The sequence below is a fragment of the Somniosus microcephalus genome, chromosome 9 (assembly GCF_052327205.1).
Source record: "Somniosus microcephalus isolate GS21.2 chromosome 9, FLI_Smic_1.0, whole genome shotgun sequence".
Lineage (NCBI taxonomy): Eukaryota > Metazoa > Chordata > Chondrichthyes > Squaliformes > Somniosidae > Somniosus > Somniosus microcephalus.
The window spans coordinates 183,045,404-183,189,582 of NC_140995.1; the positions used below are offsets into that span (position 1 = coordinate 183,045,404).

The window sequence follows — 144,179 nt, forward strand, 5'->3', positions numbered from 1 at the left end:
TACATTTGTCCACCCCAGTCCAACTCCGGCATCTCCACACCATGGGTAACTACTGTGTGTGCTGAAGCAAGAATAAAAGTGTTGTAACCAGAACCAAAAGCTGACTTTGTTACTATTCAAGTGAACGGCACACGCATGTGTTTTTTTTTTAATTCAACAAATGCTTATTCAATGTTCTTCTCAAGAGGAAAATTCCAGTAATTAGACTGTGGCGTGACAATGTGATCGCCATGACATATGAAAAATGCCTTGAGTGAGATTGCCAATTTCTGACTGGTGAGCAGTTCTGAGCTGTAGGCCATGTTAGGAGCGGAGTTTTGTCTGTCCAAACACATTTCACTATGGGCGAAGGAGACTTTTATAAATCAGAGTGGCCTGGATTTATACGGAAGTCCCAGAGGTGAAAGGGCACTGTTCTAATCTAAAGTGTCACCTCCCTTAATCACTTTCCTATAGCCCAGTATGTATTACTCTTAGGGGGAGAAATTGGGCACCTTAGCGCTTCCCGTTAGCGGCGCGTTCCGGCTTTGCGACCGGGCGTGGCGATAGTACCAACGCCCGCGAAACTGAAGTGTAGGCTTGCGGCGGCGGTAATCACTAGCGCCACGCCCTCCTGCGGCTGGAGATCGTGACGTCATCCGGCTGCGCAGCACCCCGGCTCTGAAATTCACTCTCGCCCCCTGCCTGAGCGCCTGCCGTTAGCAACGACAGGTAGAGGAGACGGTATGCAGTCAAATGAGCGCTGGAGGAGCGCTATATAAAGGCGTCAACTTCCGTTTTTTTTGTTGGCAAAGAATCTGCCTTGTCAGTTTGACAAAAGCAAACAGGCATTTTGAATGATTTGAGCGTTCTCAACTTGAAGGAGTATTCTGGCTGAGAAAAATCTATCACTTTCATTTGGTTTAAATTTGATAGTGCAACATTTCCATCATTCAATGGGGGCTGTACTGGCACTGAACCTCACCCTCCAGTGTCACTGTTGGAGGAAGTGGAGGCAGAGAGAAAGATTGCAAAATGTGGTCAGAGAGAGGAGGGCCAACAGGGCTCTCAGTAGGAGGCCTTACCCTCCCAGGGTATTCCGGCAGCATTTCTCCTACATCAATCTGAGGAGCAGTGTCTTAGAAGGCTCCGCTTCACCAAGGAGGTGATCACAGAGTTCTGCCACCTTCTGCAGCCACACCTCGAGCCTCACATCAGGAGCACCACGGCTCTCTCAGTGGCAGTCAAGGTCACCGTCGCCCTCAGTTTCTACGCCAGCAGATCCTTCCAGTGTGCAACAGGAGTCATCTAACATATCGCAGTTCGCCGTCCATTGCTGCATCTGTGAGATCACAGAGGCCGTCTACAGAAGGAGGAGAGTTGGTGTGCGACCACACACAGCGCATCCTCGCCGTCAATGCCTGCTATCCTGGCAGCAGCCATGATGCCTTCATCCTGCGCCAGACCGGTGAGCCAGATCTGTTCCAGCCACTGCATGAAGCTTGCGGCTGGCTGCTGGGTGACAAGAGCTACCTGCTCTCTGTTAGATCCGTGATTCTGAGAGTATGATGTTTTTCAATAACCACACGGATGCTGTAACTTAACAATCAACAGGTATTTACTGGAGTATAGTAGTCTCAAGACTGGGGTACAGAGGCATGCTCAAGGCTTATATACAGGTGTGGTCACTGCCGGTACTACAGTATACAGGAGCTGTAAAAGTAGTTCTCTCTTAAAGGTACATACACTACAATTCCTCCCCTTTTAGATTAGTAGTACCCATAATATTCAAATAACAATTAACACTTTAACATGTACATTAAACAACAATAGTCCATTTATAGATGCAGTCTCTGGGGCGGCTTCCTCATCCTTTCGGGATAGCGCCTTTCCTGAGGTTCTTGTTCTTGGTGCGGAGGCGATTCTGGCCCCTTTTTATCGGTTAGTTGATCGGGTTCCACTGCTACTGGTTCGGAGGTAGATGCTACCGGTATGTCGGGTTCATCCCCAGGTACGCAAGACATGGGGTTGACTCGTTCCTGTGACGCTAAGATCTGATCAACGTGGCGTCTCACAATGTTCTCCCCGACATCCACTGTGTACATTAATGGCCCCTGCCGTGTGCATATCGTTCCGGGTTGCCATTTCTCTGTTCGGTAGTCACGGGCCAAGACTGGTTGTCCTACATTGAAGCTCCTTGTCGGCTTCTCATTGGTGTGCTGGAATTGTTTATCCTCAACATTTCTTCACACATTTGGTCTAAGCAAGTCCAGACGAGATCGCAACCTTCGGTTAAAGAACATCATGGCCGGGGTCTGGATGGTAACTGCATGTGTCGCGTTTCGGTAGGCTAATAAGAAATTGTCCACCTTATGCTGTAGTGGAATTTCATCGTCGCACATGGCCTTTATCGCCTTCTTAAAGGTTTGTACGAACCTCTCAGCCAATCCATTTGTGGCTGGATGATACGGGGCGGATGTGTAATGCCTTACCCCATTCCTTCTCATAAATTTTTGAAACTCTTCGGACACAAACTGTGGTCCGTTATCAGAGCAAATCTGCGCTGGCAAGCCGTTTCTGGCAAATATGGTCCGTAGGACTGCAATCGTTTTCTCTGTAGTGGTTGAGGACATTTTTATCACCTCAGGCCACTTCGAATGAGCATCCACTGCTATTAAGAACATTGAGTCCATCAATGGATCAGCAAAATCAACATGCACCCATTGCCATGGAGAGGAGGGCCACTCCCATGGGTGTAGAGGGGCATGTGGTGGTGCATTTTGGACCTTCTGGCACCCTGAGCAGCTCTTGGTTAGGTCTTCGATTTGTTGATCGATTCCCGGCCACCACACATAAGCCCTAACAAGGCTTTTCATTTTCACTACCCCCAGATGACCTTCATGTAGCTCATTTAGCACTCTCCCTTAACTTGGGTGGAATCACCACTCTGGATCCACACATCACTGTCCCCTGGCATACTGACAGCTGTTCTCTTCTGGATGAGAATGCTGGCAACAGTGACTCGCCATGTGTTGGCCATCCCCTCACCGTCAAATCATATACCCGAGACAGCGTCGGATCATTGCGGGTCTCCTTCTCTATATCCGCCTTCATTACTGGCAATCGTTCAATTATTGATGAATAAAATATCTCGATAGGGTCCACTGCTGGTGCTTCCTCCACAGTAGGCAGTGGCAGGCGCGATAGCCCATCAGCATTTCCATGCTGTTTCGTGCCTTTATATTCTATTTCATATTGATTCGCCCCTAGAAACAGGGACCATCTTTGTAACCGTTGTGCCGTCATTACTGGAATGCCATTCTTAGGATTAAAGATGGAGACAAGTGGTTGGTGGTCAGTCAGCAAGGTGAACTTCTGTCCATGCAGATAGTGGTTGAATTTTTTTACTCCCCATACTAGGCTGAGAGCCTCCCTGTCAATCTGGGCGTAGTTGTGCTCGGCTGAGGTTAGTGACCGAGATGCAAAGACTACTGGCCTCTCCAACCCGTCTGGGAATTTGTGCGACAGCACCGCTCCAATGCCGTAGGGTGATGCATCACATGCCAAACGAATTGGTAGTGCTGGGTTGAAATGGGCCAACACCTCTTTTGATGTGATCAATTCTTTACACTTCTGGAAAGCTTGTCTACGTTCGTCATCCCACTTCCATGGTACCCCTGTTTGCAGTAGGGTGTTCAGTGGGTGTAATACCATGGACAAATTTGGTAAGAACCTTTGGTAGTAGTTTACCAGCCCGAGGAACAACCTCAGTTGTGTCACATTTTCCGGTGCTGGAGCCTTGATTACTGCCTCAGTCTTTTCAGGGGACTTATGTAACCCCTCTTCATCGATGACGTGGCCACAATACGAGATCTGCTTCTGGAAAAACTCGCACTTGTGGCGATTAGCTCGTAGCCCATATTCCTTTAATCTGGTGAGCACCTTCTCCAAGTTGGCGAGGTGATCACTGTCATTTTTGCCCGTGGCCAGGATGTCGTCCAAATAACACTGGGTCCCTGGAATCCCTTGCAGGACTTGATTCATTACCCTTTGCCAAATAGCCGGAGCTGATGCTACCCCGAACACCAGCCGGTTGTATTGATAGAGACCTTTATGAGTGTTAATCGTAAGGTATTGTTTCGAGGCTTCTTCTACCTCCATTTGCAAGTACGCCTGGGCTAGATCAATTTTGGTGAAGCGTTTACCTCCAGATAGCGAGGCGAAAATATCCTCAATTCGTGGAAGCAGATATTGTACCGTGTGAAGGACTGGGTTCACTGTCACCTTAAAATCCCCACAGATGCGGACCTTCTTTGGTTCCGCAGGCGTATTACTCAACGACCTCTTCATTACAGGAACGATGGGTGTAGCCCACTCGCTCCAGTCTACTTTGGACAGTACTCCTGAACGTTCCAACCCTTCCAGCTCTGCTTCGATGGCTGGTCTGATCGCATAAGGCACTGGTCTGGCCTTAAGAAACTTTGGGCTTGCATTTTCCTCTATTTTAATCATTGCTGTTATGCCTTTTAGTGTTCTGAGTCCCTCCTGGAACACTTCTTTTGCGCCAGTTAGCATTTTTGACAGTCGTCCAGGTGTGACGTCGTCATCCTTTTTGGCCTCAACCTTCAGTGCCTGTATGGAATGCCAATCTAATTGTATCTTCCGGATCCATTCACGTCCTAGCAGTGGTGGTCCTCCATCTGGCAATACATATATATCCATTTTAGGTATTTCCTGGCCTTTGTATATCACTTTCGCCCTTATTTTTCCTTTGGGGTAGACTTTTTGCCCCGTGTACGTCTTCAAGACAATCTCTGTAGCTTTCAGGGGTATATGTGAAAATAGCCACTTGTAGTCCCTTTGGTTTATGACTGATAGGGCTGATCCTGTGTCCAATTCCATTTTCACTTGGACTCCGTCTATCTTGAGTGTAACCCAGATGGTCTGGTGATCCTCCATTTTGGTTACCTTATGTAGTTTCAGACATCCCAGCTCCTTGCTTCCGGAGTCTGTGTCACTTTTCTGCTCGTCTGAACTACTGTCCATCACCTGGTGTACCTTTTTGTACTTCTCCTGTGGAGATTTCTTACTGTTGGTTTTCTTCCCAGACCTGCAGACTCTTGCTATGTGTCCTGCTTTTCCACACTGTCTGCACACTTGGTCCTTGAACCAACAATCCTTCTGGTCATGTGTTGTTCTGCTGCAGCGATAGCACTTCCCTGTTCCATAGGACATTTCATTGGTGCCATATTCTTGCGGTCTCCGTTGTATAGGGAGGTATTGCTTCAGTTGTACAAGGTATTGGTGAGACCGCACCTGGAATACTGCGTACAGTTTTGGTGTCCATACTTAAGAAAGGACATACTTGCTCTCGAGTCAGTACAAAGAAGGTTCACTCGGTTAATCCCGGGGATGAGGGGATGGACATATGAGGAGAGGTTGAGTAGATTGGGACTCTACTCATTGGAGTTCAGAAGAATGAGAGGCGATCTTATTGAAACATATAAGATTGTGAAGGGGTTGGATCGGGTGGATGCGGGGAAGATGTTCCCGATGATGGGTGAAACTAGAACTAGGGGGCATAGTCTTAGAATAAGGGGCTGCTCTTTCAAAACTGAGATGAGGAGGAACTACTTCACTCAGAGGGTGGTAGGTCCATGGAATATGCTGCCCCAAAAAGCTGTAGAAGCTACATCATTACATAAATTTAAAACAGAAATAGACAGTTTCCTAGAAGTAAAGGGAATTAAAGGTTACGGGGAGCGGGCAGGAAATTGGACATGAGTCTAGGTTCGGATCGGTCATGGCCCTGTGGGTAGCGGAGCGGGCCCAGGGGCCATGTAGCCTGATCCTGCTCCTATTTCGTGTGTCTAATTCTGTTAGATTCAGGAGATGGTTCTGGGATAGTGGATTGGCGGTTAGGATCAGATCAGCCATGATCTTATTGAATGGCGGAGCAGGCTCGAGGGGCCGATTGGCCTACTCCTGCTCCTATTTCTTATGTTCTTATGTTCTTATGTATCTCTGCAGCGCCCCTTGCAGCTGCTTCGTGTGATACTGCCATACTGAAAGCCTTGTCCAGCGTAAGATCCTTTTCTGATAGAAGCCGTTTCTGGGTTCCTTCACTTTGCAGCCCACACACAAACTTGTCCCTTAACGTATCTGCTAGTCCCGCTCCAAACTGGCAGTGTTTCGATAGCTTGCGCAGTTCCGTTAGGTACTCAGCATTGCTTTCGTCTTTGTGTTCGTTCCTTTTATGGAACTTAAATCGTTCTGCTATCAGCAGCGGTGTGGGGTTTACGTGGTCCTGTACGATTTCTACTATGCTTTCGAAATTCTTGTTCACAGGCTTCTCTGGGGTTATTAGGTTTCGCAGTAACCCATAAGTTTTTGCACCCATGGAATTTAACAAAACCAGTGCTTTCCTTGCATCTGGCACTTCATTCGCCCTGCAGTACACCTCAATACGTTCCACATATGTCACCCAATCTTCGACTTCATTGTCGAACGTAGAGATACTGCCACTCTTCTGCATCCCTGGGTGTGATTTAACTGTCAAAATGGCGTCTCCCGCGCTTCCCCTTCTTCTCTGCTGGCACAAAATGGCGTCTCCCGTGCTTTCCTTCCTTCCCGCGCTTGCCCTTCTTCTCCGCTGCGGCTTCTAAAAATGGCGTCTCCCGTGCTCTTCCTTCTTCTCCGCGGCTCAATGGCATCTCCCGCACTCTCCCTTCTTCTCCCCATGGACACTGTTCAGCCCTTGAGCCCTGGCAGTGCTCTGTGCATTCTTTTTTTTTTTTTTTTGTGCGCCTTTCCCGTTTCCGCCGCTCGGTCCTGAACCCGGCTGTTGCTTTACCCTCTCTCTCTCCGTTTTGTTTTTCCTCAACGCCGCTCGGTTTTCAACCCCCGGCTGCGCCCTGTGCGCTTCACCCTCTGTCTTACCCCGTCGACACTGCTCGGCTTTCTCTCCGCCGTCGGTCGGCTCCAGCCACCGCTGTCCGGGAAGGGTCTGCGCTGTACCTGTCGTCAGTCTATTGCTGATCGTCGTGGCTGGGGAACCAAGCCCGGCTCTCCACAGCCTCCCCTGCGATGTTCACTCTCTGCCGGACGACTGGGCGGTTGCTCGTGGTCGACGCCCGCGTTTCTGGCCTCGACTTTCTTCCACCGCCCTCCCGGAGCGAATCCTCGAAGGGAAATGCAGAGTTGCAGGTAGATTCGAATTGACACTCGTCGCCACTGTTAGATCTGTGATTCTGAGAGTATGATGTTTTTCAATAACCACACGGATGCTGTAACTTAACAATCAACAGGTATTTACTGGAGTAGGGTAGTCTCAAGACTGGGGTGCAGAGGCATGCTCAAGGCTTATATACAGGTGTGGTCACTGCCAGTACTACAGTATACAGGAGCTGTAAAATTCTGTAGGGGGTTTCTCTTGCTCGTTCTGGTCTCCTGCCAGGCTTTGTGCAATAATTACCCTTGAGTGGTTCGACCCACTCCCCCTACGGTTCTAGACCTTGGACTTAGATGCAGAGAACTGTAGTGCAGAGAAAGGACTCAATAGACCAGGTTGAATAGCATGAAATGGATGCTTTTATTTTAAACAGTTTGAAGCATTACAAAATACATGTCATAGGCACAGATTAAAGTAACTATAATCATGCACAAATTTATGAACTTGACTCTATGGAAATGGGGAACACATGGCACATCGAAAAAGGGAAAACACATTACGATTACCCTTAACTCCCTCCCCTATACCTAAACTAAGTTTCGACATGAGGAACTTGGGATCATGCTCACCACTCTCAAAATCGCAAAAAAGGGGTTCGCGGCCTTTTGGCACAGCTTTCCGTCGTCACGTGGATTTGGAAACTTCTGGCGCAGTCGATATTCTCTCTCTCTCGAGGCGGCGGGGTAGACACAGCCTCGATGAGCGCTCGTCAAGGTTGAAGATCAGCTACAAGCTGTTGAAGAACTGCATGCAAATGGGAGAATTCTGAAGGTCTCTGGCCGAATGGTATGCCGAGGACCTTTCTCGCTCCCGCCTGGCTCGGTGGCTTTCCAGAGGGTTTCTTCTCCTTCGGCCTGGGTCGTCGATGATCTCCCGACCCCAGTACCCGGGCCACCCTCGTCGTCTTCCCGTCGTCACCGAACCTTGTCTGGCTGGACACCGACCACGTTGTCTTTTCACCGAAATTGTCCGTCCGAAGCGTCTTCATCGATTCCGATGCTACCGAGGTAGAAGAGGCGCCGATCCTGGATCGGTGTAACCGTCACCGTCCGTCCTTCATTCGTCCGTTCGTTCCGTCGATGACTCCGATCGTTCTCCAATTCACTCCGCAACTTTTGATGGACTTTCAATCCATAGTTATACTCTTTTGCGACAGTCTTATCTCCCGCCAAATCATAGTCCTGTCTTTGTATTAATTTTGGCGGGCGGAAATCTCTGCAGGGGCGCTTTGTCTTGTAACGGGAGCCGGTGATAACTTAACTGGCCTTCCTGGCCGATAATGTCTTTTAATGTCTTTTACATTGTCACCGCGACTCGGTTCGCATATTGATCGGTCCGGAGATTTTCCTTGATGGCTGTTAAATGGTTTCTCCTTCGTACAATAAATGGGTATAAGTGTTTTTGCATTGTCCGCCCATATCTTGATGGGCCCCATCCTGTACTTAGAATCCATTGAATATGTATGCTGTTTCCCTGAGTTTCAGTTCCCAGATACTGGCTTTCGCGGGCTTACTGTCTTCAATCCACAAGCCTGTCTGGCTTGCAGTAACAGAAATCAAACGGTCCAGAAAACTGATCACGAGGCCCGGTGGCCATTTTGTATGCCCTTTTATCAAAGGTTTTTCTGTGCAAGCTTACTTTGGTCAATAAGCTGTCTTATTTTATCCTGTTTTCTTGCATGATTATTGCTGAAAATTTCGAATCTTACAGTATACAGGAGCTGTAAAAGTAGTTCTATCTTAAAGGTACATACACTACACTCTCCACCTGGTTCACGACTCTCCTCCGCAACCCCAGTACTCGTGCTCAACACTCATACAATGAGAGACATGCTGCCACCAGGAACATCATTAAGCAGACCATCGGAGTGCTCGAGCATGGTTCCGCTGCTTTGACGATTCGGGAGGAGCCCTCCAGTGCTCAGCTGAGCGGGTGTCACTTTTCGTTGTTGTCTGCTGCATGCGGCACAATTTGGCCATCATGAGGGCACCACAGCCATTGCCACCAGGCAGAGCCGCACCACCTCAGGAGGATGAGGAGGCGGAGGAGGGGGAGGAGGAACAGGACGAGGATGAGGACAAGGAGGAGGAGGAGGAACAGGAGCACGAACAGCGGTGACGGAGAATCCAGCCACTCCATTGGCCTTGTGGAAGGGCGGTCCATAACTGCCTCATCAGACTGCGGTTCCAATGAATTCGAGGCCACTTCCTGGTTTCTCATCCAGTCCCCATCATTCCATCAAGTTCTCATTCCATACCACACCCCAAAGCTAAAATGAGACACAGCACCATTTCTGTAATGTTCCAATTAGAAATTTATCCAAATTCAGCAACCACATATATACAGCAACAATATTAACTAATCACCCTTGTGCAAACCCTTACTTGCCCTCTTTACAGTGCCTTTCCCTAATCTACTGCTCCTACATAGTGTCTCTCCAGTGGCTGCAGCAGGGTTGGTGGAAGGCTGTTGAGTGTCAATGCCAGAGACTACAGATAGCCTTGCAGGACGCCCTCGACCAGCTCTAGGCCTGGAAGGCCCGGCTGTACACTGCACGACCTCAGGATGGGTGGCAGCAGTCTGGGCTGGCTGGACGACAGGCCGCGGCAATGGCTGAGTGGCAGTGGTAGGATCAGGAATGCTGTCATCCTGAGAGAGGACAGCAGGTTCCTGCTCCACTGACCCACTGCCACTCCCCCGGGGCAGCACCTCAGCATCCCTACCAATCTGCTGGAGTACAGATTGGTTGGCTACAGTGACACCGTGAGATCCCCGTTGGACTGTGGTGGACCCAGTGACAATGGCAGCAGTCAGAACTTTTGTGGCATCAAGCTGAGATTGCATGAGAGCAGTCTGAGACTCGATGGCATCAACCCTTGACTGCATTACAGCACTAAGACGTTGCATCGCTTCCGCCTGTGCTGCAATGGCTGCTGCCACATCACCCATGACACGTGGCATGAGGTCTGGGTCCCCACGGTCTCTCAGGGAGTGCACCATCCTTGCAGACTGCCAAGGATGGACTCCATAGTGTGCGCAGAGTTCTGTGCCATGTTGGAGGCGGACTCCTCCACGCTCTTTATCATTGCCAACAGGCTCTCGGGCACCCTTGCCATTGTGCCTATCATCTTGGTGTGCATGCCCATCACCCTTCTTGTGAGTGCCTCCCCATCGAAGTCCTCATCTAAGCCCTGTGCAGCAGAACTTGCGCGCGAACGCAAACTCGCATTCCAGGGAGCTGGCTCCCGAGCTATCCTTTCCCCCTGGCCTTGCTGCAGCCCGCTCGTCTCCGGTGCATCACCCAGTGCAGACCCCTCTACTAAACTTGCCTCTAAAGATCGCATAGTGCCAATATCTGAGTTGGTGCCTGCGGGTGAGAGATGCAGTGACGCGGTGCTTTGCTCCTCCTCCTCTTCTCCTTCCTCACTCTCAGTGGGAAGCTCAGGGACCGGCTGGTCATCTGGTTGCTGATTCTCTGAAAGCATAAAGGCACAAGACTCGTTGTATGGTGAGGGCAGGGGGGCAGGAATGGAGCAAGGAATGCAGAGAGTATCAGGAGCTGGAAAGTGGGAAAGGTTTGTGTAATGTATGTACCTTTAAGGGGGGGAACTACTTTCTACAGCTCATGTATACTGTAGTACCGGCAGTGACCACACCTGTATATAACGCTGAGTAGTAATCTGTTGTTTCAGTTGCAGTTTGAACCATGTTGAGTAAACACCTGTTGTACCGTTCTCTGCAGTCCTTTTCTTATTATTACAAGGACGTAACAGTGGCGACGAGCAAGTTCAAACCTACCTGCAACTCTGCATCACCTCCCAGGGATTCACTCCTGGAGAACAGTGGAAGAAGGTCGAGTCCAGAAGCACGGGCGTCGACCACGGGCAACCGCCCAGTCATCCAGCGGAGATTTGAGCATCGCAGGGGAGGCTGTCGAGAGCCAGGCTTGGCTTTCCAGTCACGGTGGTGTTGTGTATGTACCTTTAAGGGAATAACTGGTCTTAGACTGCAGTACCGGCAGTGACCACCCCTGTATAAAAGGCCCTAGCAGGCTTCTGTAGTTTCAGTTTCAAGCTGCCTCTTGTTCAGTAAAGTACCTGTTAAACTGTTCTCCCGAAGTCCGTGTATTATTGAGGCGCGGACTTTACAGTGGCGACGAGTAAGTTCGAACTCACCTGCAGTGTGGCATCATCTCACGGGGATCTCACCTGAAAGGAAGGTCCTGGAAGGTCGTAGTCTGAGCAACGGGCGTCGACCGAGGGCAACCGCCCAAAGAATCCATCAGTGTTTGGAGAATTGCGGGAGAGACTGTGGTTCCAGCGAATCGTGCTGGTAGCAGGTAGCGCGCTGACCTTTCCGGACTGCGGCGGGCTCAAGCTCGATCGAGCGGCTCTACAAATCGGGCTGCGCAGCATCGCCGGGAAAAGAAAACAAGAGAGAGAGGGTGGAGCGCACAGGGCGCGGTCGGTGCTCGAGAACAGGACAGCGGAGAGAAACCAAACACAGGGGGAAGGAAAGCGAGACGCGCCGAAGCTGCGGGTCGCCGCCATTACCCCGTAGAACGCTAGGAGCAGCGTGGCAGTAAGGGGAAGAAGCAAAAGTGCGGGAGGCACCATTTTATCCCATTGGGGAAGAAGCAAAGGCGCGGGAGGCGCCATTTTATTCCATTGGGGAAGAAGCAAAAGCGCGGGAGGCGCCATTTTAAATCGCCCAAGATGCCGAAAAGTGGCAGTATCACTGCTTTCGACAACGAGGTAGAAGACTGGACCACGTATGTAGAAAGAATCGAAGTGTACTGCAAAGCAAATGAGGTGGCCGATGGAAAGAGGGCGTCGGTATTATTAAATCTGATGGGTGCGAATACGTACGGCCTATTGCGGAATTTAATTACCCCAGCTAAACCAATGGAGAAAACTTTTGAGGAGATTGTTCATATCTTACAGGAACACCTAAGCCCTACACCACTGCTGATAGCAGAAAGATTCAAGTTCCATAAAAGAAACCAGCACAAAGATGAGAGCAATGCTGACTATCTTACGGAACTACGCAAGTTATCGAAGCACTGCCAGTTCGGAGCAGGACTGGCAGACACCTTACGGGATAAGTTTGTCTGCGGGCTCCAGAGTGAAGGAACCCAGAAACGACTACTTTCAAAAAAGGACCTGACGCTAGAACAGGCTTTCAGCGTGGCAGTATCCTACGAAGCAGCAGCACGGGGAGCTGCGGAAATAAAACAGAAACCACAAGAATACAACGCTAACGAAATGGCGTATGGAGCCGAAAAGTGCTATCGCTGCGGCAGAACAACCCATGAGCAGAAGGACTGCTGGTTTAAAGACAAAATATGCAAGCAATGTGGAAAAATGGGACATATAGCAAGAGTCTGCAGGTGGGGAAAGAAGACCAACACGACAAGAACTACTAAGGAACAGTACAGTAAAGTAAAGAAACTGACAGATAGTAGTTCCAAAGATCAGGAGAGTGATAAGGATTCCGGGAGCAGGCGACTAAGTTGTTTAAAATTACACAACGTGATCGCAAAAGAAGATCACCGAACCATTTGGGTCACCCTCATGATAGCAGGGTCCCCAGTGAAGATGGAATTGGACACAGGATCAGCCCTAACTGTCATGAATCGACGAGACTATATGCGGCTATTCTCACACATACCCTTAAAGGACACGTCCATTGTATTGAAGACTTCCACGGGGCAAAAGGTCTACCCCAGAGGAAAAATAAGGGTGCCAGTTGAATATAACGGAAAGGAAACACAGAAACTATACATGTATATACTACGAGATGGAGGACCACCATTATTGGGACGTGAATGGATCTGAAGACTACAATTGGATTGGCATTCCATTCTGGCACTAACTGTGACTGACAAAAAAGATGATGACGTCGCACCTGGACGTCTGTCACAAATTCTATCTGACGCGGAAGAGGTGTTCCAACAAGGACTTGGTACTCTAAAAGGAGTAAAGGCAACCATAAAGATTGAGGATAACGCAACCCCAAAATTTTTAAAGGCCAGACCGGTGCCATACGCGATACGCCCAGCTGTGGAAGCTGAACTGGAGCGTCTGGAGCGTTCGGGGGTGCTGTCTAAGGTGGACTGGAGCGAGTGGGCCACACCCATCATTCCTGTAATGAAGAAAGCATTGAGCAGCATGCCTGGGGAGCCAAGGAAGGTTCGCATCTGTGGGGACTTCAAGGTGACTGTGAACCCAGTCCTGCACACAGTACAGTATCCGTTTCCGCGGATAGAAGATATTTTCGCCTCACTATCTGGAGGGAAACGTTTTACAAAGATTGACCTGGCTCAAGCGTATCTACAAATGGAGGTGGAAGAAGCATCTAGGAAATACCTCACGATAAACACTCACAAAGGCCTTTACCAGTACAATCGACTGGTATTTGGGGTAGCATCGGCCCCGGCTATGTGGCAGAGGGCAATGGAACAAGTCCTGCAAGGGATCCCGGGGACCCAGTGTTATTTGGACAACATCCTGGTTACGGGCGAAAATGACAATGAACACCTTGCCAACCTGGAACAGGTGCTCACGAGATTGCAGGAATATGGGCTACGAGCCAACCGTCCCAAATGCGAATTCTTCAGGAGACAAATCTCGTATTGTGGCCACATGATTGATGAGGAAGGGTTGCATAAGTCGCCGGACAAGATTGAGGCTGTAGTCAAGGCTCCAGCACCAGAAAATGTGTCGCAACTGAGGTCATTCCTCGGGTTGGTGAACTACTACCATAAGTTCTTGCCGAATTTATCTACAATTCTGCACCCACTGAACGCCCTCCTTCAAACTGGTGTAACATGGAAATGGAGTGATGAGTGTAAGCGTGCCTTTCAGGAATGTAAATGCCAAATCACTTCAAAAGAAGTATTGGCCCACTACAACCCAACACTACCGATTCGGTTGGCATGTGATGCGTCACCTTACGGCATTGGAGCGGTGCTGTCACACAAATTCCGTGACGGTTCAGAGAGGCCAATAGCCTTTGCATTGCGCTCGCTAAACTCAGCTGAGCGTAACTACGCCCAGATTGACAGGGAGGCCCTCAGCCTGGTGTGGGGGGTGAAGAAGTTCAATCACTATCTGCACGGGCAGAAATTCACCCTACTGACTGATCATCAACCCCTGGTCTCAATTTTTAACCCAAAGAGGGGCGTTCCGGTGATGACGGCGCAACGGCTGCAAAGATGGTCACTTTTTCTAGGGGCACATCAGTATGACATAGAGTACAAAGGTACGAAACAACATGGAAACGCCGATGGGCTGTCGCGCCTACCGTTGCCTACGGCGGAAGAAGGATCTGCAGTGGACCCTGTGGAGATATTCCATGCGACCATAGTCGAATGTTTGCCTGTTGCAAACGCAAGTATTGAGAAGGAAACCCGAAATGACCCAACACTCTCTCGGGCCTATGATTTGACGGTGAAGGGATGGCCAGCATATGGCGACTCACTGTTGCCAGCATTCTCGCCAAGGAGGGAACAGCTGTCAGTGTGCCGGGGAACCTTGATGTGTGGATCCCGAGTGGTAATTCCACCCAAGTTGAGAGATAGAGTACTCAATGAGCTTCACGAGGGTCATCTGGGAGGGGTAAAAATGAAGAGCCTAGCCAGGGCGTTTGTGTGGTGGCCGGGAATCGATAAAGAAATCGAGGATATGACCAAGAGATGCACAGGATGCCAGAAGGTCCAAAACGCTCCACCACAGGCCCCGCCACATCCATGGGAGTGGCCCTCATCTCCATGGCAACGGGTACACATTGATTTCGCTGGTCCATTTATGGACTCAATGTTTCTAATCGCTGTGGATGCCCATTCGAAATGGCCAGAGGTCATTAAAATGTCCTCCACCACCACGGAGAAAACTATTGCAGTCCTAAGGACCATCTTCACCAGGAATGGGTTACCAGAACAGATCTGTTCCGACAATGGCCCACAGTTTGTGTCTGAGGATTTCTGGAGGTTCCTGATAAATAATGGGGTGAAACATTACACATCTGCCCCATATCATCCAGCCACAAATGGATTGGCTGAGAGGTTTGTTCAGACCTTTAAAAAGGCCATAAAGGCAATGTATAATGACAACATACCACTGCAACACAAGGTGGATAACTTCCTGTTTGCTTACCGGAATGCGACACATGCAGTAACCAACCAAACTCCAGCCGTACTGTTTTTCAACCGGAGACTAAGATGTCGCTTGGCTTTGCTCAAACCAAACATAAGACAAGATGTTGAGGATAAGCAGTTCCAGCACATAAATGAGAAGCCAACCAGGAGCTTCAAGATAGGGCAACCAGTCTTGGCCCGCGACTACTGAACAGAAAAATGGCAGCCAGGAACGATATCCACACAGCAGGGACCACTAATGTACACAGTGGACGTTAGAGAGAGCATCGTGAGACGCCATGCTGACCAGATTCTAGAGTCACAGGAACAAGCCAAACCTATACCACAAGCAGGTGCACCTGGTAATGAGCCCGAAGTACAGATTGCGTCTACCTCAGAAGCAGGGGTATTGGAAGCTGACGAACAAACCAATGACAATGAGCCAGAATTGACTCCACCGCCAGAACAGGATACTTGAGAAAGGCGCTATCCAGTCCGGATCAGGAAGCCTCCTCAAAGACTGAACTTATAAATGACTATTTCAGTTGATGTATATATTACTGAGGAAATTGTAATTGTAATTAGTTATTATTTAGTTGTTAAATGAATGTTATGTGCTGTTTATCTAAAAGGGGAGGAATTGTTGTGTATGTACCTTTAAGGGAATAACTGGTCTTAGACTGCAGTACCGGCAGTGACCACCCCTGTATAAAAGGCCCTAGCAGGCTTCTGTAGTTTCAGTTTCAAGCTGCCTCTTGTTCAGTAAAGTACCTGTTAAACTGTTCTCCCGAAGTCCATGTATTATTGAGGCGCGGACTTTACAGGTGGTCCAGCGAAACGGGCAGGCAACAGGTACTGCGCAGACCCTTCCCGGACAGCGACGGGCTAGAGCCCGACCGAGCAGCACAGAAAAAGGCCGAGCAGCGTCTATGGGGGAGAGAGAGAGGGCAGAGCGCACAGGGCGCAGCCGGTGTTCAGGACCGAGCGGCGTCAACGGGGGAGAGAGGCGAGAGAGAGCAGAGTGCAGCCGGTGGTCAAGGGCCGAGCAGCATCAACGGGGGAGAGAGGCGCGCAGGAAAAGACGAGGCGCTGCCATTGCCATGAGGACCGCAGAGAGCGGCGTTGGCAGCAGCGCAGGAGCAGCGCACGAAACCCACAGGGCGTCGCCATTTGCTACGAGGACCGCCGAGAGCGGCGTTGGCAGCAGCGCAGGAGACGCCATTTTAAGCCGCAGCGGGGAAGAAAGGAAAGCGCGGGAGATGCCATTTTAAGCCAGTCTAACCACACCCAAAAATGCCGAAGAGTGGCAGTATCACAGCGTTCGACAATGAAGTCGAAGATTGGACGACATATGTCGAACGCATAGAAGTATACTGCAAGGCGAATGAAGTGCCAGATGACAAGAAAGCGCTGGTATTGTTGAATTCAATGGGTGCAAAAACGTATGGCTTACTACGAAACCTAGTAACCCCAGAGAAGCCAGTAGAAAAGGATTTTGAAAACATAGTGTCAAATCAAATCAAAATCAAATCAAATCAACTTTTATTGTGATTGTTAGTGCACAAGTGCAGTACAACGAAATGTAGGCTTGCGGCTCCCGAGAGTGTACATTTAGATTAAGACATTTAAACATTCAACATACATTTGGCTTGTAATACATTAACATAAACATAACCATAATAAAGTGCATTGGCAGATGTGCAGGCTTTAGAGTTTATTTGTGGAGTTCAGGAGGATGACAGCCCTGGGAAAGAAGCTGTTCCTAAATCTGTTCGTATGGGTGCGAATGCATCTGTAGCGTCTCCCAGATGGCAGGAGGGCGAACAGACTGTGGCTGGGGTGGGTAGTGTCTTTGATGATGGACCATGACCTCCGTAAACAGCGTTTCTGGTATATGTGCTCTATGGACGGTAGCCGGGTGCCGGTAATGCGTTGGGCAGTTTTGACTACCCGCTGCAGGGCTTTCCGGTCATAGTTGCTACAGCTGCCATACCATACTGTGATACAGTTTGTCAGGATGCTCTCAATCCTACAGGACCACTTAAACCCCACACCGCTGCTGATAGCAGAAAGATTTAAGTTTCACAAAAGGAACCAGCATAAAGATGAAAGTAATGCTGAGCATTTAACGAACTGCGCAAGCTATCGAAACACTGCCAGTTTGGAACGGGACTAGCAGATACTTTAAGGGACAAGTTTGTGTATGGGCTTCAAAGTGAAGGAACCCAGAAACGGCTTCTATCAGAAAAGGATCTTACGCTGGACAAGGCTTTCAGCATTGCAGTATCACACAAAGCAGCAGCACGGGGCGCTGCAGAGATACAACGGAGACCGCAAGAATATGGCACAAATGAAATGTCATACGGAACAGTGAAGTGCTATCGCTGCGGCAAAACAACACACGACCATAATGATTGCTGGTTCAAGGACCAAGTGTGCAGACAGTGTGGAAAAGCAGGACACATAGCAAGAGTCTGCAGGTCTGGGAAGAAAACCAACAGTAAGAAATCTCCACAGGAGAAGTACAAAAAGGTACACCAGGTGACGGAGAGTAGTTCAGACGAACAGAAGAGTGATACAGACTCCGGAAGCAAGGAGCTGGGATGTCTGAAACTACATAATGTGATCAAAACGGAGGATCACCAAACTATCTGGGTCACACTCAAGATAGCAGGAGTCCAAGTGAAAATGGAATTGGACACAGGATCAGCCCAAACAGTCATAAACCGAAGGGACTACAAGCGGCTATTCTCACATATACCCTTGAGAGATACAAAGATTGTCTTGAAGACGTACACGGGGCAAAAAGTCTACCCCAAAGGAAAAATAAGGGTGAACATTATATATAACGACAAGGAAACACCAAAAATGGACCGATATGTATTGCCAGATGGAGGACCACCACTACTAGGACGTGAATGGATCCGGAAGATACAGCTAGATTGGCATTCCATACAAGCACTGACTGTAGATGCCAAAAAGGATGACGACGTCACACCTGGACAACTGTCAAAAATGCTAACTGAGGCACAAGAAGTGTTCCAGCAGGGACTCGGAACACTAAAAGGCATAACAGCGACGATCAAAATAGAGGAAAATGCAAGCCTAAAGTTTTTTAAGGCCAGACCGGTACCTTATGCGATCCGCCCAGCCGTCGAAGCAGAGCTGGAAGGTTTGGAAGGTTCAGGAGTACTGTCCAAAGTGGACTGGAGCGAGTGGGCTACACCCATCGTTCCTGTAATGAAGAGGTCGTTGAGTAATACGCCTGGGGAACCAAAGAAGGTTCGCATCAGTGGGGACTTTAAGGTGACAGTGAACCCAGTCCTTCACACTGTACAATATCCGCTTCCGCGGATTGAAGATATTTTCGCCTCGCTATCTGGAGGGAAACGCTTCACTAAGATTGATTTGGCCCAGGCATACCTGCAAATGGAGGTAGAAGAAGCCTCGAAACAGTATCTCACGATCAACACTCATAAAGGACTCTACCAATACAATCGGCTGGTGTTCGGTGTAGCATCAGCTCCGGCTATTTCGCAAAGGGCAATGGAACAAGTCCTGCAAGGGATTCCAGGGACCCAGTGTTATTTGGACGACATCCTGGTCACGGGTGAAAATGACAGTAATCACCTCGCCAACCTGGAGCAGGTGCTCACTAGATTGAAGGAATATGGGCTCCGAGCTAATCGCCACAAATGCGAGTTTTTCCAGAAGCAGATCTCGTATTGTGGCCACGTTATTGATAAAGAGGGGTTACGTAAGTCCCCTGAAAAGATTGAGGCAGTAGTCAAGGCTCCAGCACCGGAAAATGTGTCACAACTAAGGTCGTTCCTCGGGCTGGTGAACTACTACCATAAGTTCTTGCCGAATTTGTCTACCGTACTACACCCACTGAACACCCTACTGCAAACGGGGGTACCATGGAAGTGGAGTGACGAATGTAAACGAGCTTTCCAGAAGAGCAAAGCATTGATCACATCAAAAGAGGTGTTGGCTCATTTCAACCCAGCACTACCAATTCGGTTGGCGTGTGATGCATCACCCTATGGCATTGGAGCGGTGCTGTCGCACAAATTCCCGGACGGCTCGGAGAGGCCAGTAGCCTTTGCGTCTCGGTCACTAACCTCAGCCGAGCGTAACTACGCCCAGATTGACAGGGAGGCCCTCAGCCTAGTGTGGGGAGTGAAAAAGTTCAATCACTATCTGCACGGGCAGAAGTTCACCTTGCTGACTGACCACCAACCACTTGTCTCCATCTTTAATCCAAAGAAGGGCGTTCCAGTGATGACTGCGCAACGGCTACAAAGATGGTCCCTTTTTCTAGGGGTGCACCAATATGAAATCGAGTATAAGGGCACGAAACAGCATGGAAACGCTGATGGGCTATCACGCCTGCCACTGCCTACTGCGGACGAAGCACCAGCAGTGGATCCTGTCGAAATATTTCATTCGACTATAATTGAATGCTTGCCAGTAACTAACGCTGGTATAGAGAAGGAGACCCAAATTGACCCGGCACTGTCTCGGGTATATGATTTGACGGTGAAGGGATGGCCAGCACATGGCGACTCACTGTTGCCAGCATTCTCATCCAGAAGAGAACAGCTGTCAGTATGCCAGGGGACCTTGATGTGTGGATCCCGAGTGGGAATTCCACCCAAGTTAAGGGAGAGAGTGCTCAATGAGCTTCACGAAGGTCATCTAGGAGGGGTGAAAATGAAAAGCCTTGCTAGGGATAATGTGTGGTGGCCGGGGATTGATCAGCAAATCGAGGACCTGACAAAGAGCTGCTCAGGATGCCAGAAGGTCCAAAATGCACCACCACATGCCACTCTACACCCATGGGAGTGGCCCTGATCTCCATGGCAACGGGTGAATATTGATTTTGCTGGTCCATTCATGGACTCAATGTTTTTAGTAGCCGTGGATGCGCACTCGAAATGGCCTGAGGTGATCAACATGTCCTCCACCACCACGGAGAAAAGTATTGCAGTCCTACGGACCATTTTTGCCAGGAATGGCTTGCCAGAGCAGATTTGCTCTGATAACAGACCACAGTTTGTGTCCGAAGAGTTTCGAAGATTTATGAAAAGGAATGGGGTAAGGCATTACACATCCGCCCCGTATCATCCAGCCACAAATGGATTGGCTGAGAGGTTCGTACAAACCTTTAAAAAAGCAGTAAAGGCCATGTGCGATGACGACATTCCACTGCAGCATAAGGTGGACAATTTCCTGTTAGCCTACAGAAATGCGACACATGCAGTCACCAACCAGGCCCCGGCCTTGATGTTCTTTAACCGAAGGTTGAGATCTCGTCTGGATTTGCTCAGACCAAATGTCCGAAGAGATGTTGAGAGTAAGCAATTCCAGCACATCAATGAGAAGCCGACAAGGAGCTTCAATGTAGGGCAACCAGTCTTGGCCTGCGACTACCGAACAGAGAAATGGCAACCAGGAACGATATGCACACGGCAGGGGCACTAATGTACACAGTGGACGTTGGGGAGAGCATCGTGAGATGCCATGCTGACCAGATCCTAGAGTCACAGGAACGAGTCAACCCCATGCCTCACCCATACGTACCTGGTGATGAACCCGACGTACAGATAGCATCTACCCCAGAAACAGTAGCATCGGGAGCTGATGAACCAACCGATGACAGGGGGCCAGAATCGCCTCCGCACCAAGAGCAAGACACTCGGGAAAGGCGCTATCCAGAAAGGATCAGGAAGCCTCCCCAAAGACTGAATTTATAAATAGACTATTTTCAGCTAATGTTGCATGTTAAAAGTGTTATTTGTAATTAGTTTGATATTTAATTGTTAAATGAGTGTTATGGTACTGTTAATCTAAAAGGGGAGGAATTGTAATGTATGTACCTTTAAGGGGGGAACTACTTTCTACAGCTCATGTATACTGTAGTGCCGGCAGTGACCACACCTGTATATAACGCTGAGTAGTAATCTGTTGTTTCAGTTGCAGTTTGATCCACGTTGAGTAAACACCTGTTGTACCGTTCTCTGCAGTCCTTTTCTTATTATTACACGGACGTAACAGTTTGTGGTGTGAGGGTGAAGTGGGATGAGAGAAGGAGAGGGGCTGAATATACCGTTGTTGCCCCCAAGGGAGTCGATGTTGCCGATGGCTATGCCGCCCACCACCTGCTGCCGCTCCTCCAGGTCTGAGAGCTGCTGGAGCTGCGCATCACTCCCGCCTGTTCTCTGCTGCTCCCTCCTATTGTGGGCCATCTTGGCCTGCAAGAAAAACAAATGTGTGTGAGTCAGAGTCCAGCTATGTATTTGGGAGATATGCCTGGTCTAGTTGAATAGCTGTGTTTGAAGGTAAAGCATGAGATGTGGATGTGAGTTTGAGTAGGTGCAGATGCTTGGTGGGCGAGTGGTGGGGGTGTGGTGGTTTGTGCAGTGTGTACAGACTGAGAGTCAGATGCTGGTATGTAGGACCTTATGAAGAATGTACTCACCTTGACCACCCGAGTGAGGTCATTGAATTTCTTCCAGCACTGGGTCAGGCTGGACATCCTGGGCCACTTCTCTCCACATTGCCCTGAATACCTGGGGCAATGGCCTCCTTCCAGTGTCTGGGAACAGCACTGCCCTCCTTCACTCCACTCCCGCGACCAATGCCTCGTCCGTGAAACGACGAGCTCTCTCCCTGGGAGTGGGATCAGCCATTACAATCAGGGGATTGAGTTCCTTGCAGGTCGCCTTCACAGCCAGCACTGCTGATAATGAGGATCTGCACAATGATGCAACCTCCCCTTTAAGAGCTGGAAGGAGTGCTAAAAGCCAATTTAGGAAAACCTCAGACTCACTAGCGCCAGGCGCTAATTTTTCACGATTTCAAAATTTAATGCCCCAAACGGGGCGATTCCGAATTTCTCCCCCTTATTATTTTCCTGTGAAGCATCTTGTATGTTAAAGGCAGTAGGTGAATGCAAATTCTTAGAAAGGAAGAACTTCCAATAATATAGTGGTTTCCATAACCTCCAGATGTCCCAAAGGGCTTAACAAGGAAATATCTTTGAAGTGTAGTCACTGCTGTAATTTAGGTAAACATTGTTGTTACAACTTGCCCCTCATGAAGGAGCAATATTTGTTTGAAGAGGCCGAGGCCTTCTCAACCTGGAAATTTTCTTTAAGGGCAATCCTGTAAACATTCAGCTCAGACTAATTAAATTGAAACAAGGTTAGAACAGTTTGTGAAAAGCCAGAAACTGGAGTATAATTAACAATGAAACACACAGACAATCTCTCACAGGTAATGCCTCAGTAAGTATAGTTTGCTTCAGTTTCCATATCTTTAGTGTATGACACATCACTCCAAACACCCTGTGCCAATATCAAAGAGGCTGCTGCGTGTTTTATAAATCAGTCTAACCTTGCATGAATATGACAGATCTCAAAGCAATTACACTAATCTGATTGTTTTTCAGACTGACAGCAGGACCATCAGGTCAGCACAAACAGCTCAGTTTGTCTTAAATAATAACAGCTCCTCTCTGCTTGAGTAAATGAGTCATCAAATGTCTTGCCCACATTCTTAGTCAAATGGTTCTACTTTGCTAAATTTAAACTGCAAGTTCATAATTTTCTTGTAAAGTAAACAACTGCCTCTCAGATTAAACTTACCTGTTGTGTTACCAGCCATGTACAGTGCCAGTGAAGCTACAGTTCACAAAAGGACAGAGAGGGCGGTTTAGTGTACACTATTTGCCAATATTAAGCCAGCATTTACGTATGATTTATTTGCATTCATTCGTGGGATGTGGGCATCACTGGCAAGGCAAGCATTTATTGCCCATCCCTAACTGCCCTTGAGAAGGTGGTGGTAAGCTGTCTTCTTGAACCGCTGCAGTCCGTGTGATGAAGGTACTCCCACAGTGATGTTGGGGAGGGAGTTCCAGGATTTTGACCCAGCGACAATGAAGGATCGGCGATATATTTCCAAGTCAGGTTGGTGTCTGACTTGATGGGGAACTTGGAGGTGCTGGTGTCCCTGACATGAATCAACTGAGCGGCCTGCGGGTGGTGCTGTCCAGGGAGAGTATAAATACTTGGGCATGGGCCCAGCTTGCGCAGGACATTCTTAACAGGAACTAGTGAAGGACACAACTAGGCCTCCATGTTGTAAAACAGTTGATTAAAGCTTTGTTTAACGCTTAGACCAAGTGCCTAGTAGTTTTCTTATGTCAGTCCCCATGCACCTGCTGCCCTTGTCCTTCTAGGCGGTAGAGGTCACGGGTTTGGGAGGTGCTGCCGAAGAAGCCTTGGAGAGTTGCTGCAGTGCATCTTGTAGATGGTACACACTGCAGCCACAGTACGCCAGTAGTGGAGGGAGTGAATGTTTAAGGTGGTGGATGGGGTGCCAATCAAGCGGGCTGCTTTGTCCTGGATGGTGTCGAGCTTCTTGAGTGTTGTTGGAGCTGCACTCATCCAGGCAAGTGGAGAGTATTCCATCACACTCCTTACTTGTGCCTTGTAGATGGTGGAAAGGTTTTGGGGAGTCAGGAGGTGAGTCACTCGCCACAGAATACCTAGCCTCTGACCTGCTCTTGTCACCACATTCGATGCCAGATTCAATCACTTTGAAGGAGAATTAAGGTCAGACAGCAATCTTTGCCTCGGGTAAGAATGTTGGATCTGGGGCTTGGCTTCTAAGGGTCCAATATTGAAGGGCTCCAAATACGGCATTTGAACATTAAGGCTGCAGAATAAAGTGAAAATGCTTGCGGTTTTAACCATCTTTCTTTGAAAGATTACTGCACAGTTTTATCTACACTGGCATATGTAAAACCCACTGGCATTTTGCAGAACTATCATGTGTTCTTTAGCACAGGTGCCATTTTTATATTAGTGATGCCAAAGGAGTTTGGATAAAGCAAGACAGATATATATTGATAGTCACATAATCTTATCCTTTCTAAGCTAATAGAGATCAAACTGATGTGCGCTCACCATCAGATTGTGAAGGTGTCAGCCTTGGCTCAGTGGTAGCACTCTCACCTCTGAGTCACAACGGTGTGTGTTCAAGCTATACTCCAGAGACTTGAGCACATAACCCAGGCTGATACCTCAGTGCAGTACTGAGGAAGTACTGCACTGTTGGAGGTGCTGTCTTTCAGATGAGACATTAAACTGTCTCAGGTGGATGAAAAAGATTCCATGGCACTATTCGAAGAACAGAGGAGTTATCCCTGGTGTCCAAGCCAGTATGTATCCCTCAACCAACATCACTAAAAGAGTTTTATCCAGTCATGTATCTCCTTGCTGTTTGTGGGAGCTTGCTGTGCGCAAATTGGCTGCCACATTTCCCTACATTACAACAGTGACTACAATTCAAAAGTACTTAATTGGCCGTAAAGCACTTTGGGATGTTCTGAGGTTGTGAAAGCTTCTATATAAATGCAAATATTCCCTTCCTTTACCAGGGAGTTAGCTACCCTCTTAGATTACCTGGGATTGATCAGATGATTGAAGATCCATTTCGTGAATCAGATCTATTAATATATTTTTTTCAGCACATCTGCAAGTGGACACTCGTACTCACTCCTCATCCTTGGCAAATGACTAGCAGCTACATTTTTTGAATGGTTAAAAAATACCTAACCTTTCTCACTGTGGATTCATGATGGTCAGAAAATAGTGAGAGGGACAGGAAAATTCATAAGATAGGAAGAACGTTGGCATGCAGGGGCAGTGACTTCTTATTTTCAAGGAACAATATCGATCTGAAGTTAATGATTTTGAGTACTTTGTCAATTAATCCCAAATTAGTCAATTCAGGTCACTTTGGGGTTGTGGTTCAGAATGGTGTTCATTCTGAATTGTAACATGTATTATTTTATTTCCCTTATTTTCTAAAATGATTTTCCTGTAAATTATGCTAATGTGGATATATTATGTAAGTTCAAAAAGTGAGCATCAAATAATCATTTCACCTGTGTGATGTTACATATCCATTATTGTTGAATAATTAAAGTATCTTGTCACCAGTTATACCCATGGGAGAAAAATACATTCTAGAAGTACAGAATTGTGTGGTCTAGGTGGTGCAGCGGGTTAGATACCAACCTTTTACATCTGAGACCTAGGTTCAAGTCCAGCCCATGCTGATGGGAACTCCTGCCTCTATTGGTTTTAAAGATCCTATAGGAGTTCACAGAACAAGACTTCATAATTTCACATTTTCCTCATTCAGAAAGTCTGAGGTTGGTGGGGGTGGGGTCAGGCTTGGAGCAGTGTAGAGGTAGCTTTCGCATGATTATAACCAATAGCATACCTGACCTGGGAGTGTTTGATGTGAACACTAGGATGCCTGAGATGGAAGTATCCCACTCCCCAGCATTAACATCCACTCACCTTCATGAGAACAACATTCACAGGAAGAAACAATATTCTGCCTCTTGTGAAAATGTGGAATTATTCCTCATTGCCTTTAAATTGAACAGATGTGACATTCTTAAAATCAACTGCTAATGTTCACAGAATCACAGAATCACAGAAATCCCACATTGCAGATAGAGGCCATTTCGGCCCATCGAGCCTGCACCGACACATATCCCACCCGATCCCCGTAACCCCACGTATTTAATCCCCCTAACACTAAGGGTCAATTTATCACAGCCAATCATCCTAACCCGCACATCTTTGGACTGTGGGAGGAAACCGGAGCACCCGGAGGAAACCCACGCAAACACGGGGAGAATGTGCAAACTCCACACAGACAGTCACCCGAGGCTGGATTTGAACCCGGGTCCCTGGCGCTGTGAGGCAACAGTGCTAACCACTATGCCACCGTGCTTCTGTTTGGTTGAGAGATTTTATCATTTACATAATTTTCCGTTGAGAAAAAATGCATGACTCTGCATGTATCTTCTGATCATCTACAAGGGGGTATCTATCCATCAGATAGTGAGTGCATATCAGCAATTCTACCTTTTATAGAATTTTGCAGCATAGAAACAGGCCATTCAGCTATGCCGGTGCAGATGCTCCACACGAGCCTCCTGCCATTCTATTTACTTCATCTCACCCTATCAACAGATCCTTTTATTCCTTCCTCCCTCGTGTACTTATCTAGCTTTTCCTGAAATGTGTCAATGCTATTCATCGCAACCACTCTGTATGGTAGCAAGTTCCACATTCTCACCACTCTCTGGGTAAAGAATGCGATGGGATACCTCTAAATATTTTCTTAGCAGATCTCTTATGTGAGAGCAGCATGATGGGAAAGATGCCATGTCAGGTCTCTCATACAGAAGGAAACCTGTTTAGATTTTGTAGCAATGATCTCTGTTAGATCCGTGTATCTTGATGTTGTGTGTCCTTCAATAATTAGACAAGAGACTGCAAGGAACAATCAACAGGTGTATACTGGATGAGGGTTACTCTAAAACTAACTGTACAGATCCCTACTCAGGGTTTATATACAGGTGTGGTCACTGCCAGTACTACAGTATACAGGAGCTGTAAAAAGTAGTTCTCCCCTTAAAGGTACATACACTACAATTCCTCCCCTTTTAGATTAACGGTACCATAACATTCATTTAACAATTAAATATCAACTAATTACAATTAACACTTTTAACATGCAACATTAACTGAAAATAGTCTATTTATAAATTCAGTCTTTGGGGAGGCTTCCTGATCCTTTCTGGATAGCGCCTTTCCTGAGTGTCTTGCTCTTGGTGCGGAGGCGATTCTGGCCCCCTGTCGTCGGTTGGTTCATCAGCTTCCGATGCTACTGTTTCTGGGGTAGATGCTACCTGTATGTCGGGTTCATCATCAGGTACGCGAGACATCTGTGGTAGGTAAAATTTTGGAGTCCATTATTAAGGAGACAGTAACAGGACATTTGGATAATCATAATTTAATAGGACAAAGTCAGCATGGTTTTATGAAGGGGAAGTCATGTTTGACAAATTTGCTGGAGTTCTTTGAGGAAGTAACATATAGGGTGGATAAAGGGGAACCAGTGGACATAGTGTATTTAGACTTCCAAAAGGCATTTGACAAAGTGCCACACAAAAGATTATTGCTTAAGATAAAAAATCACGGGATTGGGGGTAATATTCTGGCATGGATAGAGGATTGGCTATCTAACAGAAGGCAGAGAGTTGGGATAAATGGTTCATTCTCAGACTGGCAATCAGTAACTAGTGGTGTTCCGCAGGGGTCAGTGCTGGGTCCCCAACTCTTTACAATCTATATTAACGATTTGGAGGAGGGGACCGAGTGTAACATATCAAAGTTTGCAGATGATACTAAGATGGGAGGGAAAGTAGTGAGTGAGGAGGACATAAAAAACCTGCAAGGGGACATAGACAGGCTAAGTAAGTGGGCAGAGATTTGGCAGATGGAATACAATACTGGAAAGTGTGAGGTTATGCACTTTGGCAGGAAAAATCGTAGAGCAAGTTATTATCTTAATGGCAAGAAACTGGAAAGTACTGAAGTACAAAGGGATCTGGGGGTCCTGGTGCACGAAACTCAAAAGGTTAGTATGCAGGTGCAGCAAGTGATTAAGAAGGCCAATGGAATGTTGGCTTTCATTGCGAGGGGGATAGAATATAAAAATAGGGAGGTATTGCTTCAGTTGTACAAGGTGTTGGTGAGACCGCACCTGGAATACTGCATACAGTTTTGGTGTCCATACTTAAGAAAAGATATACTTGCTCTCGAGTCAGTACAAAGAAGGTTCACTCGGTTAATCCCGGGGATGAGGGGATGGACATATGAGGAGAGGTTGAGTAGATTGGGACTCTACTCATTGGAGTTCAGAAGAATGAGAGGCGATCTTATTGAAACATATAAGATTGTGAAGGGGTTGGATCGGGTGGATGCGGGGAGGATGTTCCCAATGATGGGTGAAAGTAGAACTAGGGGGCATAGTCTTAGAATAAGGGGCTGCTCTTTCAAAACTGAGATGAGGAGGAACTACTTCACTCAGAGGGTGGTAGGTCCATGGAATATGCTGCCCCAAAAAGCTGTAGAAGCTACATCATTACATAAATTTAAAACAGAAATAGACAGTTTCCTAGAAGTAAAGGGAATTAAGGGTTACGGGGAGCGGGCAGGAATTTGGACATGAGTCTAGGTTTGGATCGGACATGGCCCTGTGGGTAGCAGAGCGGGCCCAGGGGCCGTGTAGCCTGATCCTGCTCCTATTTCGTGTGTCTAATTCTGTTAGATTCAGGAGATGGTTCTGTGATAGTAGATTGGCGGTTAGGATCAGATCAGCCATGATCTTATTGAATGGCGGAGCAGGCTCGAGGGGCCGATTGGCCTACTCCTGCTCCTATTTCTTATGTTCTTATGTTCTTACATGGGGTTGACTCGTTCCTGTGACTCTAGGATCTGGTCAACGTGGCGTCTCACAATGTTCTCCCCAACATCCACTGTGTACATTAGTGGCCCCTGCCGTGTGCATATCACTACTGGTTGCCATTTCTCTGTTCGGTAGTCGCGGGCCAAGACTGGTTGCCCTACATTGAAGCTCCTTGTCGGCTTCTCATTGATGTGCTGGAATTGCTTATTCTCAACATCTCTTCGTACATTTGGTTTGAGCAAATCCAGACGAGCTCTCAACCTTCGGTTAAAGAACATCATGGCCGGGGTCTGGTTGGTGACTGCATGTGTCGCATTTCTGTAGGCTAACAGGAAATTGTCCACCTTATGCAGCAGTGGAATTTCATCATCGCATATGGCCCTTACTGCTTTTTTAAAGGTTTGTACGAACCTCTCAGCCAATCCATTTGTGGCTGGATGATACGGGGTGGATGTGTAATGCCTTACCCCATTCCTTTTCATAAATGTTCGAAACTCTTCGGACACAAACTGTGGTCTGTTATCAGAGCAAATCTGCTCTGGCAAGCCGTTCCTGGCAAATATGGTCCGTAGGACTGCAATAGTTTTCTCCGTGGTGGTGGAGGACATTTTGATCACCTCAGGCCATTTCGAGTGCGCATCCACGGCTATTAAAAACATTGAGTCCATGAATGGACCAGCAAAATCAATATGCACCCGTTGCCATGGACATGAGGGCCACTCCAATGGGTGTAGAGCGGCATGTGGTGGTGCATTTTGGACCTTCTGGCATCCTGAGCAGCTCTTTGTCAGGTCCTCGATTTGCTGATCGATCCCCGGCCACCACACATAAGCCCTAGCAAGGCTTTTCATTTTCACCCCTCCCAGATGGCCTTCGTGAAGCTCATTGAGCACTCTCTCTCTTAACATGGGTGGAATTACCACTCAGGATCCACACATCAAGGTCCCCTGGCATACTGACAGCTGTTCTCTTCTGGATGAGAATGCTGGCAACAGTGAGACACCATGTGTTGGCCATCCCTTCACCGTCAAGTCATATACCCGAGACAGTGTCGGGTCATTTCGGGTCTCCTTCTCTATATCAGCGTTAGTTACTGGCAAGTGTTCAATTATAGTCGAATAAAATATTTCGACAGGGTCCACTGCTGGTGCTTCCTCCGCAGTAGGCACTGGCAGGCGTGATAGCCCATCAGCGTTTCCATGCTGTTTCGTGCCCTTATACACAATTTCATATTGGTTCACCCCTAGAAAAAGGGACCATCTTTGTAGCCGTTGCGCAGTCATCACCGGAACGCCCTTCTTTGGATTAAAGATGGAGACAAGTGGTTGGTGGTCAGTCAGCAAGGTGAACTTCTGCCCGTGCAGATAGTGGTTTAACTTTTTTACTCCCCACACTAGGCTGAGGGCCTCCCTGTCAATCTGGGCGTAGTTACGCTCGGCTGAGGTTAGTGACCGAGATGCAAAGGCTACTGGCCTCTCCGAGCCGTCCGGGAATTTGTGCGACAGCACCGCTCCAATGCCATAGGGTGATGCATCACACGCCAACCGAATTGGTAGTGCTGGGTTGAAATGAGCAAACACCTCTTTTGATGTGATCAATTCTTTGCACTTCTAGAAAGCTCGTTTACATTCGTCATTCCACTTCCATGGTACCCCCGTTTGCAGTAGGGTGTTCAGTCAGTGTAGTACTGTAGACAAATTTGGCAAGAAATTATGGTAGTAGTTCACCAGCCCGAGGAACGACCTCAGTTGTGACACATTTTCTGGTGCTGGAGCCTTGACTACTGCCTCAATCTTTTCAGGGGACTTATGTAACCCCTCTTCATCAATAACGTGGCCACAATACGAGATCTGCTTCTGGAAAAACTCGCATTTGTGGCGATTAGCTCGGAGCCCATATTCCTTCAATCTAGTGAGCACCTGCTCCAGGTTGGCGAGGTGATCACTGTCATTTTCGCCCGTGGCCAGGATGTCATCCAAATAACACTGGGTCCCTGGAATCCCTTGCAGGACTTGATCCATTGCCCTTTGCCAAATAGCCGGAGCTGATGCTACCCCGAACACCAGCCGGTTGTATTGGTAGAGACCTTTATGAGTGTTCATCGTGAGGTACTGTTTTCGAGGCTTCTTCTACCTCCATTTGCAGGTATGCCTGGGCCAGATCAATCTTAGTGAAGCGTTTCCCTCCAGATAGCGAGGTAAAAATATCTTCAATCCGCGGAAGCGGTTATTGTACAGTGTGAAGGACTGGGTTCACTGTCACCTTAAAGTCCCCACAGATGCGAACCTTCTTTGGTTCCCCAGGCGTATTACTCAACGACCTCTTCATTACAGGAACGATGGGTGTAGCCCACTCGCTCCAGTCCACTTTGGACAGTACTCCTGAACGTTCCAAACCTTCCAGCTCTGCTTCGACGGCTGGGCAGATCGCATAAGGTACCAGTCTGGCCTTAAAAATCTTTCGGCTTGCATTTTCCTCTATTTTGATCGTCGCTGTTATGCCTTTTAGTGTTCCGAGTCCCTCCTGGAACACTTCTTGTGCGTCAGTTAGCATTTTTGACAGTCGTCCAGGTGTGACGTCGTCATCCTTTTTGGCATCTACAGTCAGTGCTCATATTGAATGCCAATCTAGCTGTATCTTCCGGATCCATTCACGTCCTAGTGGTGGTGGTCCTCCATCTGGCAATACATATAGGTCCATTTTTGGTGTTTCCTTGCCGTTATATATAACGTTCACCCTTATTTTTCCTTTGGGGTAGACTTTTTGCCCCATGTACGTCTTCAAGACAATCTCTGTATCTCTCAAGGGTATATGTGAGAATAGCCGCTTGTAGTCCCTTCGGTTTATGACTGTTAGGGTTGATCCTGTGTCCAATTCCATTTTCACTTGGACTCCTGCTATCTTGAGCATGACCCAGATAGTTTGGTGATCCTCCGTTTTGATCACATTGATGCGCTATCAACAATACCAAAGGCTACGAGATGGACTTATATGAAGTAGGCTTTTATTGACTAAGAACTAGAGCATGCCTCTGCTAGTGAATCCATCCTAAGAGCTCCCGGGGGAAGGGTGGCGAGTCACCTTTATACCCGGGCTTAGGGGTGGAGCCAGGGGCTGAGACATGCCTGGACTTGTACAGGGTTAACAGTGGTTTACCACACAGGCATGTACAGGTTAACAGTGGTTTACCACACACATCATGTAGTTTCAGACAACCCAGCTCCTTGCTTCCAGCGTCTGTATCACTTTTCTGTTCGTCTGCACTACTCTCCGTCACCTTATGTACCTTCTTGTATTTCTCCTGTGGGGATTTCTTGCTGCTGGTTTTCTCTTCCGACCTGCAGACTCTTGCTATGTGTCCTACTTTTCCACACTGTCTGCACACTTGGTCCTTGAACCAGCAATCCTTATGGTCGTGTGTTGTTCTGCCGCAGCGATAGCACTTCACTGTTCCGTATGACATTTCATTTGTGCCATATTCTTGCGGTCTCCGTTGTATCTCTGCCGTGCCCCGTGCTGCTGCTTCGTGTGATACTGCCATGCTGAAAGCCTTGTCCAGCGTAAGATCCTTTTCTGATAGAAGCCGTTTCTGGGTTCCTTCACTTTGAAGCCCACACACAAACTTGTCCCTTAAAGTATCTGCTAGTCCCGTTCCAAACTGGCAGTGTTTCGATAGCTTGCGCAGTTCCGTTAAAAACTCAGCATTACTTTCATCTTTATGCTGGTTCCTTTTGTGAAACTTAAATCTTTCCGCTATCAGCAGTGGTGTGGGGTCTAAGTGGTCCTGTAGGATTGACACTATGTTTTCAAAATCCTTTTCCACTGGCTTCTCTGGGGTTACTAGGTTTCGCAGTAAGCCATACATTTTTGCACCCATTGAATTCAACAATACCAGCGCTTTCCTGTCATCTGGCACTTCATTCGCCTTGCAGTACACTTCTATGCGTTCGACATATGTCGTCCAATCTTCGACTTCATTGTCGAACGCTGTGACACTGCCACTCTTCGGCATCCCTGGGTGTGGTTAGACTGGCTCAAAATGGCGTCTCCCGCGCCCTCCCTTCTTCTCCGCTGCGGTTCAAAATGGCATCTCCCGCGCTTTCCTTTCTTCCCCGCTGATGCTGCTCGGCCCTTGAACACCGGCTGCGCTCTGCACGTTTTCCTGTGCGCCTCTCTCTCTCATTGATGCTGCTCGGCCCTTGAACACCGGCTACGCTCTGCTCTCTCTCGTTGACGCCGCTCGGTCCTGAACACCGGCTGCGCCCTGTGCGCTCTACCCTCTCTCTTCTCCCGCCGACGCCGCTCGGTCCTGAACACCAGCTGCGCCCTGTGCGCTCTACCCTCTCTCTTCTCCCGTCGACGCTGCTCGGCCATTTTCTCTGCCGTCGGTCGGCTCTAGCCGCCGCTGTCCGGGAAGGGTCTGCGCCGTACCTGTTGCCAGCCCGTTTCGCTGGACCACCGTGACTGGAGAACCAAGCCCAGCTCTCAACAGCCTCCCCTGCGATACTCAAGTCTCTGCTGGATGGTCGACGCCCGTGCTTCTGGACTCGGCCTTCTTCTTTCACTGGTCTCCAGGAGCGAATCCCTGGGAGGTGATGCAGAGTTGCAGGTAGGTTTGAATCCCATCCTCGCCGCCAATGTTAGATCCGTGTATCTTGATGTTGTGTGTCCTTCAATAATTAGACAAGAGACTGCAAGGAACAATCAACAGGTGTTTACTGGATGAGGGTTACTCTGAAACTAACTGTACAGATCCCTACTCAGGGTTTATATACAGGTGTGGTCACTGCCGGTACTACAGTATACAGGAGCTGTAAAAAGTAGTTCTCCCCATAAAGGTACATACACTACAATCTCCTTTAAAGGTCCCTATCTTTGTGCCAACTATGCCAGCTAAAATGCAGAGAAGGAAATAAAGTGTGTTATGCTGTTGATAGATCTGACTATTGCAGTACGCTTGAAGGACAATTATGGTGAATACTGGGACATATCTGTTGCATTTGCAAAGATAATCCAGAGGCCGTAACAGAGTTCAGTTCATGTTGCTTTTTAATGACTGCTCCACACACACACTCCCAGGCAAAAGCAATCGAATACTATACACAATACAATGATAACAGCACTATCAAACTCCATGTGCTCAGGCCAAGGCAATCGAGTACCTATCACCAATGTCAGACATAACAATATCAATATCTAAAACACAATAACAAGTATGTGTAGTGTATGTACTTTGCAGAAGGAACTATATTCTGCAGCTCCTGTATACTGCAGTACCAGTAGTGACCACCCCTGTATATAAGCCTGTGTAGTAACTTTGCACAGTTAGTTCCAGTTTGTCTCCACTCAGTAAAGACCTGTTATAACCAACTCCTGCAGTCCATGTCACAATTACACATGGACATAATACTGGCGACGAGCAGATCTGAACTTACCTACAGTCTGCACCACCTCATGGGGATCCATCCCTGAAGCGAAGTTGTCAGAGGTCGAGGCCAGAAGGAAGAAAGAAAAAAAAATAAAACAAACAGAAGAAACGGGCGTCGACCGTGGGCAACCGCCTCTGATTCATCGGAGTTGAAGATTTGCAGGAGAGGCTGTCAAGAGCGGGGCTTGGTTATCCTGTCGATGGTGTTCCAGCTAAGCGGGCTGGTGGCAGGTAGTACACTGATCCTTCCTGGGCTGCGGCGGGCTAGAGCTCGATCGGGTGACTTTTCAATGGGGCCGAGCAGCGTTGTCGGGAAGAGGAGAGAGAGAGAGAGAGAGAGAGGTGGAGCACACAGGGCGCGGCCGGTGCTACGAAGCCGGGCAGCGTACAGACCCGAGAAGAGGGAGGAAAGTGTCCTGTAGGGTTGCTCCGACGACGGGGAAATAAAAGAAATTAGAAGTGCAGAAAGCCGCGAGGAGCTGCAGTTTGCCACGGGAACCGCGGAGAGCGGCGTTAGCAGCAGCGCGGGGGGAAGTGCGCGAAGAACATAGGGCGTCGCCATCAAGGCATAAAACTCCAGCAGCAGCGCTAGCAGCAGTGGAGAAGACGGAAAGCGCCATTTTGTTAAATCGGGGAAGAAGGCAAAGCGCGGGAGGCGCCATCTTAGATTTTCAAGATGCTGAAGACTGGCAATATCACTGCCTTTGATAATGCAATAGAAGACTGGACCACGTATGTGGAAAGAGTCGAAGTATATTGCGAGGCAAACGAAGTAGCCGCTGAGAAAAAGGCATCGGTACTACTAAACTTAATGGGCGCAAGAATGTACGACCTATTGCGGAACCTGATTACTCCAGCCAAACCGATGGCAAAGAGTTTTAACGAAATTGTTGATATCCTACAGGAACACCTAAATCCTACACCGCTGCTGATAGCAGAAAGATTTAAATTCCACAGGAGAAATCAGCATAAAGATGAGAGCAATGCTGATTATCTTACGGAACTACGCAAGCTATCAAAGCACTGCCAGTTTGGAGCAGGACTGACAGATATTCTACGGGACAAATTTGTCTGTGGACTCCTGTGAAGGAACCCAGAAGAGGTTACTCTCAGAGAAAGAGCTGACGCTAGATAAGACTTTCAGCGTGGCAGTATCGTACGAAGCAGCAGCAAGGGGAGCTGTGGAAATACAGCAAAAGCCACAGGAATACGGCACCCACGAAATGACACGGGGAGTGAAAAATGTTATTGCTGCGGCAGAACAACCCATGACCAGAAGGACTGCTGGTCCAAGGACAAAACATGCAGGCAATGCGGAAAGATGGGACACGTTGCATGAGTTTGCAGGTCTGGGAAGAAGACTAACGACAACAAAAAGGCTGCTAAGGAACAGAACAGGAAAGTACAAAAGATGACGGACAGTAGTTCTGAAGACCAGATGAGCGATAGTGAATCCGGGAACAAGAGACTAAGCTGTCTCAAACTTCACAACGTAATCGCAAAAGAGGATCACCGAACCATTTGGGCCACCCTCATGATAGTAGGGTCCCAAGTCAAAATGGAATTGGATACACGATCAGCCCTGACCGTCATGAATCGACGAGACTACGAGCGGCTATTCTCACACATACACTTGAAAGAGACATCCATTGTCTTGAAGACGTATATGGGGCAAAAAGTATACCCCAGAGGGAAAATAAGTGTGCCTGTCGAATACAACGGCAAGGAAATACAGAAATTGTATCTGTACATACTGCAAGATGGTGGACCACCGTTATTGGGACGTGAATGGATCAGAAAGATAAGTTTAGACTGGCACTCCATTCAGGCACGGACGGTGGCTGGTGAAAAGGATGACGACGTCACACCTGGACGATTGTCAAAAATCTTAGCTAACGCCAAAGAGGTATTTCAACAAGAACTGGGAACTCTTAAAGGCATAACCGCCTCGATAAAAATAGAAGAGAATGCAATTCCCAAGTTTTTCAAAGCAAGACCGGTACCATATGCAATTCGCCCAGCCGTCGAGGCAGAGCTGGAGAATCTGGAGAATGCAGGCATGTTATCTAAGGTAGACTGGAGCGAGTGGGCGACACCCATCGTTCCTGTCATGAAGAAAACGTTAAACAATAAGTCTGAGGAGCCAAGGAAGGTTCGCATCTGTGGGGACTTCAAGGTGACGGTGAACCCAGTCCTTCACACAGTACAATATCCTCTCCCGAGGATAGAAGATATTTTTGCCTCACTATCTGGAGGGAAGCGTTTTACAAAAATTGACCTAGCACAAGCATATTTGCAGATTGAGGTTGAAGAATCCTCTAGGAAGTGTCTCACGATAAACACTCACAAATGTCTTTACCAGTATAATCGACTGGTATTCGGAATAGCATCAGCTCCGGCGATATGGCAAAGAGCGATGGAACAAGTCCTGCAAAGGAGTCCGGGGACTCAGTGTTACTTGACGACATCCTAGTGACAGGTGAAGATGACAGTGAACACCTTGCCAACCTAGAGCAGGTGCTCACTAGACTAAGAGAACATGGGCTACGAGCCAATCGCCCCAAGTGCGAATTTTTTAAGAAACAGATATCGTATTGTGGCCACGTGATTGATGAAGAGGGGTTATATAAGTCCCCTGACAAAATTGAAGCAGTAGTTAAGGCTCCAGTGCCTGAAAATGTGTCGCAACTGAGGTCATTCCTCGGATTGGTGAATTACTACCATAAGTTTTTGCTGAATTTGTTCACAATTCTGCACCCACTGAATGCCCTACTACAAACTGGAGTAGCATGGAAATGGAGCGATGAATGTAAGCGGGCCTTTCAGAAGAGTAAAGACCTAATCACTTCAAGAAAAGTATTGGCTCACTACAACCCATCACTACCGATAAGACTGGCGTGTGATGCGTCTCCCTACAGCATTGGAGCAGTACTGTCACATAAATTCCTTGATGGTTCAGAGAGGCCTATAGCTTTTGCGTCACGCTCGTTAACTTCAGCCGAGCGTAACTACGCCCAGATTGAGAGAGAGGCCCTCAGCCTGGTGTGGGGGGTGAAGAAGTTCAATCACTACCTGCATGGTCAGAAATTTACTCTACTAACTGATCATCAACCTCGTCTCCATTTTCAACCCTCAGAAGGGCGTCCCGATAATGACAGCACAATGGCTACAGAGGTGGTCCCTTATCCTAGGGGCACACCAATATGACATTGAGTACAAAGGAACTAAACAGCATGGGAATGCTGATGGATTGTCGCGCCTACCGTTGCCGACGGTGGAAGAAGCACCTGCAGTGGATCCAGTGGAGATATTCCACTCGACCATAGTCGAATGTCTACCTGTGACGAATGCAAACATAGAAAAGGAAACACGAAATGACCCGACACTCTCCTGGGTCTATGATTTAACGGTGAAGGGATGGCCAGCACATGGCGAACCACTGTTGCCAGCATTCTCGCCGAGAAGAGAACAGCTGTCAGTGTGCAGAGGAACCTTGATGTGTGGATCCAGAGTAGTAATTCCACCCAAATTGAAGGATAGAGTGCTCAATGAGCTTCATGAGAGTCATCTGGGAGGGGTAAAAATGAAGAACTTAGCCAGAGCGTTTGTGTGGTGGCCGGGAATCGATAGAGAAATCGAAGAGATGACCAAGAGCTGTACAGAATGCCAGAAGGTCCAAAACGCCCCACCACAAGCCCCTCTACATCCATGGGAGTGGCCCTCATCTCCATGGCAAAGGGTGCACATTGATTTTGTTGGTCCATTTATGGACTCGATGTTTTTAATTGCGGTGGATGCACATTCAAAGTGGCCAGAGGTAATAAAAATGTCCTCAACCGCCACAGAAAAAACTATCACAGTCTTACAAACCATATTCGCCAGAAATGGGCTGCCTGAACAAATTTGCTCCGACAATGGACCACAGTTTGTGTTTGAAGTGTTCCGGAGGTTCTTAAAGAACAATGGTGTTAAGCATTACACATCCACCTCATATCATCCAGCCACCAATGGATTGACTGAGAGGTTCGTTCAAACATTCAAGAAGGCTATCAAGGCAATGTGTAATGCAGACATACCCCTACAACACCAGGTGGATAACTTCTTGTTTGCCTACCGGAATGCGACACATGCGGTTACCAACCAAACTCCAGCCATGATGTTCTTCAATTGAAGACTACGATGCCGCTTGGATTTGGTTAAGCCAAACATCAGAAGAGATGTGGAGAACAGGCAGTTTCAGAATATGATTGAAAGGCCGACCAGGAGTTTTAAGATAGGTCAACCAGTTTTGGCCCGGGACTACCGCACAGCGAAATGGCAGCCAGGAACGATCTGTGCACGGCAAGGACCTCTAATGTATACCGTGGACGTAGGAGAGAGCATTGTAAGACGCCATGCTGACCAGATTCTAGAGTCACTGGAAAACGTCAATTCCACACCACGATCCGATACACCTGGTGATGAAACCGAAGTACCAATTGCATCTACCTCAGAATCGGGAATATTGGAAGCAGACGAACCCAACAACGACGTTGATTCCGAATCAACTCTGCCAAAAGAACCTGATACCCCAAAGAGGCGTTATCCAGACAGAATCAGGAAGCCTCCTCAAAGACTGAACTTATAATTGCTTAACTTCATCTAATGTATATGACAACTGTAATTGTAAATATGTTATTTAATTATTAATCGAATGTTATGTACTGTTTAGCTAAAAGGGGAGGAATTGTAGTGTATGTACTTTGCAGAAGGAACTATATTCTGCAGCCCCTGTATACTGCAGTACCAGTCGTGACCACCCCTGTATATAAGCCTGTGTAGTAACTTTGCATAGTTAGTTTCAGTTTGTCTCCACTCAGTGAAGACCTGTTATAGCCAACTCCTGCAGTCCGTGTCTCAATTACACACGGACATAATAGTATGTTGTATCTTTGCAGACCAGGCAGCATCTGTGGAGAGAGAAAGAAAGTTAACATTTCAGGCCGGTGACCTATCGGATGAAAGGTCACCAGCCTGAAACGTTAACTCTGTTTCTCTCTCCACAGATGCAGCCTGGCCGGCTGAGTGTTTCCAGCATTTTCTTTTTATATTTCAGATTTCCAGCATCCACTGTATTTTGCCTTTGAATGTTGTATCTCTGTTTGGCTAATGGACAAGGAAAGCAGTGCGAATGGTATATCCAGCTGGGGGCTCATTGTTTGTAAATAACCTGGCCCAGAGGCTGCACCCAGGTCATGCTCTTTATAGAGGGGATATGAATATTGTTGGAGTTTGTCAATTCAGTGAAATTTCTAATGCATTTATTACCTGATAAATGTTATTTTTAGGGCTTTATGGTGGAATGAAAATGAGCAAGCAGCATGTCTTGCATTTTTTAAATCATCAAATGTGATTGAGTAGAATTTCTTAAGTAGAATATGATTAGGGAGAACATGGCTAGGAAGAAAAGATTTGCATAATGTGAATGATGAATAATGAAAGTAGAAGGTAACCAATTGATAAACGAGAAAAACACAGAGGCCTGGAGTTTCCACTCGGTTGCGCTGGTGTTTCGGTGGCAATTCGTCCGCAATCGGCGAAACCAGCGCAATAGATCACAGAATTTTCTGCGCAAATTACGTTCAGCGCAAATCGAGTTTCTGGGATCTTTTGCGCTGATTTAAAAAACATCGTGCTAGAAGCTGGCCCGGCCCACAAAACTGGCCATACCCCCCAGGGTGAATTAATCACCACTGTGAGTTTCCGCTATGTGCTCGTTTGCCGGCCTTCGAGGAGGCTCCAAAAACTAAGCTGGTTCTTTTGGGCATAAGGACACCAATAGGCACATTTTTAAAGCTTTTGAATATATATATGTTTTTAATTTTCTAAGAACCTGACTACTGTACCCCAAGACAGCAAATTGTTCCATATTTTTTTTAAACTAATTTTCAATTATTTAAAATCGGGTTACTCACAGGTGGTGGATTAACACTGATTAAAACATAGAAACATAGATGATAGGAGCAGGAGTAGGCCATTCGGCCCCTCGAGCCTGCTCTGCCATTCAATGCGATCATGGCTGATCATCCAAGTTCAGTACCCGGTCCCTGCTTTCTCCCCATACCCCTTGATCCCTTTAGCCTTAAGAAATATATCCAACTCCTCCTTGAATATATTTAATGAATTGGCCTCTACTGCCTTCTGTGGTACAGAATTCCACAGGTTCACCACTCTCTGGGTGAAGAAATTCCTCCTCATTTCTGTCCTTATCCTTAGACTGTGACCACTGGTTCTGGATTCCCCGACCATCGGGAACATCCTCCCTGTATCTAGTCTGACCAGTCCTGCCAGAATTTTATATGTTTCAATGAGATCCCCTCTCATTCTTCTAAACTCCAGCGAGTACAAGCCCAATCGACCCAATCTCTCCTCATACGTCATTCCTGCCATCCCAGGTATCAGCCTGGTGAATCTTCGCTGAACTAGAGATACAGAGCATAAGAGATTAGCGTGTAAAGTTAAGGCACATGGGATTGGGGGCAAGGTACTGACTTGGATAGAGAACTGGTTGGCAGACAGAAAGCAAAGAGTTGGAATAAACGGGTCTTTTTCCGAGTGGCAGGCTTTGACTAGTGGGGTACCGTAGGGATCGGTCCTTGGACCCCAGCTATTCACAATATATATTAACGATCTAGACAAGGGAACTAGATGTAATATCTCCAAATTTGCAGACGACACAAAGCTGGGTGATTGGGCAGAAGCATGGCAGATGCAATATAATGTGGATAAATGTGAGGTTATCCACTTTGGTGGCAAAAACAGGAAGGCAGATTATTATCTGAATGGCAATAGATTGGGAAAAGGGGAAGTGCAATGAGGCCTGGGTGTCCTTGTGCACCAGTCGCTGAAGGTAAGCATGTAGGTGCAGCAGGCAGTTAAGGCGGCAAATGGTATGTTGGCCTTCGTAGCGAGAGGGTTTGAGTACAGGAACAAGGATGTCTTGCTGCAGTTGTACAGGGCCTTGGTGAGACCACATCTTGAGTATTGTGTGCAGTTTTGGTCGCCTTATCTGAGGAAGGATGTTCTTGCCATGGAAGGAATTCAGCGAAGATTCACCAGGCTGATACCTGGGATGGCAGGAATGACGTATGAGGAGAGATTGGGTCGTTTGGGCTTATACTCGTTGGAGTTTAGAAGAATGAGAGGTGATCTCATTGAAACTTATAAAATTCTGACAGGACTGGACAGACTAGATGCAGGAAGGATGTTCCCGATGTTCGGGGAGTCCAGAACCAGGGGACACAGTCTAAGGATAAAGGGTAGGCCATTTAGGACAGAAATGAGGAGGAATTTCTTCACCCAGAGAGTGGTGAACCTGTGGAGCTCTCTACCACAGAAGGCGGTGGAGGCCAGTTCATTAAATATATTCAAGAAGGAGTTGGATATATTTCTTAAGGCTAAAGGGATCAAGGGGTATGGGGAGAAAGCAGGGACAGGGTACTGCATTTGGATGATCAGCCATGATCGCATTGAATGGCGGAGCAGGCACGAGGGGCCGAATGGCCTACTCCTGCTCCTATCTTCTATGTTTCTATGTTTCTATGAACTCCTTCCATGGCAAGAATATCCTTCCTCAGATAAACGTTGATTTTTTTGTGATAAACCCATTTTCAGCTATATTAATCAAACTGCACCAGGTTATCACTCTTAGGAATATTTTTTAAAGCAAAATTTTTCCAAAAAATTATGTCCTAAAACGATGCCCAATTGCGCTGGTTCATGGCAGATTTTGCATTCAGCGATATGCAAATGAGCTTGAGGGCAAACATGAGGGGGAAAAAACCACTCCTCAAAATTAGCACAATTTTGGGTGCAATTTGCGCTCAGATCACCAAATACTTAACTAATAAGGAAGAAGAAAATTGTCTGGCAGTTCAACATAAATTACAATCTGATCACCAGACTCAATGACAGATAGTGGCCTGGTAATCACAACATACATGGCAGAGTCTACACAACAGTTGCAAGAAATTTTATTAAAAGGATGTAAATGTTTCGTGTCATTACCAGTTACTTTGGCTTACAGTTAAAGAGATAAGATTTCTTTCATCTTTCTCTTCCCCGCTTCTTTTATCTAGTGCAGTATTAATTTCCCCATCTGTTTCTATTTGCCTTAACTCTTGCAGGACTAATTTAACTTCCTAATTTGCAAAACAATTATATATTCCAACACCTGCAATTGCAAATGTATTTGAGTCTAGAATTGAAGACCTTATACAATGCTGGTTAATACACAGGTTTCTTTGAATAAGCTAAAAATGGTAATGTTTGATTATTATTTTGAATTTCAGTGTGGAATTGCTACTACAGATTATGAGTGGTTAAGAGATGGAGCTGATTTTCTGGAAAATTAAAGTATGGTAAGAACTGATTTGGGCAATAACCTGCAGTATCTAGTGCAGAGAGTCACACATAAGATTGGACGTTGATAGAGTTAACCCCTTCAGATTCATATTTAGGTTACTCCTCTCTGCAAGAGCATGAAGGGCTATTAATATTGCCATCAATAATACTGGAATTTTGGAAATCCTGCCATGCAATGAAAACCTAGGGTTTAGACCTGTGGCTCCCCGGTGTCCACAGGGAAAACTGATGTCGTTGTTTTGCTTTGGTAAGCAATGTCTCAGTCACCTGTTTTATGTAGTGATACACTGCAGACTGACTGCTGCCATTAGCATTCTCAGTGGTCCCATTAGAGTTTTATGAGGCAAAAAAAAGTTCAAGGCGATTGTCATCTTGATTGGCACTCGCAGCAGATTGTTGGCCCTGGAGAGTGGCTGCAGATCCTTCTGCAGCAGGTCCCACCACTCTCTCACTGCCTGCCTCATGAATCACAGCCTCCAAAGGCTATTAGGTCTAGAACATTACACTGGGTCTGATATATTTGGGTGGCAGAGTAACAGTCAGGTGGAAGGATTATAGTCAGGTGGCAGAGTAACAGTCAGGTGGCAGAGTAATAGTCAGGTGGCAGAGTAATAGTCAGGTGGCAGAGTAACAGTCAGGTGGCAGAGTAATAGTCAGGTGGCAGAGTAATAGTCAGGTGGCAGAGTAACAGTCAGGTGGCAGAGTAACAGTCAGGTGGCAGGGTAACAGTCAGGTGGCAGGGTAACATCTGTTTCAGGTACACTGGAGCAGCCCCCGCCCAACCTGTGGCCTGAAGTCCAAGTCCATAGGGTTTGGGAACATAAGGTAATGAGTCTCCGGACCTTTTTTCTCTACATTGCCCCAAAAATAGGCACAGAGTGAACACAATGGTGAGGAAAATCAGCCCCGTGGTGTTTCTCTTCCTTTTCAAAGATTATTTTAACAGTACTTCATATAAGTGCATTATTCTATTCAGTAAAATACACAGATAAACTATATTACGAGAGGGATTATTAGTCTTTCACAAAATCACAGCATGTTACAGCTCAGAAACTAGCCAATCAAGCATGTGCAGGTGTTTATCTCCACATGAGAGCCACCCACTCTAATCCCACACCTTTAACATTCTTTATCAAGAAACTTTCCAAAACCCTTTTAAGAGCATTTGTGAACCCTGCCTCAATAACATTCTGTAGCAGGGAGTTCTACATTCTAACCACCCCTCATGTCAAGAAGTTTTTTTTCTAACCCTTCCTTTAATTCTTTTTGTTAAACTTGTGCTCCCCTTCCTGGCCTGTCAAAACAATTTACGTCATTATAACCCTTCATAATCCTGAAGACCTCTCATCCCCTAACCTTCTCATCTCACATGGAAAAAACCCAGACTTCTCAAGCTGCTGTAACAGGCAGTTATCGGCACTTCTGGCACTGTCAAGCTTCAATTTGGGTTTCTGCATTTGGTGGAAGCCCATTTCCAGGAGGTAGTCTCACTCAACCTGGGGTTTACACTAGCTGCAGTTAAAGAAAAGAAAGGACTTGCATTGTGTCCGTGCCCCCATGCGGTTGGGCCACTCTGTACCATGTAGTATTTCCCAGTCCAGCGGGCAGGAGGCTTAGCTTTAGTCAATAAGCCTTAGTCAATATCGCTTTGTAACTGGAGGCCAGGAGGTCCCCGAGAATGATCCAGGGTGATTGCTCCTCATTTTAACCTTCCCTCTTAAGAGTGAGGAAGAACTCAAAATACCAACCTCCCTGGTGACAATTGTGAAGTCACTGCTGCTTCAAGCCATCCATGCCACCCAGGCTCAAAGGGCCGAGTGGCCTACTCCTGCTCCTATTCGTATGTTCGTATACCACAGCGAGTGAACTAATGGCCAGTTACACTATGCCCAGCAGTGCAGCATCTGAACCACTTCTGAATGTGGCGCGTGTCCGCTATGATTATTCTGTTCATCCGTTACACTCTTGAGCTGGGGATAAACAGAGTTTTGCACAGGTTTATGGAGCTCTGCTCACCAACCGCCCACTACTGGTGACATTTCTAATGTTAAAAAGAAGTTGATGGGATATCCGTGCCTTTTCAATAATAATTAATTTAAAGATTGTCTCCTGAATACTTGTTATGCATTAAACTTAAAAAAGTGGGATCTGCATTGACTGGAATATAACTGCAGCTAATGGACACTACTGGCGAGCGGGACAAGACCATTAACTCCCCACTGGTGTTGTTGTCAATGTGGATCTGCAAATTTCTTAGAATCTGGATGTCATAGAATCATAGAAAGTTACAGCATGGAAGGAGGCCATTTCGACCCATCATGTCTGCAAGGGCCAACAAAGAACTATCCAGCCTAATCCCACTTCCCAGCTCTTGGTCCGTAGCCCTGCAGGTTAGAGCATCCCAAGTGCACATCCAAGTGTATTGATTTCTTTGTGGGTTCAATAACGACTCATTTATTGAAAGAGAATGAGTTTTAATCTAAAGTCTATTCAACTCTTTTTAACAGCCTTTACAGAACACACTATGCTGTGATGCATCTAGAATGAAACAGAAAGTAAAAACTGTCAGCCTGCTTGTCTGTGTCACATGACCTCTGCTGCTCAGGCACAAGCAATCAAAAACACAGACAAATATGCTGTAAGGCATAAGTAATCAAACACAGACAAATATCATCACTATTTGCTGATATCATTACATCTCCCTTTCTTAAAACAAAAGTATTTTACTTTTAACTAACAACATTTAATGAACTTACATTATCATTATCATGATCAAGGAATTTTACCCTTGCTTTGTGTGTTCACATGAAATATGTCAATACACTAGAACTTGAAGAAAGAATAAGATAACATTACTTCCTTCCATAACAATAGTCCTTAAATTTGCTCAATGAGTCTCTCAGGAGGCTTCACATGTCTTGAGGATTTTCTGATTGATTGTCCTTGAATCTGAGTTGTTGCCTCAGATGATTGGTTCTCAGCTGTGTGATCAGGTTGTTCAACAGTATCAGTCTCTTGACCTGCTGTGGCTGGTTCCATGAGAAGATCTCGACGATTTCTTCTCAGAACAGCACCCTCATCTGTCTGAATGGTGTATGATCTTGGTTGAACTTCACTCAGGACAGTTCCCTTCTCCGTCCATGTGTTTGTTTTGTCTTTGAACCTTACTTGGTCACCAGTGTGGAGTTCAGGTAGGTTTTGTGTTCCTCTGTCATAATAGTACTTTTGCTTTTCTTTCTGTTGTTCTTTGAACTTCCTCACTTTCTCCCCCTCTTTTGTTTTCAGGAGGTTCTCCAGGATGGGTAGGTTTGACCTTAGCCGACGTCCCATCAGGAGTTGGGCTGGTGACATACCACACTCAAGCGGCGTTGTGCGGTATACAAGCATGCTTTGGTAGAAGTCAGTTCCATTGTCTTTTGCCTTGTACATCAGTCTTTTCACTGTCTGGACCGATTTTTCCACTAGTCCATTGGACTGTGGATAGTGAGGACTTGACGTTGTGTGGACAAAGTCCCACTCTTTGGCAAAGTGTCGGAAATTTGCATTGTTAAACTGGGGTCCGTTGTCTGTGAAGACCTCGCTTGCCACGCCATGTCTGGAGAATATGGCTTTCATACTTCTTATCACAGCTTCTGCTGTGGTGGTGTACAGTCTACAAACCTCTGGATACAGGGAGTAATAGTCTGTGATGACAAGATAGTCCTTCCCTTGACATACGAATAGGTCAGCGCCTACCTTCTGGTAAGGTCTGTCTGGTGCTGGGTGTGGCTTTAATGGTTCTACCGGATTGCTTGCTCGATATTTCAGGCATATTGTGCAGTTTGACACCTCATTTGTCGCATCTTGGTTCATTCGTGGCCAGTACATCACCTCTCGTGCTCTTTTCTTACACTTTTCGATTCCCAGATGTCCTCCATGGATCTTTTTTAGCATCTCTTTTCTCAGACTCTTTGGGATAACTATTTTACTTCCTTTGTAGATGATGTCTTCGACCACTGATAGCAGAGTACTGGAACTGCAGGGCGGAACTATGTCAGGTGAGCAGTCTTGCTTCATGTTGGGCCATCCATCCAAGGTGCTTTTCTTCAGTCGTCTCATTGTTTCATCTTTGTTTGTCTCAGTCTTTATGAGCTCCATTTTTGCATCTGCTATGGGCAGTGCACTTGTGATCATGTCCACGTAGGCGTTCACTTTTTCATCCATTGTGGTGTTTGCGGGCTCACTTGGGTCTACAGCTCTGGACAACGTGTCTGCTGTATACATCAGCTTACCCGGTGTGTACGCAACATTCAGTGTATAGCGTTGCAGCCTGATCATCATTCTTTGTATTCTAAGCGGACAGCTATTTAGTGGCTTTTGGAACAATGCAATCAAGGGCTTATGGTCAGTCTCTACACTGATTGCTTGTCCTGCCACAAACTGGTGAAATCTTTCACAGGCGTATGTGATGCTGAGCAGCTCCTTTTCTATTTGAGCATATCGCGTCTCCGCGTCTGTCATTGAGCGTGATGCATATGCAATAGGTTGCCAGTAGTCATATTGTTGCAGAAGAACGGCACCGAGCCCACTCTGTGATGCATCTGATGATATCTTGATGGGTCTCGCTGGGTCATAAAACCTCAGAACTGGTTCCTCTGTGAGCAGTTTCTTTAGATCGCTCCATGACTTCTCATGCTCATGATTCCATTCCCATTCTATGTTCTTTTCAGTTAGTCTTCTCAGTGGTGCTATTTTTTCTGAGAGGTTGGGTATGAATTTACCCATGTAGTTGATCATTCCATTAAACCTCTGCACGTCCTTTTTGCATTGTGGCCTTGGCATATTCTCAATGGCGGACACCTTTCTGGGATCTGGTCTGATGCCCTCACTGCTAAGGATATCTCCCACGAATGTCAGTTCTGTCACCCCGAGCTGGCATTTCTCTCTATTCAGCTTCAGGTTTGTTTTCCTTGTTGCTTCCAGCACTTTTTTCAGTCTCTCGTCATGCTCAGTTCTCGTGGTTCCCCATACTATGATGTCATCCATTGATGTATCAACTCCCTCCAGGTGCTCATAGATCATATGGATAGTCTTGTGATACACTTCAGGAGCTGAGGCAATGCCAAATGGTAACCTTAAGAATCTGTATCTGCCATATAGAGTGTTGAACGTGCACAGTCTTGAACTTGCTTCGTCCAGCTTCATCTGCCAAAATCCTGAGGATGCATCTAACTTGCTGAAATATTTTGCATTTGCAAACTGTGCCATGATTTCCTCACGTGTAGGAAGCTTGAAGTGCTCTCTCTTTATTGCTCTGTTTAGATCTCTTGGATCCAAGCAAATTCTGAGCTTTCCATTCTTTTTGTCCACTACGACGAGGGAACTCACCCACTCAGTTGGCTCATCTATCTTCTGAATCACGTTCAGGCTTTCCATCCTGTCCAACTCTGCCTTCAGTTGCTTTTGAAGAGCAAACGGAACTTTTCTGCATGGATGTATGACCGGTGTCATACTTTTATCTACTCTGATCGTGTGTTCTCCTGGAATGCAGCCTAGACCCTTAAATAGGTCTTTGTACTCTTTCATGAGTTCATCATAGACTGTCTCTCCTTCGCTTTCTACAACGAGGACTCTCTTTACCAGGTTCAGTCTCTCACAGGCTTTTAGACCTAGTATGGCTTGCACATCCTTTGGCACCACGATTAATGCTAGCGTGTGCTCTCTGTCCTTGTGTGTTACTTTGACAATGCATTTTCCTTTCACTGGTATATCAGTACCTGAGTATCCAGTCACTTTCACTTGTATTCCATGTAACTTTGGTCTGGGTCTAATTCTCTTAAAATCGGTCTCTGATATCACATTAACTTGTGCTCCAGTATCCAATTTAAATGGACTGTGTATGTCGTTCACTTTTAGTGTCAACATCCAGTCTCTTTCTTCTTTTTTGTTTTCAGACACAACATCTACATTGAATTCCTCTACCTCGCTTTCATCTACTGTATGGACCTTGCTTTGTTGCGCTTGGTTCTTACAGCAACGGGCATAATGGTTGTTTTTGTTGCATCTATTGCATGTTTTACCATATGCTGGACACTTTCTTGGTGGATGCTGTGTACCGCATCGACTACATGACTTCCGATTGTCCCTTTCATTTTCTTTTGCTGGCCACGCCTCTTTTTTCCCATTGGCGCTCTCTTTGTTAAAGGGTTTGTATCCGTTCTTTCTCACTGCATCCACATTGCAGCTACTGTCACTGAACAGCTCCTTTGCCTGCAACTTCACAGTCTCTGTAGCCCTACACAGTGCTATGGCTTTTCCCAGGTCTAGATCTTGCTCTCTTAGCAGTCTTTCCCTTAGACCATTATCTGGAATACCACACACCAGTCTGTCTTTTATCAGCGAGTCTGTGAGTCCCCCAAATTCACACGATTTGCTTCAGTTTCTCAGTTCAGTCACATACTGATCAATAGTCTCGCCGATTTTCTGTACACATGTGAAAAATTTGTGCCTCTCAAAGGTCACGTTGCATTTAGGTATGCATTAGGCCTCAAACTGTTCCATTATTTTATCTAGCTTCATTTTGTCTCCATCAACAGCAAATATGAAATTATTATATACCCCCAGCGCTTCATCACCCACGACATGTAAGAACAGTGACGATTTCTGTTTATTACTTTTCTTGTCAGCTCCGATTGCCGCTAAATACAACTCTAAACGTTGTTTGAACCTTCTCCAATTTTCAGCCACATTACCTGACAACTGAAGCGTCGCCGGTGGGAGTAAACCTTCCATTTTTCACTTCGTTAGCTATTCTCTAATGGTAAGCAACGATGTTCTCTTCTGGCTTGCTAATATGTGGAGAGCTGATTTCGCTTACTTGCCACAACTCCTTTCACTGTCCCATCGAGTTGCTAACTTCAGATTTTTTCTCTTTCAGCCACTTCTGACATCATGTATTGATTTCTTTGCGGGTTCAATAACGACTCATTTATTGAAAGAGAATGAGTTTTAATCTAAAGCCTATTCAACTCTTTTTAACAGCCTTTACAGAACACACTATGCTGTGATGCATCTAGAATGAAACAGAAAGTAAAAACTGTCAGCCTGCTTGTCTGTGTCACATGACCTCTACTGCTCAGGCACAAGCAATCAGAAACACAGACAAATATGCTGTAAGGCATAAGTAATCAAACACAGACAAATATCATCACTATTTGCTGATATCATTACACCAAGTACTTTTTAAATATGGTTAGGGTTCCTGCCTCTACCACCATTTCAGGCAGTGAGTTTCAGACCCCCACAACCCTGTGGGTGAAGAAATTTCCCCTCAAATCCCCTCTAAACCTTCCATCAATTACTTTAAATCTGTGCTCCTGGTTTTTGACCCCTCTGCTAAGGGAAATAGGTCCTTTCTATCCACTTTGTCTATGCCCCTCATAATTTTATACACCTCAATAAGGTCTCCCCTCAGCCTCCTCTGTTTCAAGGAAAACAGACCCAGCCTATCCAGTCTATTCTCATAGCTAAGATTCTCTACTCCCGGCAACATCCTTGTAAATCTCCTCTGTACCCTCTCCAGTGCAATCGCATCTTTCCTGTAATGTGGTGACCAGAACTGCATGCAGTACTCCAGCTGAGGCCTAACTAGTGTTTTATATAGTTGAAGCATAACCCCCCTGCTCTTGTATTGTATGCCACGGCTAATAAAGGCAAGCATTCCGTGTGCCTTCTTAACCACCTTATCTACTTGACCTGCTACATTCAGGGATCTGTGGACCTGCACTCCAAGGTCCCTTTGTTCTTCTACACTACTCAGTGTCTTACCATTTAATGTGTATTCCCTTTCCTTGTTAGCCCTCCCCAAATGCATTACCTCACACTTCTCTGGATTGAATTCCATTTGCCACTGTTCTGCCCACCTGACCAATTTATTGATATCTTCCAGCAGTCTACAGCTTCCTTCTTCAGTATCAACCACAGCCGATTTTAGTATCATCTGCAAACTTCTTAATCATACCCTCTATACTCAAGTCTAGATCATTGATATATACCACAAAAAGCAAGGGACCTGGTACTGAGCCCTGCGGAACCCCACTAGTCACAAAAACACCCATCAACCATTATCCTCTCAATAGCAAAATACTGCGGATGCTGGAAATCCGAAATAACAACAGAAAACGGTGGAAAAACTCAGCAGGCCAGGCAACATCCGTGGAGAGAGAAACAGAGTTAACGTTTCAGGTCAAAGACCCTTTGTCAGAACTGAGAAAAAAACAGGAAATGAAACAAGTTTGGGGGCTGGGAAATAGGGGAGGGGATGAAAGAACAAAAGGGAAGGTCTGTGGGATGTGAAGAGACATTAAGAGATATTCAAGGCGAGACGAGATGGTAATAGGACAGGTAAAGAAACAAAGGATGGCTCTAGATGAAGTGTGAAATGCGCTGGCAGAATGAAAGACAGCTGCCATGTGGGAGAGAAAAAAAAGGAAACGGCACAAACCAAAAGTATGGATAAAAAATATATAAAAATATAATAGGGGCCGAGGTTATGATCTGAAATTGTTGAACTCGATATTGAGTCTGGAAGGCTGTAAAGTGCCTAATCGGAAGATGAGGTGCTGTTCCTCGAGTTTACGCTGAGATTCCGTGGAACAATGCAAGAGGCCACGGACGGTGAGGTCTGAGTGGGAATGGAGCGGTGAATTGAAATGACAGGCGACCGGAAGCTCAGGGTCACCCTTACGGACTGAACGGAGGCGTTCCGCAAAGCGGTCACCCAATCTGCATTTGGTCTCCCCAATGTAGAGGAGACCACATCGTGAGCAGCGAATACAGTATACTAGATTGCAAGAAGTACAAGTAAATCACTGTTTCACCTGGAAGGGGTGTTTGGGGCCCTGGACAGTGGGAAGGGGGGAGGTATAAGGGCAGGTGTTGCATCTCCTGCGCTTGAACGGGAAGGTGCCGGGCGAAGGGGAAGGGGTGCTCGGGGTGCTAGAGGAGTGGACTAAGGTGTCTCGGAGGGAGCAGTCCCTACGGAATGCGAAAGGGGAGGGGAAGATGCGTTTGGTGGTGGGATCACGTTGGAGGTGGCGGAAATGGCGGAGGATGATCCGTTGAATGTGGAAGCTGGTGGGGTGAAAGGTGAGGACAAGGGGAACCCTATTGTGGTTCCGGGAGGGAGGGGCAGGGTGATGTCTTCCTTTTTCCTCAACCGAGGAATCCCCTCTACCGTGGTTGACACGGCCCTCAACCGTGTCCGTTCTATCTCCCGCACTTCTGACCTCACCGTCCGCGGCCTCTTGCATTGTTCCACGTAATCTCAGCGTAAGCTCGAGGAACAGCACCTCATCTTCCGATTAGGCACTTTACAGCCTTCCGGACTCAATATCGAGTTCAACAATTTCAGATCATAACCTCGGCCCCTATTACATTTTTATATATTTTTTATCCACACCTTTGGTTTGTGCCTTTTCCTTTTTTTCTCTCCCACATGGCAGCTGTCTTTCATTCTGCCAGCGCATTTCACACTTCATCTAGAGCCATCCTTTGTTTCTTTACCTGTCCTATTACCATCTCGTCTCGCCTTGAATATCTCTTAATGTCTCTTCACCTCACAGACCTTCCCTTTTGTTCTTTCATCCCCTCCCCCATTTCCCAGCCCCCAAACTTGTTTCATTTCCTGCTTTTTTCTCAGTTCTGATGAAGGGTCTTTGACCTGAAACGTTAACTCTGTTTCTCTCTCCACGGATGTTGCCTGGCCTGCTGAGTTTTTCCGGCATTTTCTGTTGTATCCGTTACCCTCTGCTTCCTGTCTCCGAGCCAGTTTTGAATCCAACTTGACACTTTGCCCTGGATCCCATGGGCTTTTAACTTCATGACAAGTCTGCCATGTGGAACCTTATCAAAAGCCTTGCTAAAGTCCATATAAACTATATCAAACGCACTACTCTCACCTACCCTCCTTGTTACCTCCTCAAAAAATTCAATCAAGTTTGTCAGACACGACCTTCCCTTAACAAATCTGTGCTGACTATCCTTCATTAATCCATGTCTTTCTAAATGAAGATTTATCCTGTCCTTCAGAATTCTTTCCAATAATTTTCCCACCACCGAGGTTAGGCTGACTAGCTGTAATTACTCGGTCTATCCTTTTCTCCCTTTTTAAACAAGGGTACCACATTAGCAGTCCTCCGCTCCTCCAGCACCACACCTGAAGCCAGAAAGGATTGAAAAATGATGGTCAGGGCTCTGCTATTTTCTCTTCTGCTTCGCTTAACAGCCTGGGATACATTTCATCCGGGCCTGGGGATTTATCCACTTTTAAAGCTGCTAAACCCCTTATTACTTCCTCTCTCACTATGTTTACTTCATCTAATATTTCACACTCCTCCCCCCTGATAGTAATGTCTGCTTCGCCCCTCTCCTTTGTGAAAATAGACGCAAAGTATTCATTAAGAACCCTACCGATATCTCCCACCTCTACACACAGATTACCCTCATGATCTCTAATAGGCCCTACCATTTCTTTAGTTATCCTCTTATTCTTAATATATTTATAAAACATCTTTGGGTTTTCCTTGATTTTACTTGCCAAAAATTTTTCATGCTCTCTCTTTGCTTTCCTAATATCCTTTTTAATTGCACCTCTGCACTTTCTGTACTCCTCTAAAGATTCTGGAGTATATAGCCCTCGGTACTAGCTATCCATTCTCAGCCTCACGGATGCACAGCAGTGACTGCAGCCGCCGCTCAAGCTCTGTAACCCGGTGCTCGAGCTGCTGTAGCTGGTGACACTTCCCACACATGTGGTCGTCCAGACCACGGGAGGTGTCCAGGACTTCTCACATGGCACAGGATGTGCATTCCACGAGTGTGAGCTGCCCTGCCATACCACTAATTAACAGACTATTTACTAACCTAGCTGGAATAAACTTAAAACTTTAAGACAGCCAAGTAAAAACACTTACCAGATACTCACCATGTCTTATATACTATAAATTTGACATCAGTGCAGTGAAAACAATCATGTTATACCAATGCCAACATTCAGTACAATTTGTTCATTGACATGTTGGACTGTCACAATAGTCAATCACTTCCTTATTCATCCTTTGCTACCGTACACACTGTTCGAAAGCTGGGACTGGCGCACATGGAAGACAAAAGTTGGACACTGTTTGTATAGGAATCCATTCTGTGAGTGTTTGTACCACCTTATAGTGTAGAGTGGTGGTGTTGGGGTGGGTATGTGGCCTCCTGGTGGTTATACTCTCTAAATACCTGTCAGTTTAGTGGGCAGAACTCAATCAATCTTACATGTAGCTCATAAGCCACATCATTAGCACCACAACAACAACTTGAATTTATACAGGGTATTAAAACATTCCAAGACGCTTCATAGGAGCGTTGTCATAGAGTTATACAGCACAGAAAGAGGCCCTTTGGCCCATCACGTCCGCACCGGCCATCAAGCCCTGTCTAATCTAATCCCATTTTCCAGCATTTGGTCCGTAGCCTTGTATGCTATGGCATTTCAACTGCTCATCCAAATGCTTCTTGAATGTTGTGAGGGTTCCTGCCTCTACCACCCTTTCAGGCAGTGAGTTCCAGATTCCAACCACCCTCTGGGTGAAAACGTTTTTCCTCAAATCCCCTCTAAACCTCCTGCCCCTTACCTTGATTCTATGCCCCCTTGTTATTGACCCCTCTACTAAGGGGGAAAGTTCCTTTCTATCCACCCTATCTATGCCCCTCATAATTTTGTATACCTCAATCAGGTCCCCCCTCAGCCTTCTCTGCTTCAAGGAAAACAACCCCAGCCTGTCCAGTCTTTCTTCATAGCTGAAGCGCTCCAGCCTAGGTAACATCCTGGTGAATCTCCTCTGCACCCTCTCCAAAGCAATCACAACCTTCCTATAGTGTGGCGACCAGAACTGCACACAGTACTCCAGCTATGGCCTTACCAGCGTTTTGTACAGCTCCATCATAACCTCCCTGCACTTATATTCTATGCCTCAGCTAATGAAGGCAAGTATCCCATATGCTTTTTTAATCACCTTATCCACCTGTTCTGTTGCCTTCAGGGATCTATGTACATGCACACCAAGGTCCCTCTGATCCTCTGTCTTTCCTAGGGTCTTACCATTCATTGTGTATTCCCTTGCCTTGTTAGTCCCTCCAAAATGCATCACCTCACACTTTTCAGGGTTAAATTCCATTTGCCACTGTTCCGCCCATCTGACCAACCCATCTATATCGTCCTGTAGCCTGAGGCTTCCCTCCTCGATATTTACCACCCCACCAATTTTCGTGTCATCTGCGAACTTACTGATCATACCTTTTACATTCACATCCAAATCATTAATGTAGACCACAAACAGCAAGGGACCAAGCACCGATCCCTGCGGTACCCCACTGGACACAGGCTTCCAGTCACAAAAACAACCTTCCACCATCACCCTCTGCCTTCTGCCACTAAGCCAGTTTTGGATCCAATGTGCCAAGGCACTCTGGATCCCATGGGCTCTTACCTTCCTGACCAGTCTCCTATGCGGGACTTTATCAAAAGCCTTACTGAAATCCATGTAAACCACATCCACTGCACTACCCTCATCCACACACCTAGTCACCCCCTCGAAAAATGCAATCAAATTGGTCAGACATTATCTTCCCTTGACAAAGCCATGCTGGCTATCCCTAATTAATCCCTGCCTCTCCAAGTGGAGACTAATTCTGTCCCTCAGAATTTTTTCCAATAATTTCCCTATCACTGATGTTAGGCTCACTGGCCTGTAATTCCCTGGTTTATCCCTATTACCCTTCTTGAATAATGGTACTACGTTAGCTGTTCTCCAGTCCTCTGGCACATCCCCTGTGGCCAGAGAGGTTCTGAAAATTTGTGTCAGAGCCCCTGCAATCTCCTCCTTTGCCTCACATAGTAGCCTGGGATACATCTCGTCCGGGCCTGGGAATTTATTCACTTTTAAGCCTGCTAAAACTGCCAGTACCTCCTCCCTCTCGATGCTAATATGTTCAAGTATCTCACAGTCCCCCTGCCCGATTTCTATGTCCACATCGTCCTTCTCCATAGTGAACACAGAACTTGATACTGAGCCACAGGAGATATTAGGACAGGTGACCAAAAGCTTGGTCAAACAGTTCGGTTTTAACGAGCATCTTAAAGGAGGAGAGAGAGGTAGAGAGGCGGAGAGGTTTAGGGAGGGAATTCCAGAGCTTCGGGCCTCGGCAGCTGAAGGCACAGTCGCCAATGGTGGAGCATTGATCGGGGATGTGCAAGAGGCCAGAAATGAAGGAGCACAGAGCATTCGGAGCGTTGTAGTGCTGGAGCACAGATAAAACTACTCGATTAAAGTTTTACTGTTAATGAAACTGTCTTAAAAAATGACTTATGGGTAAGAATAGCTGCCACTTGAAGTTTGGTTTCATATTTCCACAACTCTGTCAGCTGAGGAAAGCTACTTTTCATCGTGTTGGCACTGCCTTGACATTCAGGTGCCAAGGATCTTTGGTCTGGACCATCTGAAATCAAAGACTAACCGACAGGTCTGTAATAAATCCTTTGATGAACCATTACTTTTTTTAATACGCACAAGGGGGGAGAAATTCAGTTGTTGGTGCCAGCCGTTAGCGCCTTAAGAGGGCGATAAGTGGGGTGCGAAGCGGCTAGCACCCGGGCGCGGCGAGACCTGCGCGTCTCGCGACATTGAGCAGACATTTAGCGGTAGCGCAAAACCGCAACGCCCGCTCAGCTACGCGCGCAGATCCTGACGTTATTTCATGGTGCAACGCCCTTGGGGTGCCCCGAACTTGAAATTCAGTGGTGCCCCCCTCCTTTCCGCCTGGCGCTCCCAGCGACTGGTTGACTGGAACGGTTCCCAGTCGCTGTGGGGGCGCTATTAGAAGGGGGCTCTTCCTGGCTTCTTAGTGGTAACCATTTTTGGACCACTCCTTCTGTGAGAGAGAGAGAGATTTGCAGAGAGACAAAGGGAGAGAGCTTTCTGCATTGAGTCAGCACTCACACAGGTACTTCTGGCTTCTGACCAGAACTTTGCAGTTGGATTGATTTTTCAGTGCCATAGCCTTGAGTGGCCACATATTATGGGGGCAGCAATGGGTGGAAACGTTGGGTTTCTCCATTGCATTGAGAGGGCTCAGAGACGTCGAAAGAGAGTGCCAATCATGGCCAGACAGAGGAGGGCCAACAGGCGTCAGCACATGAGACCTTGCCCTCCCAGGGTATTCCACCAGCAGTTCTCCTACCTCAACATGTCTGAGGAGCAGTGTATTCAGAGGCTTCGATTCAGCAGGGAGGTGGTCACTGAGCTCTGCCACCTGCTTCAGCCAGATCTGCAGCCTCAACTGAGGAGCAGGACATCTCTGTCGGTGGCAGTGAAGGTGACAGTGGCTCTCAACTTCTATGCCACCGGCTCCTTCCAATCCGCTACTGGGGACATTGCCAATGTCTCCCAGTTCGCGGTGCATTGCTGCATCCACCAAGTCACGAATGCCCTCTTCAAAAGGAGACGTCAGTACATTTCCTTCCCCATGACCCTGGACAAGCAGCAAGAGCGCGCAATGGGATTTGCAAGAATAGCGGGCTTCCCCATGGTCCAGGGCGCCATTGACTGCACGCATGTGGCTTTGCGGGCGTCGCAAGAGAATGCCGAGGATTACCGCAACCGGAAGGGGTTCCATTCATTGAACGTGTAGTTGGTGTGTGAGCACAGACAGCTGATACTAGCTGTCAATGCCCGCTTTCCAGGCAGCAGCCACGATGCCTTCATCCTGAGCCAGACTTTTGTGGCAGACCTTTTCGAAGCCCCGGCTCACCCAGGAGGCTAGCTTCTCGGGGACAAGGGCTATCCTCTGTGCACCTGGCTGATGACCCCGCTCCGTGCGTCCAGCACCCCTGCTGAAGAACGATACAATGAGAGCCATCAAGTGACCAAGAACATTATTGAGCACACAATCGGCGTGCTAAAGCAATGGTTCCGCTGTCTAGACCATTCTGGGGGAGCCCTTCAGTACTCGCCTGTGCAAGTCCCCCATTTCGTTGTAGTGTGCTGCATGACCTGGCAATCCTCAGGACTCGGCCACTGCCAGCAGACGTTGGAGCACCAGCAGAGGAGGAGGAGAAGGAGGAGGAGGAGGAGGAGCACCAAGACGGGAGGGAGGCACAAAGTGCAAGGGCCGTCCATCAGCGGCTTATTGCAAGTCGGTTCTAGGTCCCCTCTCAGGGAATGGCTTGTGCAGTTGAAAGAACATGAATGGAACGGTTCCGCAAATCCTGAGCCGGTCAAGGCAACAAATAGTTCAAAGAGCAAACACTGTATTGGTTCGATAGTGGCAAAGGATGCTGGTGTGAGGCACAAGTGGAAGGAGAGAGGTCAAAAGGTGATGACCTTACCATTGCTGTCCAGAATGGGGTCGGCATCTCCAGTGGCGACGGGGCCAATCATCCAGCCTGCCATAATGCGCTGGACTTGCTGCTCCAGATCGCTGAGGTCTTTAAGGTGAGGCCGGCCTCCCCCGCTCCGTTGCTGCTGCCTCCTATTATGGGCCAGCTTGCCCTGCAAGAGAAAGGACGGGCTCTGAGTACAGTGTGAAGCCCTGATCTTGGCTGCACTGCCTCCCATGGTGGAATAGCCCTTACAGTGTGAAGCCCTGATCTTGGCTGCACTGCCTCCCATGGTCAAATAGCCCTCACAGTGTGAAGCCCTGATCTTGGCTGCACTGCCTCCCATGGTGGAATAGCCCTTACAGTGTGTGAAGTGGTGAATGTGCATGTGAGTTTCATGAAAGGCCCATAGGTGTTGGATGAGGGCTGGGCATTGGGGCTTTCAGGACCCTTTGACCATAAAGTGAGGTGCACATGCAGGGATGAAGAGGATACTGAAAAGGGTACTCATCCTGATGACCTGAGTGAGGTCGTTGAACTTCTTCCTGCATTGCACAGGGGTCCTAGGTACCATGCTGCTGGAGGTCACTCTGTGAGCCACCTCCCTCCAAGCTTTGCGCTAGTCGGTGGGCAGCAGCTTCCTGCCACTGTCCAGAAACAGGATAGATCGCCTGCGCTCCACTGCGCCAACCAGAACCTGCAGGGCCCCCTCACTGAACCGCTGCGCTCGCTCCCTGGCCCTCGGCGTTAGAATGTGGCAGCAGGTCTGTCCAGGCCGAGAATCAGGGCTCCAATGTGCAGGGTGTGGCTGCAATCCAAGATCGACCCTCCCCCTTTAAGAGCTGACCGGCACCAGCGTGTCTGCCTGCAATCGCTAACTGGCCGCATCTGCGCTGTGCCCGCTCTCGGTGGTAGCAGCTCGCTTCTCCGGCTTAGCGCCTTAGGACAGTCGTGCAGCGCCTGCTTTAGCGTTCCAAGCACCTCTTGGGGCGAAGCAGGTCAATTTAGCTGAAGGTGGCGATAATTTGCGCCGGGCGCTAAATTTCACGCCCGCTCGACTATAACGCCCCAAACGTGGCGATACTGAATTTCTAGGCCAAGGTGTTCTTTCCCTTGATTCCATTCGTACAAAATGGAATTGCATATCATTGAGTTGACTATACTAATGTGAAGTACTTTTTAAAAGGTGAGAAACTATTAAATGTTGGTGTTCAGAGGGATTTGGGTGTCCTCGTACAGGAAACACAGAGAGTTAGCATGCAGGTACAGCCAGCAATTAGGAAGGCAAATGGCATGTTGGCCTTTATTGCAAGGGGGTTGGAGTACAAGAGTAAGGAAGTCTTAGTACAATTGTACAGGGCTTTGGTGAGACCACACCTGGAGTACTGTGCACAGTTTTGGTCTCCTTATCTAAGAAAGGACACATATGCTTTAGAGTGGGTGCAACGAAGGTTCACTAGATTGATCCCTGGGGTGAGAGGGTTGTCCTATGAGGAGCGATTGAGTAGGTTGGGCCTATACTCTCTGGAGTTTAGAAGAATGAGAGGTGATCTCATTGAAACATACAAGATTCTGAGGAGTTATTGACAGAGTTAATGCTGAGAGGTTGTTTCCCCTGGCTGGAGAGTTGAGAACTAGGGAGCATAGTCGCAGGATAAGGGGCCGGCCATTTTGGACTGAGATGAGGAGGAATTTCTTCACTCAGAGGGTTGTGAATCTTTGGAATTCTCTACTCCAAAGAGCTGTGGATGCTGAATCGTTGAGTATATTCAAGGCTGAGATAGATAGATTTTTGAACTCTAGGGGAATCAAGGGATATGGGGATCGGGCGGGAAAATGGAGTTGAAGTCGATGATCAGCCATGATCTTACTGAATGGTGGAGCAGGCTCGAGGGGCCGTATGGTCTACTCCTGCTCCTGATTCTTATGTTCTTCTATAATCGACGAGTCGAGCGTCATATCCCGTTCTTACAAGGGCGTCTTTCAGTGTCCATCACGTTCCTCCTCGTCTGAGCAGATCCTGTGTATTCGCAGGGCTTGTCCATAGGGGATGGCTTCTTTAACGTGGTTAGGGTGGAAGCTGGAGAAGTGAAGCATCGTGATGTTACACGATAACATCAACAAGTTCCATCCCACCATCAAACTCACCATGGACTACTCCTCAGAATCGGTCTCATTCCTGGACACACGAATCTCCATCAAAGATGGACAGCTCAGCACTTCACTCTACCGCAAGCCCACGGACAACCTCACGATGCTTCACTTCTCCAGCTTCCACCCTAACCACGTTAAAGAAGCCATCCCCTATGGACAAGCCCTGCGAATACACAGGATCTGCTCAGACGAGGAGGAACGCGATGGACACCTACAGACACTGAAAGACGCCCTTGTAAGAACGGGATATGACGCTCGACTCGTCGATCGACAGTTCCGACGGGCCACAGCGAAAAACCGCATAGACCTCCTCAGAAGACAAACACGGGACACAACCAACAGAGTACCCTTCATCGTCCAGTACTTCCCCGGAGCGGAGAAACTACGCCATGTTCTTCGCAGCCTTCAACATGTCATCGATGACGACGAACACCTCGCTAAGGCCATCCCCACGCCTCCACTACTCACTTTCAAACAGCCGCCTAACCTCAAACAGACCATCGTTCGCAGCAAATTACCCAGCTTTCAGGAGAACAGCGACCACGACACCACACAACCCTGCCACAGCAACCTCTGCAAGACATGCCAGATCATCAACACAGGTACCATCATCACACGTGAGGACACCACCCACCAGGTACATGGTACATACTCATGTGACTCGGCCAACGTTGTCTACCTCATACGTTGCAGGAAAGGATGCCCCGGAGCATGGTACATCGGCAAGACCATGCAGACACTGCGACAACGGATGAACGGACACCGCGCAACAATCACCAGGCAGGAGTGTTCCCTCCCAGTCGGGGAACACTTCAGCAGTCAAGGACATTCAGCCTCCGATCTTCGGGTAAGCATTCTCCAAGGCGGCCTTCGAGACACACGACAACGCAAAATCGTCGAGCAGAAACTGATAGCCAAGTTCCGCACCCATGAGGACGGCCTCAACCGAGATCTTGGGTCCATGTCACGCTACATGTAACCCCACCTGACGCAGGGTCATCCAGACTCGAGTCGACATTGGCTTGTTCTCTCTACACAGATGCGGCCGGACCTGCTGTGATTTCCAGCCAAAAAAAATGTTTTTTGTCTTTTTTTTGTTTTTCATACAGACCCCAGCATCTGCAATATTTGACCCCTCGTGACCCCACCTCATTGTTCTTTGATGTAATGTTTCCCTGACTGACCTGTTTGGACACCATTCACACCTTTGACTGCTGTGATTATCTCTCTGCCGAGGTGTGATAAATGGCAGTTGGAAAGGTTACCTGTAAACATCTGACATGATTCTCTGACTATATAAGCTGTGTCTTTATGCATTTCTCCACTTCACCTGAAGAAGGAGCAGCGCTCCGAAAGCTTGTGATTTCAAATAAAGCTGTTGGACTATAACCTGGTGTTGTGTGACTTCTTACATATAATGAAAAACAAAGGGATGTAACTCACGATAAGCACATACTAAATTATAAGGAATCGGTTCTACATCGTGCTGAAAGATAATGTTTACTCGTGTTTTTCAGCTATCCACTTCAATTAGGCAAGGATAAGGATATTTCAAGACCAGGATAGCTTTAGGTAATTATTTTAGCTTGCATTTGCCATGTACATAGTAGTCACGAAGGCCGTACCATAAAGGCTGGGGAAAATATGAGCAAAAAAAAGAGAACAATGTTAACATCTATAGCAATGGGTTGCAGGGTGCCTGTAATTAGTAAAAGAAAATTATGACTTTCATTCATAGCAGTGACTGGGAATCCCACTGAGTTTAACATGCACAATTAAAATTCAAAAGCTGGGAGGAACCTTCCAAAAAAAGATAGAGATGCAAACTAACAAGCTCTGGCATAATGACTAATGACACTGAGTAATCCCCATCATCATTTGTTATTAGCTTTCAAAGAAGCTCAAATGTTATCCTATGAGGTGTGGAATATTGAATCAGAGACTTTGGTAGGCTTTCTGAAGCAGACAACATGTTTTTGGTCTGCCAACAAACTGCTGTGAATTAGTCATGCTGCATTTGAATCAGATTTTCTTTTTCTAAAAATCTGTTTTAATCTGTCTTTATGCTTCTGTATCGCATACCTAAGGGAAATGTTGGAAATGTTTTCTTAGCCCTTCCAAGCAGTAAACCCCTCTAAGTGACACAATGTCCCCCGTTCAGAGGCAGATGTCTTGTTAACAGTTTGTGGATTGTGTCAGCATCTCTACATCAAAATGGTAAGATACTGAAACACATTTTTTATCCCGGAGATGCTACTTAAAAGATGAAAATATGGTGGGGATAATGTGTTACAGTGCGTTAGAATATTATGCTTTCACCTTGGGGATCTAGATTGGATTCCAGCCCAAAACTGTTGGGGGGGAAAATTCAGTTGGTTAGCGCCCGAGCGCAGAGATTTTAGAGCCGTTCGCAAAATTGATCTGTCATTTTGCACTGGCGCTAAACACTACCACCATGATCTCCTGCACCCGCTGATCGTGACATCACGCAAGCGTTCAACTCCAGGGGCGATAGAGGCGAATTTTGCAGTCGGAGGCGATAATTAGCATTGGGCGCTAAACTTTGCACCCAGCCGATATTAGCACCCCAAAATGGGCAATACCCAATTTTTCCCTCTTGGAATTAAAAAGCCACCAGCTCTAAAGTTGCATCCCTCCCAGTGGTTCACAGCACGAAACTGACCATAATTTGGCATTAATTAGTGCTGATTGAAACTCATTGAGAAAGGCAGAACAATGGCTGCTAGAAATGAAAATGTCTCGTTGCTGAGATTGGGATTAAGGAATGCTGTTGGAACGAATAGAGGGAGCTTTACTAAGGCTGTTACTTTTTGCCAAGTCCAAAACTGGGTAGCTGAAGGATAGGGTCAGGGTAAGGGATTTTTTTTTTTTTTATTCATTGATGGGATGTGGGTGTCACTGGCTGGCTAGGCCTGCATTTAGTGCCCATCCCTAATTGCCCTTGAGAAGATGGTGGTGAGCCGCCTTCTTGAACCGCTGCAGTCCATATGGTGTAGGTACACCCACAATGCTGTTAGGAAGGGAGTTCCAGGATTTTGGCCCAGCGACAGTGAAGGAACGGAGATACAGGTCCAAGTCAGGATGGTGTGTGGCTTGGAGGGGAACTTGTAGGTGGTGATGTTCCCATGCGTCTGCTGCCCTTGTTCTTCTAAGTGGTAGAGGTCACAGGTTTGGAAGGTGCTGTTGAAGGAGCTTTGGCGAGTTGCTGCAGTGCATCTTGTAGATGGTACACACTGCAGCCACAGAGATGGACCCATGTCTGGAGTTGTGAGGTCTGCTTTGCTCCTGATGAAAAGTTATAGAAAAACTGAATAAATGATGACCCCGACTTTAAATCTTCCCGCCCGACAGAAACCGGGTGGGGGGGCAGTTAAAATGTGGCCAGTCACTTACCCACTCTAATCCCACTGCCTTCTCGACATGCCCTGACCGTAACCTGCTCTTTCGAGCAGGCGAGCAGGACACCCACAGGAAGGAAGCGGGGTCCTCTTTAAATATGCAGAGGGGGTCCGATGATCCCGGTTTGCAATTTTAGTCCGAGGCCTGGGCCGGGGGGAGCAGTGACGGCTTCCCCGTCGTGTCAGAGCTGCTGGGAGGTGGAACATGGATCAGAAGAGGCCCAGCAGGTAAGTTTGGAAAATTAAATTTTAAGGTTCCTTGTGGGCAAAGAGGTGCAGGAGTGTTTCTTCCAGGCCTCATACGGAAGCTTTGGGCCTCCCTTGCCTCGGGCTCGCCCTGATCGCGGCCAGAGCCCCCCAATCTCTGATCACCTCCAGAGGGCTCCCGCTTTACCCCCCTCTCAACTGACAGCCGGGGACCATTCCTACAGGCCCCTAACGGAGGCCTCCGACCGCCGAACTCCCATCCCAGCCCGCCAGCCAGGTAGTGGATCTGGCTGGGTTTGGGCAGGGATCCAGGAGCATTTATTCAAATATAAAGCCCGGCCAATCAGTTTGGCCGGGTCTCCACGACCCCGCACTCTCTGGGTGAGCCGCTCGCTTCTGGACTCATGCACACTGTACCCGGCCTCCCTCCCTCCCACCCCCACTATTAAAATCGGAGCAAATGGGGGTAATATTAACCTAAAAAAACGTGGGTTGGGAGCGTGGCGTTAGATAATGTGCTAAACATTGGAATCCCAATCTGAACCCACCTCCAACCCGCCCACTTCCGGTTTTAATGGGGGCGGGCAGTTGATTTAAATATTATAATGAGGCTGGAAGCCTTTTCAGTAACCTCCATTTTGTGTTTAACTGTAGCTAGTTGGGTTTTGCACACTTCGTAAAACTCGCCAGCTACAGCAAGGCGGGGACTGCTGCATCCAGGAGGTAAGTGCCTTTACACCTACCTCCTGGATCCAGGGTCCTTGCCTAACCCACCCCTCGCGATTGGAGACCCCCCCACAAGGCCTCCAATCACCTTCCCAGACTCCCTAACCCCACCGATGAACCTTAGGCCAGCCCCGTTCCTCTACCCACAACCCCCCAACAATAATCCTCAGGCCAGCCCCCCCAATCCTCTGGCCCCGATGCATGCTTCTCTCCCTCCCCCCCCGCCAACTCCCGATGGTTGCTTCTATCCCCCACCCACCCCCACGATGCTCCGGCCCCGGTCTTTTCTCCCCCCCCTCCCCTCACGCCCCCCCTAATCCTCTCAATCTGGCTGGCTCCGGGTGGGAAATAGAGGCTTCCCATTCAAATCCCATTCCCTGCCTTTAAATTCAGCAGGGCCCGCAGGAAACCCATTCTGCTGGGTTTCCCGAGAACCTCGGAGCCCCTCTGCCCCATTAAAATTCAGCCCAGTATCTCTAGCTAAGGGACACAGAATTAAGGGGAGAAAAGCGACTTTTATTTTAAAGAAAGACATTTGGGGGATATTCCCTTTTATTTTGAAAGGAAGAGTTAAAATATCCCTTTCTTAATAACTCCTAATACAAATACATTATTGTTAACAGAGAGCTGGCCAATCTTCAGCTGCCTGTAAGATTTCTCCTTTCACATGTCGCAATCAGCTGACAAGCCATTTAATCAGTACAAATGACAACATTTCATTAATACAACAACTGAATACCGAAAATGTTAAATGGGAAATCTGTAAAGCCTTTTTCACTGAAACTGCTGGAACAAGCCATTGGCTTAGTAGTAGCATTCCTGTTTCCGAATCAGCAGGTGCAGGGTTCAAATCCTACTCCAGACAGACCCAGTGAGCGGAGACCACAGCAGCGGAGCTGACATCCTGTGGGATACTCCCGTCTGGTGCGTGTGGGTGGTCCCCTCTAATTATATGGGTTGTAGAAAACCCTCCTGCCTTATAGGACTAACCAACCTATTGGCTGGTATAAAGACGGAAGGAGCATCCAAGTTGTGGCATTATCAGCCTGCAAAACTTTCCACTGCTTCATAGTATTCTCCGAGGGAAGATTCACCAACAACTGACAGTGCTATGCAGATCTTCTAGATTGCATAATGGAGAACAGGATGACTTTTTCAGTATGCTGCAGAGACATAGATACCACATCGTGGAGCATGGGAACTTTAGGTTGACTATTTGGAGTAGCTGGAAGGAGAACTGAAAGAAGTTTCAGAACTTGAAAACTTGAATGGTACGGCAAGCGTATGACTGCAAAGTAGCAATGAAGGACAGTTATGGAGATTAAATTAATTGGTACTTGTTACAAGTATATGTCAAAACCCCTGTACGTACACATAGAAATGAACGAATTTCAATGTGCAAAAGCCTGTCTTAATATGGAGGTGAAGGGTATATATGGGAATGAGGTTATGGATAGTTGTTATAGATCCATACATATCATTAAAGTCTTGATTCATCAACCGAGAAATTCGACTGCTCAGCACCCCTTTTTTCGGGCATTAACCAGCTTACTAACCCCTAATATGCCATCCAGGAAGTGTACTGGAAGGAGAATAAATTGTCATGCAGTGCCAGAAACAAGTGTTGGGCCATTTTCATATAAAACAAAGGCCCTATCACCAGTTTGCAGCCCCTCGGGTGTTGGGACTGCCTGTTAGGCCACAACCAACAATGCCGTTTTTGAATCTTACATACCTGAATGTGGGGTTGGGAGGTGCAGGAGTGCTCCTCTCGACCCCACATTTAAAGAACGTGAACCGCTGCTACTCCCCCCACTATCGTCACCATTCCCACCCACCCCCGATGAAGCCTTCGATCTCTCTCTTACCCCCCACCCCCTGGCCTCTGATCTATCCCCCTATCTCCCCCCGAATCCAGCTTCCAATCTTCCTCCCTGTAAAGTCTGTGGGTTGTATAGCGAAGTAATACACAGACTACAAGAGTAACTTAAACAGGACTTTACTATTCGAAGGTCAGGGCGAATCTGCCCAATAAATTCTGCCACAGCACTTATATACCGGTGTGGTCACCGTCGGTATTACAGTATACAGCAGCCAGGATAAAGTAGTGCCACACCTAAAATAGTTCTCTTAAAGGTGGACGGTTACATACAATAGTTCTCTTAAAGGTAGAACAGTTACATACACTACAATCCTCCCTTTTTAGCTTACAATATACTTATTCCCCATTAACATAACATCATAACATATCCAACTTCATGTTACAACAGTTCACAGAGGTAGTCTCTGTGGAAACAGTTCACAGATTCAGTCTCTGCGGGAAACAGTTCACAGATTCAGTCTCTGATCTTCTTGACTCGGTCCGGACCACACCTCCGTGGTGTAGTCGGGTCACCTTGCTAGAGGGACTCATCCCATAGTCCTTCCCTAGACTTAACAGCTTTACTTCCATCACTTCTGAACCAGCATTGCTGACTTTTTAAACAAACAAAAAAAAACAGTTGGATTGCCTTGGGAAATTTTCCTACTTTCCAACTGATTTGGCTCTGTTCGGGGGGCCACGTGTGTGATCGGGTAGAGGTAATAATGGTTCAGATGGTTATCATCTTCTGCTTCGTCTTTTCCTTTTTTGCTTCTTGGAGACTCTCGGGGCTCCATTGTCAGCTGTCAGCTGTAACGCCACCATCTCCCTATGTTCCTTAGACTTTAAGTGATTCATCCTGATTTCGGCACTTTGGGAGTTCTCGGCACAAGCTGGGCAGACCAGGTCCTCGTAATATTCAGTGTCACTCAACAGATCATGGTAATATTCGGTGTCGTCCTGAGCTAGGCCAGCGAGAGGGTCTTCTATTTCCTCCTTACCCAGCTGGACGTTAGCCGACTTTTGTTCCAAATCCCGACATCTGTCCTGAAGAGACTTCATCATGCGTTCAGATTCATCCCGCTTTTTCTGGGCTTCCTGCAAGTCTTTTACTAATGACCTCATTTGTGATTTCAATACTTCAACTTCATTCGGAGATTGATTGATCGGACTATTCAATCCCTCTACTGAAGTAGCTGTTTCAGTATTCTGTTGTTCTACATTGCCGTGCGTCAGCGTACTTTTGGCATCCAAGGGCTGTTCTGCTGCAGACTTCTCAGTCTGGGTTGCCACCTCAGCTCTTCCAATGACTTTTGAGAGCTCCCTTCCCTTTGAAGATTGAGGCTCGTATTTAAGTTTTTCCCATTTTAGAGTTTTATCCCTCAGCATATGAATGAGTTGGCTGACTGTTAACTCTTCTGCCATCATCCCTTTTCCATTAACTACAGGGCTGTTTATAACCTTGCCCTGGAGGAGTTGGCTGACTGTTAACTCTTCTGTCCTCATCCCTTTTCCATTAGCTGCAGGGCTGTTTAGAACCTTGTCCTGGGGCTCCTTTGCTGCTTCTACTTCGCCATCATCCGCAGCCCCCATCATTCGAATTTCCACAAATGAATCGTCCGGTGATGCTGCACCCAACTTCAGTAGGAGCTCGGAAGTCATGTCGACCAACTCAGCTTTTTCTGCCTGCAACCTGCTAACCAGCGCCTTCAGTTGCGGCACATCTTGTTCCACCGGATTGGAGCACGCCCCTTCAGAAGCCGAATCAGCTTTGATTCGTTTGGCCTCCTCGTGCAGACGGTTTGTGTGCTCCTGCTCCCTTTTCTTCCCCAGCTGCTTCTGTTGTCTTTCCAGATTCTCCCATTCGGTATCATAGAACTTTTTCATTGCTTTCATCTCTTGCTCGAGACGGCAATTCAATTGTTCTAATTGCTGTCGTAATCTGAAATAAGTTTGCGTTCGAGCTCGATGTTCCTCAGTAATATATATGTCTGTAACTTGAACAGACTCAGAATTCTCTGTCAAGCTATGTTGTTGTTGTTCAGAGGAATTCTGTTCTGAAACTTTGTTCTCCTCTGGAGCATAAGCCTTTATGCCCACATTCGTTCTACCAACCTTAGTCAGCAAGTTCATTTTAGACTTGTCTTTCATGCTTGGGCTGGTCTTATCGTCATCCGTTTCAGAGTCTGAGCTGATTGTCTGCCCCGAGTCCTCACTCGTTATTGCTTTGAGGTAGTGCCATTCCATGTCTATTTTCTTGATCCACTCCCGTCCTAGAAGTGGTGGTCCTCCCTCAGGTAGTACATATAAGTCCATTCCGGGGTGTTCTTTGCCCCTGTCTCTCACCTTGACTCTTATCTTTCCCATGGGGTATACTTTATGCCCCGTGTATGTCTGCAATACGAACTTGGTATCTCTCAAGGGTATATGTGAGAATAGCCGGTTGTAATCCCTTCGATTTATGACTGATAGGGCTGATCCAGTGTCCAATTCCATTCTCACTTGGACTCCGGCTATTTTTAGCATGACCCAGATAGTTTGTAGGTCAGCTTCCTTACTCACATTATGAATTCTCAGACTACCCAGTTCCTGGCCGCTTGGGTCTGAATCCGAATTCTGTTCATCTGAACTCTTCTCAACCACCTTGTGTACTTTGTTGTACTTTTCCTGTGATGGCTTTTTTTTTTGGTTGTTGGTCTTCTTCCCTGACCGGCATACTTTGGCTATGTGACCCAGTTTGCCACATTTCCTACAGTCCTGGTTTTTAAACCAGCATTGGTTCTGGTCGTGTGTTGTCTTCCCACAACGATAACATTTCGTTGCACCCGAAGTAATTTGATCCACACTGAGGACCGCTGCCTTCAGCTGCATTTCCGCAGTTCCTTTCGCTGCGGCTTCGTGTGATGCTGCAATAAGGACAGCCCTATCCAGTGTAAGGTCGTTCTCTTCGAGCAGTCGCTTTTGCGTTCCTTCCTTCGACAACCCGCACACGAACTTGTCTCGCAATGCCTCTGTCAGATTTCCTCCAAACTGGCAGTATTTCGCTAGCCTACGCAGTTCGACCAAGTATTCCGCGTTGCTTTCCTCTTTCCGTTGCGTTCTCGCATAAAATTTGAATCGTTCCGCCAACATCAGCGGTGTGGGGTTCAAGTGATCCTTCAGAACAGCAACAATATTATCGAAGGTTTGATCCGCCGGTTTAACTGGTGCTAGAAGATGCTTCAATAGCCCGTATGTCTTCGCCCCCATCGAGTTTAACAAGGTTATAGCTTTATCATCATCCTCTATTTTATTGGCCTCACAATATATCTCAATGCGTTCTACATACGTGGCCCAATCTTCTACCTCGGAATCGAAATCGTTGATGTTACCACGCTTAGGCATCTTCACCTCCCTGATAAACAACAACGAAATATTTCTTTAACTCTTTTTTTTTTCCAAGATGGCGGTTTCCCCGCGCTTATCTTCTTTCCCCGCCCCTTTCAAAATGGCGGTTCCCGCTTCTGTCTTTTTCTCCGCCTACTGGCGGCTTCCCGCGGTTTCCCGTGCTTATCTTCTTTCCCCGCCCACTTTCAAGATGGCGGTTCCCGCTTTTCTTCCCCTGGCGGGAGGGGTAAGCTTTTCCCTTGGGCGACGGCCGCTGGCTTTCGGGGTTCGCAGCCTGCTCTTCAGCTTCAGCGCGTTCCCTTCTCTCGGCCGGGCAACCGGCTCTGGGTACAACCCGTTGACAGCGAACGGTCTCAGCCACTGGCTGGATCTCCTCAGTCTTCCTCGGGCTCTGTCTCTCTCGCTCGCTCTCTCTCGGGCTCTGTCTCTCCCGTTCGCGCGGCTCTCGCTCGGGCTCTGTCTCTCCCGCTCGCGCGGCTCTCAATCGCGCCTCCCAGCCCTCTCGCAGTCCGGTGCTTCCCTCCCCGGCTGCGGCTGAGTTCTCCGTGATTTATTTATTTTATCTCTTCCCGCGCCTTACGATCCCAGCCCTCTCGCAGTCCGGTGCTTCCCTCCCCGGCTGCGGCTGAGTTCTCCGCGATTTATTTATTTTATCTCTTCCCGCGCCTTACGATCCCGGTCGCAGCGCTTCGTGGCCTCGGTCACTGTCCGACCTTTTTCACCCAATCGCTCCTCCCAGCCTCTCGCAGTCCGGTGCTTCCTCCCCGGCTGCGGCTGCGTTCTCCGCGGTTTATTTATTTTGATCTCTTCCCGCGCCTTACGATCCGGTCGCAGCGCTTCGTGGTCGCGGTATTTGTCCGGCCTTTTTCGCCGTCGCGGTCTAGTCGTCTCACGACGCTCCCCAGCCCGCTTGTACCGTGGCTTCTGCTCCACGCTGCCCCAGTCTCAGCGCCTCTGGGCCCGACTTCTGTCCGGCTCCTTTCCCCCTCGACCGTGGTCGAGTGCACCGCCCTTATCCTCCGCTTATTTGTTTCTATTTTCCCTTTACTCACAGTCACCGTGGCCGACTTGCTTCTCGTGTTGATCGGCTCACTCACCACCGTGGCAGAAGGGACAATCCGTGCCTGTTGCTGATGGAAGACTTCGTGTTTGAAATCTTCCTCCTTTCTTGGTCTGCAGACTCGAGTTTTCTCTCAGCAAAACGACGAGGGCGGGTGCCTCTTTTCGACGCTCGTTTACTTCTTCAGAAGTATTGTTGCCGCAGGGTAAGATCGAACTCGTCGCCACTGTAAAGTCTGTGGGTTGTATAGCGAAGTAATACACAGACTACAAGAGTAACTTAAACAGGACTTTACTATTCGAAGGTCAGGGCGAATCTGCCCAATAAATTCTGCCACAGCACTTATATACCGGTGTGGTCACCGTTGGTATTACAGTATACAGCAGCCAGGATAAAGTAGTGCCACACCTAAAATAGTTCTCTTAAAGGTGGACGGTTACATACAATAGTTCTCTTAAAGGTGGACGGTTACATACAATAGTTCTCTTAAAGGTAGAACAGTTACATACACTACACTCCCCCCACCCCCTGCCTCCGATTTCCCAGCACCCCTCCCCACCCGGTCCTCACTAACCTAAGGGCCGCTGTGACACCAGCTGAATTTTTGAAAAATACAGGTTTAGCATTGGGGCAAAGTGGATGTCATTTTGCACCAACATAAAACTTGTGCAGTGTAAATCCAAGTTAGGGCCCCACGTGACTCCAGATTCAGGCTGCATTCACATTACAATTGCAATGTTGGCCCCACACTACAATTGCAACATAACCTTTAGATTTCTTTTAGTTTCAGCCAGCAACAAGGAGCGTGACATAATAAACTGGTGACACAAGCAATCAACAGTTAATCCCAGTAGAAACTTATATTCAATGTATGATAAATGGCAAAAGTACACTGCTGGAAGAAGATACTGAGGGACTCCTGTAATTTAATTAGAAGTTGCTCATTTTGAAATACAATATAGCTGTGTAACAAAACCTACAAAAATATTTAGCTATATAATTGTAATATTTTCATTAAATGTTTTGAAAAGGTGGGAGGATAAATTCAGTATCGCCCCGCTTGGGGCGCTAGTATTGGCGGTACGCAAAGTTTAGCGCCAGGCGCAACTTATCGCCACCTCGAGCGATATTGGGTTGCAGCGCCCCTGAAGGTGATTGCGGCGCTAAATCAGGTGCTGCACGGTACTCTTAAGGCGCTAACCCGGCGGCACTACTCAATTTCTCGGCGGCCGGGCACAGCGCAGGTGCTGTCAATATTCGATTTCCCCGAGACACGCTGGCGCCAGCCAGCTCTTAAAGGGGCGGGTCAATTAACATCAGCAGCCACACTCTACGCCTTGTAGGCCTCAAAATCGGCGGTGACCTACCTGTGGCGTTCAAAACTTCCAAGACATGGAGAGGGTCAGGCAGAGAGCGGAGCGCTTTAGCGATGGGGCATTGGATGATCTGGTTGGCGCAGTGGAGCGCCGGCGAGCTGTGCTGTACCCCGAGAATGGCAGGAGGCCTCATCAGAGCGAATACCGCAGAGCTTGGAGGGATGTTGCCCAAAGAGTCACCTCCAGCAGCGTGGTGCCCAGGACTCCTGTGCAATGCAGGAAGAAGTTCAACGACCTCACTCGGGTCGTTAGGGTGAGTGCCTTTTTCACATTCATCTTCATCCCTCCATCTGCACCTGACTTTATGACCAGAGGGTGCGCGAAGTCCCAATGGCCATCTGCCAGCCAGCACCCATGGCCCTTTCTGGAAACACACACGCACATTCAGCTCAGTGCATAATGTAAGGGCTATTCTACCATGGGGGGCATGTAATGTCAGCTCAGGGCAGCATGTTTCATCACTTCCCGTCCTTTCTCCTGCAGGCCAAGCTGGCCAGGAACCGTAGGGAGCAGCTTCGTACCAGAGGAGGCCGGCCTCACCTGCAGACCCTCACAGACCTCGAGGAGCGAGTCCACCAGATTGTTGGAAGCCGGATGAGTGGTCCTGTCACCTCTGGAGCTGCCGATCCCATTGTGCACAGCGATGGTAAGGTCATCACCTTTTTGAGCTCTCTCCTTCCACTTGTTCCCCCCACCAGCATGCTTTTTCACTTTGGACCCAAGTCAGTGCATTGCAGCACTCATGCATCCCTTGCTGCCACCCTGTCCTTTCGCTGAAGCCACTCCTCAACCTCCCTGCTTTCAGATGCTGCATCACCAGCTCGAGAGCCAGGCCCTCAAGCTGCCACTGCCACTGACTCCGGAGGCGACGAGCAGGAGGAAGCCGGACCATCCCTACCACCCTCAGGCGAGCCAGCCCCTCTGCAGACTGGGGAGACTACTTCCCTGGAGGGGAGCTGGGGGGGGGAATGCTCTGAGGAGGAACCAGTTCCAGGAACCAGCGGGCTGCAGCAATGCAAGTGGGGTAGGGAAGCTCGGGGGCCATCTCCCCGGAGGGCGAGTCAGGCCGCGAGTGCTGCTGCACAGAGCGCAGAAGAGGTGTGTGCCCTCGCAGAAATGAGCGCCCAGGCTGGGCTGAGGCACACTGAGCTCATGGCTGCAGTGGCAAGGATGCCTGAATCCATCAAGACACTGGCAAGGAGTGTCCAAGACTTCGGCGCGACACAGGCAAGGAGTGCGCAGGACTTCGGGACAGCACTGGAAAGGACTGTCCAGGGCTTCACCGAAGCACTGGCACCTGCCACGCAACTGCTGAGTGTTGCCACGCAGTCACTCGCTGGTCTAATGCAGGCGCAGATTGAGGCCAGACAACCACTGACTGCTGCCATCCTCGCTGGATCAGGCAGGATTACCCGGGGCCCTTGCAGCACCACAGCAGGCCAGCAATCTGTGGACCATCCGATTGCTGTGCATGCTGCGGTGCTGCCCCGTCAGAGTGCCAGTGTGTCGGCCGACCAGGGAGCTGCTGTCCGCTCTCAGGATGACAGCATTCCTGATGCCACCGCTGGCACGTCTCCACTGCAGCTGCCACCACCTGCAGGACAGACTGCTTCCACCCATGCACAGATGGAGCAGTCAGCAGCCGGGCCCTCCAGGCCCAGAGGTCATCCAGGCCGTCCCTCAGGGGCATCTGCGCTTTCGGACAGTCAGCAGGCCTCCACCAGCCTTGCTGCAGCCACTGGGGTCCAATTACGGAGGAGCTGCAGGGAGGGAAGGGGCCAATCTCGCAAGAGAAGCAGATCACCATCAAGGGGGAAAGAGTAGAAGGTGCTGCTGAAACGTCTTATTTGTAGAAATCAAGGCCGAGGATGCTGGTCTGAATGTTAGTTATGTTCTGGACAGTCTCCCGGGTATGCGAGGCACTTATGTGTCAGTGTGTTAGTTTTGCTTTCAGTTGCCATTGCTTTGTCTTGTTGGAAGGAAGCACATTTTGTACAATAAAAAACTTACTTTATTTACAATGGCCATGTCTGCTATTTACATGCATTTTGCCCTTCACAGGCTTTGGGGTATCAGAACGGTTCCATTCGTCTTCTTGGAATGTCAGCATGCATTCCGTGAGAGGGGCCTAGAAGCGACTTCTGATCAGCCTCTGACGGACAGCCCTTCCAGTTTGTGCCTCCCTCCCATCATGGTCCTGCTCCTCCTCCTCCTCCTCCTCTGCTGGTGCTTCAATGTCTGATGGCATTGGCTGGGTCCGTAGGATAGCGAGGTTATGGAGCATGCAACATACAACCACGAAGTGGGAGACTCGCTCATGTAAGTACTGCAGGGCTCCTCCGGAATGGTCCAGACAGCGGAACCGTTGCTTCAGCACGCCGATTGTGTGCTCCACAATGTTCTTCGTCGCCTGATGGCTCGCATTGTAGCGTTTTTCAGCAGGGGTGCTGGGCGAACGGAGTGGGGTCATCAGCCACGGGCACAGAGGATAGCCCTTGTCCCTGAGAAGCCAGCCTCCTGAGTGAGCCGGGGCCTCGAAAAGGTCTGCAACAGAAGTCTGGCGCAGGATGAAGGCGTCGTGGCTGCTGCCTGGGAACTGTGCATTCACTGCGAGGATCAGCTGTCGGTGGTCACAGACCAGCTGGACATTCAAGGAATGTAACCCCTTGCGGTTGCGCAACTCCTCCGGATTCAATACAGGCGCCCGCAAAGCCACGTGCGTGCAGTCAATGGCACCCTGCACCATGGGGAAGTCCGCTATTGCTGCGAAGCCCTCTGTGCGCTCCCGCTGCTTGTCCGGGGTCATTGGGAAGGAGATGTACTGCTGCCTCCTTTTAAACAGGGCATCAGTCACTTGACGGATGCAGCAATGCACCGCAAACTGCGAGATGTTGGCTATGTCCCCTGTTGCGGCCTGAAAGGAGCCACTTGCGTAGAAATTTAGGGCAACAGTCATCTTCACAGCCACCGACAGAGATGTCCTGCACCTTATCTGAGGCTGCAGATCTGGCTGAAGCAGGTGGCACAGCTCAGTCACCACCTCCTTTTAAAGCGCAGCCTTCTAATACACTGCTCCTCCGACATGTTCAAGTAGGAAAACTGCTGTCGGAAAACCCTGGCAGCGTAAGGTCTGGTGTGGCGACGTCTGTTGGCCCTCCTCCGTCTGGCCATGCCTGCCCCTCTCTCCCTGCGTCTCTGTGCCCTTTCCAGATGATTTAGCAGCAGGATGTTCCCCTCCAATGCAGCTCCCATAATAAGTGTGCACAGAAAGTCTCCCCGTTAGATATGCTCACCAACAGCAAGGTGATGGTCAGAAGGCTGAAGTTCTTCTGCCAGCGCTGGCTCAATGGTGAAATGGCTCTCAGTGTGCAGCTCAGCAACTCTCGCTAACTCTCGAAGAAGTTGGGCTCCAAAAATGGCTGCCGCTTTTATACCACAGCAGTCCCCTTTAAAGAACGCCCCCCCAGCCCCACAGCGACTGGGGAACATTCCAGGTAAGCTGTCCTTATTAGTGCCAGGCGGAACGGAGGGGCGCGCCACTGAATTTCCGGTCCTGGGCGCCCAAAATGCATTGCACATTGAAATGATGTCATGATCTGCCTGCGCCCGCGAGCAGGCGCTAAGGTTTAGCACCGGCGCAAAATGTCCGCTCAATATCGGAGGAGGCGCAGGGTTCGCTGCGCCCGGGCGCTGGTTGGTTACCGCCCCACTTCTCGGCCTCTTTAGGCGCTAATGGGTGACGCAACAAACCGAATTTCTCCCCCGTAATCTTTTTTCTGCGTCAGTAGGTGGGCAATTAAATATATAAGCTGCCATGAGAACAAATGCAGGATCTCTAAATGACTGCCAAGGTTAGTGCTTGTATGGGCCTGGAAATTTACCAGCACAGTCACTTTTCAGGCCAAATTTTGCCACTTTTCTGGATTTTTTTACACACCAAAAAGGTTCAATTTATGTTATATACTTTATTGCAATATTGCCTCCACAAAGTGGATGTAATGTAGATTAGCTTAGTCCTGTTCAAATCGAAGCAGGCAGAATTTTTAATTACCGCACAGGGTTGATATTAGCACATTAATTTTGTGTTGCCTGCTAATTTAAATTATTTTAGCGCACAGCCCAGTGACTATCGTGCTGCTTCAGGCTTTACGCTCAGGAGGAGGCTCAATGTCGCGTCGCTATAACGACTCTGCATTTTTATAAAGCAAGGATGTCAGTTTTGAAAGCAGTCTCGAAATTTTTTTTTAAATCATTCAAAAATAGGCAGTCTCTAGCCCTTAAAGCTGAACTGCCTTCTGCATGTAAAAAATGGTAAAAAGTGCTTCAGCACTAACACAAATGGCTCAACAGGCCAAGAAAGGGGCACCCAGGGTCTCAGACATAGCACGCCAGCTTTGCGTAGGGGGTCAACACTGGAAGAGTGTTCCACTACCCACAGGGGGCCAGGAGGCCCTCCAGAAAGAAGGATGTGGGACAAGATCACTGACATCGTCACTGCCAGCAGTGTTGCCCCCAGGACTTGGCTCCAGTGCCCAAAGAAGTGGTCAGGTTCAGTGAATGCAGCTTCACAGAGCTGTCAAACGCTGACATTTCTTCTTTCAAAAAATCTTGACAGATGGCACGTCATACATTGACGTGCTCTGTCAATGACTTTCCCCTAATTGGCCTGCTGAGCCTGCTGGGCGGGCTTAACAAGGTCAAGCAGGGGAATTTCCTGCTGGTTGGCCAGAAGCTGATGGAGGCGGGATTAAAAGCTGGCAAGCAGCAGTCCCTCCTCTAAAATCTTCCCATTGACAAAATCCAGCCCTATGCCTCTACTTATGAAGCCCAGGATCCCGTGTGCTTTTTTAACCACTTTCTCAAATTGCCCTGCCACCTTCCACAATTTGTGCACATATACCCCCAGGTCCCCCAGGTCTCTCTGTTCATACACCCCCTTTAAAATTGTACCCTTTAGTTTATATTGCCTCTCCTCATTCTTCCTACCAAAATGTATCACTTTGCACTTTTCTGCATTAAATTTCATCTGCCACGTGCCCACCCATTCCACCAGCCTGTCTATGTCTTCCTGAAGTCTATCACTCTCCTCCTCACTGTTCACTGTACTTCCAAGTTTTGTGTCATCTGCAAATTTTGAAATTGTGCCCTATACACCCACGTCCAAGTCATTAATATATATCAAGAAAAGCAGTGGTCCTAGTACCGACCCCTGGGGAACCCCACTGTATACCTTCCTCCAGTCTGAAAAACAACTGTTCACCACTACTCTGTTTCCCATCACTTAGCCAATTTCGTATCCATGCTGCCACTGTCACATTTAATCCATGGGCTTCAACTTTGCTGGCAAGCCTATTATGTGGCTCTTTGTTGAACGCCTTTTGGAAATCCATGTCCACTACGTCAACTGCATTACCCTCATCAACCCTCTCTGTTATCTAATCATTTGTGTGACAAATGTTGAAAGGGGAACTGGGGATGTGTTCACTGGTACTGCAGGCGGATGATTTGATCCCAGATATCCTGGCCAGAAAGGAACTGTCCGGGTTACCTCCTTTCATCCGCTTTTTCCTCTTCTGCTTTTTCCTCTTCTGCTTCCATCTCTTCTGCTTCCTCCTCTGCCCTCTGCGAGCAGCTTGTCCCCTTTGCTGCCTCTGCTCCATCTCCATGTCATACTGCAGCCCAAGGGGGACTGTAATTAGAGCCCCCAGAACTGGGAGCAAGTGGTCTTCTCAAATGCCTTCCTTTAAGATCCAAGGCCTTGCAAGCACACAGCAGCACTCCCTGTACGCCCTGCACATTCTAACTATTTTATTGCACCAAGCCACTACTCCAATAAAATGTAAAAAAAATTCCAAAAGCTGAAATCGAAACTTACCTGAAAGATGTGTGTGTCCCTTTAAGAAGCACTGACAGTGTCTCTGTAGAACTGCTGCATGCACGTTCTTCCGTGCGTGGTTAGGAGAGGTCGGTATGGAGAGCGGCAACGTCCAAAATCGCAGTCCTGCGTCAGTTCAGACGTTGCACGCCGATTGACATCACAATCTGCATATTTACATGGGAGAGGTGAGTGCAGGCAACGGCAGCGCTGCTGGCATCTCCAAAATGGTGGCTGCGTGTTCCACACCCGAAGTGGGCAGAAGCGAGGCGGCCGCCATTTTTTCAACAAAACCGGCCTTAACGGCTGGCGCTACAACCCCAAATTTCAAGGCCTAAATGTTTATTTCGCTGTTTTACACAATAGGCAGAATTGTCTTATAGCGCGTTGGCTACACAGGAGACTAGACCACAACTCAGAAAGGACAATGGGCAGATGATGTCAGAATTCTGAAATTAACATTTAGGAGGTACAACAACATATATAAACGCACGTTCCTATATCAGACAGCAAATCACAAATTCATTCAACAAATAAAGGAGCTATAGTACTCTGTATATATATATATAGTATATAAAACAATAATGGCTATCCGAAAATGTGTTACAAAACTGTAACCAAATTAAAAGAGTTAGGTAACATCATAAACCATGGGCTTGCAATTCAAGCAGTTTACAAATGCTGCCTGACCCATCCTCCCTTCAAGATATGTGGCACTTGTTACTTCATATAGCATAAGAAAGAAAGAACTCGCATTTATATAGCGCCTTTCACGACCTCAGGATGTCCCAAAGCGCTTTACAGCTTTGGTCAGTTATAGTGTAGGAAACGCGGCAGCCAATTTGTACACGGCAAGGCTCGTCAAAAAGGAATAATAATGACCAGATAATCTGTTTTCTTAGCGATGTTGGTTGAGGGGTAAATATTGGCCAGGACACCGGGGAAAATTCCCCTGCTCTGCTTTTAAATAGTGCCATGGGGTCTTTTACATCCACCCGAGGGGGCAGACAAGGTCTATGGATACGGTAGCATAGTGGTTATGTTACTGGACTAGTAATCCAGAGGCCTGGACTAATGATCCAGAGTACGTGAGTTCATAATCCCACCATGGCAGTTAAATTCAGTTAATTAAATGAATCTGGATTTTTAAAAAATGGTGACCATGAAACTACTGGATTGTTGTTAAAAGCCCATCTGTCCTTTAGGGAGGGAAATCTGCCATCCTCACCCGGTCTGGCCTATATGTAACTCCAGACCACAGTAATGTGGTTGACTCTTAACTACCCTCTGTGGTTCAAAGACGGCAGCTCACTGCCACCTTCTCAAGGGCAATTAGGGATTCTGGCCTTGCCAGCGACGGTCACATCCAATGAACGAATAAAAAAAAAAGTTCAATGTCCCATCTGAAAGGATAGCATTCTCTCAGTACTGCACTGAAGCATCAGCCTAGATTATTTGCTCAAGTCCCTGGAGTGGGGCTTGAACCCACGACCTTCTGACTCAGAGGCACAAGTGCTACCAACTTAGCCATGGCTGACACCTAGCCACTTTGCTACTGTGCGCACACGTTAGTGAAGGACGGCAGAGCCATTGTTTTTTCTTTTGAAAATTTCAGAAGCATTCTAATATGTCAGTTCAGTCGGGTGCTGACTGCATTCAGAGAAAGGTACTGCTCTCCTTTGTAATATAATAAGAACATAAGAAATAGGACCAGGAGTAGGCCAATCGGCCCCTCGAGCCTGCTCCGCCATTCAACAAGATCATGGCTGATCCGATCCCAACCTCAAATCTACTTCCACTCTCCATCCCACCCGAACCCATGTGATCTCCCGGGAGAGGCGAAAAACCAGATTAAAAACCCAATGGCCAATTTGGGAGAAAAAATCTGGGAAATTCCTCTCCGACCCATCTAGGCGATCGAAACTCATCCAGGAGATCACTCTGTCCCTATATTTCCTGCAGTACTTACCTTCTGTAAAAGATGATCTCCACCCCAGCCAGGAACAGGCCCAATTTACTCTTGAAGGACTCCTAGTTGGCAGCCTGTTCCCGAGGTCTCCACTAATCCCTGTGAATAGAACCATCTCCTGAAATCTAACACAGAATTAGAACACAAGAAGTAGGAGCAGGACCAGGCTACACGGCCCCGGGGCCCACTCCGCCACCCATAGGGCCATGACCGATCCGAACCTAGACTCATGTCAAATTTCCTGCCTGCTCCCCGTAACCCCTAATTCCCTTTACTTCTAGGAAACTGTCTATTTCTGTTTTAAATTTATTTAATGATGTAGCTTCCACAGCTTTCTGGGGCAGCAAATTCCACAGACCTACTACCCTCTGAGTGAAGAAGTTTCTCCTCATCTCAGTTTTGAAAGAGCAGCCCCTTACTCTAAGATTATGCCCCCTAGTTCTAGTTTCACCCATCATTGGGAACATCCTCACCGCATCCACCCGATCAAGCCCCTTCACAATCTTATATGTTTCAATAAGATCGCCTCTCATTCTTCTGAACTCCAATGAGTAGAGTCCCAATCTACTCAACCTCTCCTCATATGTCCACCCCCTCATCCCCAGGATTAACCGAGTGAACCTTCTTTGTACTGCCTCGAGAGCAAGTATGTCTTTTCTTAAGTATGGACACCAAAACTGTATGCAGTATTCCAGGTGCGGTCTCACCAATACCTTGTATAACTGCAGCAATACCTCCCTGTTTTTATATTCTATCCCCCTAGCAATAAAAGCCAACATTCCATTGGCCTTCTTGATCACCTGCTGCACCTGCATACTAACTTTTTGAGTTTCGTGCACCAAGACCCCCAGATCCCTTTGTACTGCAGTACTTTCCAGTTTCTTGCCATTAAGATAATAGCTTGCTCTATGATTTTCCAGTATTGTATTCCATCTGCCAAATCTCTGCCCACTTACTTAGCCTGTCTATGTCCCTTTGCAGGTTTTTTATGTCCTCCTCACTCACTACTTTCCCTCCCATCTTTGTATCATCTGCAAACTTTGATATGTTACACTCGGTCCCCTCCTCCAAATCGTTAATATAGATTGTAAAGAGTTGGGGTCCCAGCACTAACCCCTGCGGAACACCACTAGTTACTGATTGCCAGTCTGAGAATGAACCATTTATCCCAACTCTCTGCTTTCTGTTAGATAACCAATCCTCCACCCATGCCAGAACATTACCCCCAATCCTGTGATTTTTTATCTTGAGCAATAATCTTTTGTGTGGCACCTTGTCAAATGCCTTTTGGAAGTCTAAATACACTACGTCCACTGGTTCCCCTTTATCCACCCTGTATGTTACGTCCTCAAAGAACTCAAGCAAATTTGTCAAACATGACTTCCCCTTCATAAAACCATGCTGACTTTGTCCTATTAAATTATGTTTATCCAAATGTCCCGTTACTGTCTCCTTAATAATGGACTCCAAAATTTTACCAACCACAGATGTTAGGCTAACTGGTCTATAGTTTCCAGCCTTCTGTCTACTGCCCTTTTTAAATAAGGGTGTTACATTAGCAGTTTTCCAATCTGCTGGGAGCTTTGCTGAGTCCAGGGAGTTTTGGAAAATTATTACCAATGCATCCACAATCCCTACCGCCACTTCCCTCAAGACCCTAGGATGTAAGCCATCAGGTCCAGGTGATTTATTCGCCTTGAGTCCCATTATTTTACCGAGTACCAATTCCTTAGTGATTTTAATTGTATTTAGCTCCTCCCCCCCCGAGCCCCCTGTTTGTCCAGTGTTGGGATATTCTTAGTGTCCTCTACCGTAAAGACTGAAACAAAATATTTGTTCAGCGTTTTTGCCATCTCCATGTTTTCCACCATTAATTTCCCGGTCTCATCCTCTAAGGGACCAACATTTACTTCAGCCACTCTTTTTCTTTTTATATAACTATAGAAACTATATTTTTTGCTAATTTACTTTCATAATCTACCTTCCCTTTCTTAATCAATCTTTTAGTTATTTTTTGCTGTCTTTTGATTATTGCAGATTTACAGGAAAATAATAAAATGAATGCATTGCGACAACTCCAAGGAGAGAGCATTCACTTACATAGTGTTGTTCTGCTGGTCACAAACAAGGCGCACTTTGAGAGAGTGGAATTTTTTCCTGTTGACATAGAACAAGGAAGCAAGCATGTCCACGTGGATAGAGTCTGTGACTCTTTGGACCTTCGGGAATCCTACCGCTCTGTAAAATTGCAGTGCCCTGCCATGCCAGCACTGATTGTCCACGGGGAAGGAGATGTGAACATACAAAATGTATGGGCTGGAAAAGACCAGCTGGTCCATCAAACCTGCCCCATGCTCATGATGGCTGAAGCATCATGCCGAGACATTTCCCACACAGCCATGTAAAAAGACAGAGAAAAGCCCAAGGCCAATATGGGAAAAAGAAACCGCTGGAAAATTCCTCTCCACTTCCCTCAAGCAATTAAAACCAGTCCAGGAGATCACATGGATCAAATGTTAACTATCGGATTATCCACTTACCTTTTATATGAAGCAATCTCTGCCCCAGTCAAGAACCGGCCCAGCTCCCTTGAAGGCAGGTAGAGAATCAGCACCCTCCACACCAGCCAGCAATGCATTCAAGAGGCTCACTACTCTCTAGGAAAAGAAGAACCACCCAACATCTAGTCTATTCCTACTTTTGCAACGTTTAAATGCATGTCCCATGTTCCTCTCCAATCTGTCAAACTGAAATAATCTATCAATTGGCATGCAAACCAGCCCTTTCCTTATTTTGTAAACCTCGATCAGGTCGCCTCCATGTCTACGCTGCTCAAGCGTTAACAGACCCAGCTCTTTCAGCCTATATGTGTAGCTGAGGTTCTTTAAGCTAGGAATCATTCTCATAACTCTCCTCTGAACCTTTTCCAAGGCCACTATATCACCCATCAGGTGGGGGAACCAAAATTCAGCCTAATACTCCAGATGAAACATACAAAATTCTTACAGGGCTTGACAGGGTAGATGCAGGGAGGATGTTTCCCCTGGCCGGAGAATCTAGAACCAGGGGTCACAGTCTCAGGATAAGGGGTCGGCCATTTAGGACTGAGATGAGGAGAAATTTCTTCACTCAGTGGGTGGTGAATCTTTGGAATTTTCTACCCCAGAGGGCTGTGGAGGCTCAGTCGTTGAGTATATTCAAGACAGAGATCGATAGATTTTTGAATATTAAGGGAATCAAGGGATATGGGGATAGTGCAGGAAAGTGGAGTTGAGTTAGAAGATCAGCCATGATCTTATTGAATGGCGGAGCAGGCTCGAAGGGCCAAATGGCCGACTCCTGCTCCTATTTCTTATGTTCTTATGTGGTCTAACCAACGACCGGTATCATGATAGAATGGTGTCCTTTGGTTCTATTAATATAACACAATGCCCTGTTAGCTTTGGCTGTAACTTCTCTACATTGGTCATGAGTCTTCAGTGATCTGTGCACAATAACGCCTTGATCCTTTTCTCTCTCAACCATGAAGAAATTGCGTGCTTTAGCAAACAATGCATTCGTAACTTGTTTAACATGCCTGTGCACAGCTGACTGGCAAATGATTGCTGACGTGAACAGTGGGAGCCTGGAATGACCTGCAGCATAATGGGTAAGGGCCATTGTGGCAGTGTGGTACCTGTGATGGAGGTGGGCTTTATTCCACTTCCAGCATGTGGCATAGCTCAGTGATGCCCTCCTCTGTAAAGTGAATTCTGCACAGGCACTGCTCCCCTGAACGCGTGGGGGCCGTGTCCCTGGCTGCTTTTACGGTGTTTGGGGGGGGGGGGCTGGTGGGCTGCTACAGATGCCAAGGAAGTTACCACATGCTTGAATTTTGCCTGCAATGACAAAAAAGCTTTTCCAATGTTGCCACAAATGAGAACTGTAATTTGTCAGTTGCAGCACATCCTCGGAGCCTGACCTTAGTGCCTGCACATAGGTGTGATGTTCCCTCAACATCCTTCTTCTCAGGTTAATACCCATGAGTTCTGGGTCAACAACAACTGGCATTTATATAACGCCTTTATTGCACTAAAACGTTCCAAGGCGCTTCACAGCAGCATAATCAAACACAATTTGACATCGAGCCACATAAAGAGATATTAGGACAGGTGACCAAAAGCTTGGTCAAAGATGTTGGTTTTAAGGGGCACCTTAAAGGAGGAGAGGCGGAGAGGCTTAGGGAGGGAATTCCTCTGAGGCCACAGGGATGTCTTTTCCTCTAGCGCTGCTGGGAAGGTGACGCATCCTGACCCCCTCGTGATCTGAGTACATCACCTAGTGCCACTTCTTCACTATCCAATTGGCGCCAGGTGACGGTGTCTGAGTTTGTATGTGAGAGCAAAAGATGCAGAGAGTGGCATTGAGGGGGTTGTGGCAGAAGCACATGGCAATGGCAGAAAATGTGACCGCACTCTGCGGCTTGTTAGATGGCAGACACCCATCAGGAAAATCCCCTCACTATTTCCAACTCCACCCTTCACAGTTATGCGACAAAACCAGTGTAACTCAAGAAGAAATTCCTCCTGGGTGACTGCCGCTGCTCTCACATATGTGGAAATAGGCACGGTGAGCTAAAAGGTAGGCTTTCCATCACTGATGTAGAGGCAGTGAGTGTTAAGCATAGCGATCTTTTAAAAAAAAGCTGATTTGCGTGATCATTCAATGTCAGACTATTTACATATAAGTTGAGTTCCAGCCCAGCTTGGTCCTGGCTCAGAGAGCTCACTGATTGCAAGGGCAAGATTTCCTTCAAAGCTACACCTTCTTAAAGGCTGGTACTGCCACTCAAGAGAAAGACGCACACGATTTTGGAAGGCCACAATTTTATCGCTACAACTTTTGAAGTGGGCAGGAGGCACTTGGCAGAAAGAAGAAGTAGATGCACAAACAGAACAACGTGACTGTACCATGTTGGAGGAGGTGGCCAGAGGTCCTGAGAGCAATGGGAACAAAGTTTGGCCGCTTTTGGTAGAATGCCATGGTAGGACTACCCAGCATTTGCTTATCCAAAGCACAATATGCCTGTCACATTGGGTCCCTCTCAACCTGGTGCTGTTTGACATAGGCCACATGCAAAACTCACAGACACTGCATCAACGCTTCCCACACATACATGCAAGCTCATATTTCTTCAGGGCAAACTTTGTCACTGGCATTGAAATGTGAAACTATTGTTGTACTTAAATCTTTGAAGGTGTGCCCACAAAGCAAAAGATAGGCCACCATGCTAGATTTTCACTGCCTCTCATACAAGTAGGAATACAGGGTGGACACTTGAGTGTCATCCATAATTACCCGAACTTTAGAAAAACCTGCCACCCAGAAAAAGTCCGGTGCCAGTTTCATACTGTTGTTACCTTTCCATGTGAAAGCAATAAAAATGTTTGCCTTGGTAAACTAATAAGAAGGGGGGAGGGATCTACAAGAAACGTAAGCAGCCTAAATATAAACAAAACAGGAAAAGTGAGCATAGTAAAGAATAAAGTAAGAGAGGACATTGATGGCAAGGGAACAAATAGAGTTATAGAACAGGAGTCTAAAAAGATGGTTAAACATAAAGTGAGAGGAAATCCTATTAAAAATTAACTAAACTGTCTGTACAGCAATGCACACAGTGTCCATAATATAACAGGGGAGCTGGAGACAATCATGCGTTGGGAGGAACCAGACACAGTAGGGATTACTGAGACATGGCTACAGAAAAATTAGGACTGGGAATTAAACATGGCAGGGTATAACATATTTAGAAAAGATAGAGAGAGAAAAAGGGGAGGTGGAGTAGCTGTACTTATTAGGGATAACATAATGGCAATAGAAAAAAGGGACATAGATATCAGCAAGACAAAAATAGAATCCATGTGGATAGAGATAAAAGATAATAAAGGATCAATCACACTAATAGGCATAGTCTACAGGCCACCTAATAGTGGAAGGGAGGTAGAGGAAGAAATATGCAGACAAATTAGAGAAATTAGTAAAAAAATAGAATAATAATCATGGGGGATTTCATCTACCGCAATATTAATTGGACAGAAAGGTAGGTAAATGGGATAAGGGAATGGAGTTCCTACAATGTCTACAGGACTCCTTTCTAACCCAATATGTAAAAAGCCCAGCAAAGGAGGATTCGCTATTGGATCTAGTTATGGGGAATGAGCCAGAGCAGATAAGAGAAGTAAAGGTAGGGGAACATATAGGCAATAGTGACCATAATATAATACGCTTTAAGATGATAATAGAGAAGGATGTAAGTATGACAAAAAACAGCTGATTTTGAGGGGCTGAGAATAGAACTTAGGAAGATAAAATGGGCAACAATATTGGCAAACAACGATGTAGAACGACAATGAGAAACATTTAAAATGGTGTTCAACAGAGTGCAGGAAAAATATATTCCGCTAAAGGGAAAGAACAAACTAAACACTAATGAGAATCCATGGATGAATAAAGACATAAGGGAAAAGGTAAGGGTATGGAAAGAGCTGTACATTAAGTACATAGACAGCAGAGGAGTGCATGATAAGAGAGAATATGAAGGGATTAGGAGAGAAGTCAAAAAAACAATTAGGAAGGCAAAGAGGAACTATGAAAATAAATTATCAAGGAACATAAAACAAAAGTAAAATATTTTACAGGCACATCAAGGAAAGTTGGGATGGGATTAGGGCCATTAAGGGATAGACAGGTGATAGGGAGATGGCAGGAATATTAAATCATTATTTCGCTTCAGTACTTACCAGGGAGATAGAACAGGTGGCCATGACATTGGATGATGAGATGAGTAATGAGGTGAGTGCATTTAAAATAAAAAGAGTGGATATATTAAATAAAACTAATCAAACTCAAAGAGGATAAACCCCTGGTCCGGATGGATTGCATACATGCATTTTAAAAGAATCTAGGGAAGAGATAGCAGAGGCATTAATACACATATTTAAAAATTCGGTAGAAAAAGGTGTAGTGCCAGAGGACTGGCAGATAGCTAACGTAATACCTATATTTAAGAAGGGGGTTAGAACGTGTCCAGGGAATTATAGACCAGTCAGCTTAACATCAGTGGTAGCAAAAATAATGGAATCCCTACTAAAGGAGAGAATAGAAGAACATCTAGAAATGAAAAGTATAATAAGGAATAGTCAGCATGGATTTCAAAAGGGAAAGCCTTGCTTGACCAACCTTATTGAATTTTTTGAGGAGGTAACAGAGAGAGTAGACAATGGTAATGTAGTAGATGTTATTTATCTAGATTTTCAAAAGGCCTTCGATAAGGTACCCCATAATAGACTAATGAACAAGGTCAGAGAATGCGGAGTCAGGGGACAAGTAGCAGAATGGATTGCTAGCTAGCTTCAAGACAGAAAGCCGATAATGGGAGTAAAGGGTAGCTATTCACAGTGACAGAAGGTGGGTAGTGGTGTTCCACATGGATTAGTGCTGGGACTACTGCTGTTCACAATTTACATTAACGATTTAGACTTTGGAATCAAAAACACAATTTCTAAATTTGCAGATGATACCAAATTGAGGGGGAATAGTCAATACTGAGGAGGACTGCAACAAATTACAGGAGGACATCAATAAACTTGCAGAATGGGCAAATAATTGGCAAATGAAGTTCAACACAGATAAATGTGAGGTATTACATTTTGGTAGGAAGAATAGGGAGGGCACTTATTACTTGGTGGGTGCGAGTCTAGGTGGGGTAGAGGAACAAAGGGATCTAGGAGTACAAATACACAAATCACTAAAAGTTGCGACACAGGTTAGCAAGGCCATAAAAAAAAGCAAACCAAGCACTAGGGTTTATTTCTAGAGGGATAGATTTGAAAAGTAGGGACTTTATGCTAAACTTGTATTGAACCTTGTTTAGACCACACTTAGAGTATTGCGTGCAGTTCTGGTCGCCATATTACAAAAAGGATATAGAAGCACTGGAGAGGGTGCAGAGAAGATTTACTGGGATGATACGAGAAATGCGAGGGTATACATATCAGGAAAGGATGAACAGGCTGGGTCTCTTTTCTCCTGAAAAAAGGCTGAGAGATGACCTAATAGGGGTCTTTAAAATTATGAGAGGTTTTGATAGATTGGATACAGAGAGAATGTTTCCACTTGTGGGGAAGCGCATAACTAGAAGCCATCAATATAAAATAATATAGCAAAATACTGCGGATGCTGGATATCTGAAATAACAACAGGAAACGCTGTAAAAGCTCAGCAGGTCAGGCAGCATTGGTGGAGAGAGAAACAGAGTTAATGTTTCAGGTCGATGACCTTTCGTCAGAACTGGAAAAAAAGCAGGAAATGGAAAGCAAGTTTGGGGGCTGGGAAAAGGGGATGGGGATGAAAGAACAAAAGGGAAGGTCAGTGATAGGATAGAAAGCAGGAGAGATTAAGAGACATTGAGAGACATTAAGAGATATTCAAGGCAAGGGGAGGTGGAAATGGGACAGGTTGAGGAATAAAGGATGGCTCTAGATGGGGTGTGAATTGCGCTGGTAGAATGAAGGACAGCTCAAGGGAGGAAAGAAAAAATAAAAAGTGTGGATAAAAAAAAAAGAAGAAAATGGGCCAGAAATTCGGGTCGGAGGCGCAAGCCCCCGACCTGCACGTACCTAGTGCGCCTGCCGTTGTGCTGTGGGGCCCCGTGGAATTCTGATCCTGGGCCTCCTCCAGCTGCCGCTGTGCAGTGCTTGCGTATCCTAGCGGCGAAGTTAGTTCGCAGCGTCCCCTGGGATCACGTGGGCCATGGGGAGCCAATCGGAGCAGGGAATCTCTATTCATAGATTTGACAGGAAGACCTGTCAAATCTATGAATAGAGATCGGACCCAAATCCTAAGTAAAACTTCAAATAAATATTTTAAAAAACATCACATTTTTAAAATAACTATAAATTACATAAATTAACTATTTTAAACAAAAATTTAAATTTTTGAAAAAATTAATTAAAGTTTTTAACGGGGCTAAAAATAAACCTACATTTCTTTAAAGTTTTTTAAAATGATAAACCTGTGGAAAAATGTTTTAAATTTACTTAATTAACCTCTTACCTTGTTAAAAGCAGGCCTTGCGACTGTTTTTTTCATGCACAGCTGCTAGGAACTTACCTACACGGAGAAACCTGTAATAAAATTGGAAGTTCCAGGCGTACGCGCTGCCTCTCTGGCGCACGCGTTTGACCTGTGAATCCCTTCCTTCAAGGGAACGGAAGTTCCGGTTTCCAGCGCATGCGCAGTGCATGCATGAAACCGGCACTTTCGTTGGCCCTACACGTGAGTACATAACGCGTACTCACCTGTGGGGACCCGAATTTCTGGCCCAACACATATATGTGATAGGGGCCGAGGTTATGATCTGAAATTGTTGAACTCTATGTTGAGTCCAGAGGGCTGTAGAGTGCCTAATCAAAAGATGAGGTACTGTTCCTCGAGCTTACGCTGAGCGTCCGTGGAACAATGCAAGAGGCCGAGGACGGTGAGGTCTGAGTGGGAGTGGAGCGGTGAATTAAAGTGACAGGCCACCGGGAGCTCAGGGTCCCCCTTACAGACAGAATGGAGGTGTTCCGCAAAGCGGTCACCCAATCTGCATTTGGTCTCCCCAATGTAGAGGAGACCACATCGTGAGCAGCGAATACAGTATACTAGATTGCAAGAAGTACAAGTAAATCGCTGTTTCACCTGGAAGGGGTGTTTGGGGCCCTGGACAGTGGGAAGGGGGGGGAGGTATAATATAAGATAGTCATCAATATAAGATAGTTACCAAGAAATCCAAAAGGGAATTCAGAAGAAACTTCTTTACCCAAAGAGTGGTGAGAATGTGGAACTCGCTACCACAGGGAGTGAATAGTATAGATACATTTAAGGGGAGGCTAGACAAGCAGTTGAGGGAGAAGGGAATAGAGGGTTATACTGATAGATTTAGATGAGGAAAGACAGGAGGAGGCTCGTGTGGAGCATAAATGTCGGCATGGACTGGGTGGGCCGAATGGCCTGCTTCTGTGCCGTACATCCTCTGTAATCCTTTGTAAATGTGTTTTGTCTCCCGCGATTCATTTGGAAGATATTACCTGTGCTGTTGTTGTGATGGCTCGGAATGATTCGTGGCAGAAATGTTTAAGGCTGTCATCACCTTCACAATCGCTGGCAGCCTTCTCTGTCACAGATGATATCTGAAGGTACAGCTGGAGGAAAGGACACAACTCTGCATGCTTTGGTTTATAGCCAGAGCTCCGTGGGCAAGGGTGGATAAGGCAGATTGCCTCTGGTGTAGTTACGCTTGCTTCTGATCCCTCCTCAGAACACTCTCTTCCTCTTCCAAATCTCTGAGCGAAGCAGAAACACCCAGATGATTCACTTCATGCAATTTTTGTTGCTGCTAAGTTGAAGCTCTCAGGAATACTAACATTGAAAATGCAGGTACAAAATCATTTAATCTTTTATTAAATCGCAAAAACCAACATAAAACTAAAAGCTAAAATATAATTAGGAGGGTTATATCACCCTACCTGTTTAGAGTGCTTAAATAGATAGTTTAATCCCCTGCAATGGTAGGCACTAAAAAAAAGAGAATAAATCATAAAATGTATAACAATTGGACTAAATTAAAAAACAAAAGAATGCAGCTGGGTAGGCTTAAGGCCTGCTAAATGCAGCCCAGAACTACCAAAATCTGTTACTCCCAAAACAGGTCAACACATCTTTAAGAGAGCTCACTGTGGCAAACCAGGAAATGACATTTAAAGCGCAGCAGTTTTTTTTAAACTTACATAGCAAAATGATGTGGTTGCTCTGGGGCAAACCACATACAATGAAAGGCTGGGAGGTTCCACCTTCATCTGCCTAACTTGAGCGCCTCTAATGAGCTGGTGCTCCACCACCATCGAGAGCCTCCTACAGCAATAGTGCGGCCTGATGGCAAACTCCGGCCTACGTGACCCTGGTGCTGGGTAGGCAGAAGGCCTACTCCCGGGATCCTTGGAAGCCCATGCACCAGTCACACATACGCAACCATTGCATAGTATCACAAAACTTACCACCCCATTCCTAAAGATGGGAGAGTGGAGCTTGAAGGAAAAAGGCCAGTTAGACCTATTTTCCCAACTTTTCCCCCTGTGGATTGATTCTACACAGGAACATTTTTACCCCTGGCAGTAATTCCAGAACTTTTTCACTACCCTCCGAAGGTGGGACATTTTTTCCACAGAATAAAGCAATAAATTATTTCTCCCACAATTGTGGCAGAAGTTCTCTATTCCTTCACCAATACAAAAAAGAAAGACTTGCATTTATATAGCGCCTTTCACGACCACTGGATGTCTCAAAGCGCTTTACAGCCAATGAAGTGCTTTTTTGAAGTGTAATCACTGTTGCAATATGGGAAATGCAGCAGCCAATTTGCGCACAGCAAGCTCTCACAAACAGCAATGTGATAATGACCAGATAATCTGTTTTTGTTATGTGGATTTAGGGATAAATATTGGCCAGGACACCGGGGATAACTCCCCTGCTCTTAATAGTGCCTTGGGATCTTTTACGTCCACCTGAGAGAGCAGACAGGGCCTCAGTTTAACATTTCATCCAAAAGATGGCACCTCTGAGAGTGCAGCACTCCCTCAGCACTGCAATGGAGTGTCAGCCTAGATTTATGTGCTTAAGTCCCTGGCATGGGACTTGAACCCACATCCTTCTGACTCAGAGGCGAGTGGGCTACCAACTGAGTCACAGCTGACACTAAGCTGACAAAGGAAAATATCTGGTGTGAAAACAACTTTCAGGAATTACAATCCCACCGTAATCTAAATCCGTCATCAGACATCTCCCGTATACTTAGTAAACGCAGTGTTTCAGCAGGATCCTTTTGAGGTTTTAATGTTTTGTCTTTGATTTTCCCCCTACTCCGACACATGCTGGGGTCTTTCTCTTACTTGGTCTGTGTTGCTGTACTGCTAATTAGCCGTCCAATTACTGCCCCATTAGCCACACATAAATTTCTGCAAGTAGCAACTTTTTCAGACTTCAAGGGAACCTTTAGGAGCAGAGAACAGCCCCTGTGTGGCTCCCTGAGCAACAGAGCCAGATGCAACATTTTTGAGTAGCTTGATAACTAGGATTGCCACTTTGAAGTATTGTACCCTAAATGCTTAGACAAGGACTATGGTAATTACAGGAAGAATGTTCAACAGTAAGGCTTCACACACTGTATCTACGATTATGATCCGCTATCTGATGCTACAGTTGCTATTTTTGTACTGTATTTCAAGAAATCCAGGGTATTCTGATGGTATAGTAGCTCAGCTTTCAGCTTCATGTAGTTGTTGCAAAAGGCAACTTTGATAAATAAACAGAGAAAATGCTGTAAATACACAGTAGGCCAGCCGTAGAATCATAGAATGAAATAGCACAGAAGGCGGCCATTCGGGCCATTGAGCCTGTGCCAGCTCTTTGAAAGAGCTATCCAAGTAGTCCCATTTCTCTGCCCTTTTCCCATAGCCCTTTATTAAATCTCCCCTAAACCTTCTTGCTGTAAGGAGAACAACCCCAGTTTCTCCAGTCGCTCCACATAACCAAAGTCCCTCATCCCTGGCACCATTCCAGTGAATCTCTTCTGCACCCTCTCCAAGGCCTTGACATTCTTCCTAAAGTGTGGTGCCCAGAATTGGATACAATACTACAGCTGAGGCCTAACCAGTGATTTGTAAAGGTTTAGGGTAACTTCCTGCTTTTGTACTCTTATGTCTCTATTTATAAAGCCAGGGTTACTATATGCTTTTTAACAGCCTTCTCAACTTGTCCTGCCACCTTCAAAGATTTCTGTACGTACACCCCCAGGTCTCTCTGTTCCTGCACCCCCTTTAAAATTGTAGCTTTTAGTTATATTGCTTCTCCTCATTCTACCTGCCTAAATGAATCACTTCACACTTCTCTGCGTTAAATTACTTCTGCCATGTGTCTGCCCGTTTCACCAGTCTGTCTATGTCCTCCTGAAGTCTGTTATTATCCTCCTCACTGTGCACTACATTTCCAAGTTTTGATCTGCAAACTTTGAAATTATGCCCTGTATACCCAAGTCCCAGTCATTAATATATATCAAAAAGAGCAGTGGTCCCAATACTGACCACTGTATAATAATAATATATAATAATTCAACTTTATTGTCATTGTACAATGCACAAGTACATGAACAACGAAATGTGATCTTGCAAGCTCCCATGAGTCCAGTACAAATAACATTAACATTAAACGTAAATAGCACCGTCCTGGGAGAAGCAAAGCCGCTGCGTCTGTGCGCGCCGCCATTCCATTTCCACCATTCCTCCTGTCCGACAATCTTCAGCCCAACGCCCAGGCCTGCTCACCAGCCGCCCCTCCCGGGGCTCCTTCCGTGACCTTCTCACCAACCGCCCCTCCTCGGGGCTCCTTCCATGACCTTCTGCACCTGGTCTTCCCTGATGGTCACCCCTCCAGGTACTAACCAGGCCTGGCTCTGCTTAGCTTCCAAGCCTTGCCAGTGACCCTGTCCCTAGTCTGAAAAACAACTGTTCAGCAGTACTCTGCTTTCGGTCTCAGTCAATTTTGTATTCACGCTGCCACTGCCCCTTTAATCCCATGGGCTTGCATTTTGTTACCAAGTCTATTATGTGGTACACAATCAAATGCCTTTTGAAAGTCCATATACACAACATCAACCACACTACCTTCATCAACTCTCCCCGTTACTTCATCAAAGAACTCAATCAAGTTAGTCAAACACGATTTGCCTTTAAAAAATCCGTGTTGGCTGTCATTTATTAACCCATATTTTTCCAAGTGACAATTCATTTTATCTCAGTTTTTTGTCTCTGCATCTGTAATGAGAGAGGCAGGTCCTGATGTTCGAGCGCAGTTCTTTTGTCTGATTATTTTTTTATTCGTTCATGAGATGTCGCTGGCAAGGGCAGCATATATTGCCCATCCCTAGATGCCCTTGAGAAGGTGGTGGTGAGCCGCCTTTTTGAACCACTGTAGTCCGTGTGGTGAAGGTAACAGTGCTGTTAGGGAGGGAGTTACAGAATTTTGACCCAGCGATGATGAAGGATCGGCGATATACTTCTAAGTCAGGATGGTGTGTGACTTGGAGGGGAACTTGGAGGTGATGGTGTTCCAATGTGCCTGTTACCCTTAACCTTCCAGGTGGTAGAGGTCACTGGTTTGGGAGGTGCTGCCGAAGAAGCCTTGGCGAGTTGCTACAGTGCGTCTTGTAGATGGTACACACTGCAGCCACAGTACGCAGGTGGTGGAGGGAGTGAATGTTTAAGGTGGTGGATGGGGTGCCAATCAAGCGGGCTGCTTTGTCCTGGATGGTGTAGAGATTCTTGAGTGTTGTTGGAGCTGCACTCATCCTGGCAAGTGAAGAGTATTCCATCACACGCCTGACTTTTGCCTTGTAGGTAGTGGAAAGACTTTGGGGAGTCAGGATGTGAGACACTCGCTGCAGAATACCCAGCCTCTGACCTGCTCTTGTTGCCAAAGTATTTATGTGGCTGGTCCAGTTAAGTTTCTGGTCAAAGGTAACCCCCAGGATATTGATGGTGTGGGATTCGGCGATGGTAATGCCGTTGAATGTCAAGGGGCATTGGTTAGACGCTCGCTTGTTGGAGATAGTCATTGCCTGGCACTTGTGTGGCGCGAATGTTACCTGACACTTATCGGCCCAAGCCTGAATGTCATCCAGGTCTTGCTGCATGCGGGCATGGACTGCTTCATTATCTGAGGAGTTGCGAATGGCACTGAACACTGGGCAGTCATCAGCGAAAATCCCCACTTCTGACCTTATGTTGGAGGGAAGGTCATTGATGAAGCAGCTGAAGATGGTTGGGCCTAGGACACTGCCCTGAGGAACTCCTGCAGTGATGTCCTGGGGCTGTGATGATTGATCTCCAACCACCACAACCATCTTCCTTTGTGCTAGGTATGACTCCAGCCAGTGGAGAGTTTTCCCCTGATTCCCATTGAATTCAGTTTTACTTGGGCTCCTTGATGACACACTCAGCCAAATGCTGCCTTGATGTCAAGTGCAGTCACTCTCACCTCACCTCTGGAATTCAGCTCTTTTGTACATGTTTGGACTAAGGCTGTAATGACTTCTGGACCCGAGTGGTCCTGGCGGAACCCAAACTGGCCATCAGAGAGCAGGTTATTGGTGAGTAAGTGCTTCTTGATAGCACAGTCGACGACACTTTCCATCACTTTGCTGATGATTGAGAGTAGACTGATGGAGTGGTAATTGGCTGGATTGGATTTGTCCTGCTTTTTGTGGACAGGACATACCTGGACAGTTTTCCACATTGTCGGACAGATGCCAGTGTTATAGCTGTACTAGAACAGCTTAGCTAGTTCTGGAGCACAAGTCTTCAGCACGACAGCCGGGATGTTGTCGGGGCCCACAGCCTTTGCTGTATCCAGTGCGCTCAGCCGTTTCTTGATATTACGTGGAGTGAGTCGAATTGGCTGAAGACTGGCTTCTGTGGTGGAGGGGACCTCAGGAGGAGGCCGATATGGATCATCCACTTGGCACTTCTGACTGAAGATGGTTGCAAACGCTTCAGCCTTGTCTTTTGCACTCATGTGCTGGGCTCCACCATCATTGAAGATGTGGATATTCATGGAGCCTCCTCCTGCCGTTAGTTGACCAATAGTCTACCACCATTCACAACTGGATGTGGCAGGACTACAGAGCTTTGATCTGATCCATTGATTGTGGGATCGCTTAGCCCTGTCTATAGCATGCTACTACCGCTTTTTAGCATGCAGTTAGTACTGTATAGCAGCTTCCCCAGGTTGGCACCGCATTTTAAGTACTTCTGATGCTGCTCCTGGCATGCTCTTCTACACTCCTTATTGAACCAGGGTTGATCCCCTGGCTTGGTGGTAATGGTAGAGCGAGGGATATGCCAGGCCATGAGGTTACAGATTGTGGTGGAATACAATTCTGCTGCTGCTGATGGCCCACAGCGCCTGCTAGATCTGTTCTGAATCCATCCCATTTAGCACGGTGGTAGTGCCACACAACATGATGGAGGGTATCCTCAGTGTGAAGACGGGACTTCATCTCCACAATGACTGTGCGATGGTCACTGCTACCAATATTGTCATGGACAGATGCATCTGTGACAGGTAGATTGGTGAGGACGAGTTCAAATAGGTTTCTCCCTCGTGTTGGTTCTCTCACCACCTGTCGCAGGCCCAGACTGGCAGCTATATCCTTTAGGACTCGACCAGCTCGGTCAGTGGTGGTGCTACCGAGCCACTCTTGGTGATGGACATTGAAGTCCCCGACCCAGAGTACATTCTGTGCCCTTGCTACCCTCAGTGCTTCTTCCAAGTGGAGTTCAACATTGAGGAGTACTGATTCATCAGCTGAGGGAGGGCAGTAGGTGGTAACCAGCAGGAGGTTTCCTTGCCCATGCTTGACCTGAAGCCATGAGACCTCATGGGGTCTGGAGTCAATGTTGAGGACTCCCAGGGACCCTCCATCCCGACTGTATACCACAGTGCCACCACCTCTGGTGGGTCTGTCCTGCTGGTGGAAAAGGACATACCCAGGGATACTGATGGAGGAGTTTGGGACATTGACTGAAAGGTATGATTCTATGAATATGACTATGTCAGGCTATTGCTTGACTAGTCTGTGGGACAGCTCTCCCAATTTTGGCACAAGTCCCCAGATTTTGGTGAGGAGGAATTTGCAGGGTCGACTGGGCTGGGTGTGCCGTTGTCATGTCCGTAGCCAGTGCTGAGGTTGATGCCGGGTGATCCGTCTGCTTTCATTCTTATTGTTGTCCTTAGTGGTTTTTTACAACGGAGTGGCTTGCTGGGCCATTTCAGAGGGCAGTTAAGAGTCAACCACATTGCTGTGGGTCTGGAGTCACGTATAGGCCAGACCAGGTAAGGACGGCAGATTTCCTTCCATAAAGGACATTAGTGAACCAGATCGATTTTTACGACAATCTGATAGTTTCATGGTCACCATTACGGATACTAGCTTTTTATTTAATGTTTTTTTTACGCATTAATAATGATGGGCGCCATGAACTCGCTGTTACTTTTGTTCCAGATTTATTTAATTAACTGAATTCCCCAGCTGCCACGATTTTGCCGGCGCTCAGGGTGCAGGTTTGGAGGCGGGTCTGCTGTCAAAATCGAAATGATTGACAGCGGGTTAGGAACCTGCTCCGAACCCGCCTCCATGTAAGTTTCCAAAGTGTCGGGTCTGCGATTTCAGAACAGACCCGACACCAATCAGCGGGGGTGGCATTTAAGATAGTTAAATGCTTGTGAACTACTATTTTACCAGCCTATTTCTATTTTACCACATTTTTAACAGGGTTCACATCATTCAGGGATCACGTCAGGTAAGTAAGTCGGGTTCTCTATGTCTCCCCATTGCTGTGAATAGGTGACAGCAGCAAAAGTGGTATGAGAGCTACCATTTCACAGCTGTTCACTTTCTAATGTCAGAAGCTTGAGCCTTCAGGACTTGGAAGACACTTTTGAGCTTCATGCAGTTTGGAAGTATTTGGAGTAAACGCTCTATCCACTGTCACCTCCTTGGAGCAAGCTCTCTCATCTCAACTTCAGCTGCCATCTATTCCAGCAACATCGGTGCCCTTGAAAAAATCTCACCTTGGTCCCCTGAATCCCTTTATGATCAGTACCAACATCACCAGGCACAGCAACATTATCAACAACAATACCAATCTTCTCCGCAATCACCTGATGCTGCACAGGACACAGGGCATCAGCAACCGACCAAATTGCTGCCCGGGAGGCCACCGATGGCATCACCATGGCCAGATTTACATAACTTGATGCAGTACACCCTGGCTGCCATATGATGTGCCAGGTTGGCACCACCCCACACCAGCACCATAAAGCATCCCTATAATGTCCAAGCCATTCCTTTCACACTCATCACAATTGGGGTGGGGGGCGGATTTATGTCTCAACATTCACTGAAACTCACTCAGACACTTCCAAAGATAAGCACAGATCTGTCCAATAAGGTAAAGTGTTGAAAATATAGATTTCAATGTTTGACAGCACATTAACAGAAACTTCACATGAACAATGGCTAAACCACCCAGGTGCTTACCCTTGTGTGTTGTTAGTTCATATGCTTGCAGTAGGTTGAGGATGAGTGTGAGGGGTGGCTATTGAGATGGGAAGTGATAATGGGCCAGAAATTCGTGAACGGGGCTTGCTGCGCGTGCAAGGTCCCGATTTGCACTTACCCGATGCGCCTGCCGATCACCTCCAGGGACGCCTGGAATTCCATTTTGAATCTGAAGAATCCCGGGCAGTGTTTGACATCACGCCGCCCAGGAGTGCAGCCAGCGCGAAGCCTGGAGCGCGCTGTGCAACTGAGACACGCCCCTTGAGGTCTCAGTTTAACAGGACATGCCCCCAATGTTTCTGCCAAGCTGCTAAGCATTTTTACATGCAAAGCAGCAGTTTAAATAGGTTTTTGGAAGTTTTTTGAAGCTTTTGGTAACTTTTATAAACTTTTAAAAATGTTTACATTATTTTGAAGAATCTGAAGTAGTTTTAAACAGAATTAAAGCAATTTAAAGACTTTTAAAAGCCCTAAAAGATTTTTTAAAATTCCATTTATTTATTTAGCAATGTCGTCGTCATACGTGTCTTCACACTGTTCCCTTTGGGGAACTGTATGAAGTGGTGGAAGGATTTATGGCCATGATTAACGCTCATTCCGTGACCGTAACCATCTTTGAACCAGCCATTAGGGCGGTTAGTCCTATGGCGGGAGGGTTTTACGGGCTCCCACAAGCTATACAAGGAGGGGGGGCCACCCACACCCACGGACGCAAATATCCCACTGGATGTCAACCCAGAATTTAGAGCCGGAGCTCCGACTCCACTTGCCAGGACTGTCTGGAGCGGGGTTCGAAACCCTACCCTGATCTGGCCCAGCGGCAGGGATCCTACCGCTATGCCAAAGGCCCAATCCGATTAGCAACGTGAAATGGCTGGAATGAGCACAATTCACGGCATTAAAAGAACTCACAATTGAACTGATGATGACCTCAGCAATCTCCTCAAGGAGGTGGAGGCGCAGCGCCTGCTCATCATTGGTAATGAGAAGTCAAAGGCGCCGCAAAAAGGTCAGATGATAGCTTGGTCGTTCAAGTGGCAGCATAGGGCTCCAGTCACGGGGAGGGAAAAGGCACAGGAAACGTATGGGTGTCACCTTTTGTGCGGAGTGGGCCTTTTGCGTAGCAGTAAGCATCCCCGCCGCTGGGCCAGAAGGAGTAGGGTTTCGAACCCCACTCCAGACAGTCCCGGCAAGTGGAGTCGGAGCTCCAACTATAAATTCTGGGTGGACATCCAGCGGGATACTTGCGTCCGTGGGTGTGGCTGGCCCCCCCCCTCAGATGGGTTGTGGGAGCCCGTAAAACCCTCACGCCATAGGACTAACCACCCTAATGGCTGGTTCAAAGATGGTTACGGTCACAGAATGAGCGTTAATCACGGCCATAAATCCTTCCACCACTTCATACAGTTCCCGAAAGGGAACAGTGTGAGGATACGTATGACGATGACTTCTTGCACAATGCACCTCCTTGGACCCTCAGTCGCAGATGCGAGGGGGCAAATCGTGCAATTGTTAAATTTTTCATTTTATTGACATGTAAAATGTTGGCCCAGTAATTCCCTTCCAAATGCGCGAGTACGATCGGGGTACTTACGCGTCTGGCCGGAGGAAATGCCAGTTTTCAGCATGCACAGTGCATGTGGGGAAAACCGGCATTTCCTGTCCTCTGAACGAAGGGGTTCAGAGGCAGAACGCATGCGACTGCACAGGCAGCGCGTGCGCAGTAAAATTCGCCGCTTTCATTCATGCTTTCAGTGAGGTCAAGTCCTTACAACTTACACATGAAAAAAGCATGGGTACAGTTGCTCCAGAGGCTGCGGAGGAAGATATTTCTTATCGTGGAGCTTCTGAAAGTATGTATGTCTGTATATATTCCTTTGCGTGTTATGTATATATTCCTTTACTTATGTGTATGAATGTATTATTTAATTATGACTTTCAGAGAAAGTAACTTATTGGAAAATCATAATTAAAAACATACATTCATACACATAAGTAAAGGAATATAAAACATACATACATATACGTAAAGGAATATATGCGGACATACATACATAATTACTTATTACTGATGAAAAGTTTCTTTCTTAAAAGTGCTGGAAATGTTACATTACTCATTTTAGAACACTCATTTTCACATTCAATTCACACAGCCACAATTGCTCCTTCTACCTACCATTGTGAAAACCCGTTTAAAAAAAAAAAATTTAAACTTTAAAACTTACTTAAAATTTCTTAAAATAACTTCCCTCCCTTTCCCAAACAAAAATATTGCCTTTCAGAAGCTCCACGATAAAATATATCTTCCTCCGCAGCCTTGGAACAACTTTACACATGCTTTTTTCAAGTGTAACTTGTAAGGACTTACCCTCACTGAATCCATGAATGAAATCTACGAAGTTCACTGCGCAAGCGCTGCCTGTGCAGTCGCACGCGCTGTGCCTATGAACCCCTTCGTTCCGAGGTCTGGAAATGCCGGCGTTCCCCGCATGCGCTGTGCATGCTGAATGCCGGCATTTCCAACGGCCAGATGCGTGAGTACCCAGACCGTACTCACGCATTTGGTCACGAATTTCTGGCCCAATGTAGATAGAGAGGGATGGGTGGAGGTGCAAGGTAAGTTGGTGTGAGTAAAGATGTGCAGGAGTAGGGTAGGGAAGGCAGAGTGATGGGGATGTGATGAGTGGCACAGCAGGATGAGGTTGAGTGTGGCTTGGCAATAACATTTCGTGATCTGCTCAAATCATTGAAAGGTTTGCGCCACTGCAGCCTGGTCCTCCTGATGACATCCCTGCTTCTGCCCTCCTGTGCAATGTGCAACCAGGCTGCGTTGATCTGCTGGGGAGGTCTCTTCCGCCCATGGGAAGGGAAGAGAACCTCCCTGTGTGCTGTGACTCCCTCCATAAGCATATGGAGGGAGTCATGGGAGAGCCTGGGTGCATCCGTGCACCTTTGTGCAGTGCTTGTAGCACCTCAATGCTGTAGAATACTGACAGCAGAACTGTCAAGTTCAATTTGGATATGATCCCTTTAAGGATGTCATCAGACCCACTTTCTATTAATTGGCCTTGAACCTCGCAGGGCGGGCATAACAAGCCCAATGAACGAAAAATCGCTTGGAGACTGCGAGCTGCAGTAGGCAGCAGACTTGGACCGCGACAACGATCCCGGCCGCCCCGAACCCACCTCGGTCGGCGAAATCCAGTAACATAACCACTATGCTACCATTCCCGAAGGCTGAGAGATAACCAGGCATTTTAGTCAGGTTGGAAAATAGAGAGAAAAAGGGGGTGGGTGAAGAGGGGAGAGAACCAATCAGAGAGAGGGAATTCATAGGCCGTATTTTGCGACCCCCACGGGTGCATACGAGGTGTGTACGCGCCCGTTGGGGCCGCGCAAATTCCGGGTTTAGGCATGCGAAGGGCATGTGCGAAAGCCCAGAATCCTCTGCATCCCCGGGAGATGGGCCTCTGCAGAGAGTTGCCCTATTTGCCCAACTTCTGCCCGCTGAATGCCTGTGAAATTCCTACACCTGGTAAAAGCAGGCATAAGGCCAGCTTTTACCAGCATAAGAGTTTCTAAAAATAGAAAAGTAAAATGTTATCACTCATTTATACATTAAAAACTCTGTCCAATAAGGTAAGTTTATTTTTAGCCCTGTTAAAACATATAATTTTTTTCCAAAAAATTAAATATTTGTTTAAAAAAATTAATAAAATGGCATTTTAATTCATTTTAAATATGTAATTAAAAAAAATTATTTCATGTGTTTTGTGTATTTTTTAAGTGATCCCCATTCATACTTATGGGGATTCATACATATGCAACTACCATAAGTATGAATGGGGATTCCCTTCTTTTATTGGTTGAGCCGGCCCACGTGATCCCAGGGGCGCTTGCGAACCGCCTACACCCCTTGGATACGTGGACCTCTGCCCGCACGGACCCAGAGAGGCCCAGGACCACAAGTCTCCGTACCTCCCGAGTCACCAGGTAAATGCGTAGATGTTTTAACGGTCAGAGGCATCCGTCCGCGGGAAGCCTCCGATCGCAATTTCAGGCCCAATGTGTTAAATGACCTGCAAACTGTTTAACAGGTGATGTAAAAGATCATCAGTGAGATAATGCAGACATACAGAAAGGAAGGTGAAAATAGTGAGGGAGGGGGGTTTGACAATCAGAGAGGGCCATATATAACAAAAATACAAGAAATAAAGAAACATTAACAAAAGAGAAAAAACTGCAGATAGGAAGGTAAAAAAGAAAATGCAAGTAAAACACAGTCAATCTACCAATCACAAGAAGAGAAAAAGGGGACCACACAAATCTGATAAAGGGTACATACTCACAATGTCACAATCTGTTTTTTCTCTTTTACCGGTATCGACTGACCTGCTGTGTAATTGTAGCATTACGTTTTTATTTCAGATTTTGAGCATTTGCATGTTTATTTTGATGAATGAAGAGGGTACTTTGAACTTGTAAGCATTTAAAATGCTGTCTTTCTGTTAAATCAGCCAGAGATGCTTGGCATCATGGTTAATCCTGATTATCAGGTGCGTTGGTGTTTATGAGCTGCAGTATTATCCATGGCTGTGTACTTGGCAACATCGTTAATTGCAGTTCACTCAAATTAAAAACAAATTTAAAAAATCTTCCCAACCAGATATTATGCAGAACAATATTCTTTAATTATTTTCTGCAACCCAACCTACCCAAGGTTTTATAGGTCAGTAATGAGATAATCATTCAATTAAATACTAATTAATCCTGTTGGAATAAAACATTGATTGTTATATTCTCTGATCTCCATTACAAAAAACAGCTTTAAAGGCTTCAAATAGATTATCCAACAAACCAGCAACAAGGAGGAATATACATCTGCTACTGATATCATTCAGGACTCGTCACATTAGCATTAGAGATGCGTTCAGACAAATTACTGTATTTTAATTAATTTGTTTCAAAATGGAAATGCAAGCTAAATATTAGTACTTGCTGGACTCCTTTCTGTGTATTCAAAGGAAAGAAAATTTACATTGTTGAAAACACCTACATGTACGTCTGTTACTAATTCCTTTTCTTCCATGATAGCACAAGTTAAATGGAGCAGAAAACAAAGAATTGGTACCGATCTGTACAATTTGTTTTTGCGCCTATTTTCCAGTGGCATTCTTGATTCGACCGCTGAAGGAAGTTTGCCCCCATGAGACAGAGGCTGGAATTGTGGGGGGGGGGGGGGTGGCGGTGGGGGAGGTTAGCAGTAAGTCTGGGACTTGATGCTCCAAAAAGACACAAAACCCACAGAAATAACAGCTAACAATGACACCATAACAATGATAACAAATCAAGCCAGCACTAGAAACAGTGGGAGTGAATTTCCGCAGGGGTTCCCCTGATCGTCCACCATAACTTCAGCAGCAAAGCCCCGGAAACCCTGGAAAAATGGCATTCATGCCGGTTTTCTGTGGTTTCCACGGCTGCCCTGCTGAAGTTAAGCAGGGGATCGGGAGAATGCCCATGAAAATTCAGCCCCTTGTATCTATCTGAGATACTTAAAGAAATACCAACTCTTTTATCGGTAACATTGCTCATCCTGCTCTCACATATTGAGGATAAATTTGACTTTGGGCGATAGTGTAAAATGGACGATATCGCTTCAGCCGCCCGTTATAAATCTCTCCCGATTTTCATTGACGTCGGTCGGTCGGGAAAGATGTAGAACAGGCAGCTGAAGCGATAGCGCCCATTTTACACGATCACCCAAAGTCAAAATTACCCCCATCAACTTCTCTGTTACAGTGGAGAAACTTTTTGTTTGTATATGGGAATTGGCACTGACACCTGCTTGAGCCTTTACAGCACCTGGTGTGAGTGAACTGCAGTGTTTGCCTGGTGTGTACTATAAGATAAACACGGATGATCTGGTTTAATGGGTTCAGTGTCTGCAGTGACGCATGGACTTGCAAAGGTTGATAGTTGTCAAGTAACACATGCAGTAACCCAAATCCACAAATCTGCAAGTAGTTGCAGATAAATCAAACCCAGGACAATGGTTTATTAAAAGTCAGATGGTCAAATCAATGTCAGGCTAATTCCAGACCCATTTACATGCTTGTTGTGACTACTCACCACAGTTCGAATTCACATCTGCAATAAAGCCACATCTGCCAGCTTTTTGGGACAATTGAGTATTTCTGCAAATATTATTGTTAATACTGTACTCAGTTAGCTAAGCAAAAGATTTAAATGGAATTCTTTCCAGTGCAGCATATGTCTTGCAAACATCTGTTGTTGTTCATTTACATGTCTTTATAGCATTGCTTTGCTTTACCCTGAAATGTTTTCTTTATTAGGGACTTCACCATTGCTGCCATTTATTTACATTCCTTTACCACTACTGTTGCTCCCATACCTGCAATAAAATTATCCAATATTTAATTGGCTAATTGCTACATGTCATCCATCTATTGGTGTTTTGGGGGTTGCTCAATCATCGCATTGCGAGGGACCCTTCTTTGTTTTCACAGAGCCAAAGCCAACAGGTCTGTCAGACTTTTGAGGGACAATTTATTATGTGGTTTATCCTCTTGTTGGTGGCAAGTGTGATGGAAACAGCTCTGAGTACATTCAGAGAACACCGCAAGGGCACAATACCTTTTCAATAGTACATCTGAATGCAGCTTTTACATTAACAGAACACGTCCATAGTTGAGTGTATGTTTAATTGAGCATTCAGTTGCTAGGAAAACTGAAAATGTTTACAATAGATGTAAGGGTTTTAATATGAGGATTAAAAGATTATCTCTTATCACTGACCCAGATAAGGTACACAATATGGGTCTACATCCATATATTTCACTAATAGTATACCTCTTTAACTTACATTAAAATGATAACAACTCTATATTGTAGCAAGGACATTTCATTTGGTTGTAGACACTGCCATTTAAATAACAGTACTTTACTTCTTTTCAGTAGCCCAGTACCTTTAACCTAGATCAGTTAAAACGTATTAAGGTCAGGATCTGTAAAATACTAAGCATAATCTCATTAATATGAAGCTACAGTCAATTACAGCAGTTTATTTTAGTAATGATAACTCCACTCTATATCAGTGACTGTACAGTAGAACGGCTCGCTTCTTTCAGAAAAGAAAGAAGAAAGCCTTAGGACTTCCCAAAGTGCTTCACAACTAATGAATTATTTATGAAGTAGTCACTGCTGTTGTGTAGGCAGACGTGGCAGTGAGGTTCCACAAACAGTAAATTAAAGGCTAGTTAATCTGTTTTGGCAGTATTAGTTGAGGGATGAATGTCGGCTAGGCTACTGGAAGAATGTGAATATGAATGTGAATATTTTACGTGGGTGGAGGACTTCAATGTCCATCACCAAGAGTGGCTCGGTAGCACCACTACTGACCGAGCTGGCTGAGTCCTGAGGACATAACTGCCAGCCTGAGCCTGCGACAGGTGGTGAGAGAACCAACACGAGGGAGAAACCTATTTGACCTTGTCTTCACCAATCTACCTGTCACAGATGCATCTGTCCATGACACCATTGGCAGCAGTGACCACCGCACAGTCATTATGGAGACGAAGTCTCGTCTTCACACTGAGAACACCCTCCATCGTGTTGTGTGGCACTACCACCATGCTAAATGGGATGGATTCAGAACAGATCTAGCAGCTCAAAACTGGGCATCCATGAGGCGCTGTGGGCCATCAGCAGCAGCAGAATTGTTTCCACCACAATCTGTAACCTCATGGCCTGGTATATCCCTCACTCTACCATTACCACCAAGCCAGGGGACCAACCCTGGTTCAATAAGGAGTGTAGAAGAGCATGCCAGGAACAGCACCAGGCGTACCTAAAAATGAGGTGCCAACCTGGGGAAGCTGCAACACAGGACTACATGCATGCTAAAAAGCGGAAGCAGCATGTTATAGACAGCGCTAAGCGATCCCACAATCAACGGATCAGATCAAAGCTCTGCAGTCCTGCACATCCAGTCATGAATGGTGGTGGACCATTAAACAACTAATGGGAGGAGGAGGCTCCAAGAATATCCCCATCCTCAATGATGGTGGGGCCCAGCATGTGAGTGCAAAAGACAAGGCTGAAGCATTTGCAACCATCTTCAGCCAGAAGTGCCGAGTGGATGATCCATATTGGCCTACTCCAGAGGTCCCCACCATCACAGAAGCCAGTCTTCAGCCAATTCGATTCACTCCACGTGATATCAAGAAACGGCTGAGCGCACTGGATACAGCAAAGGCTGTGGGCCCCGACAACATCCCGGCTATCGTGCTGAAGACTTGCGCTCCAGAACTAGCCGCACTTCTAGCCAAGCTGTTCCAGTACAGCTACAACACTGGCATCTATCCGACAATGTGGAAAACTGCCCAGGTATGTCCTGTCCACAAAAAGCAGGACAAATCCAACACAGCCAATTACCGCCCCATCAGTCTACTCTCAATCATCAGCAAAGTGATGGAAGGTGTCATCGACAGTGCTATCAAGTGGCACTTACTCACCAATAACCTGCTCACTGATGCCCAGTTTGGGTTCCGCCAAGGCCACTCGGCTCTCGACCTCATTACAGCCTTGGTTCAAACATGGACAAAGGAGCTGAATTCCAGAGGTGAGGTGAGAGTGACTGCCCTTGACATCAAGGCAGCATTTGACCGAGTGTGGCATCAAGGAGCCCTAGTAAAACAGAAGTCAATGGGAATCGGGTAAAACGCTCATGTACTGTATTGAGAAGTTAAGCATTAAGTTGGTGAAAAATGAACTTGGGGATAAGGTTAAATGAAGATTGGAGCTGAAATGCCTCAAAAAATGTTATCTTAATGCATCCACTAACAAAGAGTGGGCATATATAGTGAAAGCTAAAAGGACACTAATAGAAGTGTCAGATTATTAATCATTATGTCTATAACTGAGACAGCTAACGGCTGTAATGACTCGTGGATGAAATTCAATAAAGTCTTAAAATAATAGAAAGAATACTCAGTGAAGTGTTTGAAATTCAGAGAATTTTAATCATGGGCGGCAATCTACATGTTAATAATTAGAAACTTAAGAGTGAGAAGGGATGACAGAAAAAACTGTTCCACCCAAGGTTAATGGAGTTCTGGTGTAAGTTAGTAGGGAAGGCCATTGAAGCCGACACTTTAAAAGGTTTCAAGAGATAATTAAATATGGTTCTGGAAAGAGAAGGGATTGATTGAAATGGTCAGAAGGTGGGATCGATCAAACAGGAATGGTCTTCTTTCTATTCCAAAGTTCTTAGGATAGGACTCCCAATTGGCAAAGTTCAAGTATACACACCTATTTCAAAGCAGTTAATGACCGAGAGTACTGCGCACAGAAATGTGTCCGCAATACGTACTTATATGTGAAATTTGCCAATCAAAAGTTTTACCCTTTTAGGTATATAACTGCTTACTCTGCTAAAATAATTGGGCTGATTTAAAAGTGAAAAGTTTTGAGACAATTGCCATAGCAACAAGCATCACTACAAACCAAGCAGTACTTCTATAACATAGAAGATAGGAGCAAGAGTAGGCCATTCAACCCCTCGAGCCTGCTCCGCCATTTAATGAGATCATGGCTGATCATCCAAATTCAGTACCCTGTCCCTGCTTTGTCTCCATATCCCTTGATCCCTTTAGTCTTAAGAAATATATCCAACTCTTTCTTGAATATATTTAATGAATTGGCCTCAACTGCCTTCTGTGGTAGAGAATTCCACAGGTTCACCACTCTCTAGGTGAAGAAATTCCTCCTCATCTCAGTCCTAAATGGCTTACTCCTTATCCTTAGCCTGTGACTCCTGGTTCTGGATTCTCCTGCCATCGGGAACATCCTTCCTGCATCTAGTCTGTCTACTCCTGTTAGAATTTTATAAGTTTCAATGAGATCCCCTCTCATTCTTCTAAACTCTAGCGAATATAAGCCTAATCGACCCAACCTCTCTTCATACGTCATTCCTGCCATCCCAGGTATCAGTCTGGTGAATCTTCGCTGCACTCCCTCCATGGCAAGAACATTCTTCCTCAGATAAGGCGACCAAAACTGCACACAATACTCAAGGTGTGGTCTCACCAAGGCCCTGTACAACTGCAGCAAGACATCCTTGTTCCTGTACTCAAATCCTCTCGCTATGCAGGCCAACATACCATTTGCCTTCTTAACCACCTGCTGCACCTGCATGCTTACCTTCAGCGACTGGTGCACAAGGACACCCAGGTCTCGTTGCACTTCCCCTTCTCCCAATCTATTGCTGTTCAGATAATAATCTGCCTTCAACTTGCATCTTTAACGTAGAAAAAAAACAATGTGCTTCACAGAGGTGTAATCAACAACAAAAAATGAACAGCGAGTCACAGAAAGAGATATTATGAGGGTTGAAAAAAAGCTTGGTCAAAGAGGGCCGTTTTAAGGAGGGTCTTAAAGGAAAGAGAGGGAGGTGCAGAGGCAGCAAGGTTTAGGAAGGGGATTTCAGAGCTTAGGACCTAGACGGCTGATGGCACAACCATAAATAATGATGAAAAGGGGATGGGGGGGGGGGGGGCAGGGGAGATACACAAGAGGCCAGAGACAGAGTAATGGAGAGTTTTTGCGGGGGGTTGCAAGGCTAGAAGACGTTACAGAGATAGGGAAGGGTGAGGCCATTAAGGGATTCAAACACGAGGAAAAGAATTTTAAATTTGAGGCATTGAGGGGTGGGGCCCAATGCAGGTCATTAAGGACAGGGGTGCTGAGTGAGCAGATTTTGTGCAGGATAGAATATGGGTAGCAGAGTTTTGAATAAGCTAAAATTTAAAAGAGGATGGAAGATGGGAGGCCAGCCAGGTTCACTGGAGTAGTTGGGTCTGGAGGTGACAAAAGCATGGATGCAGGTTTCAGCAGCAGATGGGCTGAGGTATGTTTTTTTAATTCATTCCTGGGATGTGGGCGTCACTGGCAAGGCCAGCATTTATTGCCCATCCCTAATTGCCCAAGGTGGTGGTGAGCCGCCTTCTTGAACCGCTGCTGTCCTTGTGGTAAAGGTACTCCCACAGTGCTGTTAGGGAGGGAGCTCCAGGATTTTGACCCAGCGACGATGAAGGAACAGCGATATATTTCCAAGTCAGGATGGTGTGCGACTTGGAGGGGAACTTGGAGGTGGCGGTGTTCCTATGCGCCTGCTGCCCTTGTCCTTCTAGGTGGAAGAGGTCACAGGTTTGGAGGTGCTGCCGAAGAAGCATTGGCAAGTTGCTGCAGTGCCTCTTGGAGATGGTACACACTGCAGCCACGGTGCATCGGTGGTGGAGGGAGTGAATGTTTAAGGTGGTGGATGGGGTGCCAATCAAGCAGGCTGCTTTGTCCTGGATGGTGTCGAGCTTCTTGTGTGTTGTTGGAGCTGCATTCATCCAGGCAAATGGAGAGTATTCCATCACACTCTTGACTTGTACCTTGTAGATGGCAGAAAGGCTTTGAGGAGTCAGGAAGTGAGACACTCGCCGCAGAATACCGAGCCTCTGACCTGCACTTGTAGCCGCAGTATTTATGTGGCTGGTCCTGTAGAGTTTCTGGTCAATGGTGACCCCCAGGTTGTTGCGGGTGAGGAATTCGGCGATGGTAATGCCATTGAATGTCAAGGGGAAGTGGTTAGACTTTCTCTTGTTGGAGGTGATCATTGCCTGGCACTTGTGTGGTACAAATGTTACTTGCCATTTATCAGCCCAAACCTGCATGTTGTCCAGGTCTTGCTGCAAGCAAGCATGAACTGCTTCATTATCTGTGATGTTATGGAAGTGGAAGTAGGCAGTCTTTATGATGGAGAGACTATAGGATCGGAAACTCTGCTTGGGATCGAATAGGATGCCAAGATTGCGAGATGTCTGGTTCTACTAATGTACGATTACCATTAGTTACCTGGAAATGTTGTCCACCTTGTATATTAACTGTAGAGCTGTGCGAAGCAGCCTCAGTTCAATTATTCAGCTTGATATAAACTGATCTGTTCCCATTAGACTCAAAGCTAAAACCAAGCCGTTGAAATCACTATCAAAACCATTAGTGCAACTGAAAACTTGATCTGTTTTTCTACGTTTATTTTTGCTTCAGATTTACAATTCTGTCATTCTACAAGAAATATGAGTTTTAAATTCTACAAGCTTGAATCAAACCCAATCAAATGAAACAAATTTGGATTAATTTGAATTTCTGGCCTGAATTTGTGCTAATCCCTAATTAGCTATATGCAAATCCTAAAATCATCAAGTATTATTACAAAAAGCTCTTTTCATTTTCACTAATTTATTCTGTGGTTTGCTACTTTAAACCCATGCTAGCTAACTGTACCAAATAAGGAGTCCCATCACACTTAAAACTACACTGACATATGGCAATTGTTGTTTGTGTGTTTATGCTGAAGAAAGTCTGCACACAATTACACATAGCTAACACACTTCAACAGAAGTAAAACCAAAATACCACAGCAAATGTGTGAACAACAAAATCTGTATAGAACAAACTGTAATTTCAGGGCAAATTCCCATATTGCAACCAGATATTAATCTTCAGACTGGAAAAAAAAGTCACCAGCTGCATAAACAACTTCAGTGCAGCTTCCCACGTGTACCGTATATCCCAGCAACAATTTTTTGCTATTCTACAATTACATGTTTTTAAGTAATAATTGAACAAAATTATATCAGTTATTTACATCTATTACTGGACAGCTCTGTAGTTCTGTTACATTATTTATCTAACACACTGGTTAAAAGCTTTTACTCTAAACTGCATGGCAGCCAAACACTTATTGGCACTGCCACTAAGTATTTAAAAGTCGCTAATATACTTCTTAGCATACAGTTTGTAATGCAGACTATCAAAACTTGGTTGAGAACAACATCAGTGGTAGGGAAATAATTGGAAAAAATTCTGAGGGACAGAATTAGTCCCCACTTGGCGAGGCAAGGAATAATCAAGGATAGTCAGCATGGCTTTGTCAGGGGGAGATCATGTCTAACCAATTTGATTGAATTTTTCGAGGGGGTGACTAGGTGTGTGGATGAGGGTAGTGCAGTTGATGTAGTCTACATGGATTCCAATAAGGCTTTTGACAAAGTCCCGCATGGGAGACTGGTCAAGAAGGTAAGAGCCCATGGGATCCAGGGCAATTTGGCACATTGGATCCAAAATTGGCTTAGTGGCAGGAGGCAGAGGGTGATGGTCAACGGTTGTTTTTGTGACTGGAAGCCTGTGTCCAGTGGTGTACCGCAGGGATCGGTGCTGGGTCCTTTGCTGTTTGTAGTGTATATTAATGATTTAGATATGAATGTAGGAGGTATGATCAGTAAGTTCGTAGATAGCGTAAATAGCGAGGAGGGAAGCCTCAGGCTACAGGATGATATAGATGGGTTGGTTAGATGGGCAGAACAGTGGCAAATGGAATTTAACCCTGAAAAGTATGAGGTGATGCATTTTGGGAAGACTAACAAGGCAAGGGAATACACAATGAATGGTAGGACCCTAGGAAGGGCAGAGGATCAGCTGGACCTTGGTGTGCATGTACATAGATCCCTGAAGGCAGCAGAACAGGTGGATAAGGTGGTTAAAAAGGCATATGGGATACTTATATTCTATGCCTTGGCTAATGAAGGCAAAAGCAGGGAGGTTATGATGGAGCTGTACAAAACGCTAGTTAGGCCACAGCTGGAATACTGTGTGCAGTTCTGGTCGCCACACTATAGGAAGGATGTGATTGCATTGGAGAGGGTGCAGAGGAGATTCACCAGGATGTTACCTGGGCTGGAGCGCTTCAGCTATGAAGAGTGACTGGACAGGCTGGGATTGTTTTCCTTAGAGCAGAGAAGGCTGAGGGGGGACCTGATTGAGGTGTACAAAATTATGAGGGGCACAGATAGGGTAGATAGAAAGGAACTTTTCCCCTTAGTAGAGGGGTCAATAACCAGGGGGCATACTTTCAGGGTAAGGGGCAGGAGGTTTAGAGGGGATTTGAGAAAAAACTTTTTCACCCAGAGGGTGGTTGGAATCTGCAACTCACTGCCTGAAAGAGTGGTAGAGGCAGGAACCCTCACAACATTCAAGAAGCATTTAGATGAGCACTTGAAATGCCATAGCATACAAGGCTATGGACCAAGTGCTGGAAAATGGGATTAGAATAGGCAGGGCTTGATGGCCGGCATGGACACTGTGGTAAACCACTGTATTGTATATTGCCACCTCTGGGTGGCGCTGTGTATGGAGGCATGCCTCAGCTGACTCCACCCACCACTGTGTGGGTTTCGTTCAGACTTGTTCAGTCACTCACGAAGAAGCATGGTCTCTTCTTAGCTAATAAAAGCCTTATTCATCTCTTCTTTCGACTCATCATCTCTTCTTCGACTCATCACCTTTTATGAAGTAATTGATAAGCGTATCAATTTTATTAGCTAAAAGTTAAATGGCGACACCTGAGGAGCAACAACAGCAACGGATACAGCAGACATTGCTGAGAGCCCTCAGACCACCACGCCTGGACCTCGACCCTCAAGATGTGGGTGCATCAGCCAAGTTTGAACACTGGCTGAGCTGCTTTGAATCCTTCCTCGCAATCTCACAGGTTACAGAGGAGGATCACAAACTGAAAATTTTGACCGCCCAGGTGAGCCATCAAGTATATATGCTAATCCGGGACTCTAATACGTACGTGGCGGCCCTCGAGCTACTAAAAGGGCAATATACGCGCCCAGTGAACACAATTTACGCCCGACACCTCTTGGGATCCCGCAGGCAGCAACCGGGAGAATCGGTAGGGGCATTTGCACGGGCGCTACTGGCACTCTGCAGAGACTGCGATTGTAAAGCGGTAACGGCTGTGGAGCACGCGCAGGGACTCGCCTGTGATGCCTTCGTCAGGGGCCTCCAGTCAGACCACACCCGGCAGAGACTGCTAGAAAGCAAGGAACCCGACCTGAAGACGGCCATTGCCCTTGCGCTCTCATTAGAGGAGGCCCACCGAAACCTCGAGGCATACCCCCGTAACGGCGCCGAGACATGGCAATCGAAACCGTGGGACACGGGACCGCCGCCCCCGGCACCAACCGCTGCAGCGACCCAACCGAGACAGCAGCCTCCGGTAAGAACTGCTTCGATGCCCAGTAACCAGGCCCAAAAATGCTATTTCTGTGGCCAGCTAAAACATCCCAGAGCGCACTGCCCAGCTAAGACAGCTACCTGCTCGGGCTGCGGGAAGAAAGGCCATTACGCTAACGCCTGTGTGGTAAACCACTGTATTGTATATTGCCACCTCTGGGTGGCGCTGTGTATGGAGGCATGCCTCAGCTGACTCCACCCACCACTGTGTGGGTTTCGTTCAGACTTGTTCAGTCACTCACGAAGAAGCATGGTCTCTTCTTAGCTAATAAAAGCCTTATTCATCTCTTCTTTCGACTCATCATCTCTTCTTCGACTCATCACCTTTTATGAAGTAATTGATAAGCGTATCAGACACGATGGACCGAAGGGCTCTTTCTGTGCTGTATAACTCTATGACTCTATGACTATAACAGTCAAAGCTGATTGTGGGTATTCATTTGAGAGGCTCCAACAAATGTCAGGGGATACCCCATCAGTCGGGCCCTTCAGTGGTTGGACAGTGACAGTCCATTCTCTGTTATTTTTTGAGCCAGTTGGTGAGTTTGGGAAGTGTCAAAGAAAGTTATGAAAAAAAGGTAGTTACTCAAACAGAACCAGAAAGTGTAATTCAATAGCAATGACGGACTCTGCCTGAACTGTACCTGGGAATTCTGGTTAGCTGGCCAGTCTTGCCTATCCACAATTCGCCACTGTAGTACAAACCGCAGTCCATCACTAACTGAATAGGAAGGGAAGTTCAAGGGGCGGGGAGTTTTCGTTCAACATAGTTCTCTATTTTATAGAAGAAAATAGTAATCTGAGGAGAATTTTGCCTGACCTTTTTTTTTTTTTTATAAAAGTGTCATTTCTTTTTGAACCAGCATGGAGATCCTGGAGTCAGGCCATTATGGTGATGTCATTAACAGGAAGTATCCCTCTGCACTTATAGGAAACAAGGGCAGCGCAAGCGAGAGCCATACCAGAGCTGTAGGGCCTTGGAAAACCTTGCCTTGGGCTGGGAAATCTATATCTGAGGCCTATAGTTTCCTGGAGCTCATCAGCTTTGAATCAGCTCCAAGGCTGGTCTGAGTTTGCAGCTCTAGTGTGGAGTGACACAGGGATGTTTCCCATTAGTGATGCTTCATAGCAGCACCACAGGGAGGGAGACCTGATTCAAAGATCTCCGTGCAGGTAAGAAAATTCAAGCTTTAAAAAAAAAATCAAAATTCTCCTGAGGCTAATAGCTTCTATAAAACAGGAAATACCACAAAAACAATGACTTCCCTTAGAGTTTCCTTTTCTTCTAAGTATTTGTGTATGTCAACGTAAATTTGATAAATGTAGGAGAAATAGGAGTGAATCCATCAGGATAGGATAGGTCCTTTTTCTTTGAAATTTGGAAATTCCTGAAAAGACAGGAGTAATTTGAAACATAGAACATTCAGAGCATGCTGCGTAATAAACAATTAAATGGCAAAGGAACTTCTTTGCCTTCTTTGTTATCGAAAACAATAACTTGCATTTATATAATACCTTTAAACATAGACAATCGGCCCAAGGCGCTTCACAGAAGTGCAATCAGACAAAAATTAACACTGAGCCAAAGAAGGAGTCAATGGAAAAGAAAATCAGACTGGGTGTAAAATAGGCTACCAATTTGTTTTTGCCTGTTTTGAGCTAAAATTTCACCCTCTGCACCTCCAACACCGCAGCACTCCCTCAGTACTGCAATGAAGTCTCAGCCTAGATTATGTGCCTAAGTTCTACGAGTGGGGTTTGAACCCACAATCTTCTGACTTAGAGGCAAGGCTACCACTGCGCCAAGCTGACACTTATTAGAATGAGTCAAAAGATGTCAGTTTAGTTCAGAGTGAGGTTTAGCAGGTATAGCAACCAGTTAAGAAGAAACAGAGGAGATGCTTGACAAAAAACCTATTGCCGAAGGATAACCCAGATGTCGTTCAGATCAAAAGGAGAAAGAAACCAGACTTTAACTCGATAGTGCAACCATTTCTAGAGCAAAGAGGACCTAAGCCTGTTTATTAATATCATAGACTTGTAAAGGGAGCATACAATTATTATTGGCTATGCTGCTATACAAACTACAAAAGACTACGGGGGAGAAATTCATTATAGCCTCATGAGGGGCGCTAAAACTTCGAAAGCTGAAAGATTAGCGGCAGGCGCTAATGATGATAGGCTCCTGCGAAATTCAGTTGTAGCACTGCAGGAGGGAAGTGTTGCGCTAAATCAAGCGCTAACCACTTCCCTTGGAGCGCTAAAGCCGGCAAGAGGGGCGGTAGCGGTGCAGCGCTGCCCAATGTCGAGGGCAGTGTTGTCGGGAACAGAGGCTCCTTCCCTCCCTAAAGGGAAGGGCCATCGCTGCAGGCTCTGCATTGAAACGAGGTCCCTCATCGCCGACGGCAGCCGCAATTCGACACGGTCAGCCCCAAGCACTCGAAATGGACGTAAAGCATTAAGAAGATTTTGTTTTTTCACGCAACCATCATCACCTTTAAGTACCACTCCCCAAGGGGCCGGTCGCCCTGACAACACCTCCTGCAGCTGTCGGTGCTGTCGCCCGGCGATGCTGCAGGGCATATAGGGGGAAGTTTAGGACTACTCAATGTTCACAGGAAGCCTTTCCCAGGCACTGAGCACAATTTTCCAATCATTTAGTTGGAAATTTATGCCCAGTATACATCCAAATTTCTGATTTTCCGTGCTGGTGAGTGAGCCTTCCTGCCAGGAACATGGCTTAATACAATTGGCCCTCTGGTGTCATTCTCAAAACTACTGCTCAGCTGAACCCAGCTAAGGTTGAAACTATAATGCTGAACTGAGTATATCATTCAAATTGAACCCAGCTACTTTGTAATTCTGAATCCAAATTATTATGATCGCTCCATTAACCATGTTACCTCTCCATATGGAAGGTTAGGAAAATAGTGCTGGAAATACAATTTTGTGTTGCTGTTCATTTCTAAATCTCTGTTAAGCCAAGAGTTGAATGTTTTTCAATCACTGTTGCACTTTATTTAGATTGTTGGCAGGATATTTTCTTAATTAATATTGTTCGGGTTGGTTAATGTAGGACAACTAGATATGAGCTGAATATGTTATTGTATATTAACCATAGGAACATAAACCCTAGACATGCAAAGGTGGATTCTGATATTCCACTTACAGGAACTTGCCCAGCACCCTTTTGAACACTTGCAGTGAATCTACACTCAGCCCTCGTGATTTCTCCCCCCGCACCCCCTGCAATGAGTTTGCTTATCTGTGAGCTAATCTGTTGGGGAGAGGTGGAGAGTGGAGATGACGTACTTTCCCCTAGGGAGAGTGGGAAGATCAGAGGATGGGCCAGCCTCGGTCACTCTTGCGGACTAGAGAGCCAGTTACAGTAATGGCCCAGAAGCAGGTTGTGAGGCCACCCCCATTTGGGAAATGATACACACCCAACATAGATACAAAATCGCAATTCTACAGGTCAGAATTTATCTTCAGATGGACAATTTTCCATGTTCAGCTTTTATACTAGTTTCGCAGTTGCACTAAAAGTTCCCTTGTCTTTCACTCCGGTGTCAATCAGTTGTTGGCGGCTAACTTAGGTAGATGATTTTTTTTTAATGTTATACAAATGCGTTTCCTCTCAGTCCAGTCAGTGTGTGTACATGGGGGAGTGGAGTTGCAGCCTGCCAAGTTCCCCAGCACTATAAAGAGCCCATTTTTATTGGACTCACTTCAGGTGGTTGGAATACAAATCCTGCATTAATCTTAATGCTTAATCCAAGCAACAGTGATAAAGATAGCATTTTTTAAAATAGCTTTCGTGATGCTATTAGTATTAGTATTGGACTACCCTACATTTAAAAGCGCATTCTCTCCGCTTTGTCCAAATGCAATTGTGTTCCACCAGCACCAAATGGAAATTTGGGCATTATGGCTATAGAGTATTGTTTAACATTGGAACGAAAATATAAAATTGAATTCAAAGACTGTTCAGAGTATACAAGCATTGTACTGTGCAAGCACGCGTTATTATATAAAGCAGAGCAAATCTACACAATCTGTGAAATAGAATGGTACCTTTACTTATGGTCTTCGATCTAACACTATCTTACATTTTAATAGCGCAATTTTGTTTAATAACCCACACTAAAAAATGTACAGCATCTGGTAAGATCTGTCGACAGATATTAACACATTAACGAAAAATATTCAGAACTTAGGAGCAGTCAGAGAAAGCAACTGTTCCATTATGCGGTTAGATTAATGAGGCTGGCATTCTTCTTAGATAAATTATTGCCTTTAATGTTACAAATTGCAACATTTCTTCTGTAAGTTGTAATAATTATGGCCCAGAAATTCGGGTCGGGGACTTCCCGCGGGTGCAAGCCCCCGACCTGCACTTACCTAGCACGCCGGCCGTTGAGCTGTGGGCCCGCGTGGGATTCCGATCCTGGGCCTCCTCCAACTGCCGGCGCGCAGTGCTTGCGTATCCCAGGGGCGCAGTTAGTTCGATGCGTCCCCTGGGATCACGTGGGCCATGGAGAGCCAATGGTAGCAGGGAATGCTTCATTCGTAAGTTTGACAGGAAGAGCTGTCAAACCTATAAATACTATAAAAGCCCCAAAACATCACTAAAACTTCAAATAATTTTTTTTTTTAAATCACATTTTTAAAATAATTAGAAATTACATGAAATAACTATTTTAAACAATAATTTAAATTTTTGAAAAAATTAATTACATTTTCTAACGGGGCTAAAGATAAACTTACCTTTCTTTAAAGTATTTAAAAATAATAAATCTGTGGAAAAAATGTTTTAATTTTAATTAATTCACCACTTACTTTGTTAAAAGCAGGCCTTGCGCCTGCTTCTTAAAAATGTAATTGCTGGAGACGTACCGTCCCGGAGAAACCTGCAAAAAAAATGTAAGTTCGATGCGCACGCACTGCCTCTCCAGCGCACGCGTTCGACCTGTCAACCCCTTCTTTCAGGGGAACGGAAGTGCCGGTTTCCCACGCATGCGCAGTGCATGCACGAAACCGGCACTTTCATTGGGCCTATGCGTGAGTACCCCGTGCGTACTCATGCGTTGAGACCCGAATTTCTGGGCCAATGTATTCCTTATGTACTGCTTATCCCATAGACCTTTGCAAGTTAAGGTCAGTTGCTGGAGATATGTTTAATATTGAACTATACCTTTAGGTAAATCACTAACATTTCATTTTTAAAACACTAAAACAAATATAGTTTTCTGAAGGGAAATGTAAATTTTCTAATTGGGCTTTGCTGTGAACCCAAATGGGTTGAATGAGTTTTCATTCTTACATTGAAGAATCAGTTTGCATTTTTATATCACCAAAAAATAATTTTCAAATGCACCATTTGATACCTGGGATGGCAGGAATGACGTATGAAGAGAGATTGGGTCGATTAGACTTATATTCGCTAGAGTTTAGAAGAATGAGAGGGGATCTCATTGAAACTTATAAAATTCTAACAGGACTAGACAGACTAGATGCAGGAAGGATGTTCCCGATGGCGGGAGAGTCCAGAACCAGGGGTCACAGGCTAAGGATAAGGGGTAAGCCATTTAGGACTGAGATGAGGAGGAATTTCTTCACCCAGAGAGTGGTGAACCTGTGGAATTCTCTACCACAGAAGCCAGTTGAGGCCAACTTATTAAATATATTCAAGAAGGAGTTAGATATATTTCTTAAGACTAAAGGGATCAAGGGATATGGGGAGAAAGCAGGGACAGGGTACTGAATTTGGATGATCAGCCATGATCTCATTAAATGGCGGAACAGGCTTGAGGGGCCGAATGGCCTACTCCTGCTCCTATCTTTTATGTTTCTATGTTTACCACTTCATTTTCTTATGGTTAATCTAGTTGGTGGTCAGCCAGGTCACAGAAATTATAAATATCTTGTGTTCAAATACCAGCAATATGTCTGTACTAAACTAGGTTAAAGCATCAGGTTTTCATTTAGATCGTGTCTCATTTAATAAATATAAGAAATGCCATCACTAGCAATTTAAGGGTCAACGAAAAAGGAAACAATCCAAGGCATCAAAACAGAAGGTAAAGATGTTTAATAAATAGCAAGAAGGTATATAAAACAAACCATGAGTCCTGTCCTTTTTTTTATTTGCAACAGTTTGTTCCCCAGTTTCCACAGGGGACAATTTTAACCCTACTCGCTCAGCAGAAACCTGGCCGTGGGCAGTTAAAATCACCCTGGCTCTTTACATAGGATTACATAGGATATATGACACAGAAACAGGCCATTCGGCCCAACCAGTCCAGGCTGGCATTTATGCTCCGCTCGAGCCTCCTCCCGTCTTTCCTCGTCTAACTCTATCAGCGTAACCCTCCATTCCCTTCTCCCTCATATGCTTGTCTAGCCTCCCCTTAAATGCATCTATACTATTTCCTTCAACCAGTCCCTGTGGTAGTGAGTTCCACATTCTCACCACTCTTTGGGTAAAGAAGTTTCTACTGAATTCCCTATTGGATTTCTTGGTGACTACCTTATATTGATGGCCTCTAGTTATGCTCTTCCCCACAAGTGGAAACACTCTCTCTGTATCCACTCTATCAAAACCTTTCATGATTTTAAAGACCTCTATCAGAAGAGAAAAGAGACCCAGTCTGTTGATCCTTTCCTGATAGGTATACCCTCGCACTTCTGGTATCATCCTTGTAAATCTTCTCTGCACCCTCTCCAGTGCCTCTATATCCTTCTTATAATATGGCGACCAGAACTGTACGCAGTACTCTAAGTGTGGTCTAACCAAGGTTCGATACAGGTTTAACATAACTTCCCTACTTTTCAATTCTATCCCTCTAGAAATAAACCCTAGTGCTTGGTTTGCTTTTTTTATGGCCTTGCTAACCTGTGTCGCAACTTTTAGTGATTTGTGTATTTGTACTCCTAGATCCCTTTGTTCCTCTACCCCACCTAGACTCGCACCCTCCAAGTAATAAGTGACCTCCCTATTCTTCCTACCAAAATGTAATACCTCACCTGAATATCTGTGTTGATCTTCATTTGCCAATTATATGCCCATTCTGCAAGTTTATTAATGTCCTCCTGTAATCTGTTGCACTTCTCCTCAGTATTGACTATCCCCCCCCCCCCCCAAATTTGGTGTCATCCGTAAATTTAGCAATTGTGTTTTTGATTCCAAACATAGAAACATAGAAGATAGGAGCAGGAGTAGGCCATTCAGCCCCTCGAGCCTGCTCCGCCATTCAATGAGATCATGGCTGATCATCCAAACTCAGTACCCTGTCCCTGCTTTCTCCCCATATCCCTTCATCCCTTTAGCCTTAAGAAATATATCTAACTCCTTCTTGAATATATTTAATGAATTGGCCTCAACTGCCTTCTGTGGTAAAGAATCCCACAGGTTCACCACTCTCTGGGTGAAGAAATTCCTCCTCATCTCTGTCCTAAATGGCTTACCCCTTATCCTTAGACTGTGTCCCCTGGTTCTGGACTCCCCCGCCATCGGAAACATCCTTCCTGCATCTAGTCTGTCTAGTCCTGTTAGAATTTTATAAGTTTCAATGAGATCCCCTCTCATTCTTCTAAACTCCAGCGAGTATAAGCCCAATCGACCCAATCTCTCCTCATACGTCATTCCTGCCATCCCAGGTCTAAATCGTTAATATATATTGTGAACAACAGTGGTCCCAGCACTGATCCTTGTGGAACACCACTACCCATATTCTGCCACTGTGAATAGCATGTTACAGCCCGATGACATCAATGAGACCCGGCTAATTTTAATTCAGGCCTGAGCAGGGAATCCACCGTGAGTTGGTGACTGCCAGCATTAATAATGCCAAGCAGAAAATTCATAGCAACAAGATATTGGTCTAATATATAGGTATTCGTAATTACTTTTGTCCATTTCAAGCCCTTATTTACGGCAGATTATGTAGCTTACTGTTTAACACACATTTCTATGTTGTCCTATATTTGCTACTGGCCTATGACAAAAGTTCACAAATTACAAAGAGTTAAACAGTGCAGGCTAGATTTGAGTTTGAATTGTTGCTAAATAAAGTACACACCATAGTCCCCACTCGTTAGCACTATGCCTGGTATTCTCTTGTTAGCTGTGATGTTGTCAATGGTGTTGCCCATATTCATTTATTGATATTTATTAAGGTGTGCCCTGCCATGGCCCCATTGGTGCTCAAAGTACTACTTGAAGAGGGCATAAAAAATGACCAAAACTGATAGGGTCTCCTCTGTCCACTGGCTGTAAGGGTCTCAAGTGAAAGGAGTTGGGGCAGTTTCAATCCAGTTTCTGAGACCACAGTACACAACAGACTGCAATGTGCCACTAAATTGGCACTCCCACTCAGAGATGTCACAGGATAGCTGGTGTGGGAAATGGAAAAGTGCAACCGGTCTGAGGTAGAAGATGAAGCACATCATTAGAAAAGAGCAGAGGGAGCCTGGCTCTGCATCTAACTATGCTATATCTAAGCTGGGAGTACAGGAAGTTGACATTAGGTGCACAGAATGGGAAAGTATTCCATTTCCCACCGCTAGCATTCCTTACTGTGTTGCAATGATCCTACAAAAAAAAATCATTTCAATAGTTTTAATCCACTTTCCCCACAGGCCCAATAGCACAGAATTGTTCCATACAAATTGTCACTAAATCACCAATTTCATTTAGGTAGACCAGAAATACAGCTGGTGTGGGAAATCTAAAAAAGTACATTGGTGCAGAAAGAATGTTCTTCCGAGTCTGGGATTAAGGTGCACTGTGGGAGTAGAGAAGAGGGAGCCTCAATATGCATTTGGCCTGAACATGTCTGATGGTGATACTGGATCCCAAAAGTGAAAAATTATAACTAATTCCCACTTGGGAGAAGCCAAGAAATTCTTAAATAAAATCGACACAGTGGAAAATATTGAACATACAAATTATGTGCAAAGCAATTTTGGGGCACAGATATAGTACAGGTATCAGTTTGAAACTGGTACCTGTTTACAGTGACATTGGGACAGTAGGCCCCATGTCACCATCTGGAAGCTGGAGTACTCATGGTGGGAAGCTCTGCTCACCAGCATCCTGCTTTTGGGGGCATGTTTTCTGGTAACGAAGAATCACCATTTTCAGCTTTGGAAATATTCAAGTTGTTCAATTTCTGTTGTGCAACAATGATTTTCTGCAAGTTTTTAAAAGACGGATATTATAAAATAGAACTACAAGTTCACAGGATAATTGTTGATGAGGAAGGCCAGTCAGCATATCTTAGTTCAACCATCCAGCGAGATCCTTATACCCCCACCGCCCCACCCCGCCTCCACAACTGTAACATCAAATTGTTTACTAAATGATTCCAGAGTTTTTGCATCCAATGTTCTGTCTGGCAGTATCTTCTACACATTGAGCACTCTTTGTATAAAGAAGAATTTCCTGATATCAGTCCTAAAATTGCCATTTACTAGCTTGAACATGTGTTTATTTCTGCAACTCCAGCAATTTAATTTAAAGTGATATTCCAGGTTATTTTTTTCTAAATGGCAGCCTTGACTCAATGGTAGCATACTTGCCTCAAGTCAGAAGGCTGTGAGTTCAAGCCCAACTCCAGAGGCTTCAGCACATAACCTAGGCTGCCACGTCAATGCACTGTTGGAGGTGCTTCCTTCAAAGAGACTTTAAAGCAAAGCCCCGTCTACTCTCTTAAATAGATGTAAAAGATTCCATGGTACTATTCAAAGAAAAACAGGAGAGTTCTCCTGATGTTGTGACCAATATTTATTCCTTAATATCACTAAAAAAAAATATTCCCTGATCATTTATTTCATTGTTGTCTGTGTTACTTTGCTGTTGCATTTTTCTATATTACAAAAGTGACTACACTTACTTATTGGCTGTGAAGCACTTTGAGATGAAAAGCAATATATAAATGCAAATTCTTTTTTTATACCCTTCACAATACTATCTCGATACTCAGACACTTTCTTTCTAGGCTAAAAATCCCATTTCTCCAGCCTTTCCTCGTAACTAAGACCCCAGGCTCATGGCTCTTTGCACTGCCTCCAGTACTGGAAGGTCTCTCTTTTTTTCTTGGTGACCAGAATGGATGGACTATTTGATATACCTATCAATTCATCCAATGAAAAGCGACGAGTTAAGACAGTAACTATAGGTTTTTATTGGCTAAATAACAGAGCCCACCCTCGTGGGTGATCGGATCCAACAAGGAGGAATACCAGCCAGTCGACCACCTTTATACCTGGGCAAGTAGGTGGAGCCATGGGCGGAGTCAGCAGTGGTCAGCCCAGGTATAGCAGCGTGACAAGAGGCGACCTCGTGTAGTGATACAACAGTGTAAACAGTGATAACCATAGTGTAACGATATAACAGTGATAACCATAGTGTAACGATAGTGAACGATAAAAGTGGTTTATCACATTCACCCCTTGTTTAGATTTGAGTCCGGCGGGGTGAAGTGTACTACCAGTTCGGGTATGTCAGTCTGTCCGGAGGCCTCGTAAGCCTTTCCGATTGTCGCAGCAGCGGCGGCGGTGATGCAGTATCCGATGTTAATGCTGGTGTCTGCGTGGTCGACGAAGGCTCGTGGGGTTCCGGCATGCCGTCTACCTGGGCTGGATTTGGGGGGGTGGTGGGGGGTAACGGTGGTGTCTCAGGGATGCCCGAGGGTGCGAGGTCTCGTAAGGAGACTGTGTCCTCCTGCCCGTCTGGGTATGCCACATAGGCGTACTGGGGGTTGGCGTGCAGGAGGTCCACCCTCTCTACCAGGGGGTCCATTTTATGGGCCCTCGCGTGCTTTCGCAGCAAGACGGGCCCCGGAGAGGTCAGCCAAGTTGGTAGCGTGGTTCCCGTAGTCGACTTCCTGGGGAAAACAAACATTCGTTCATGGGGGGTGGCGTTAATGGCAGTGCAAAGCAGTGACCGGATGGAATGCAGCGCTGCCGGGAGGACTTCCTGCCAGCGAGAGGTTGGGAGGCCCTTGGACTTTAAGGCTAAGAGAACGGCCTTCCAGACAGTTGCGTTCGCTCTTTCCACCTGGCCGTTCCCTCGGGGGTTGTAGCTGGTGGTCCTGCTTGCAGCAATACCTCTCGCTAGTAGGAACTGGCGAAGTTCCTCGCTCATGAAGGAGGAGCCCCGGTCGCTATGTATATAGTTCGGGAACCTGAACACGGCGAAGAGGTCGTTCAGGCATTTGATGACCGTGGTACTGGTCATGTCTGGGCAGGGGAAGGCAAAGGGGAAACGGGAGTACTCGTCAATGATGTTGAGGAAGTACACATTACGGTCAGAGGACGGGAGGGGCCCCTTAAAATCGATGCTCAAGCGCTCGAAGGGGCGGGTGGCCTTGATCAGGCTTGCTCTGTCCGGCCTAAAGAAATGCGGTTTGCATTCGGCACAGGTTTGGCAGTTCCTGGTCATGGTCCTGACCTCCTCGATGGAGTAGGGCAGGTTGCGGGCCTTAATGAAGTGGTAGAGTCTGGTGGCTCCGGGGTGGCAGAGGTCGTTGTGGAGGGTCTGCAGTCTATCAATTTGCGCGTTGGCGCATGTACTTCGTGATAGAGCATCTGGGGGTTCGTTCAGTTTACCAGGCCGGTACAAGATCTCATAATCATAGGTGGAGAGCTCGATTCTCCACCTCAAGATCTTGTCGTTCTTGATTTTGCCCCTCAGCTTGTTATTAAACATAAAAGCGACCGAACGCTGGTCGGTGAGGAGGGTAAATCGTTTGCCTGCCAGGTAATGCCTCCAGCGTTGTACAGCCTCCACGATCGCCTGGGCCTCCTTCTCGACCGAGGAGTGTCGGATCTCAGGGCCCTGGAGAAGAAGGCCACCGGTCTCCCCTCCTGGTTAAGGGTTGCGGCTAGGGCGAAGTCGGATGCATCGCTCTCCAATTGGAAAGGGATAGACTCATCCACCGCGTGCATTGTGGCCTTAGCAATGTCTCCCTTAATGAGGGAGAAGGCTGCGCACGCTTCTGCCGTCAGGGGGAAGGAGGCGGACTTCATGAGGGGTCTGGCTTTGTCCGCATAATTCGGCACCCATTGGGCATAGTAGGCGAAGAGCCCCAGGGTCCTCTTCAGCGCCTTTGGACAGTGGGGGAGGGGAAGCTCCATGAGGGGGCGCATTCTTTCGGGGTCGGGGCCGATGACTCCGTTCTCTACTACGCAGCCGAGGATGGCAAGGCGCGAGGTGTTAAACACACATTTCTCCTTATTGTAGGTGAGGTTCAGCCGTTGGGCCGTACGGAGGAATCTCTCCAGATTAACATCATGGTCCTGCCGGTCGCGGCCGCAGATGGTGACGTTATCTAGATAGGGGAACGTGGCTTGCAGCCCGTTCTGGTCAACCATCCGGTCCATCTCCCTTTGGAAGACCGAAACCCCGTTGGTGACGCCGAAGGGAACCCTAAGGAAGTGGTAGAGGTGGCCATTCGCCTTGAAGGCGGTATACTGGCGGTCCTCAGGGCGGATAGGGAGTTGGTGGTAGGCCGACTTAAGGTCGATGGTAGAGAATACTCGGTACTGTGCAATCTGATTGACCATATCGGATATGCGGGGAAGGGGGTATGCGTCCAGCTGGGTGTACCGGTTTATGGTTTGGCTGTAGTCGATGACTAGGCGGTTTTTATCGCCGGTCTTAACGACTACGACCTGGGCACGCCAGGGGCTGTTGCTCCTCTCGATGATGCCCTCTTTCAGGAGGCGCTGCACCTCAGAGCTAATAAAAGCTCTGTCCCCGGCGCTGTACCGCCTGCTCTTGGTAGCGACGGGTTTACAGTCGCGGGTGAGGTTGGCGAACAGGGAGGGGGGCGGAACCCTGAGGGTGGATAGGCCGCAGGTGGTACGCGGTGGGCGGTTTAAAGGCTGTTGGTTGTCGACTGTGAGTGGGGGGAGGGGCCCACCATATGCCAAAGTGACACTTTGAAGGTGGGATTGGAAATCCAGCCCTAGTAGGACGGCAGCGCAGAGTTGGGGCAGGACGAGAAGTTTAAAATTTTTATACTCCGTGCCCCTAACCGACAGGGTCACAACACAGTATCCACTGATGTCTGTTGAATGGGACCTCGACGCCATCGAGATCCGGTTGCGCGTTGGCTGGACAGTGAGGGAGTAGTGGCTCACCGTGTCTGGGTGGATGAAACTCTCCGTGCTTCCGCTGTCGAACAGGCAGGTCGTGGCGTGGCCGTTTACTTTGATGTCCATCATGGACTTGGACAGGTGATGTGGGCGAGCTTGGTCCAGTGTGACGGAGGCTAGTGTATGGCTGAGCGAGCTGCTGTAGTCTGCGGGTGAGGCTGTGGTCGGGTCTGGAGACAAGGTGGCGGTCGAGTGTGGTGAACAAAATGGCGGTGCCCACGACGTTGCATAAAATGGCGGAGAAGATGGCCACCCCCACAACTCACATGAGGCACTGCCGGTGTCGGTGGCCTTGATCAAAGATGGCCACCCCACGACTCACACGAGGGGATACTGGCATCTGTGGCCTTGATGAAAGATGGCCGCCCCCACAACTCACATGAGGCACTGCTGGTGTCTGTGGTTTTCCCCCTGCAGGCCTTCGCGAAGTGGCCTTTCTTGTGGCAGTCGGAGCAGGTCGCGTTTCTTGCAGGGCAGCGCGCCCTCGGGTGTTTCGCCTGGCCACAGAAAAAGCAGCCGGTGGCCCGATCGCGGGGCTCCGATGTCACAGCCGGTACCGGGGGTGGCGGTCCCGATCGGGTCCGGGACGCCGACGCTGAGGTAGGTCCCAGAGGCGGCGGTGCGAGGGGTATTGCGGTCGGGGTCGGGCCCGAGTCCCAGGGTCGCGCAGCACAGTACCTGGAATACGCCTCGAGGTCCCGATGGGCCACTTCCAGAGAGCGAGCGAGGGCTGCAGCTGTGTTCAGGTCGAGGTCCTTTGATTCGAGCAGTCTTTGCCGTGAGTAGTCGGACCGAAGGCCTTTCACAAAGGCATCGCGGATATTCTCTTCAGTATTTTCTGCAGCCGTTACAGCTTTAAAGTCACAATCCCTGCCGAGTGTTTGTAGCGCCCGTAAAAATTCATCTACAGACTCTCCTGGCTGTTGTGGGCGGGATCTTAGGAGATGTCTGGCATACATAGAATTTACCGGGCTCCGGTACTGCTCTTTCAGCAGGTTGAGGGCGGCCTCGTATGTAGTAAGGTCCTGGATGAGTGCAAATACTTTAGGGCTCACTAGGGCGGTCAGAACTCTTAGTTTGGATCTCTGAGGCACGCCGGATTCTCCCAGGTAGGATTCGAAACAGCTCAGCCAGTGTTTGAAGTCGAGGGCTGAGTTTGCTGCCTGTGGGTTTAGATCCAGGTACGGCGGTCGGAGGGCTCGCAGCCAGGCCGGCTGCTGTGGCTGTTGTAGCTGGGCGTCTGACTGGTCGTTTGGCTGCTCCGTTAAAGACATTTCAAAATTTAGCCAATAAAATTGATATACCTATCAATTCATCCAATGAAAAGCGACGAGTTAAGACAGTAACTATAGGTTTTTATTGGCTAAATAACAGAGCCCACCCTCGTGGGTGATCGGATCCAACAAGGAGGAATACCAGCCAGTCGACCACCTTTATACCTGGGCAAGTAGGTGGAGCCATGGGCGGAGTCAGCAGTGGTCAGCCCAGGTATAGCAGCGTGACAAGAGGCGACCTCGTGTAGTGATACAACAGTGTAAACAGTGATAACCATAGTGTAACGATATAACAGTGATAACCATAGTGTAACGATAGTGAACGATAAAAGTGGTTTACCACACTATTCAAGGTACAGTCTGAGCAGAGCACTATAAAATTAGATTGCTACCTCTTCTGGCTTATATTCTACTGCTTTGGTTGCGTAGTTCCACATCCTATTAGCTGTTGATTACTGCTCTGCATCAGTTCAACTTGTTCAGCGCCGAGTCTTCTATGACTCTGAAGACTCTTTCAGCTTAATCTTTAGCTATTTCAACACCATCCAGGGAGGATGAATCTCATCTATTTTTCCTTCCTATGTCTGTCGCAATTTACTCAACAACAACAACTTGCATTTATATAGCGCCTTTAGCAAAGTAAAACGTCCCAATGCGTTTCACAGGAACGTTATAAAACAAAATTTGACACCGAGCCACGTAAGGAGGTATCAGGACAGATGACCAAAAGCTTGGTCAATAAGGTAGGTTTTAAGCAGCGTCTTAAGGAGGAAAGAGAGGCAGAGGGGGCTAGGGAGGTTTAGGCAGGGAATTCCAGAGCTTAGCGCCTTGGCAGCTGAAGGCACGGCCGCCAATGGTGGAGCGATTATAATCAGGGATGCACAAGAATCCAGAATTAGAGGAGCACAGATATCTTGGAGGGTTGTGGGGCTGAAGGAGATTGCAGAGAAAGGGAGGTGAGAGGCCATGGAGGGATTTGAAAACAAGGATGAGAATTTTGAAATCGTGGCGTTGCTTAACCGGAGCCAATGTAGGTCAGCGAGCACAGGGGTGACGGGTGAACGGAACTTGGTGCAAGTTAGGACACGGGCAGCAGAATTTTGCACAACCTCAAGTTTACGGAGGGTAGAAAATGGGAGTGCGTTAGAATAGTCAAGTCTAGAGGTAACAAAGGCATAGATGAGGGTTTCAGCAGCAGATGAGCTGAAGCAGGGACGGAGTTGGGCGAAGTTACAGAGGAAATAGGCTGGCTTAGTGATGGCACGGCTATGTGATCGGAAACTCATTTCGGGGTCAAATATAACACCAAAGTTGCAAACAGTCTGGTTCAGCCTCAGACAGTTGCCAGGGAGAGGGATGGAGTCAGTGGCTAGTGAACAGAGTTTGTGGCGGGGACCGAAGACAATGGGCTCGATTTTAACGCAGCCGACAGGCGGGCTTTTAGGCGTGCGGGGGATTAAAATCGCAAACCCTGGGGGTCAGGACCCCCCCTGCCTGGTTCCCGCCTCCACGCCATTTTAACCTAGGTGTGTCTGATTGACCCGAATCAGTCGACTGGTCTTTAGGGCCCTTAAACAGTACTGATTGGCCTTTATAATCCCATTTTAACAGGCCCTTGCCTGTTTAACCCTTTTCCCACATAAAACACGCTTGGTGGGGATCACACCTGTGAAACCTGGCGTGAACACTATTGGCTTGCTGACTATCAGCTGCAGGTCCAACATTGAAGAGGATATTTGATCAGTCATCATTTGCAGGTGGCAGGACATTGTTGTCTCAGGTCTGGGGCAACTTTTACCAGGCTTAACCGCACCTTTGGACGGTTGGAGCCTCACACACTGCTCCAGTGTGACCTCCTGCGAGACCACTCTCGCCACCCTCACTCAGCGCTTCCTCAACTGAGGCACCTGCCAGAAGCATGGGAGGCCTTATTTTCCTTCCCCTCTTGGCATTAGAGGACCTCCAGCTCCATTTGCGAAATGACACACGCCACAACTGCAGATGTTGCCATCAGAATTTTTATGAAAAACAAACAACTGATGGCATTTTTACAAAATACACAGCATTTCACCCAAGTGACTACCTTGTGACTATTTGTGCTTTATTTTCCTCTTACGGGTGCTCCTACATAGTGGTTCCCTTGTGGCTTCAGCAGATGTGGAGGCCCCTTGCTCACTTTCCTGCTGCTCCTGTCTCAACACCTTTGGCGGGCGTCCTCTGGGATGGTGAGCCTGTGAGGGCTCGCCAGCAGTCTGCTGCTCCTGCGGCTGTGCAGGGGTTGAGACCTCTATCTCCGTTGGATGTGCACTCCGGCGGGGCTCTGCAGTGGCATGGAAGTGTGAGCGCTTGGAGAGGAGCCCCCACTTCCTTGAGGTCTGCCACCAACCTCCCTCTCATGGGTCAGATCCCCCTCAGTGTCTGCAAGTGGCTTGAGAGCAGCTTGCTGCACATCAGGGGGGCCATGGGGACCCGTATCTACTCAGAAGGACTTCCATGAAGGTCTGTTCAATAGATGCCCATCGCTCCTCAAGAGATGTCATTCTATTCTGAACACTCACCAGGTTTTCCGTGCCCTGGTGACTAACCTCCTCCATGGCCGTAGCCCTCCTCTCCTCTGCCGTTGCTAGGGCCCACAGGGAGGCCCTGTTCCCTTCTTCAGGGAGGAAGAGGCCTCCCAGTCAGACCAAGGCTGTGTGGCTACAGGTGGCAGGTCAAGTCAACTGCTTGGGGCTCACATGAAGAACGTGGTTGCAGTGCAGGAAAAGATTCCATGACCTTCTTCGCACTGGAAAAATAAGTACTGTATGATGTTTCCATCACCCTCAATCTGATCCCCATTGCCTTTCCTCACCAGCACTCAGCTTTAGCAATCTCTTCCTGCACATCCCACTAGACACTCACATCCATGCACCCTTACCCATTCCCTCTCTATGCTCACATTCACAGAACTATGCCACCAAGCAGCCCTCACACTCCCTCTCACTCTGATGCTTTGAACACTACTAACTACACACAGGCCCTTGGTATTGCAACCTCACTCCATCTTTGTCTCCTTCTAAGTATCTATGCTATGCAATCTCTACACTCACTCCTTCATTCTCACTCAACCGCCACTTGTCTCCCTCATTGCAGGGTGTTTTCCCTATGGTGGGATTGCCCTGAGCAAATGCGTGGGGGACTGGTTTGTTAAAAACTCCAGAGAACGCATGGCAGTTGGCTGTGACAAAAGAACTGTCAAGTCATCCAGAATGTATGGGTTCACCCGACAGTCCTGGAAAAAGGAAGGGGGCCACTGAGCTTGAACTTATTAAAAGGCCACTCTAATATGAAAAAGTACTTCTCACCTCCATCTCAGAAGAGAAGCAGAACAATGAACCCACTGGAATAACAACAGAAAATGCTGGAAAAACTCAGCAGGTCAGGCAACATCCGTGGAGAGAAATTTGAGTTGACGTTTCGGGTCGAACCCTTCTTCAAAACTGGAAAGAAACTAGATCGAAGGCAGGGCTGCGATCGGACAAAAGAATAAAAGAAACAAAAGAAGTAAAAGAGATTAGAAGCTAGACGAGATGGTAATAGGCTGAGATTAGGTGTAAAGTGTACTGGCAGGGCAAGAGATAGCTGCCAGGTGTGAGAGAGAAACAAAAGGAAAGGGGGGGGGGGAAAAGGAGTGGAAAAATTACAAGAAACTGCTGAGTTTTTCCAGCATTTTCTGTTGTTATTTCGGATTTCCAACATCTGCAGTATTTTGCTAATGAACCCACTGGCCTCAGCCAGCCGAAAAGGAGTCCGTTTTTTTCCCAACACAAAGAATGAAAGGTATGTCCCAGACTTAGGGCCATGAATCCAATACTCATGGGTCTAAGTATGACCCATCACTGATTAAGCACCGGAGTGCTTAGAGAAAAAAGGATTTTAAAGATTGGCAGGAAAGATAGGGGTAGCCAGACTCCTATAAAAGATAGATTCTTTTCCACCATTCTTTCTCTCCCTGCTCCAACAAGATCGACCTAACAAGAAGTACCAGAGAAGCCGCCGAGCGGAGCGATCGAAACCGACCGCGTGTGGGGGTAAGCATAGTCTCGAGTGTCGCAAGCCGTGAGCTGTAAGGGCTCAGAGTTTTCTCAGAATTGAAGTTTTGGGGCTATTCCGAGGGGGGGGGGGGGGAGCTCCGTTTGGTTCAGCCAGGCGAAGGGGTTTATGTGACTGGGTAATTCATTGGTGGGGTGGAATTAGAGTCCACCATAGCAACAAGGGAATTACTGCTTGTTATAGTCCCCAGTTGTGTACTGTATGTATGTTGTTTGTAACCTAGATTTTATTCTCCACAGGGACAGTGATTTTGTTTAGTAGTGCATGTTTTAGCCAGTGTATGTTAGACCAAATAAATATAAGTTTGATTTTTCACCGAAGCATTCCTGTCCGTGACTTATTCCATTTACACTCTGAATAATAATTCCCAGGTATAGAACTTTCATAAGGCGGGGCGATTTGAACCATCCGTCTAGCAATTGGGCTAGGATCAAAAACCGCTTACAATCTGTAATTGTCTGTGGCTTGTTATTGCTTTCCAATCTATTGTTCCCTCATAATGATCATCAGTGCATTACAAATCTCTTCCTCAGTATCCCTCAACTCTTTGGACGAAATAACCAATTAGAAATATGTAAAGAACCATGGGACATTGGTTAAGTCAATGTATTCTTAGAATTAAATATATATATGCACCTTAATATATAGTATTCTGGACCTTATTGTTACTGCTTTCCTCAGCTGGCATTGCCTCTGGTTGGTTGCTGAATACAGATCTCATTGTAATGGTACATAACATAAGAAATAGGAGCAGGAGTGGGCCATACCACCCCTCGAGCCTCCTCCGCCATTCAATAAGATCATGGCTGACCATGGCAACAGTGGAATAGAGGTACTGCCATTCTATCCTTCCCTTAACGGTCGCAACTGAAGAACGCCGAAAGGTTTCATCTCATCGTCAATTTGTATCGTTTAGTTCAGCCTGCAAGGGCCTTTTCATTGATACAAGAACCAGAGATTCGGAATCTCCACTGATAACTTGCGTGACTGTCGCTATTTGTGGTACTGCCAACAGGAGGCGCAGTTACCACGCTGCAGACACGGGCTGGACAGACTGTGCAATTGGCGACATTGTCCGGTCACGTTTCTGATTTTTTTTTAGGGTTTTTTTTTAAGCGGGTTGGTTAGACAAATTGCAGTTTGTAAAAGATGTGGGAGATATTTTATATTAAACTTTTAAACTCATCAAATCCCGTTGGAATGGTCAGAACTTCCAAGGACATACATTGACTGGGTCTGAATATTTGGTAGGATTCCAGGGATCCAAGCAGATTGTTTTATTAACAAAAATGACGCACACATACAGCTGACTTCGACTTCATGGGAAATACGAAAAGAGCTTCAGAATAACCGGGCGAAATTACTCAGCGTCGGTCTCCAAACCATTTGCAGCGACAACATCCAGGTGCGATGGCAAATGCAATTTATGCTATGAACATTCAATTAATATTTCACATTCGGGTTAATTCACTTTCCCTCTAAAAGCCAACTCAATATTTTTTTTGGTTTGGGGGGGGAAGACAGGGAACTACCAAAGGTCTCTTTAAATAAAGGTGTAATAAAAATGACGGTGTCTCTGGTGTTAAGAGAAAATATTATATCTGCATCCTTTATAATGATTTGATCCAGTTTCCATTATAGAAAGTCTAACGCCCGCCCCAGTCTCCCATTCCCAGCAGGTCCCATGGGCTCGAAGGTTACAGGTAACTCCAGAATTGCCAACATTTAAAAAAAAAAGAAAACATTCCCATTGGAAGACAAGTGGGATACATTTTGTTGTTGTTTCAAGTTATATTTAAAGTACCAGTTTGTCCGCTGGTTGTGGTGGGGGGAGCAGGCGACAAGCAGTTGTTTCATGGTGTATTTCTCTCTCTCTCTCATTCGGTCCAGGGCTGCCTTCACTTTCCATTGAATTTCACTGGCGAGTGAATTACTCGTCATCCCGCCCATGCGCGGCGCTGATTGGCTGTTTGACGTCAATGGAATGCAAGCCTGGCTTCTCATTGGTTGGAACGGGTGTCAATCAATCAAGCCTTGGCCCGCTAGCTCTCGAGTTGCTGGGAGTTAGTCACTGTCATATTTCTTCGGCGTTTCTCTCTCTCTTTCTAAAGCCTGACTTGCACTCAGCTTCAATTTTGAAATCCGGGTCAGACTGCTAACCAAAAAAAGGAAAAAAAATATGCATTGTTATCTGTTGTTTAATTTATGTGTTTCCCCAACAGGAACATAACTCAGCAATTTATGCAAATACAATAGGCGTGCCATGTCCGTGACTCACAACCGGAACTACACAGAAGCCATATAAAAACTAATGGGAGCGTTAATACGCAGATAGCTAAAGCTTTGCAGACTGTGTGCACAGCCGAGGGAATAAAAGCAGAGAGAGCAAAAAAAGGAAGAGTGAAAAAAAAAATCCTGGTCACGTCTGCATTTTAAAAAAAAAAGTGAGCTTGCAAATTACAATGGCTGATGAAAATGTCAGTAATAAATGCAACAGTTTTAATGTGTTGAACTGGGAGCAAGTGCAGCGGCTGGACAGGATTCTAACGGAGACGATCCCGATCCACGGGCGAGGAAACTTCCCGACCCTGGAGGTGAAGCCTCGGCAGATCGTGCAGGTGGTGCGGAGCCGCTTGGAGGAGAAGCGCATCCGTGTGCGGGATGTGAGGCTGAACGGCTCGGCGGCCAGCCACGTCCTGCACCAGCACAGCGGTCTGGGCTACAAGGATCTGGACCTAATCTTCCGGGCTGACCTCAGCGGCGACAAGGAATTTCAGACGGTCAAGAACGTGGTGCTGGACTGCCTCTTGGATTTCTTACCGGAGGGGGTCAACAAGGAGAAGATCACCCCCTTGACCCTGAAGGAAGCCTACGTGCAGAAGATGGTCAAAGTTTGCAATGACTCCGACCGCTGGAGCCTCATCTCCTTGTCGAATAACAGCGGCAAGAACGTCGAGCTGAAATTCGTGGACTCGCTGAGGAGGCAGTTCGAGTTCAGCGTGGACGCCTTCCAGATCAACCTGGACTCCCTGCTGCTGTTTTACGAGTGCTCCGAGAACCCGATGTCCGAGCACTTCCACCCCACCATCCTGGGCGAGAGCGTCTACGGGGACTTCGAGGAAGCCTTGGAACATCTGCAGCACAAGGTGATCGCCACCAGGAACCCCGAGGAGATCCGGGGCGGGGGGCTGCTCAAGTACTGCAACCTGCTGGTCCGAGGATTCCGGGCGGCCTCCGAGACCGAGATGAAAGCCCTGCAGAGGTACATGTGCTCCAGGTTCTTCATTGACTTCTCCGACATCGGCGAGCAGCAGAGGAAGCTGGAGTCCTACCTGCAGAACCACTTCATGGGGCTGGAGGACCGTAAGTATGACTACCTGATGACCCTGCAGAGAGTGGTGAACGAGAGCACCGTCTGCCTGATGGGTCACGAGAGGAGACAGACCTTGAACCTCATCACCATGCTGGCCCTCCGTGTCCTGGCCGAGCAGAATATCATCCCCAATGTGGCCAATGTGACCTGTTACTACCAGCCGGCTCCTTACGTGACCGACGCCAATTTCAACAACTATTACATTGCCCATGTGCAGCCCGTGTTTACCTGTCAACAGCATACCTACTCCACCTGGCTACCCTGCAATTGAGAGGAACAGCGGGTGAGAACGAGAGAGAGAGAGAGAGAGAGAGGGGGGGAGAGAAAAATATAAAAAAAACTTGTGATCTGGATTGGTCATTAAATGGGGGTGGGAGAAACACACACAAAATATAAAGTTTGACCCAGGCATGGTTTGTTTAGTGCAATGTTGATCTGCTCAAGTTTTGAGCTTATTTTATTAAAAAGAAATAGCTCGCGTGTTTTCAATTGAGCCAGGTCGAATGATTTACTTTATATATTAAAAAAAACGGATTCAACCCGAGCCAAGAGGTGGACATGGCATCTTTAAAATAAAACCTTTTTTTGGTTTGGCTTTAGTTTTCCCCTCTCCTCCTCCTCCCCCCTCCCATTCTGGGGGTTAGCCGAAAATGACAACATGGGAATTCAGCACCCGTAGCCGCTTGTGGTGAGGACTGACCAGTCTCTTCTCTTTTAGACGCCTGATTTGCGTAGGGAGGGAGGGAGGGAGGAAACCGCTCCGATTTTCCCTTCTCGCCTGTTCTCCGAACTGTCTGATGAGTCCATGTAGCAAAGAAGCTAAGCGCAGTCATGTATTGCCTTTTGCAAACTGGGGTGGGGGAACGGTTGCATTTGGGGCTTGCGAACGCCATGTATGGCATGATATACCAAGTGAAACTGCTTTTCACCGCAGTTGCTTGCTTTTTTTTAAAAAAAAAAAAGTGCTTTCGAAAAAATCTAATGGTTTGCTCCAGACAGCCGAATGCAAGATTGTTAACAGATGACGACAGAAGTCGCTATTGTGCTATCCATGGCTCCCGGTTAGAGATAACGTGCACTTCACTTTTTTTTTGAATGTGTGCAGAACGCTGTGGCTAATATAATGTTCAAGGACCAAAGATTTTTTTCGTTTTTTATATATATATATATATATATCTATCTATCTATCTCAACAAAAAAAAAACCCAAGGACGAGAACAGATGTGGCTAATTTATATTTGTCTACATAAACATGAATCAAAAGTGCCTATTGCCTATACAAATGGGAATGGAGATACTGTATTCAAATTTTGTGGCTTAATCCACATTTTTCTTTATCAGGGGCAAAAAAAAACCGTGTTCTTGCACGAATTACTAAATTCCCTATTTTCTTGGAAAATACTTGTATAAAAAAAAAAGTTGCTGTTTATGTGATAGTTTAAAAGTATGTATTGTCTTGGACGGTGTAGCACTTAGGCAAGTGTTTAAACAAAGTACTTTATATTTTCCAGTTTGTAATAAGAGGTTTCTTGGCACTTGTTTTTTCCTCACTCAGAGAAAAGGTACGATATACTGTGTGCTGCAGTTGCATTTGAGTTTGTGAACTTAAAAGTACAGATGGATGTCTGGGAATAAATGGAAGAGAGAGAACTGTGAAATTTAATAGTTTGCTTATAACACCAAATTAATTGGGAGTAGATAACTTAGCAAAGTAATCCAGTGGAATCCTGTTTTGAAGGGAGAGGTTTGGACAGACCAGAGTTGCTAATAAGCAGGCTTGCGTATGGCCAGCTCAGCTGTCCCACTGCTTTGTTCAGAGTAATACCTTTTTGGATGTGGTTGATCTGGTATGGCGTTGCTATGTCAGGATCATACGCTTATTTTATTTGGCAATTGTTGGGAACAAACTTGTGTTTGACCACCAAAAAAAAAGGAAACCCTGACTATGGCTTCAAAGCTAGTGATTGGCATCTGACTAATCTAGCCAGGGAACTACTTGAGCACAAGCCAGTGACTAAATTGGAAAGTGACAATGCATTCAAGATTCTCTGGTTGTGCATATTTGGAAAAACACTGTGGTGTAATGAGAGAAAAATCTTCTGTCAGCTGTTTGACCCAAGGCAACAACAGCAGCTCTAAATTGCATTGACGTGGTAAGATATTTTAACTTTTTGACCAAAACATGTTATGCTCTAGATATTGCTATTCTCTCTCTTTTCTCCCCCCCCCCCCCCCCTGCAATTTTCTAATTTAGAAATGTGCTTAAAGATGCAGTTTTAAGTTACAGTAAATTGTGAAATGAATTTTGTTTCCAAATGACTGACTGACTGCTAGCAGGATGGTTGTGCCTAACTTTTTTTAATCCTGTTTTAATACTCTAATCCTCAAATCTCAAAATCCTAATTTTTGCCTTTGTTCAAAGTTTGCTCTTTTTAGTGGTGTGCATTTCTACTAAGGTTTGTAACCACAGGATCCAGTAAACACCATTCACTGTAAGCTGTTTGAATATTGCGAGAGTTTGAGCTGGGAGAGAATAAAAGCTTAGCACTTTTGAACTCTTACAATCAGGAACTGTGAGAAACTCTGGCCAATTTGCAATGGGGGAGAAGTGGTGCCAGGTTGATGAGGTTGTTCCATTTATATTTTAAAAAGCTTTCGTGAATACAGTCAGTTCTGAAAAATCTTGGTCTGTTACTTGGAAATGAATTTGCTATTGTGGAAGTGGGCTAAAAATGCACAACTGAAGAGACTTTACTGTACCAATATATTCGGAGTGGTTTATCAAGAGCTTGATTGGTTTACTGTTGCACGTCACTTATACATTCTGCAGAGTCTGACAAACTTCTTGAAATGCAGCACACTATGTTTACTTGAGGGAGGTGGGGGGAAATACCTTCTCTGTCCTCTATTGGATGGCCTGTATCTTGCTGTTTGTTCAGTGAACTGCTTCAGTGATTAATCATGCAAAGGAAAAACTTGTTTCCTCCAGTCCATACCAATAGATGCAAATCAGAAGTAAGATGTACCTGTCAGAATTGCACTACTCCTGACTGCTGCTTGAGGCTTTGACTAGAAGCATGTAGAGACGGGCTGGGGAAATAGGATCAGCTGGTGATGTGGTATGTTCATTCTTATCACAATTATTTGGAGTTTCCATAGAGGCCATTCTTCATCAGTGAGTCATCCTTTGTTAGGATCAACATTACTTCCATGGTAGGCTGTCGACATTAAATAGACCTTTTTTAAAAAAAAAAAAAAAAAAAACCTGCAAAACTAGAACTTTGGAGAACTTTTTTCAAGCACAGGGGTTTTTTTTTGGGGGGGGTGGCGGGGGGGGCGGGTGGAAAGAGAAGATTGTAGGAGATCTAAACTGATTCTAAAATGTCTCTCTGCCACACTACCAAAGTGGTAAAGCATGAGTAAACTGCAGTATTGTGGCTAATATTGAGAGAAGTTGCCAGAGTTTGTTGAAACTGTTCAGTGGAAATTGATACTGGAGGCCAGGAATGACAGAAGCCTCCATGTGTGCTTTTCTTTTTTTTTTGTGGGGTGGGGGAGGAATTCTGCTTAATAGCACATGTAGCAACACACGAGTAACACACATAGCAACACGAGGGGCTGAACTGTCAACATTTTTCTGTAATGCTGTACAGGATTTCAGCTGGACGTGGCACTTTACCAGTGTCGTGTGGGAGATTTATTATTTTTGTTAAACGTAAGTGACAATCCAAGCACTAGTAGTTGAAGTGTACTTTTATAAAAAAATAAAAATCTCAATAGTGGATAAATCTCTCTCTGCCGCCTGTCTTTACTTCCTGAATTGGATTGGCTATAGTTCAAAAGAATAAATCCCTTTTAGTTTATACTAAACACTGTCCTCTACAGTATACAAGCGACGCATTGAATTATTTAGAAATGCACATACTTGTGCTTTCACCCCCACCCCCTTTCCAGTTGCTTTTACCACTAGGGGGAGGGGAGAACTGTTGTTCCAACTTGAAATGAAATGTACCAGCTGAAATTCTGAGGTAAAGGGTGCTACAGCTTGCAATTTTTAAGTTTTTAAGAAGCTAAACAAAATGTAATTGTTTTCTGTGATTTATGCTTTTGTTGCATTGGAATGTTCTGTAATCTCTCCCTCCACCCCTCCTCTCCTCCTTCCCTTTTCCCCCCCCCCCCCCCACAAAGGAGAAAAAAAAATTCTATTTATCGCAAGGGTTTGTGGGCAAAATGAACAGTTTGAATGCCCTCAAGACTCTACAACATCTTGGTTAGCTTGCTGCGAACCTTGGAATATGAAGGAGGCTCTGTGCATTTACTTTTCTCTTCAACTGCCACACATATATATTTGGCTTCTGAGAGGCTTCCTGTTGCAGCAAACTGTGACTTGGAAATGTCTGCTGGACTTTTGGTGACTGGAGGCTCTGTCAAAGAGGAAATAGAGGAGCTGATGGAACCTAGACTTTGAAGACTTCAGCATCTGTGTCAGTCACAAAGGGAACAGATTGTGAATTTTGTTTACACAATCCAATATTTGGATTTTTTTGTTTTTTTTGGTAAATAAAAGGAAGTTATTTTTTTCTATTGACGAGTGTCTGGTGTCTTTAATGTGTGTTTAAAAATAAAAGAGCTAACAGTTACATTCTAATCTGCCTAAGCATTGCTTTCAGTGCTGAAAGCTAAACACAGCACTTTCAGAGAAGCTGAGTATTCAGCAGATTCACACTGCAACTCTAAATAGGCAAAATCCAGCCCTGCCAGCCAAGTGGAGCTGGTTGAAGCAGTTCAGAATAAATGAGAATTGCTGCCAGAAATTCTTGGCTCGTGTAGCACTTTGGGTTCGGGAGGGGTGACGGGGAACGAATGAGGATAAATAGGCTCGTGTACAGAGAAGACAGAAGATAGATACGGCAACCAGCTTTTTTTGGGGGGGTGGGGGAAGTGGATGTTCTCCCCTTGAAACGTAGAAGAACCTAAATTTTAAACCATCTGCACTACAACTTTTTAAAAACAGATTTTATTGAATCTGATTTCCTCTTTTGATACTTTCAGGAAACTCATTCTTGCATAGCAGAAACCCCATATTTTGAAAGTTTTCAAGGGCAGTTTTGGCATTTGTAAGGACTTGTGGCCAGTTTCTTTTAGTGTGGCCAGCACTTACTAGTTCTTAAGCATGCTTTTTTTATACAATGTAAAAAAATTAACAGGTGCACCCAGCATCAGAGAGTTTTATAGCACAAGTGATTTGATGAACCTTTTGCAAATGGCTGACAAATTTTGTGATTTCACATTAATATTGTTGCAGTTTAAAGTCACTTGGTGGCTTCAGTGTTGTAATTAAAAGTTAGTACACATTAAAAAAAGTGTTCAGGCATTTATTGTGCCAGTGTGGTTGAACCCGTTTCTATCCACTAGTGAAGATCATCGACACAACTCATGAGCCATGGCCCCAGTGAAGCATAAGTGGGTGCTTCATGCTTGTATATTTCTGAGAGGTTAATGGAAATATTGAGTTGTAGCAATGTAACAGACCTAATGCTACATTGTAATGGGATATTAATTTTGCATGATTATGGGATAGGCTGTGGGTGAGGGACTGTATGTGTTGAATGCCTTCTCGGTCTGGACTAAAACTGATGCTGTTTTAAGTTGTCTCTGTCAGTGATTTTAAGATTATGGTAACTAAGAAAATGTAATCCTTTGAAATAACGACCGTTTGCTTTTGATTTTTTTCCTCTATACACAGCTGCTTATTGTGTTGACTAAGCTAAAATTAAGTAAATATTTCTCCAGAAATGCTGGTCATTAAAAGCTTCAGGCTTAAACAACCATGAACTTTTCTTTGTGCCATTGTCTCTATTTAGAGAAGGAGTCAAATTTTAATACAATATATAAATGTCACTTTCATGTAGCATAACTAAGTACTTGCAAGGAAACAACTTGCATTTCTGTGTTAGTTGCACACTGAAAGACATCTGAAAGCAATTTACAGGATGATAGAAGAATCTGGACCAAGAAAGTCAAAATAGGAAACAAAAAAGTTAGGGACAACCCTGTCAACAAGAAGGGCTTTTTAGGAAGCTTTTGAAAGTGGAGAGGAAGGTAGCAAGGCAGAGGAATTTGGGGAGAGAGTTCTAGAAGGTAGGGGCATAATGGCTGAAAGAGAACCCAGTGATGGCAGAGTGGAAGGAATGGGGAATAAGGAATAATCTGGTTTCTGAGCAATGGAGGGTGTATGCATGGAACAGATTGGCGAGGTGGGATGGGGTGTGTCAATGCAAGAATTAAGATCTTGTCAGTTTGCTGGGGCATGGGGAGCCAGTGGAAGGGGCCAATGGCAGTACAGTACCTTGTGGGTGAAAATGCAAACTGGCATTTTGAATCAGTTGTAGTTTGTGGAGAGTTGGGGGGGGGAGGGAGACTGGCGAGCAGGACTTTAGAAAATGGTGTGGATTAGGCGTTCAATAGTGGTGACGTAAATCCTTCAGGTACCCATGGAAGTTGGTGAAAATATACCTTCAGCATCTTCAGGCATGGTCAAGCTTTCAGTTGGAGAACGGGAATTTCCTGACCAAACACTTGACACTTCACCAAGTTCCCTCTTAGGAAAGCGTGAAGTACTGTACCAGTGTCACCTGTTTTTTAACTACTGAATGAACTTTTTTTTAAAAATGACTAAACAGTGCTTTGGCACTTAAGGTGGAGATTATTGAAGGACTTTGCTGCATTTGGTTTTAAACTGTGACTGCACTCTGTCCTCGAACTGATTTACACCAGGGTAACCAATATTAAGCGCATATATGTATATATTTTTTAATCTTAATGAATTTGACATGTGATACTTTAAAAATAAAACTACAGTACTACAATATGAGGCATGACCTTTCCTTTTTTAAAAAAAAAATTCTGCTGTACAAGAAATAGTATGATGTTTCTAGGGACTGATTTAAAGGTGCTCAGTTATCTTAAAACATTCTGGGTTTACTACCCAGTAATTTCTGTTTACAAAAAGCATCTGGTTTAGATTGCAAACATGTCACTGAGAATGAGAGCACACGGCAGTGTTTACAATAAAGGTTTTTCAGAGAATTTTAAAAGTTAGTTATATATTCCTATAAATCCTTTTGGAGGAAGAATGCATATTTGAAACACTAAGTAGTGCTGTAATAATAAAATAATCACGGAGGACTCATTTCTGTCAACATCGTTGACTGGCGTCGGGCTGATGCTACGTAAGTGGGCAAACTGTTCCCCTAATCACACCACCTTGTCATTCCTGTGGGAGAACGTAAGCCTAATATAGACTGTAATTCTCAAACCTACACAATGCACCCTTTTCATCCTGAAACCTTGTCATAAAGTGCAGTGTATTTTATTAAAGTTTAATAGGGAGCTAAAAGCCAGCGGTGGTGTCCTTTCATAACATTGTTCACTTTTTTGTTTCATTTTACGAGTGTGAATGTTTTCTCAGCTGTTTCTTATTCCTCTAATCAGAGTAGTCTGCTCCTTTATTCGGATCACACGAGGTGCTGGGACATTAATTTTTCTAGCTAAGCATATTGGGGAAAATAGATGTTAGTACAGGCTCAGTTCCTGCTTAAGCCCCACTCCCTTTGCTCTCATCATTCCAAGTTACAAAGGAGGCCAGACTTGGTGGCGAAACAGCAAGCCCTCAGTTACATTTAGCCATAATTCTCAGGAATAAAAAGGTCAAAGTAATCCATATGGATTTAGAAAGTGATGAAAGGAATGAGAAGATATTAAGAAAATCTCAAATTAAAAATGGGGTTAGTTCATTTTTTTTTGTACAGTTTAGGTGAATTTCTAAGTTCAAATCATATATTTCAGTATTGCATTTAGGAGGACTAGTGCACAATAAGTGTACTTTTGCAAGACTCCTCCCATGCGCCAGAGCATAAATTGTCCCCTTTTATATTAGAGAGAACTACCATGCTTTCTGACTAAGTTTGTACATTCCAGATGCACTCTTCATTCTGGGCATTAAAATGGCTGACCCTTATTAATTAGGGACTTGTTGACAGTTTATAAGTGATGTTGGCATCACTAATTTAATTATACGTTGATGTTGACATTATTACATTTTGTGCAATAAACCACCTTAGATTTGGGGTCTGTGAAAGAAAATGAACTGCCAAAAGAAGTGCTCGCTAAGAGCAAAGCGAGTTCGGTTTAAAAGTCTGGGCACAAGTGGTCTTATGTAACCACTAGATTTTAACAACATTTTAAGATCACTATATGCACTGTTGTCAAAGCCAAGAACTATAAGTACATTAAAATACACAACAATTTTTTAAAATGGAACTCCTAAGGTAAAGTATTGGATAGTGCATAGACCACAGTAAAATACTTCTGTAAATAAAGTTTGCTTTAGGCTCATTCAGTGGGCAATGAATCTTGGTGAGGTGCTCAGATCAGAAAGGTCCCAGGTTTGATTCCTGTTAGCTGATCTTAATTGAGGTGATAATTGACCTTGGTATTCCTGGACAAAAGAGAGGAGAATCCAGCCATAGTTCCCTCTCTCGCTCGCTGTCTAGTGACTGCTGTTGGAAAAGGTAGGGGTATTGGGTAAGGACAGGGTTAGAGCTCAGCTGAGATGGATGTCCCATCATGATCAATTAGCCTTCAAAGTACTAACATAAAAATGACCATTTGGACATCTTCAGAAAAGAATGGATAATAAGAGAAGATTAGAGGGGAAACCCCACTCTTTTAATAAAGCATATGAAAATTGTTTGAAAGTGGTTTTGATTCCAAATACTAATCATTCATTCATTTCTAAAACATTTAAGAGTAAATTATTTACCTGAAATTTTATGATTTAGAATTTGATTATTGCTCTAATAAAAGTAAATTTTCTGAGATGTGTTAACAACAACTTGCATTTATATAGTGCTTTTAACAAAGTAAAACATAGATTAACGTAGTTAGACTTCAACGTAGGGGG

General features: G+C 46.3%; 1 protein-coding gene and 1 long non-coding RNA gene across 2 annotated transcripts; one reads left to right on the forward strand and one right to left on the reverse strand.

Annotated features, from left to right (window-relative positions):
* Window positions 1–26,724: 26,724 nt before the first annotated feature.
* LOC147112901 (uncharacterized) lies at window positions 26,725–105,706 on the reverse strand. Its single transcript, XR_015079590.1, has 2 exons — window positions 102,508–105,706; window positions 26,725–27,171 (listed from the first exon to the last, which is right to left on the reverse strand). It is a non-coding gene; the product is annotated as an uncharacterized LOC147112901 (long non-coding RNA).
* A 28,235-nt stretch (window positions 105,707–133,941) lies between these two features.
* Window positions 133,942–139,800, forward strand: tent5aa (terminal nucleotidyltransferase 5Aa). Its single transcript, XM_085997674.1, has one exon. The coding sequence runs from the start codon at window positions 134,304–134,306 to the stop codon at window positions 135,483–135,485; it is 1,182 nt and encodes a 393-aa protein (XP_085853800.1). The 5' UTR covers window positions 133,942–134,303; the 3' UTR covers window positions 135,486–139,800.
* Window positions 139,801–144,179: the final 4,379 nt, after the last annotated feature.

Excerpts from the sequence above, each read along its gene's own strand:
- tent5aa (XM_085997674.1), top strand. The coding sequence starts at position 134,304 with ATGGCTGATGAAAATGTCAGTAATAAATGCAACAGTTTTAATGTGTTG.